The sequence below is a fragment of the Desmodus rotundus genome, chromosome 6 (assembly GCF_022682495.2).
Source record: "Desmodus rotundus isolate HL8 chromosome 6, HLdesRot8A.1, whole genome shotgun sequence".
Lineage (NCBI taxonomy): Eukaryota > Metazoa > Chordata > Mammalia > Chiroptera > Phyllostomidae > Desmodus > Desmodus rotundus.
In genome coordinates this window covers 75,216,899-75,336,851 of record NC_071392.1, presented here as the reverse complement: position 1 = coordinate 75,336,851, position 119,953 = coordinate 75,216,899, and the positions used below count along the sequence as shown (strand labels likewise).

Here is a 119,953-nt window from a genome sequence, read left to right as displayed (position 1 = left end):
GGCAGAGAAAAAATGACACCGGACAATATAAATGTGTTTTAGATTCATTTTTGAATTCAGAAACTGTGGTACAACAACAGACCTGCTTGGAATTAGCCCTGGAAGCTCAGTCAGGGTGGCCTGGGCAATGAGGCAAGGGAAGCTGGGCTTCTCCTGGCAGAAGGAGCTGTGCCAAGTCCTGTGGGGGGCCTCCCTCTCCCACAGGATGACAGTACCTCCCCCCAGGCCCAACGGCTCTTAAGTGCTGGGAAACTGGCATTTTACCTCCAGGCGTTCTTTCAGACAACTCCTCTGAAAACCTGGTACCCCACACCCAGACTGCCCAGCACCCAGGCAATCCGTGTGTTCCCCACTCCAGACCGCTTTCTCACATTCACTCCCTGACAAGGTGGAACAGACAGACGCACTGTGCCTTCAGCAGAGCATACGGATGCTTATCTGTGGCTCTAGCAGAGACCCTGACCCCAGCACTGCACCCAGTGTGGGGTAAGAGAAGATGGGGAGCCCCTGTGTTCTCTTTGCTTGTTGACCCAACCTCATAAGATTTCCCATTTGCTCACAAAGCCTAATTTTTAACCTATGCAGAGTGATATGTAAGAATGCATCTTAAATCCTGGAACACGACAGGCAGTGACCTGGAAAGGCCCACGTGACAGGACAGAAGCACACTGGAAGTCATGCGGCCCATCCCTTTGTCTCTCTTCGTGTTTTTTGTTGGCCTGGGGATTAGGGTGATTCTCTGAGCAGAGAAGTCCTTGCGGGGTAATTGAAAGGTGGCTCATAAACACTTCCATGAGTGAAACCAGAGAAGCGTATTCAGCTCTAGCCGAATCTAGATACTAACTGCTTCCTTTGACCAAACCGTAAGGCCAGCCGTCTAAAATATTCAATTTCTAAGTGATTTAATATTGTGGTAAAATGCATGACTTACATTTACTATCTTAACCATTTTTTAATGGTAGCTTATATTTAGTTTTTTCATGTTTAGTTTTAGGAAACTACAAAACTGGTTTTCCATTTTTCGTTTCCATTACCTCTGTATGAACATTGCAGTGCTCCCATCTTAACCACGTTAAGTGCACAGTTCAGCAGTATTAACTATATCCAGCTGCTCTGCCTCCGTCTCCAGAACTTTTTCCATCCTGCACAGCTGAAGCCCCGTGCAACCATCACTCTACTCTCTGTTTTTATGAGTTTGACTACCCTGAATACCTCCTATAAACAGAGTCCTGGAGTACTGGTCTTTTTGTGACTTGGTTTATTACATTGGTTTAATGTCCTGATGGTTCATCCATGTTGTAGCATGTTTCAGAATTTTATTCTTCTTTAAGGCTCAGTAATCATTGGGTGTATACACCCCGTTTTGCTTACCCATTCATCTATCAGTTGACATTTGGGTTGCTGCTACCTCTTGGCCATTATAAATAATGCTTCTATGAATATTATGTACAGATATCTTTTCAAGTTCCTGCTTTCAATTACTTTGTATATATATCCAGAAATGGAATTGCTGATCATATGGTAAAAGGCCTCAGTTTTAATTTTTATTTTATTATGATTATTTTAATCCTCACCCAGGGGTATGTTTTTATGGCTTTTAGAGAGAGAGGAAGGGGAGAGAGGGAGAGAAACATTGATGTGAGAAAGAAACATCGATCGGTTGTCTCCCGAACATGCCTCAGATGCAGATCAAACCCACAGCCTGACCAGTAATTGAACCCACAACCTTTTGGCACATGGGATGATGCTGCAGCCAACTGAGCTACCTGGCCAGGGCAAGGCCTCTTTTCTTATCTTTTTAAAAAACCCATTATTTTAATACCAAAATGAACATGAGTCTATCTTGGAGTAGTATATAAAATTTGCATGCATTTTGAGATAAAGCATAACACTTCCAAATTATTTCATTATCTCATAGGCTGTATAAAACTACTCAAATACTTCCTCTTCCCTGCCCTTAGGGCATCTTTGGTGGAAAGTTTGAAAACTACTCTTTCAAGACAAGTGGAGTAAAAGGAGGCTTTCATCAGTATCAGGAGTATAAATTCAGTACTTACATTAATAGTGATTTTCCCTAAAAGAACTTTGAATTATATTGTAACGCAAAATTTGAAAGAACAATATATTATTTATATACCCATCCCTAACTATACTATTTTGTTTTTTCCTAAATAGTACGTATATCCAGTGCTGGTCCTTTTCCTTCTTTCATCCAGGTGGGAAGTAGGTTTTCCTAGATCTTTGCCATTCACTTATTTACATTGGCAGAGATGCCAGGAAAAGAAATGAAAGCATCCACAGCATAAACGAAGAGGTAAAACTCTCTCTGTTTGCAGACGACATGATCTTGTACACGGGAAACCCGAAAGAACACACCAAAAAACTATTAGAATTAGTAAATGAGGTAAGCAAGGTTGCAGGACACAAGACCAGTATACAAAATCAACTATTTTTCTATACACTTGCAATGAACCATCCAAAAATAAAATCAAGAAAATAATTCTACTTACAATTAAATCAAAGAAAATAAAATAATTAAGGAATAAACAATAAAAAGTGCAAAACATATATTCTGAAAAGTAAGAAACATTGTTGAAAGAAATTAAAGATCCAGATAATTGGAAGAATATTCCATGTTCATGGATTGGACGACTTAATATTGTTAAGATGACAATACTCCCCAGATTGGTCAACTGATCCCGTGGAATTCCTATCAGAATCCCAGCTGACTTCTTTGTAGAAATTGACAAACTGCTTCTAATATTCATCTTGAATTGTAAGGGACCTAGAGTAGAGAAAACAATTTTAAAAAACAAAGGAAGAGGACCCACTTCCTAATTTCAAAACTTATAACAAAGCCGTGGTGATCAAGACAGGCTGGCGACAGGAGGGACATTATTGATCCATGGAAATAGAATGGAGAGTCCAGAAATAAACCCGTACGTCTGCGGTCAACTGACATTCCACACGAGTGCCCCGGTCATTCAGTGGGGAAAATAGTCTTCTCAATAAATGGTGCTGGGGAAACGGGATATCCACTTGCACAGAATAAAGTTCTCACACCGTATATAAAAATTAAATCCAAATAGATGTAAGATCTAAAATTATAAAACTCTTAGAAGAAAACTTAAAAGTAAATCTTCATGACCTTAGATTTGGAAAAGGATTCTTAGATGTGACCAAAAGCATGAGTAATAACAACAAAATAGATAAATGAGACTTTACCAAAATTTAAAAATTTTGTGCTTCAAAGGACACTGTTTTATGCTTTCAGGCTGCTATAACAAGATACCACAGAGAAGCTTGTAAACAACGGAAGTGTGTTTCTCACAGTTCCAGGGGCTGGAAGTCTGAGATTAGGTTGCCAGCGGGGTCAGTGAGGGCTCTCATCTGGGTCACAAAATTCTCATTCTGTCCTCACGTGGCAGAAGGGACAAGGGAGCTCTCTGGGGTCCGTTTTAGAAAAGCATAACCCCATTCATGAGGGCTGCATCCTCACAACCTGAGTACTTCTCAAAGGCCCCACATCCTCACAGACCTTTAATTTCTTTCCACAATGTTTTGTAGTTTTCAGAGCATAACTTTCGCACTTCTTTTGTTTTTTATTTCTAACTATTTCATTCTTTGGTGCAATTGTACATGGAATTGTTTTCTTAATTTCATTTTTGGATTGTGCATTGTAAGCGTATAGGGGTTTATGCCTTCAGCATATAAATTGTGAGGAGACACAAACATTCAGCCAACAGCAGACACTGAGAAAGTGAAAAGACATCGCGCAGAATGGGAGAAAATATATGCAAATCATGTACCTAAGGGACTTGTATAAGGGACTTGCATCTAGAATACATAAAGAAGTGTTCCACCTCAGTAAGAGATAATAACCTAATTAAAAATGGGTAAAGGATCTGAATAGAATGAAGTACTGGTCCCTGCTACAATGTGGTTAAATCTTGAAAATATTATGCTAAATGAGCCCTGGCTGGTGTGGCTCAGTGGACTGAGTGTCAGCCTGCAAACCTAAGGGTCGCCGGTTCAATTCCCAGTCAGGGCACATGCTTGGGTTGCAGGCCAGGTCCTCAGTGGGGGTTGTGTGAGAGGCAACCACACATTGTTGTTTCTGTCCCACTCTTCTCCCTCCCTCCCTTCCCCTCTCTCTAAAAATAAATAAAATCTTTTAGAAAAAAGAAAATATTATGCTAAATGAAAGAAGCTAGTCACAAATGACTGCATATTGCGTGATTCCATTTATATGAAATGTGCACAACAAGGAAATCTGTAGAAGACAGAAAGTAGATTAGTAGTTGCTTAGGGCTGGGGTGGGACAGAAGCCCGAGGGGTGAAGAGTGGTAGTTAAAGGTATGGTGTTTATGATTAGGTGATGGAAGTATTCTAAAATTGACACAGTTATGGTTGTACATATCTGTGACTCTACTAAAAATCATTGAGTTATATATACATTTGATTTATTTTTTTAAAGATGTTATTTATTTATTTTTTAGAGAGGAGCAGGGAGGGAGAAAGAGGGAGAGAAACATCAATGTGTGGTTGCCTCTTGCATACCCCCAAATGGAGACCTAGCCCACAACCCAGGCATGTGCCCTAACTGGGAATCAAACTGGCGACCCTTTGGTTCGAAGGCCAGCACTCAATCCACTGAGCCACACCAGCGAGGGGTATGAACTGTACATTAAAATTGGGTGAATTGTATGGTTTGTGAACTATATGTCCAAAAACCTATTTAGGAGAAAAAGCAGAATTTATTAACAAGATACAGGTCCAGGTAACCTAAGGGCAGGGCTGGGCCTATTGGGCCCTCTGGGTCCTGGAACCGTGGCCTGGAGCAAGGGGTCCTCACAGCATCCCTAACTTGCAATATCAACACTACCTGCAGACTCCTTAGAAAAGCACATTCTGGAACCACACACAGACCTACTGAAGCAGAAACTCAGGGGGTGCAGTCTAGTGTTAACGAACCTCCGAGGTGACTGATGCAGAGGCCGGCTCCAGTTTGAGAATCGCTGGTGTAGGCACTGTGAGAAAGAAAGCCAGGAAGATGCCATCTCACCTCTGCTTTTTCTGGCCATGTGTTTCCTCAGTCGCTACAGACAGGCTTTCTTTTCTTTTTCTTTCTTTCTTTCTTTCTTTCTTTCTTTCTTTCTTTCTTTCTTTCTTTCTTTCTTTCTTTCTCTCTTTCTCTCTTTCTCTCTTTCTTTCTTTCTCTCTTTCTTTCTTTCTCTCTTTCTCTCTTTCTCTCTCTCTCTCTCTCTCTCTCTCAGAATTTATTTATTTTTAGAGAGAGGGAAGGGAGGGAGAAAGAGAGGGAGAGAAACATCAATGTGTGGTTGCCTCTCACATACCCCCTAATGGGGACCTGGCTTGCAACCCAGGCATGCACTCTGACTGGGAATCAAACCGACTTTGGTTCCCAGGCCAGCATTCAATCCACTGAGCCACACTAGCCAGGATTGGACAAAGTTTCTACACGGCCCATCTCCCCCCACAACCCACAATAGTCTTCATGATAGAAAATGGCCACCAGCAATTTCCAACTTTAAATCTCTTGGAGGTCAGGGTAGGGAGGGCCACTTTCCAAAAAAGATGTGGGTTAAGGCAGAAAAACAGTGGGAGGCAACAGAAGAAATTGAGGGTAACTAACCATCGCAATTTGCCTGGGACTTCCCGTTTTGGCACAGCAGGTCTCACGTACCCGGAAAACACCGCGGGCCTGCACAAACTAGAACCTTAGTCAGCTGAGGACTGAGGGGCGGAGTGGGGAGGGAGGGACTTTCCAGAAGCTTCTGCGGGTGGTGCACAAAAGGAAGAGAAGGGGTTGGCGAGATTTTCAGGCAGGGACACTTGGAGATGTTTGGTGCATTTTTGGTTGTCCCTGTGACTGGGGTGTGCTAGTGACACTCCACAATGCTTGGGTCAGAGGGAATAAGGAAGAGCTGTCCTGCCCCAAGTGCCAGTAGCTCTCCTGCTGAGAAACTCTTGTAACAAAATGAAGGCATGGCTAATAACCTAGTTGCACGTTGGAAACACCTGGAAGCTTTAAAGTACCTAGGGTGAGCTCTAAACCCGGCCCCAGGGCTTCTGATTTAACCCATCTAGAGAGGTACCCAGTATTGGTATATTTTAATGTTCCTCCCCAAGTGATTTTAATGTACAGCGGGGCCGATAGGCGCCATTGAGAATCCAAGTGACAGACGGGGATGAGCTACGAAAAGTTCACAGGGCACTGGGAAGTGAAAGATTTAGGAATTAGGGGAGGAAGGAAGTTGAATGGGAGTGTGCAACCTTTTGGCATCTCTGGGCCACACTGGAAGAATTGTCTTGGGCCACACATCAAATACACAAACACTAACAAAAACTGATAAGAAAAAAAAAAAAAGGTTTTAAGTAAATTCACGATTTTGTGTTGGGCCACATTCATAGCCATCCTGGGCCGCGTGCGGCCTGCAGGCTGTGAGTTGGACACCCCTGGTAGAGGGGTCTGGAAGGCTGGAGGACAATGATGAGAGCTTTGGGCTTATTCATGGAAAGAGGCCCTGGAGTCCAGATGCGGCAGCGTGGAACCAGAGTGGGTATGTGCTCAGTGTCCACTAAGCAGAGGGGCAGGGTAGGTGGGAGTTGTAAGGGGATCTAAGTATCTAAATTATTCAGGAAGCAGGGGCCGGCTGGTTGGCGTTTGGAACTGGGAAGCCTGGCGATAGAAACAGTGCAACAGGTGTGACAGTGGCCACAGGTGTTCGACTGGTCGGGGCTGAGACTTGGGCTTATTTGTTGCCTTGGGACTTCACTAAATACACTATTCCTCCAGTATTTGTAAAGCCTGTTGGTCTGGGGTAAAAAGCTGTGATTTCTAAGTATCTCAATAAGACCAGAAGTGACTGACTCCATATGTTAGTAAAAGTGTATTTAATTACCTGACAGTGTTTACACGGAGCCAATGTCAACGCACTTTCACGTGACCTTGGTCTTTTTGGTGTGTTGGGTGGGTGGTGTCATGACCCCTTTTGGAGGGGACTCCAGCCCAGGAAGGTGGTTACCTGGGTAGAGTCACATGGCTAGAAGGAAGTGGTGCTGGGACTGGCCCCAGCGGGTCTGAGTTTTAGGACAGCCCTCGCTCCATCACGCCGCTGAAGAAGAGTTATTTCCTTGTCCCTACAGACAAGTGGGACCCTGTGCATTGGTGAAGGAAGTGCATTCTCCAGCCTGGTTGGGCAACGGTTTGGCACATCTCGCACCAGCTCCAATGCATTGCTTCATACTCTGAAAGAAAACTGGGCTAAGTGTCGATAAACTGTGGATAGAATGACATAAAAACTAATCTTGCTGGAAAAAAACTAGGTACTTTCCCCCTCCTCTATGTCTGGCTTGTAGACAAGAGCTGAAGGGGGAAGGAAGGTTTTGGGAGAGAGAAGGGAGAAGGAATCAGAGGTAGCTTGGAGGCCCTTTACTGAACTGTGTTTGCTTTTTCTCTTCCATTGTCCCTGAATTCTCTGTCTCATATTTCCTTTTCTGAAGCAAATCTCACTTTGCTAATGTTCAGGAAAATTCAAACCTACTCAGTGCTTTCCCACCCCAGCCTACCAGAAGTGTCTTTCAGAACATCTTTAGATAAGCCTCCTTTTGACTGTGCATGGTTAATTTGTGCTCTCATTAGTCCATAGAAATTCATGATCTGCATTCACCATTCTCCTCCCCCAGTCCCTCCCACCAGTGTGAATTTGTTTTGCAAGCGAAATTGAGTGAAAAGCCAGCCAGCCAGAGGGCAGTTCTGAGCTGGAGAGCCAAACAAAGGCAGGTGCTGTACTCAGCACCGGGTTACCCCACACTGAATGGGGGTTAAATTGAGGGAACAGCGGTTTGTTTGGGACTGGGTTCACGGCTGTCTCCAGCTGTGCAGGTGGAGGAATTCATGCCCTAAGAGTTGAATAGACGGGAGAAGTTGGCCCAGGACAGGTGCGTGCTGTGCACCTTTTTCTTGACAAAGGGTCATCAACATTCAGTCAACATTGGCCCCTTCGACTTTATAGTGCCATTGGTTGGAGAAAAAACTCAGCTGTGTTGTTTTTAATAAGATACATTTGTCAAAAAATGTAAACAATCATTATAAAGAAAATTCAGCCCCGGCTGGGTAGCTCTGTAGGTTACAGCATTGCCCCCAATACGCCAAAGCTGCGGGCTCCATCCTCAGTCAGGGACGTACATGAATCAACCAATGAATGCATCGGTAAGTGGAACAACAAAACGATGTCTCTCTCTCTCTCTCATCAATCAATAAAAAAATTTTAGAAAGAAAATTTAAATGAGAAATATTAATGAATTTAACAAATATTTATTGTGTGCCTGCCACATGCCAGGTGCTGTTAAAAGCACTGGATATGACAGTGACTAAGACAAAGCCCCTGTCTGCATGGAGCCTACATGTTAACAGAAGGAGTAGCCAAAAACTATGTACATGGAACACGTCAAGTGGGGATGAATGCTATGAAGAAGTACCTGAAGGAGAAACCGCTCAAAATCCCCTCACCAGAGATAACCATTGCTAACATTTTGTTCAACATCTTCCAGACACCTTTCTTTGCCTATGTATGAATATAGGTGGAATTTCATATCAGTAGGTATTTTCACATGCTGAGTCATAACCTATTTCCTTTTCTAATGTCTTCTGACATCTGCTCATGTCAATAAATAATATTTGACTTGATTTTTTTTTCCAGTTTTGACTTTTTTTTCAATTTGGGAAACTTGAGACGTAGAAAAATAGAGAGTGAACGCATTTCCTTATCCTCTACATTTAACAATTTATTAGCATTTTGCCATATTTGCTTCATCTATTGGTGGGGGATGAAGTTTATGCCTATTTTGACTAAATTACAGACTTCATGAACATCTCACCTCTTCCCTTTCTACCCCAACTGGTGCTGCAATTCAATTTTTAAAAAGATTTTATTTATTTATTTATTTATTTATTTATTTATTTATAGAGAGAGGAGAAGGGAGGGAGAAAGAGGGGAAAGGAACATCAGTGTGTGGTTACCTCTTGCGTACCCTACTAGGGACCTGGCCTGGCCTGCAACCCAGGCATGTGCCCTGACCAGGAATCGAATCAGTGGCACTTTGGTTCTCAGGCCTGCGCTCAATCCACTGAGCCACACCACCTAGGGGTGCAATCAATTTTGACACTAACTGCTTGCTGACGCTATCAGACACCACAGGCTTATGGGGCCAGTCCCCCAGAAGACTGCCCTCACTTCAGATGCCAGCTTTACTTCAGTAGTCCCCAGGCCACCTGAACTCCTGACCAAACCGCTATAGCTTCAGGGGTTCCCCCAACTCCCACAGATTCTATTAATTTGCCAGAGCAGCTCATAGACTCAGGAAAGTGCTACGAATATAATAAAGTTTTGTTATGAAGGCTATCCCTCGAGCAAGAAGGCAGAGTTCCCATGTCCTCTCGTGGTGGAGTCAGGGCCGTCACCCTGCCGGCACATCACTACGTTCATTGACCAGGAAGCTCCGCCGGGCTTCAGGGTCCAGAGTTTTGATCAGGTTTCATTACTAGACATGATTGATTAAATCAGCGCTCACATGATTACCTGTAAATCCAATCTGCAGCTCCTGGGAGGTCAGTCTGGCTGCCAGTGACAACCTCTAAATGGTTCTGGTGACCACCCCCCTGCAGCTATGTGGGGGCCCACCTTGAGTCACTTTCTTGTGATAACAAAAACATTCCTATCACTCCGGAAGTGCCAAGAATTTTTGAAGCACTGGATCAGGAACTGAGGACACAGGCCAGATACTTTCTTTATTATACCTCACCACTCCTAAAAACTTCAGTGCGCACTTGTAAATAAATACGGACATTTTTCTATATAACCCAAATACTGCTATCCCATGTAACAAAATTAACAATAGTTATGACTTGGTTTTCAGTGGATATCTAACATCTATCTAATATATGCATATACCCCAATGTTCAGTTCTTTACGGGTGGATATTCAGGATATTTCTCGTCTCACTCGGGCTAATTGCACTGGGACCAACACTCTTCCACAAATATCTCTGTACCCTACAAGTGTCCCTTTACCCCCTGAGACATTTGAGACTGCTCGTTTCCAGTGGGGAGCTGTGAGATCCAACCTGAGGGTGCTGCTCTCCAGTAAGCACAGCGTACCTCTGCCCCGGAGCAGTGGGCACAGCGGAGCCTGAGCTTTGACTACCTCGTGTGAGCCAAAGGAGTCGGATGTTCCCTGATTCTTTCCGGTGAAGAGGAGGGCCTTCTAGCTCTCTAAGGTCAGTGGAGGTAATGGCAGATACTATGGAGTGAGTTGTGTCCCCCCACCCCCCAGAAATTTATATGTGGAAGCTCTAACTCCCCTGTGTGACTGTCTGGAGGGAGGGTCTTTAGGGGATAGTTAAGGTGAAATGAGGTCATGAGGTCATGAGGTCGGTGCCTATTCTAATAGGACTGTAGCCTCGAGAGAGGAGTAGAGCGATCTCTTTCCCTCTGCCCTGTAAGCGCACAGCAAGGGTGCTGTCAACCGCATTTCAGGAGGAGAGCATTCACCGGAACCTGACCGGAAGGGCACCGGATCTTGAAGTTCTGGTCTCCAGAACTTTGGGAAAGTAAATTTCTGTCATTTAAGCCACAGGGTCTACGGCGTTTTGTTGTGGCAGCTTCAGCTAAGACAGCACGATGTTCATCAAAAGTCTTTTCATGGCGGGTGACAGAAATACAATTTGAGTTAGTGAGGAAAAGAAGAGTACTGCTCCAAGGACCTCTAGGGAGGTTTCGAACAAGCCCAACAAGAAGAGAATAGGTTCTGGGGGGAAACCACTGGCCTCTGAGATGCCGTCTCTGCAACTTCTCCGCAAAGCGCATCGGCTCGCCTCACCCTGGGGGTTGGTGGATGGAGAGCAGGGGCCAGGGGGTGGGAAAGGATCATTCGGGAGGGCTCTGCGGGGCTACCAGCCACACTCAGTGTAACCTGAAGTTCACCACGCATCACGTACAGCATCCCATGGCAGATTTAAGCTTTTATGGAAGTCACCGTGGAATGGAGAGGACCTTGTTTATTGCAGGATGATATTTGACCTTTGGGTAAGCTCGCCATTAGTGAGTAAAGGAAACACCTTCTCGTTCCTTCTTTCCCTCAGAAAGCCACCTTCTTGCTTAAAGAAAATATATTTCATTTCCTTTTAGGAAGAAGAAGTGAGGGCCCATGCTGTGGGGAATCTGCAGTCGGCACATCAGACGTGGCACGAGAGGCCAGCATTCCTAGGGTGGCCATTGTGCCTAAAGGCAAAAGAGGTTTTGGTATCCAAATACTTCCGTTTTACTTCAGATTTATTATTCTAACCGTATGTGACCTCTCTGAAGCGTCGGATGCTCCTTCAATATAAGTAATGTATTCAAGATAAGTAAGTGTGTTTACTACACCATTCTCTCTACTCTTCTGATCTGTCCAGCATATTTTCCTGGTTCTCCACCTTCCCCTCTGGCTACTTATTCCTAGACTCTGCTTCTGCTGCCAATCCTTTAAATAATGTTTATCTGTATGGACCTGCCTTGGTCCCTCTTCTCCCTGGCTCAGCTCAACCACCTCCTTGTCTTCACTCACCACCTATATACACGCCGAGGACTCTCACATTGTATGTTCAGTCTGGTCCTTGGCTTCAGTCTCACACATGGTACACTCTGTTGGCCCTGGCTGTCTTGTGAGTGCCTCAGCACTCACCATGTTTGAGATTAAACTCCTCACCTTTGCCCCCAAACCTCTACCAGCTACCGTAAAAGCTGTTTCTTCTTCTGGGTTCCATACTCAGAAGCCTGTTTTCTCTTCCCTCTCCACATACCCTGCAACTCAAACAATCACTATATCAAAATTCTTCTGAAATTCATCTTAAGTAACTCTATCTCCATCTGCACGGCCAATGGCTTACTCCAGGCCACCCTACCTCCTCATTGGGATTATTACAAGTGTATCTCTGTTCTTGTCACCTGCCCCCTGCCTAAGCCATTTGCTGTTGCAGTTAGAAGGATTTTTTTAAGACTAAAGAGCTAAGCGGCGAGTAACTCCAAACATTTACTATGCACACACAGTAGATCAGACAACGGCTTGAGGATAAAAAGATGAGTGAGATGCTGTGTATTTTTGTATTGTTGTGGGGTTTTTTTGTTTGTGTTTTGCTTTGTAACTTTTGACCAAATATCTATGTGGTATTTTAAATAATCCTAATCATAGAACTTTTTATTGAAATATAACCTACATACCATAAAATTCATCTTTTTAAAGCGTACATTAAATGTTTTTAGTATTTTCAAAAAGCTGTGCAATCATCACCATGATCTAATTCCATAACATTTCATCTTTTTCCTCTTCCCTGCCTCCTGGCGACCACTCATTGACTTCCTGTCTCTAGGGACTTGCCTGTTCTGGATATTTCATTTTTGTCTGGCTGCTTGCACTTAACACAGCGATTTTCAACTGGTGTGACATAAGAATTTTGAGAACATCCAATACTTGACTATTTAGTCAGGGGCACTGTCTTCCTTTCCCTTAGATTGTCAAACAAACAAACAAAAAATGACAACGGCCAACACAACAATAGCTGCCCGGTCTGAACAAATCAAAATTATACCTAGTTTTTGTCAGATCAGCAGAAAATATATTTTTTGGCGTGCCACAGAATTTTAGTAAATTAATTTGTGTGTGCCATGAGATAAAAAAGGATGAAAATTGCTGACTTAGCATGATGTTTTCAAGGTTTGTCCATGTTGTAGCATGTACCAGACGTCTTTTATTTAGTACTTGACATTCCATCACGTGGATATACCGCATTTTGTTATCCATTCACCAGTTGATGGACTTGGAGGATGTTTTCACTTTCTTGGTATCACAAATAATGCTGCTATACACATTCACGTACAAGTGTTTCTAGGAACTTAGGTTTTCATTTCTCACAGGTACATACCTAGGAGTGGAACTGCTGGGCCATATGGTAACTCTGTTTAAACTCTGAGAAATTGCCAGACTGTTTTCTAAAGCAGCTGCACCAATTTGCAATCCTACGAACAGTGTGTGAGGGTTTCAATTTTTCCACATTCTTGCCAACACCGTCTTCCCTATGTTAGCCATTCTAGTGAGGATGAAATGGCATCTCATTATGGTTTGATTTGCATTTCCCTGATGACTAAAAATGCTGAGCATCTTTTCATGTATATTTGTATATGTTCTTTGGAGAAATATCTATTCGAACCCTTTGCCTATTTAAAAAATTGAATTATCTTTTCACTGTTGAATTGTAAACGTTTTTTACATATTCTGGATGCTAACTCCTTACCAGATATATGATTTGCAAATATTTTCTCTCACTTTGTGTGTTGTCATTTCACTTTCTTTTCTTTTTTAAAAAGATTTTTATTTATTTATTTCTAGAGAGAGAGGAAAGGGGAGAGAAAGAGAGGGAATGAAACATCAATGTGTGGTTGCCCCCATACATCCCCCGCTGGGGACCTGGCCTGCAACCCAGGCATGCTCCCCGACTGGAACCGAGCCGGCAACCCCCCAGTTCGCAGGCCAGCACCCAACCCACTGAGCCACACCAGCCAGGGCTCATTTCACTTTCTTAAGTGGTTTTTGACACAAGAGTTTTTAGTTTTGGTTTTAAAGATTTTATTTCTTTCTTTTTAGAGAGACAGGAGGGGAGAGAGAAAGAGGGAGAGAAACACTGATGTGCCAGATATACGTTGATTGGTTGCCTCTCTCACACCCCTAACTGAGGACCTGGCCCACAACCCAGGCATGTGCTCTGTCAGGGAATGGAACCGGTGACCTTTGGGTTCACAGGTTGGTGCTCAGTCCACTGAGCCACACCAGCCAGGGCAAGTTTTTAGTTTTGATGAAGTCCAATATATCTATTTTTTCTTTTATTATTGTTCTCTTAGTGCCATATCTAAGAAAACCATTGCCTAATCCAAGGTCATGACAGTCATATATTCCTGTTTTCTTCCAAGAGTTTTATTTTTTAAGATTTTTATTTATTTAACATTTAGAAAGAGGGGAGGGAGAAAGAGAGGGAGAAAAATACTGATCAGTTGCCTCTCTTACGTGCCTCAACCGGGACCAAACAGCAACCTAGGCATGTATCCTGAAAGGGAATCAAACTGGTGAACTTTCGCTTGGTGGGATGACGCCCAACCAACTAAGCTACACCAGTCAGGGATCTTCCCAGAGTTTTATAGTTTTAGCACTTACATTTATCTCCTAGAATTCTTTTTTGCATATGGTACAAAGCATGTTCAACATCATTCTTTTGTGGATATTCATAGAACTTCTTAACTGTATTGAATTGCTTGTCTTTCTTTGCAATTAGACTATAAACTCCATGAGAACAAAGACCAAAGTGGTCTTACTGAATCTCTTTTTAATGAATAGGTGAATTGGATAACCAAAATATCAAGTTTCTTTTCTTTTTGGAACTGTATCAACTCTGTGCAGTAACACTGTTTATGTGGTGATGTTGGCAGTGAAAATCCCTTAAGAATAACAATTCAGAAACAAACTAAGTAACAAAATGATAGGGACTGTACTATTTAATAGGCTTTGGAGTGAAACTGATTTGGAGTCAAATGCTGACTTTCATTTAAAAACTGTGTAACCATGGGCAAATTACATTACCCACATCTTATTCCTTAAAACGGGGATTTAATTGGTATAGTAGGGATAATTGAGATCTTGTAACTAAAGTGCTTTGCACATTGTAAACATTCATCAAATAGTAGCATTTATTATTGCCAAGGAGTAACAACAATGTTGGGAAATCCTTTAACATACTGCTATTGAGACTTGTTAGACCATGTATTTTTGATTCCGAAAGGCACACACAAAAATACAATGTACAATGTAGGAATGACCTTAAAGATGTATGCAAATACTCTGGAATTCAGCGTGTCCTGAGCAATAGAAATACCCTTTTGGGTATCAGAACTTAGTGGAAAGCGGGCTGAACAGGGATTCTAGGCATTTTGAATTTATTTCAACGTGGCACATATTTCAGGTTTGTACAACAGTTATTGGATTACGTGTCTGCCTCCTCCACTACAGACAACACAGAAAACCTCTCTTGTAAGTCATTGGATTTCCAGTACAGTTTGGCACGCGTTGGATGGTTGAATTGACGTGTCTTGGCCACTAGGGTCAGGAAGAATTCTCTGGAGAGGGACGGAGAAATATGAATGCAGAGGAAACACCTCGGATCCATTGTCAAGAGGACGAGAGCAGCTCAGGTATGGGATACAAGCTGGTCCTAAGGATCCAGTGGGACGCGAGGAACCGAGAGAACCACTTGGGAGCACTTCTCTCCGGCTCCTGGCCCTGCAGGGCCACTTCCGGAAGAGGGCGGGTAGACACGAAGAGGCGTGCCAGGAAGGAGGCCGTTTGCACTGCACCAGGCGGAAGTGTGCTGAAGGTAGCCGTAGTGCCGTTTCCGGTCCGGGTTAACGCGGTTTAGATACGTTGCTGAGACAAACGTGGTTTGTCTGGTGCTGAGACAGACTTCTGAGGACCAGTCGGCGGGTTGCGGAGGCGAGAACCGGCGTGTGGACTCAGAAATCTCGAGTCTACTGGGAAGATCGGGAAAAGGGCCAGGAACCCGAGTACGATCTAACCTGTGTTTCCGAGGGGGCAACTTCCATCGGGGACCCCTTTGCTCTGGTAACGGCCAAAGAGGAGATGGCGCCAGTTGGGGAGCGGCCGAAGACGACACAGTAAGGAAGCACGAAAACGGAGCAACCGGAGAAGCCTCCGAGAAGAGCCAGAGCCGACACTGCCGCCACCACCGCCCCTACCATGGAAGGGGCAAAGCCAACATTACAGCTCGTGTACCAGGCAGTGCAGGCGCTTTACCACGACCCAGATCCCAGCGGAAAGGAGCGCGCCTCGTTTTGGCTTGGGGAGCTGCAGCGTTCGGTGAGGGGCCGAGAGAGGCCGTTCTGCCCCGCGGGGAAAGGGCGGGGTGGGAACTGAGCTGGAGCTGGAGCCCGAACCCGGTGGTTGGCCTCGTGAGAGGTCCTCCTCCGGGAGGAGCTGCTTCCCGCGGGGTGGGGCTGAGAAGCTACTGCTAGCTACGCGGCTTTTTGGGAAAAAGTCGCAGCTGGCCGGTCGCGAACTGGCCCTTTCCCCACTCCGTAGATTCTGATTTGTAGGTCCTACAGTTTACTATGGCATCGATGTAGTCCTCTGTAAGTTTTACCCCTGCTACTTGCTTCTTAGGCCCTGCTTTCCGTTTTGTCTTCCTTTAACCAAATCTAGCCCCAGTCATTCTCCGTCTTCCACTTAAGGATGTTTTATCCGTCTCCCTTCGCTGTCCAAGTGTTGCGTCTGGCAATTCCTTCCCAGTCGTAGACTTACACCTCACTATTCTTGCTGATGTTTTACTCTGAGTTCTTTATTCTCGAAACTTCTGAGGTTTCTGGATTCTTTTACCAGTAAAATTTACCAGTGTTTTGGAGTGTAATGTAATCTTAAGATAAAGAAATCAGTTCTGATTTCAGAAAATCTTTAGAGTTCTTATTTTGCTGCATATTGGTTCTCTAACCTTGTCTTATCGGTTCTTTGTAAGATGTGGGTATCATAGCTTCCTTGATTATTCCATGTAACTGTGAGCATCCAGTGAGGGGTTTAATCACAACCTTTTATACCTATTGTATTTCTGCATTCTTTGATTCACTGTCTTATGTTTCCTTCTCTAATTTTCATTCCTTTGCTGTGCTTTATTTTTGTGTGAGTGTGTGTACTTGATCTTGCTGGCTTTACCATTCTTATTTTTGCATTTTATAAAAAAAACTTGCCCCCTGCTCTTTCTTTTAAAAAGTAATACCCGGTGCTTAAAGGTGCTCTGCTCTTTTGAATCAGCCTAGGCTGCAAGTGCATACTATTTAAAAACTTGTAACTTTTAATATTACACTTTAAAAAAAAGCAGTTAGGGACTCAAGTCCTGGAAAGCCTCATGGAAGGATAAAAGAATAGGACTCACGGTGGGCCACACAAGAAAAATCATTCACATATGGTCTTATTTAGTGTTAGTTAGTTTTCATGATCTGGGGAGTGAGGTCCCTGATTTATATACTTTTCAAAGTAAATAGAAATGCTACACCATACCAAAAGTCAGCCCTTCCTTACTAAACTTGCTTATTGTTGTGCGTAATTTAAATCAGGGTTTGGGTGCTTAACAAGTATATGCAACTGTGCTAGGCGTTGGCATATGGAAATGAACCAGACAAAAATCTCTTGCGATATAGGGTGCTTGTTGTGATTAAATAAATTAATACCTATGAAGAGCTAAGAAAAGTTCTTGGAGCATGGAGCTCAAAGTGTGTTGGGTTGTTATTTGTTTATTTATTTATTTAGTTTCTTTTATTGATTCTAGGCAGAGCAGAAGAGAGGGAGGGAGAGGGAGAGAAACACCAATGTGAGAGAGAAACATCGAAACATCCATCAGTTGCCTCTTGCATGTGCCCCCACTGGGTACTGAAGCCTGCAACCCAGGCATGTGCCCTGACCTGTTTGACCTTTTGGTTTGCAGGATGATGCTCAAGAAACTAAGCCACACTGGCCAGGGCAGCAGTTGTCATTTAAATGGTAGTCACTTTTCTCATATTACTTCACTCTGCTCTTTGTTACACCCTTATGGCATCATCATCATCCTCATTAACTCATCACACAGGGTCCCAACAGGACAGCTGGCACACTTGAAATAGGATAATTTGAGGAGGGTTTCTTTTATAAAGGTACTATTTATAAAGATGTGGTACCTAAAGAGGTAGTTGTAACCTGTATCCAAATTGTTAACATCCATGGGCTGGAAGGGGTAGGGGAGAGAGTGGTTGCTTGAACTCTCAAGAAGAGTATGGAGTTGGCTGCCTTGAGTAGTAGTTTTCTGTTGAAGGGACATAGCCAGCATGAGGTGACTTTGCAGGAAGGAAACTGGAGGAATAAACGTCTTGGCCTATTCTCCTAACCTCCCCCTGGGATTCCCTATTGGACACACCCAGCCAGAAGCTAAGGGACGTGGGAACCTGTTGATATGAACTTGAGTCCATACAGGTCTAATACTGGGGCAGAAAACACGGTAGGGAGGGCGGAAGAGTGGACCTGGAGAACACCTAGCACAGCCACACGTTATCACTTATAGGCAGCTTCTTCACCTGGACTGACAATTCAGCTGGCACTTTGACCTCAGTTCCTTACTCTTTTTGTCAGCAACCTAACCACACAGTTACACTCTGGATCTTGTTATTGTTGAAAAGTCACCTGCTCCCCAAATCACCAACTCAGACATTCTGCTCTGATCACAACCCGCTCTTCTTCCATTTTGTTAGCTCAAGAATCTTATGTAATTTTAATTTTGATAAAAATTGAAGTTTTATTTTTTTAAAACTGGGGTTCAAAAGTCAACTTTAAAAACTTTTTTTTAAAAGTTGTAAAATGGAAATTTTACAAGGGGGCACCTAAGATGAAAAAGAGCAGTTACATACAGACTTCCTCCTATGAAAGATGAGGACTTAGGCTCCCTGTACTTCCTCTCATGCAATCTCTCCAACATAATTATATCACTTCTTTTTTGGTTAAATTAATACACATGGTTAGCCATGCAGCATATGTACCATGGTAATATTTCCCATTTTGTGCAACTTTTTTTTCCTCATGGTAAACATTACCCCCCCACACACATTTGCTTCCTTTTCTATATATATAGTAATTCATCCCAAACTTTTTCAGTAAGTGTAAATATCATCTTAGTATGTTCAACCTAGTAACTGTTTTTTTCTTTTTTTTGGTGGAAGGAAACTTCTGAGAGCTTCCATCCCTTTGCTCAAATCTGGCCTGGTTGTTCTCCAGGTAGATTGCTTAATTACTGTCCTGGGATCTCTATTTAACACTATCCTAGGGTATCCCCTTCACTTCTTTCTTGTGTTGGATACACTGAATTATTGATCTCATGGTCTTTTCTTGAATTAGTTCCTCATTTAATGGGCAGTTGAGAAGGGAACCTTAACCCATTTTCTCATTGTCTGTTTCTTGGGCCACTTCTACCCTGAGAGAAGTCCTCTGGTCTTCTGCCTGGGGATTGTAAACAAGGCTGCTGGTGGCAGGTGGGATAATGACCCAGGGGATGGATCTCACCATTAAGCATGCATGCTTTAAATTAACCTCCCATCTTCAATACAATAGTTCTGTCCTTTATGTGAGTCTCTTGTACAAGAGTCCGCAGTCCCACTACTTCAGTGTTCCCAAAGGAAACCTTGAGTCTTCTGTAATGGTGGAAGAAGAGTAGCCTGACTTCTCAGAGTCAGGAAGAAAATCTAGGAATCTTAACTGCTTGTACAGATTCTGGATCCACTTACTCCTTTGTTTTCTGGTCTACCTGTACATCTGTTGTACCTAGTCTTAATTTCTGAGCCTAACTGGGATTTTGCAAATGAAGCAATGTGTTGCCCTTGGTGGCATTCTCATTCCCATCACCTAGCACTTAGGCTTACTTCAACTGTCTCAGACCTGCCAAGACAGTTAACACTCATGCATTAGCTCTAGTTTCCACACTTGTGTCAATCAATATCTGTTGTGTTTCCATTCTCTTTGTCCTTGTGGGTTTCCCCCACCTCCCTAACCCACTTTTGTTTCTTTAATAGGAGGTATTTTGGAATTTTTTAAGTTTCAACTTTTTTAATTAATTAATTTATTTATTTTTAGAGAGGGGGAAGGGAAGGAGAAGGAGAGGGAGAGAAATACCAATGTGTGGTTGCCTCTCACATGCCCCCCATTGGGGACCTGGCCCACAACCCAGGCATGTGCCTTGACTGGGAATCGAACCTACGACCCTTTGGTTTGCAGCCTGCGCTCAATCCATTGAGCTACACCAGCCAGAGTTATTTATTTATTTATAAATCTTTTTACTCTGATTTTAGTGGGTTTTTGAAAGGGATCTGAGGGCAAACCAATGTGTTCAATCAGTTCAGTCATGTTAAACAGAAGTCCCTGCATTAGTTATTGAATTTTATCAAAACCTTGTTCCATTGACAAAGCCCCTACTTTTTCTTTATTCAGTCTTGTCTTTATCCAGTTTGGATTCCAGGTTCTATCATTGCTAGTCACTTTCTTAAATATACCATCAACCCTTCACCTCTGATTTGGTAAAACTTCACGGGTATATTCAACTGCTTCTCCCTTTTTTTCCTGTCTGATACAGGTGCTCTGCAACTCATTTTCTGAATTCTCAGGGACCTTGATCTTTTGGTTATCCTGTGTCTCTCTTGTATCTTCAGACTCCCTCTTACATTACGAGGTCCTTCCCTCCAGCATTCACACAGCTGTATTATCTCCCATAATAACCAAATGGTTTTGGGGGCTTGGGGAATGCCACCTTTGTCCGTTATTGTGATTTCTTTGACTCTTTCTTACCTCTGTGCTTTTACTACTATTCTTTCCCAATGCTTTCTTCAAATGAAGAAACCAACCCATCTTTTCAAAACCCAGGCTAAATTCCACTTTCTCCTTGAAGTCCTAACTGATTCTATTCAACTGAAAGTCATTTCTGCTCACACTGAACACTTAGAGGACTTTATTACTTTTTTTTTTTTTTTTACTTTTTTGAAAATTTGCTTGTTTTGCCTCCCCTAGTAGATTGTAGTATCCTTTTGTTTATATAATCTGACAGCCATAATTGAAGGAATAAACCATGGTTACTAAGAAAGAGACAAATGGCCCTGGCTGGTGTGGCTCAGTGGATTGAGTGTCAGCTTGCAAATCAAAGGGTTGTTGGTTCTATTCCCAGTCAGGGCACATGCCTGGGTTGGGGGCCAGGTCCCCAGTATGGGGCATGTGAGAGGCAACCATACATTGATGTTTCTCTCTCTCTCTTTCTCCCTCCCTTCCCCTCTCTCTAAAATTAAATAAATAAAATTTAAAAAGAAAAACAAAGGATCAAGATTGGAGTAGGCAAAAGTAGAATTACAGTTGTTCATCTGGACAAAGACATACAGCTTGTGGTTGTAGTACAAGAATAAACTTTCACATACTACAACTGTAAACCTACTTTTGCCTACTCCATTTACTGAGTGAATAGCAGCTTATAGGCACCTCCAAAGGGACAGTTGGATAACTCAAATTTGTCTTTATGATTTCATTTATTTTGCCACTATTTTCTACTGTATCCCTGGGAAATTGAAAATAATACTATTCAGCCTCCTGTGTTGATGTTTTGAGTCTTTCCATCCTTTTTTTTTTTTAAACAACCTTTATGAAATAAGTTTATATTGCCCTCTTTTTATACTTTGAAAGACTTGGGTACAGAAAAGGAGAGGAATTTTTTGACTCAGTAAGGCTTTCTTGATGTAGTCATTAAATGACATTTTTAACTAGAACTCTGATATAGTGTAGTAAGAAGAATAGTGGGTTTCTTTCTTTTCTTTTCTTTTTTTGTAGTGTTTTAATTTTTAATTTGAAATTGGTAAGGAACAGATTTTGCCTGGCTTGTTTCAAAACCACTTTGAAGGATACACATTTTGAAAAACTGTTATCCTTTCTTCCTTTCACCCTGCACTTTACTAATCTTAGAGTCATTTAATATAGTTTCTTTTTAATTTTAATTTAATTTAATTTATTTTTCAAGAGAGAGGAAGGGAGGAAGAAGGGGAGAGAAACACCAATGTGAGAGAGAAAAATCCATTGGTTGCCTCTCGCACGTGCCCAGACTTGGGGAACCAGGCCCACAACCCAGGCATGTGCCGTGACTGGCAGTTGCAGCAGTGACCTTTAGCTTTGCAGGACAATGCTCCACCAACTGAGCCATGCCAGCCAGGGTGTCATTTAATATAGTTTTAATGACCTGGTGACAGTAGATTTGATACAGAGGTGTAATTTGGATATGGATTAGTGTTTGTGCTGTGAATCAGCATCTTTTCTCTTTCACTAATATTTATACAAAACAGCCATCTTCTAAAGAATCTATTATACATTTATTATCTAAGCTTTTTCCCACCAAAATTCTTGAAAACTACTTATAGCCATGGTTTTATTTTATGTGATAGGCAGATACCACTGATAACTTCAAAGTATTTTCAAAGAAATAAATTATCTTGAGCCCCAGCTGGTGTGGCTCAGTGGATTGAGTGCTGGCCTGCAAACCAAAGGGTCGCTGGTTCGATTCCCAGTCAGGGCACCTGCCTGGGTTGTGGGCCAGGTCTCCAGTGGGGGGCATGTGAGAGGCAACCATAGATTGATGTTTCTCTCCCTCTCTTTCTCCCTCCCTTCCCCTCTCTCTAAAAGTAAATAAATAACATCTTTAAAAAAAAAGAAATAAATTATTTTGAGGTGGATCAAAAAGAAAGCCTATCTAAGAGTGGACTATTCTGAACATCTAGTAATTTCCTTTGCCTACCTCCAGTAACCAAAGTTAGTAGACAATGTAGGAAGCCATGGAAGGAGAAACCATCTTTTTATAGGCTAATGATTATGCTACTCATTTGTTGTAAGTTTGTAATTTAGATTATAAAGAGGAGACTATGAGACTGCCTTTACAGAGATAAGTCCTGGGTTAGAGGTAACCTCAAGTTTTATAGTTTATTCTGGAAACCAAAAAGAAATAATGAAAAGCATAAATCAAAGGAAATCATACATGCTTTGATAGATGCTGTCTTCTGTGGTTAATTATATCCTTGAGAATTTGCCTCTATTCAGTACATATCAGGAAGGTCATGGGTCATGGAATGTCAGATTTAAACTTCTTTCCTAGTAATTTCCCTCTTTGGAAAATCTTGATTGTTTAGTCTAGTTCCATAACATTTAGTCTTTGATTTTTTTCTCTAGCCGTTGCAGTCATTGATTTGATTTATTTGAAAATGTAGGCATTTTCTTAATTCTTTTGCTGTCATCCTCCAGTCAGGTGACCCTTAAAATATAACATGTTTTTGAAAGGAAAGCCTTCTAGAAAATAGAAAATGTTCCTGAACAACTTCCGTGGCTCATTGAACGTAGGAATACAGTTGATCCTAGAATAACGCGGGTGTTGGGGGTATTGAAAATCTGTGTATAAACTTGATTCCCCCAAAACTTAACTACTAATAGCCTACTGTTGATCAGAAGCCTTACCAATAACATAAACAATCAATTAACACATATTTTGTCTGTTACACATCTAATATGCTGTGATCTTACAGTAAAGTAAGCTGGTGGTAGCTCAGTTGGTTGGAGCATTGTTCTAATACACCAAGGTTGCCGGTTTGATCCCCAGTCAGGGCACATACAAGAATCAACTAATGAGTGTGTAAATAAGTGAAACAACAAATCAGTATTTCTCTCTCCTTTCACTCTCTCTAAACTAACTAAATTAATTAATTAAGTAAGCCTGAGAAGAAAATGTGTTAAGAAAATCATAAGGAAGAGAAAATACATTTACCATATTTATTGAAACAAAATCTGCGCATAAGTGAAGCTGTGCAGTTCAAACCCCATTGTTCGAGGGTTAGCTGCTAGCAAGTAGGAGTACATAATAAGTAAATGATAAAAACCAAAAACCTTTTCCCAACGGTTTACCTGTCTGGCCGTATCATCTAACATGGTAACCAGATGGATATTGTGGCTATTTAAATTTAAATTAATTAAAAGTTAAAATCAAGTCTTGGCCAGTGCCAATGGAGAACTTTCATGGTTTTGTTGTATTGGAGCCTGTGAATAAGAATTTGTAGCCCTGGTTGGGTAGCTCAGTTGGTTGGAGCGTCATCCCAATGCACCAAGGTTTCGGTTCTGTCCCAATCAGGGCACGTACAGGAAGCAACCAATGACTGCATAAATATGTGGAACATCAAAATAGTGTCTCTCTCTCTCTCCCTCTCTGTCTAATCAATAAAAGTAAAAATAATTTTTTTGAAAAAGACCCATAAAAGGGAAAACAGTCATTTAAAAAAACAGTGGTGGCATTCCCGTTGGCATGGTGGTGTGTTATCAGGTGGCATTCATCCTTATTTGGATTACTTTATTCTTGTCTTTCCAGGCCTTGGTAAGGAACGGCAGAGTTGATGGTTTGATTCCGCACTCACGATTATCAGAGCACTGCTACATGTTGCAATTATTACAGTTTTCTTCCAAAACTTCCCACATACTTGTTTAGCATTCTGTCCTGTTAACTGCACTGAGGTTTATTAGGGAAATGGAAGATCGATTGTATACATTTTTTTGTTGTGGTGCAATACTCATAACAAACTTTACCATTTCAACCAGTTTTAGTGTGTAGTTCGCTCAGTGGCACTAAGTGCTTTCATACTGTTGTGCAGCCGTCGGCACCGTCCATCTCCAGAACTTGGTCTTCCCTGACTAAAACGCCACCTGTTACACAGTAGCTGCATTCCCTCCTCCCTTCAGCTCCTGGCAGCCACCGCTTTTCTTTTGTTTCTATAAATTTCACTACTCCAGGTACCGTATATAAGTAGAATCAGTAATGCACCATTTATCTGTTTGCATCTGACTTATTTCACTTAGCATAATGTTTTCGAGGTTCATCTGCATTGGAGCATGTGTGAGAACTCATTCTTTTTAAAAATTGCAGTAAAGTACAACATAAACGGCATTATTTTAAACCGTTTTAAGTGTGTAGCTCAGTGTCTTTAGGTACATTCACCATGTTGTGCGACCATCACCGTCCATCTCCAGGACTTCTTTCATCTGGTAAAACCGAAACTCTGCCCTTTAAACACAGCGGACTCCCCGTTTCGCCCACCCGCAACCCCTAGCAACCATCATTCCCTTTTCTGTCTTTAGGAATTTGACTGGGTACCTCATTTAAGTGGAATCATACATTATTTGTTCTTTTGTGACTGGCTTATTTCACTCAGCTTAATATCTTCAGGGTTCAGCCATGGTGTATCATGTGTCAGAACTGTATCCCTTTTTAAGTCTGAATAGTAATGTATGTACCACATTTTGTTTATACTTTATCTGTTCATGAACACTTGAGTTGCTTCTGCCTTTGGGCTGTTTTGAATAATGCTGCTGTGAACATGGATTCATAAATATGTGCTGGACTCCCTGCTTCCAGTTCTGTTGAGGATATATCCAGAAAGGGCACTGCTGGATCGTGTGGTATTTCTTTTTTGCGGGGGTGGAGGGGTTCTGAGAAACTGCCATACTGTTTTCCAGATTTTATAGGATTTTAAGCTCTTTTGAACTTAAAAACAAATTTAACTCACTGGAAGCTGATATTGCTGATTACCTCTCCTGTATTTCCCTAGCTTGTACCTGGTACTGACAGTATTACCACAGACTCTTAGTACCATGTAGGTGAAGCCCCAGAGAGAAGCTTCATTTCTTGATCAGAAGTTCACAGTCCTGCCCTGGCCAGGTAGCTCAGTTGATACCCTGATACACCAGTGGTGTGGGTTCCATTCCTAGTCAGGGCACATCCAAGAATCAACCAGTGAGTGCATAAATAAGTGGAACAACAAATCTATGTTTCTCTCTCCCGCTCTCTTTCTCTAAAATTAACTTTAAAAAGTGTTCACAGTCTTGTTAAAGGGGATAATTTTGTAATGTTTGGTGTGTAGAACCTCTTAAAAGTACTGACTTAATTTTCTTCTTTCTGGTAGAGTTCCCAAAATAAAAATATTATGAAATGTATTTTTTTTTCTTTTGGTAAAAAATTTTCTAGCAAAGTTCACATTGTGGTTTGTACTTATTTTTTTTCAAGCCCATAGCACAATTCTTTTCAGGTTTTGTATTCACTGTTACCTTGTTTTCTGTCTCAGGCTTAACGTAATGCCATTAAGCAGATAGCCCCAAAACATACCCAGAATATTCATACATACCTGAAGCTACACTTGCAAATACACATGTTTATACGTAAGCATTCAGAGATTTCTAACACTGGAATACATTTTTTACAATACATTAAGCTAGACATCTCATATTTCTATAAGATTGAAAAACTTGAGCCCTGACTGGTGTCGCTCAGTGTTTTGGGCATCCTCCCAAAGGTTGCTGGTTCGATTCCCAGTTGAGGCGCATGCCTGGGTTTCGGGCCACGTCCCCTGATTGGGGGCTGTTGAGGGTGTGTGGGAGGCAACTGATTGATGTTTTTTTCTCACGTTGATATTTCTCTCCCTTTCTTTCTCCCTTTCTTCCCCTCTCTGTAAAAATAAAATCTTTAAGAAAGAAATAAAATTTTTTTAAAAAGAAAGAAAGAAAACTTGAATCTTCAGCATGGTGTTAACGTATACTGAATAGGTCTTAATATTCTCATTCCTCTGATTTATATATGAAACTTACTCAGGCAACAATAGAGACCAATGATTAAAGAAAATACATTTTTGTATGTTTTTGGCTTTCAGGAAGCCTTCACATGGGCTACTTATTTGCTTTAAGTGGAATGGTTGCAAGCTCGGCATTTTTTACTTTTTAGGCAGGGCTGCCTAGTATAAGGCTCATAATGAAGCTACCACGAAGGAATGCATGCTTCAGTCGTTCCCCGCCCAAGTTAATTTTATGGATGCAAATTTATTTATCTTTTTTTCAGGGCCATTCATGAGGTTAATATTTTCATACAAAGGTGAGTTTGGATACAAATTCTTTATACTTGTCATGAAAAAATTTTGGCAAGATTTGTCAGTAACATTATGTGTGACTGACAGGTGCAGATTGAGTCAAAATTCATTTGACAGAGGTCATTATGGCATAGGATTGAAAACGCTAGTCCCCGCAACTCTGGGATTCCATCGGACACTGAGGGGGGCACAGTGTGCGGTGCTGTCATTTGATCTGGGTTTCCTTCCTTTGAGCTCAAGACAGAACAATGTTTGTGGGAGCTCTGGTCTTCCAGACTTGAAAAGTGTTTGAGTGTTTCTCCTGGAATTTCAGTAGCTTATGGTAGTTTAAAGAATTATTTAAAACCAGGAATCTCTTCTCTGTATATACATAGGAAATAATATATCCCTTTTAATTTTTTAATTATGGAGATGGCTGTGAAAATGTAAATTGGCTGAACTTGTCTCTATAAATGAGCTTTTTTTTTCTTCTAGAAAAGTTATTTATGTAAACACAAGGGTATTCTGTGGGTCTTGGAGCTTGCTCATGGCTTTATGATTATTTTTGTTTACACGCTGCTTTTGGAGGTGGAAGTTGTTTGCTCATCACTGCTGTGGCGAAGATATTAGCTAAGCTTCATTTCATCATGGTTTCTGTATTTCAGGTCACCTTGCAAAACAAGTTATTTTGAAAGATAAAATTTTTAGGTAGTGATGGTTATCTTTTGAGCACCATAACTTAATATTTTTCTTAATATTTCTTCAAGTCCCTTTCTCTTCTTGCTGTCTAAGAAAACCATGAGAGAATTACTTGTGTGACAGATACAGCAATTTGTAAAATTCTCATAAAGGATTAGATGCAAAAACTTAAAACTGACTTAAAATAATATTTCTCTATTTTAGGTAAATTAGACTGGTTCTTTCTTTACCTGTATCATGAAAATGACATATATATTTTTTGATTTGGGAAATTTTGGTTTTCTAGGTCTATACCACATTGTTACAGGGCATATGTCTAAAACGTGTTGTTTTACTGACAGTTTTAGAGAGACGGGAAGGGAGGGAGAAAGATCGATGCAAGTGAGAAACATCGATTGGCGTCTCTCATACACGCCTGTCTAGGGACCGAACCCGCAACCCAGGCATGTGCCCTGACTGGGAATAGAACTGGAGACTGGAGACCTTTTGCTTTGAGGGATGACATCCAACCAACTGAGCCACACCGGTCTGGGCTGATTTTGAGAGTACAGTTATTAAAGCTGGGCACAGTAAAGGAAGGACTTGGGGTAGAAGAAGTAACAAGAGAGAGCCTAGGTGGTGCTCTTGATAGTTTCTTTTTATTTCCTTAGGAGTTCTTTTCACTCTGTGCTCTAACTTAGTTTCCTCTCCCCACCAATATGCTACAAATCTTTGAAAGTCTTTACCTAATAAACATATTATTTACTCACTGAAATGCTTTAAAAAGAATAGTAACCTGGCACTTTTAGCTTACTTTTCAAATCTTATTGAAATATTTCTATTTTCAAAGCCTCGTTTTCTGTTTGCCAGAGCGCTTCTGTCCTCAGTGAAGTATTTTAAGTAATTCTGCTTAATTTGAGGAGTTTTTGTGTAAGATTAACTAGCAACCCTAATCCACTTCTCATTCTTGGCAGCTAATGAATCGTTAGGGGCTCCTATCTGGGCGTTCGCTTGCATTGTTGAGGGCCTGCTTAATGATCTTGGTTGATTGGGCAGTTTTAGAACTGTTGGTATAAAAGTGAGTCTTGGAGCAACAGCACACCATTAAAGGAAGAAGGGGGCAACAACTTTTAGGATTTGCTGTGAAGTATAATAAAAGACTTAGAATATGTTGGTTGAAAGAATTACTGGGCCATAGCCTGCTTCATATTCATCACATAGTCATGGAAATATCTTTTGAAAAAATCGATATAAAGGCCTGTTCTGCTACTGCTTTGTGAAATGGAAGATTGGAATTAGATACTTAAATGGAAAATGTTCTCTTGTTGCAGCCTCTTTGAAATGTGCTGTTAGTGGGAGCTGCAGCTTCCTCCTGCTGACTCTGAGCCCCAGGCTTCGGTTGAAATGGTCCTTTCAGAAATGTGGAGCTTAGTCCAAGCCTGGATTTCAGTGGGTAGCACCTGGCATCTGTGGCTAGAAAGTCCTATGAAGTGTAAGTGCTTTATTCTCTCCTAAAGAAACCCTTTTCCTACCTTCTCTTCTTTCTTCCTGCAGCTTAGCAGAGGGAAGAACAGTGAGCGCTATACTATAGTGCCTGGGGTATCAGGATTTGGTTGCATTTTCTTTATGATTCAGTGACCAAAACAAGATTACTTGTTTTGGGATGCCAACAATTGTTAAACCCTCCTGGAATTTAAACTAATCAATTATATCCCCTTAATGTATAGTGCTGGCAGTATCATCCCAGGTAACTTTTGACAGTTTACTTGTGATATTCAACTCTGCCAGGTTTCTTTAGATGTCACTCTCTTATCTTTTATTCATATTCCAAAAGACAAATATTTGAAGAGAGACGCATTTGACCAGTGGGTGAGGCAGCATCAAGACCAACAGAGATGCTGGAAATGAGAAGACAGCTCTTCTTTCACTTGGGTTTCACTTGATACATTTGCACAAGGAGCAGTTTAGGATTTTTTTTTTCTAAGACCAGTTCCTCTTAGAAATTGTCCTAGCAAATTCATATAGCTGCCATCTATATTTTAATTTATTAAAAAATTAAAAAACTAGATACTAGTATAATGAACATTAGAAAGTATAAGTTTTATATTTGATTTAATTGCTTAGGGCTAAGTGCTATTTTTTCCTTTTTCAAAAATACTGGTAATATTTTAAAGTAAGCTCATTCCAGAAAAGACTCATTTGGTGGAGGTTTTAAGGTTCTTTTCCCTGACCCTAAATTTTTCTGAAATTTTTAAGTCTTCGGGTTTTAACTAGGAAAATAATGACCTTCTCAGTGCTAAAACAAAATATGTATTTAAAACCAAACCAAACCAAGTCTTCATTTGGTCAAGGCAAGTGAAGTCCCACAAATGAGGATTCTGAATGAAGAATGTCTCATCCTCTCAGGGCCTTTGTTTTCTTTGTCTGTAAAGAACTGGTTTGCTTTTTTTCTGTTGCCCTTTCTCTCTGTAAACATTTTGGATTCTGGTCTTACCGCTGATTCCCAATCCGTGAAGTATCTGAGCTACCTAGTAAAAGGTGGGGCTTCACATTTGTGAAATCAAAAGATGTGTTACAGACTTAGGAGATGATGGTATCTTGTCACCTTGCTTCATATTTAATAATTTAATATACAGTTTATTTTTTATTTTTATTAAAAATATATGTGTTTAAGTGCCCCTTGTGGCCAAAGTTCTGTTGCCCTGGTCTGCCATAGTCTTCAGCAGTTGCAGTGACCTGTTCTCATCAGTGGGACTTTTCTTGTTGACCCTGCCCTCCCCTGTGGCACTCATGCCCTGCCTTGCCCCGTGAGGGTCTCGTGCAAGAGAAAACTTTTTGGCCATTTCCTCAGTGGTAGACCTCTGGTGGCACTGGTATAGATAGCATCATTTGGCTCGAGACTGTTCTATGCCCTTTCCTCTTGGGAAAGGCTTTTTCTTTTACCCTTACTGCAACAGCGGTGGGTCTTAAGCTGTGCCTTGGGGGTGACGTGATTTGTTGCTCCTCCCACACAACTTAAGACTTCTGTTCAATAGGGTGAAAGGGTCTAGTCAGAGCTTTTTATGCCAATTCTGCAGGTGAGGCTGCTCATCTCCTCCAGGACTAACCCGCCAAAGGAGGTTTTCTCTGATCTCCTGCCCCATCCTCAGTCTTTCCCCTGAGTATGTGGTTGACGTCTGTGGAGAAGGGCCCATATGTGGTTGTGAAGGCCTCTTATGTCTGAGTCCCAGGGATTCTATTGGCACAAGTTAGCCCACACTCAGCCTGTATCAGTTTGTTAATAATTTCAGCTGAATTTTTATTTCTTGCTTGACTAGTGCCCTGCATCTTTTCCCCTTTTGTTCAGCTCTAGATCAGCCAGTGCTTGTCTACTGTTCTTGGACAGTTTTTAGATTTCAGTCCACTTGGTTGTCCTGGGACCTCAGCTTTCTGATGATGCATTTAAGAAAAGTTATTTTGTAGTTTGCTTTTGGTGACTCGAAAACAGTGTTCTTTTCAACCTTCTACATCTTAGGTGGATATAGAACGCCCCTCAGGTATATTTAAACCCCACAGTGTCTTTTATTGTATTGTATAGTCAGTGTTCATGGATTATTTACTTATATACTTAGCCTTTCCATTACTCTATCCCTTCCTGGTTTCTGTGTTTCCATGCAGAATTATTTTCCTTCTTCATGAAGAACATCCTTTCATATTTTTTTCTTTGTGGGTCTGTTGTTAATGAACTCTCTCCTCTCTCTCTCTTTTTAGTTGTTTGAGAGAGAGCAACATCGATTTCTTGTTCCACTTACTTATGCATTCATTAGTTGATTCTTATATGTGCCCTGATTGGGGATTGAACCCACAATGGTGGCTTATTGGGACGACACTCCAGCTAACCTGGCCAGGGCTCTCCTTCTCTTTTTTATTTTTCATGTTAAAATGTCTTAATTTTGTTGAATTTCAGAAGGATTTTTTTTTGCTGGGTTTAAAATAACTGATTGGCAGTTACTTTCTTTCAGTACTGTGAAGATGCTTGGTTCCTGTTTTTTTATGCCAAGAAGTCAGCTATCAGTTTAATTGTTGTTTCTTTAAAGATAATACATCTTTTTTCCTCTGGCCTTTAAGATTTTCCTCTTTGTCTTTTTTTTTTTCAGTAGTTTATTATGATATGCCTAGGTCTGGGGTTGTTTTGTTTTGTTTTGTTTTTGTCATTAAGGTTTGTAGATTTTCTTTTATCTGTGGTTTGGTGTCTTTTCTCCATTTGGAAATTTCTCAGTCATTTTCTTTAAATAGTGCTTCTGACCCATTTTTCCTGCTCCTTCTGGGATTTCATTATGTGTGTGTTAGACTCCTTCACTGTTTCACATGTCACTTGGCTCCTTCCCATCTTTATCTCCTGTCATTTTTGACTTTGTGCTTTGGTCTTATTTTCTATTGCTCTATTTTCTAGTCTGGTAATCTTTTCTTCAGTTATTTGATTTGCTGTTTAAACCTTCCATTTGGTTCTTAGTTTAAGCTATTATATTTTCTAGTTCTAGATTTTCATTTGACTTTTTGTATAGATTCCATTTCTTCATGGAAAGTCTCCACTTGCCTTCTTATTCACTGAATATATTAACCAGCTATTTCTTTTTTTTTTCCAAATGTTCATTTTGAAAAATGAATAACTTGAAAGAACAGTATAGTGAACAAAATGTAAAATATACCTTTCTCCTCAATTTGACAGTGCCCCATTTCCTTTTTTTCTGTTTCGTTCTTTCCATTTGCTCTGAGTGTGTATTTTTGACATTTTGACATATATCTTGTAAAAACAAGGACATTTTTCTATGCTAAACTATTGTCCCTCTCAAGAAATTTAACATTGATACAGTGGTAACATCTAACACACAGGCCATGTTCCAATCTCCTAATTGTCTGTTACTGATTTTTAGTTTTACAGATTTTTTATTTTCTCTGATCTGGGATCCAGTCAAGGATAATGATTGCTTATAGTTGTTAAGTCTCTTTAGTTCCTGGGGTGTTTTTTTTCTTTTATGGTAGCCACATTAAAAAACAATTGCAGGCCCAGTTTGGTTTTGTTTTTAATATGCCCTACTGTTTGGATTTGTCTGGTTGTTTTCTTGTGATTGCATGCAGGTTAAACATTTTTTGGAAGAATACTATTTGGGGGATAATTTGTCATTTTTAGTGAGTCACATCAGGAGTCACATAAAATGTGTTTGTCTCATTATTGGTGATGTTACGTTTTATCACTTCTGTTAGGATATCACAGTTATTTTAGTCCTCATCTAGTATTCCCTTATTTAGATACGTTATTTTCTATTGTCTGTTCCACCCACTTTTTTGTTATCATTTAGTCTTGCTTTTGTTTGTCACTGGGTACTGTTTATGAAAAGTTAGGGAGATTATAAATGACTTTTTTTTTCCTGAGATGGTTTCCTTTGCTTCAGGCAGGTTCCTTTAATCTAAGTAGGGATTGAATAGATTCTAAACTGTGTTTCTCTCTCTCTCTCTTTTTTTTTTTTAAGATTTTACTTATTTTTATTTTTAGAGCAAGGGGAAGGGAAGGAGAAAGAGAGGGAGACAAACATCAATATGCTGTTGCCTCTCACGTGCTATGCACTGGGGGCCTGGCTGGCAACCCAGGCATGTGCCCTGACTGGGAATCAAACCGGCGACCCTTTGGTTTGCAGCCTGTGCTCAGTCCACTGAGCTACACCAGCCAGGGCCTTTTTCTTCCTTTGGTATTAAAATGTACATAACATAAAATTCACCATTTTAGAGTGTACAGCTCGGTGGTATTAAGTACATTCACATTGCGGTACCACTGTCACCAGTTCATCTCCAGAACTTTTCATGTTCTCCAACCAATACTGTGTATTTGTTAAACAGTAACTCTTCCCATCATCTCTGCTCAGTCCTCGCAACCAAGATTCTAACTTTGTCTCATGAATTTGGCTTATTTCACTTAGTGTCATGTCTTCAAGGTTTATCGATGTAGCATGTAATGGTATTCCTTACTTTTTTAAGGCTGAATGACTATCCATTTTGTGTATATACCGCATTTTATTTATCTGTTCATCTATCAGTGAACTTTTGAGTTCTTCAGCTTTTATGAACAATGCTGCAATGAACATGGGTGTGTAAATATCTTTTCAAGATCCTGTTTCCATTTATTTTGGATATAGACCCAGAAGTGGAGTTGCTGGATCATATGGTAATTCTATTTTTAACTTTTTGAGGAACCTCTGGACTGTTTTTTACAGTGGCTGTACTGTTTTACATTGCCAGGGGTACAGAAGGGCTCTGATATCTCACCAGTATGTACTTCTTTTCTGTTTTTTTCACGGTGGCCATCATAACAGGTGTGAAGTGATGTCTCATTGTGGCTCGATTTACATTTCTCTGATGCCTAGTGATGTTGAGCATATTTTGTTGGCCATTTTTATAACACCTTTAGAGAAATGCCTTTTCAAGTCCTTTGCCCATTTTATAACTGGGCGATTTGGTTTTTTGGTGCTGCGTTGTAGGAGTTCTTTATATATTCCTCATATTAACTCCTCATCAGATGGATGGTTCTCCCATTCTTTAGGTTGCTTTTTCACTTTGTTGATTTGCTGCGTAGAAGTTTTAAAGTTTGATGTAGTCCCATTTGTCTATTATTACTGTTGCTTCCTGTGTTTTTGGTGTCATTTATGAAATCATTATCAAATCTGATGTCATGAAGTTTCCCTCCTCATGTTTTCTTTTGGGAGTTATAGTTTCAGGTCTCATTATATGTAGGTCACTAATCCATTTTGAGTTAATTTTTGTTTATGGGCCTGACTTCTTTCTTTTTCGTATGGCTATGCAATTTTCCCCACACTCTTTGTTAAAGAGACTCTCCCCATTGTGTAGCTTTGGCACCCTGGTTGAAGATCGTTTGACTGTATCGGTGAGGGGTAGTTCCGTTGGCCTATATGTCTATCAGTATGCCAGTACCCTAATGTTTTCATTACTGTGGTTTGTAATACAGTTTGAAGTTGAGAATGTGAGACCTCCAAATTTGTTCTTTTTCAAGATTGTTTTGGCTGTGTAGGGTTCCTTGATATTCCATATGTATTTTCTGAAGGATTTTTCTACTTCTACAAAAGAAAAAAGAAGGTCATTGGGATTTTGATAGGGATTGTATTGAATCTGTGGATTACTTTGGGTAGTATTGATAACAATAATGTGTCTTCCAGTCCTCAAACACAGGATCTCTCCATTCATTGGTGTCGTTGGTTTCTTTCAGTAATGTTTTGTAGTTTTCAGCATAGTTCAAGTCTTTTTGCTTCCTTGCTTTATTCCTGAGTATTTTCTTCTCTTTGATACTATTATAAATGCAATTGTTTTTTAATTTCCTTTTCAGATTGTTCACTGTTAGTGTATAAAAACATCTGACTTTTGGGTGTTGATTTTGTATTTTGCAACTTTGCTGAATTCATCATTTATTAGTTCTGTCATGTTTTGGGGATATCTTTATGGCATTCTACATATAAGACCATGTTATATGTGAGCAGACATCATTTACCTCTTCCTGTCCAATTTGGATGCCTTATACTTTGTTTTCTTGCCTAATTGGCTTGGGTAGAACTCTAATACTATGTCAAATAGAAGTGGCAAAATTTGGCTTCCTTGTCTTGTTCCTGACCTTATAGTTTTGAAGAGCTGTCATTCTTTGACTGTTGAGTATGATGTTCATTGTAGGTTTTCATATAAAGTCATGTGACACTTAATGATGAAATTCATCATTAGGTGATTCCATAGTTGTGCAAATATCATAGAGTGTATTTATATAAACCAAGATGGTATAGCCTACTATATATACCCAGACTGTGTAAGATAGCCTGTTGTTTCTAGGCTACAGATCTGTACAGCCTGTTAGTGTACTGAATACTGTAGGCATTTGTAGCACATGGAAAGTATTTGTGTATCTAAACATACAAAAGGTTGTACACCTGTAACTAATGTAATAGTATATGCCAACTATACTTTAATAAAATATTATTATAATAAAAAACAAATATGTAAAAGCTGCCATAAAAAATAATGTATAAAAGATTAAAAAGCCCTGGCCAGGTAGCTCAGTTGTTTGGAGCATTGTTTCACGCACCAAAAGGTTGTGGGTTTGATCCCAGTCAGGGCATGTATGGGAGACAACCGATTTATGTTTCTCTTTCAATTTGATGCTTCTCCGCTCCCTGCCCCCAAATCAGTAAACATCCTTGGGTGAGGATAAAAAAAAAAGATTAAAAAAAAAATGGTGCACCTGCCTGGCTGGTGTGGCTCAGTGGATTGAGTGCCAGCCTGCTAACCAAAGGGTTGCGGGTTCAATTCCCTATCAGGGCACATGCCTGGGTTGCAGGCCAGGTCAGGTCCCCAGTAGGGGGCGCACAAGAGGCAACCACACATTAATGTTTCTCTCCCTCTCTTTCTCCCTCCCTTCCCCTCTTTCTAAAATAAATAAATAAAATCTTTAAAAAAAGAAATGGTACACCCATATAGAGCATTTACCATGGACAGAGCTTGCAGAACGAAAGTTGCTATGGGTGAGTCAGTGAGTGAGTGGTGAATGAATATGAAGACTAGGACATTACTGTACCTTACTGTGGGCTTTATAAACACCGTAGAGTTAGGCTACACTAAATATATAAAACAATATGGTATTAAATTAAGCACAAGAGAAAATGATATAATTAGGAGACACAGTAAACACAAGATGTATGAGGCTGTTCTCTGCATAACTGTATAGTGTTTACAGTAGACTTTTTTTATATGTTGAAAGAGTACATTCTAAACAATAAATAGTGTAGTAAATATATAAACCAGTAACACAGTTTTTATTATCACTATCAAGGATTATGTACCATATGTAATTGTAGGTGCTGTACTTTGTGGCACTGTCATGACTACATGCTATACATACGACATTACGGCAGCTACAGTGTCACAGGTGATAGGAGTTTTTTAGCTCCACCATAATCTGCGGGACCCCCATGTATGTGCTGTCCAGTGTTGAAACGTTATGCAGTCAGTGCATGACTGTATGGTCTTTACGATGTTGGGATACTTTCCTTCTCTTTTCAGTTTGTTGAGGGTCTTTATCATGCAAGAGTTTTAAATTTTGTCAGATGCCTTTTTTGCATCCATGGAGATGTTTATGTTTTTGTTCAATCTATTAATGTGGTTTATTACATTGTTTAATTTTCATATGTTAAACTACCCTTGCATTTCATGAATAAATTCCACATGGTGACAATATATAATCCTTTAATGCAATATTAAATTTGAAGATTAGCATGGCCCCTGCGCAAGGCTGACATGCAAATTCATGAGGCATTCCATATTGTTAATGATACAGAGAAGATTAGCATGGCCCCTGCGCAAGGATGAATACTGAGTTTGGTTTGCACGTATTTTGTTGAAGTTTTTAAATTTTTTTATCAGTATTCATAAGAAATATTGGTTGGTAGTTTTCTTATGGTATCTTTTGTCTGGCTTTGGTAACAGAGTGATGCTGGCTTCATGAAATGAATTAGAAAGTGTTCCCTCCTTTTCTTTAACTTTCTTGGAAGAGTTTGAGAAAGATTGGTGTTAAGTCTTTAAATGTTTGGTAGAATTCTCCAATAAATCCATCTGGTCCTGGACTTTTCTTTGTTGGGAGGTTTTAGACTTACTAATTTAATCTCTTTACTAGTTATAGTAATACAGTCTATTCAGATTTTCTATTTTTTCTTGATTCAGTCTTGGTATGTATCTAGGAATTTGTTCATTTCATCTAAATTATGTAATTCGTTGGTGTATAGTTGTTCATAGTATTTCTTATCATCCTTTTTATTTCTGTAAAATTGATAGTAATGTCCCCACTGTCATTTCACTTCTATCTTTTTTCTTAATCTAGACTAAAATTTTGTTAATTTGGTTGATCTTTTTAAAAAATCACATTGGTTTTCCTATTTTCTCTGTTTTATATAACTTTGCTCTAATCTTTATTATTTCCTTCCTTATGCTAGCTTTGGGTTTAGTGGGTTCTTTTTTTAGATCCTTCAGGTGTAAAGTTAGGTTGTTGGTTTGAGATGTGCTGCTGCTGCTTCTTTTTTTTTTTTTAATTCTCACCCAAGGACGTTTTTTTTTTTTTCCCATTGCTTTTAGAGAGAGAGGAAGGGAGAGAGGAAGGGAGGGAGAAAAACATCGATTGGTTGCCTCCCCTACACGCCTGGACCGGGGATCATACGCACCCGGACTGGGGATGGAACCCGCAATCTAGGTATGTGCCCTGACCGGGAATCGAACCCGCAACCTTTCGGCTACGGGACAATGCTCCAACCAACTGAGCTACACCGGCTAGGGCGAGATGTGCTTCTTTTTTTAATGTAAGTGTAAAAAGCTGTAAAATTCTTAGAACTGTTTCAGTGCATTTCATAAGTTTTGGTATATTGTGTTTCCATTTTCATTTGTCTTAAGATATTTTCTGATTTCTTTTTTAACCCATTGGATGCTTTAGAATGTATTTAATTTTTACATACTCATGAATTTTCCAGGTTTTCTTCTATTAATTTCATTGTAATTCAAAAAAGATAATTTCTGTGATTTCACTCTCTTTATGTTTATTAAGACTTGTTTTGTGGTCTGGCATCTGGTCTATCCTGGAGATGTTTCAGTCTTTTTGAGGTATAGTTCCTATTTCCTTCGTTGAGTCCCAACTGAAACTGTGGAGTGTTTACCTGGGCTCCTCTTCCTTGGTGAGCCCTAAACTTGTTTTCATCATCCCAGTCTTATGCCCAAGGATCTTTAGCTTCTTAGCCTTTTGTCTTCCACTTTCAAATAGGTAAATGCCTTGAGAGGAAAAGTGGACTCAAATATTGGGCTGAACTGTCTGCTCTCTATTCCCTATCTCTGGAACCTGTGGCCTCATGTCCTCGCTGTCTTGGTAGTTTTGATGTCTTCAAACAAGTTATTTTTTAAAATTTATTTTAAATTTTATTATTTTTAAAGATTTTATTTATTTATTTTTATACAGAGGAGAAGGGAGGGAGAAAGAGAGGGAGAGAAACACCAATGTGTGGCGCCTCCTGCATGCCCCCACCGGGGACCTAGACCGCAACCCAGGTGTGTGCCCTGACTGGGGATCGAACTGGTAACTCTTTGGTTTGCAGGCCAGTGTTCAATCCACTGAGCCACCAGCCAGGGCTAAACAAGTTCTTCTTTATTCATCTTTGTACTTGTTTTGGGTTGTAAAATTTGGTGTAATGCCAGCTAGTGTGTTATAATCAAAGTTGATACACCCGATAAATGCTATGAGAGTGATAGTTTCAGGTTGTTTGGGGAGCATATAGGGCATAAAACTAACTCCTGTGTGTTAAAAAAAAACTTCACTACACTTTTCTAAAAAATAAGTAATATAATTCAAATATTTACAAAAAGGATCTTTCAAGATCTGTATCTTTGTTTTTTAATTATATACAGGGTCCGGCAGAAATAACGCCCATCTTTTATTACAAAATCATAAGCATGTAATTCTGTAACATAACAATATTGCACTCAAGCACAACCATATGACATTTTAGGAGAAATGTTCAAATTAAAACTATAAATTATTACATCTGTATTACTGCCTACCAACCATATTTAAGCAGGCGTTACTTCTGCTGGACCTTGTATTTTGGAGATCTTTTCATATTAGGACTATAAATACATCTTTATTTTTAAAGTCAATTCCAATATATATGTTAAAAAATATTCAAACATATTAAAGGTGCTTGAAAAAATAAATCTTTGCATTCCTACCTCCAGTTTTCCAGAAGGAAATTGTATTTTGGGTTTTTTTTTGTCTTTTGGTTTTGCCCTTCATTTTTGAGATCTCTCCTTTTAAGGAGATAGAAATATTTAAGTCAGAAATATATATAACCCAGAATGATACAATTAATATTTTTTGCTAGTTTCAGCCACTCAGATTAAAGTTCATACAGCACAGCACAGTCAATGAATTTTTCACAAGGAAGAAAGGCTTCAATACAAGTACAATTTAATAGGCAATATTGGGGTTTTTTGTTTGTTTTGTTCTATTCTGTTTTTAAACAGATACAGAAAACAATACAAAACAAATGTATAACTTGGTGAATTACTGTAGACAGTGTCCTTGGAGCCAGCACCCAAGTCAAGAAGTAAACCTTCCCCGGCCACTCTAGAAGTCTTCCTTGTGCTTGGTTTGACATAACCACTCCCTCTCCCTAAAAGTAACCTCTTTCCTTTCATATTAATCCCTTTTTTGTTTATCTTTATGGTTTTATCACCCAAGTGGCTATCCTTCAACATTGTACTTTGGTCTTGCTGTTTGATTTTAAAATGTCTTTCGGGTGGCTTTTAATCTGGAGTTTCTCTCTCTCTGTAGATTATTAATCTGTTGAGGAACCTGGGCCATTTGACATGTTGAGAGTCCCTACAGTCTGGATTTTGGTGATTGTATAGTTAATGATCCAGTTCTACTCTCTGCTATATTTCCTGCCAATTGCTAGCTGGATCCAGAGGCTTGATGAGACACAGATTGATTTGGACCTGTTACCATGGTGGGATCCGTTCTCAGGGTGCATGCACTATCGATGGTCCTTCTCTGTTCCCATGATCTACCGCTGTAAACAAATTACCTCATAACAGTGACTTAGAACAAAAGCCATTTCACTGTGCCACATCACTTTGTAGCTCGCAAATTCAAGCATGGCTCTGTGGAAGATAATTTACACCACGAGGTATACATTTGGTGGCAGGGCTGGTCTGGAGGTTCGAAGGTGGCTTCATTTGCATGCCACTGGGGGGGGGGGGGAATGACTGAAAGGCTAAACTTAGCTGGGTTCCTCTTGCTTTCCATAACTTTCCAGAGATTTCCTGGTCTCTCTCTCTTTTTTAAGGATTTTATTTATCTATTACTGTTTTTTTTTTTAGAGAGAGGGGAAGGGAGGGAGAAAGAGAGGGAAAGAAACATTGATGTATGAGATTAAAGTTTCACCTGCTAATTCTATTATTTATATGTGAATCTTGCCAGTAGCAATTATTACCTGAAATATTCTAATGGTGATTTTCTGTTTTTCTCATTCCTTCTACATTAACTATCATTCTTCTGTAGAAAAGGTGTCTTATATCCTATAAATAACTTCTCAAAAGTTATTTACTCACTTGTTAATTCACACCAGTATGAACTCACGGATTTTTTTTTTTTTTTTTTTTTTTTTTTAGTTATCATCTAACACTATCAGTTTTGTTACTCCAGGTTTTTTAGCTGTGGCCATAGGGAGCTCTTTCAGGTTGGCTTTTATGTCCTTTGGACTTTTGACTAGATTTTAAAATGTTTTTCTGGCCTACGTTTCTTGTAGGGATGTCATTCTGTTCATTATTTTCTTGTGTTCCCCATATATATAGCATTATTTTTTTTGTGAAATTAGTTTTCCTGAACTTTTAGAAGGCATAGTTAAGGATAGTATTTCCAAATTCAAAGAGTTTCCTTATCTGTTGTTTTCAGGTAATATTTACAAATATGGTGGTTTATTGCTAAGATTTCCTGAGCTTTGTTACCTTCTCCTTTTTCCTCTTTGCCTCTACTGTATTTGTCCTGTATACTTTTGATTCTGTTCATACCACTTTCTCCTCAGTTTGGAGCCCTGTTGCAGCTCTTCAGTTTCAAGAGTCTGTAGAGGCTCGACTTCCTTCTCCTGAGACCTAATATAGTCCTCTTCCATGCACCTTTTCTACTCACTAAAACCTCTTCCATTTTCAAATACGGTCCTCAAATGGGTTCCCTGTGCTTTCTAGTGAATACCTGTCGGCTCTTTTGCTGTTCGTCTGCTCTAAGATCCATTAGCTAGCCTGTTCCTTCCACTTCTACTTTTACTGAAGCTGAAACTATACAAGTCTTACAGATGTTTCTGGTTTGTCCCCAACCACTTAGAATTTGGAGGTAAATAGTTATCTCCAGTCCTTGGAGATAACTGGATAACACCTAGTTTTGTTATAAATGTCCACAGTGCTTTGGTTTTCCTGTTTAATTGCTCTTTTTAAAAAAGGTTATATTTTATTGATTATGCTATTACAGTTGTCCTGATTTTTCCCCAATGCACCCTTTCCACCCAGCACCCCCTACTCCCTTAGGCAATCCCCATACCATTGGTCATGTGTATAAGTTCGTTGGCTACTCCATTTCCTGTAATGTACTTTACACGCCCATGGCTATTCTGTTGCTACCTGTTTGTACTTCTTAGTCCCCTCACCTCTTTACCCATTCCCCCACACCTGCCTCCCATGTGGCAACCATCAAAATGCTCTCTGTCTCCATAATTCTGTCTCTGTTTTTCTTATGTGTGTAGTTTGTTTTTTAGATTCAATTGTTGATAAATACGTATTTTTGCCATTTTATTGTTCATAGTTTTGATCTTCTTTATTTTTCTTTAACCTTTTTCTTAAGTCATTCCTGTTAACATTTCATATAATAATCATTTGGTGATGATGAATTCCTTAGTTTTTTCTTGTCTGGGAAGCCATTTATCTGCCCTTCAATTCTAAATGAAGCTTTGCTGGGTAAAGCAGTCTTGGCTCTGGGTCTCTGCTTTTCATGACTTATGCCTTGCCAGTCCCTTCTAGCCTGCAAAGTTTCTTTTGAGAAATCAGCTAATGGTTTTGTGGGCATTCCTTTATAGGTAATTACCTGCTTTTCTCTTGCTGCTTTTTAAGATTCTCTCCTTATCGTTAACCTTTGGCATTTTAATTATGTTGTGTCTTGGAGTGGGCCTCTTTGCATCCGTCTTTGGGACTTGTGCTTCCTGGACTTTGTATGTGTATTTCCTTTACCAAATTAGGGAAGTTTTCTTTCATTATTTTTTCAAGTAGATTTCCAATTTCTTGCTCTTTCTCTTCTCCTTCTGGTACCCCTGTGATACGAATGTTGGGCCTCTCGAAATTGTCCCAGGGCTGCCTATACTATCCTCATATTTTGGGGTTCTTTTTTCTTCTTGTTGTTCTGATCAGTTTTTTTCTTCCTTATGTTCCAAATCATTGATTTGATTCTCAGCTTCATCCACTCTATTGTTTCCCTGTAAATTGTCCTTATTTCAATTAGTGTTTCTGATTGGATCTTTTTTATGCTGCTAAGGTCCTTGCTAAGTTCCTCGAGCATCCTTAAAACCAGTGTTTTGAACTCTGCATCTGATAGGCTTATCTCCATTTCGTTTAGCTCTTTTTCTGGAGTTTGGATCTGTTCCTTCATTTGGGCCATGTTTCTTTGTCTCCTCATTTTGGAAGCCTGTCTGTGTTTATTTCTATGTATTAGGTAGAGCTGCTTCGACTCCGTGTCTTGGTAGCGTGGCCTAATGTAGTCAGTGTCCTGTAGGATCCAGTGGCACAGCCTCCCCTGTCACCAAGCTGGGTACTTGAGGTGCGTTCTTCATGTGGGCTGAGTACACACTCCTTTTGTAGTTGAGCCTTGGTTGCTGTTGGCAGATCAATGGGAAGGATATACCTAGGCCACTCACCTGCAAGGACTGACTGTGACCACTGATGACCAACTTCCACCATCCATGAAGGATTAAGGGCAGGGGCAGGGTGGTGGTGCTCCAACATGGTCTGTAGCTGTCCACTGGGTGTGCTGGCCCTGGGGTTTCCCAAGTGGTGCAGGCCAAGTTCAGCCACCCACCTGTGTCTTGTCCCAGCTATAAAGCAGTCAGAGGACTGCTACTTGTGCTCCTTGTTTGTGGAGATTCCCAGTGAAGCCAAGCAGTGAATGTAGGCTGGATGCTGCTAGTGCCAGGCCAGGGGCTCACAGATGCCAGCTATTGCTTGTTTGATAGGATTTAGGAAGTTATGAAGCATGAACCAAGACCAGCCATTCATATGGAAAAGCAGCTTGGGTAGGCCCATAAGCTGGGTGGGGCGGGTCAAACAGTGTTAGCCAGATTGATGAAGTCACAGATATGGCACCAGCTTGCCAGGTCTGTAGCTCAGTTGAATGAATGTGGTTTCTTTAATTCAGTAATTATCAGACTTCCATTCTACTTGATTTCTGATGGTTCCAAGCAATGGTTGTTCTGTATTTTAGTTGTAATTTTGATGTGGTTTTACAAAAAGGTGAGCCATGTCTGCCAGTACCTCCATCTAGAGCAGAAATTGGCTCTGTTTTTATGAGGGAATTTATGGAGATTCCAAGGCTTCATAGAATCTTTTGGTATTATTATTTAAAATATCAGTTTGAGCCCTGACCTGTGTGGCTCAGTTGTTGGGCCTCATCCTGCAAAGTAAAAGGTTGCTGATTCAATCCCAGTCAGAGCACATGCCTGGTTTGCAGGCTGACCTAGTTGGGGGCATGTGAGAGGCAACTGATCTATGTTTCTCTCCCTCTCTTTCTCCCTCCTTTCCTCTCTCCTTAAATATAAATAAATAAATAAAATCTTTAAAAATTGTATCAGTTTGAGCAAAATATATTTTGATGGCCTGTTAAGTAACAGATGTGATTGGGTTACTGGTTGAACAATGAATAACTAAAAACTGTGTGGTTGAGCTCTGATGTGCTTGGTGCGGCTCAGCTGGGGGTATCGTCCCACAAATCGGAAGGTCTCCAGATCCATTCTGGGTCAGGGCACATGCCTAGCTTGTGGGTTTGGTCCCTGGCCTGGGTGCATAGAGAAGTAACTCATTGATGTTTCTCTCTCGCATTAATGTTTCTTTCCCTCCTTTTCTCTCTCCCTTCTCTTCTCTCTAAAAATAAATAAATAAAGTCTTGGGGGGAAAAATAAAAATCTATGTGGCTAGAAGATTTTTTCTGTTATACTGGGGTACAAATCCCAAAAAAGGTAATAAGACATTTTATTTAGAAAAAAGTTAATGTTTCATGCTTGCAGTATATTCCACCAACTTACTGATTTAAAGCTAAGTTTTATATCAAGAAATCTGTTGTGAATTTTAAGGTCTGTATTTTTAATTTACTTTGGGAACTTATATAGGACATTTATTTTATCTTTTTCTCTTCCTTGATTTCCTGTTTATCTTTGGAAAGATCTTGAAGATTCACTAATGCATTATTCCTGAAGTGCCCTGTCTTCATAAAAAATGGACGAGGGAAATCTGTGTGATCTCTTCACACTTGGCTCTGTTCTTGAATTGAGATTGAAAATTTTTTTCAGGCCATGGTTGCTAGTCCATTTTAGCCTTCTCCCATACAGAGGTAGTTTGATGTAGAATTGGTGTAGATGCTTTAGAATTTATCAGTTGTTACTTGCCTGTTGTATATGGCTTGATTTATTCTCAAAGTTATTTTTTAAAATAGGACTGACTCCCTTTTCTAACTGTGATTAGCTATTAGAGACCACATTCTATGCTTTTGTTCTATTATTTCTGTAGATAAATTTATTTTCTCTTGTGAAAATGATTTTAATAGCATATATGGCACTTTGCCAAATAGAAATACATAAAAAATAATTATGTGAGATATTCACTTGGGGTGAGATAGTTTTTCTGAGGTTTTATTCAGGAACTAAAGATTGAAATATAGGCCTATTGAGACTAGTATGAAATACAGTCTCCTGTTTATTGATATATTAAAATAGTTTCCAGACTCAATTCTCAGAGTGAACAAAGCTTATTTATTTTTAAGTGGGAAAGAGAAGAAACATCCAACCTATAGATTAGGGTTGGAAAGTTATACAGTGACATTTTAGTTTTAGTGGAAACTTTTGTGACATTTTTCTTCATACTCTTTCTCCTACACAATGAATAATTCTAATAAGCAGGTTTAGATTTATTGATTCAGTGCATAACTCTCATAACTTCCTAGAATAAGAAGAATTCAGGTAATATTTTTGTTGAGCAAGGCCTATAAATGTAGAATTTGAAGTATTGGCTAAATTTTTGGGTAATTTAGCTTGTCAGATTTTTCTTTCATTATGCTTTAGTCTGAATATGTTTATATGTATTGAGTTATATGATACTAAAATTTAGAAAAGTAGTTTTTAAGTCATTTTGTTTGATCTGCTTTCAGGTTCATGCATGGGAAATTTCAGATCAATTGTTACAGATCCGACAGGATGTAGAATCATGCTATTTTGCTGCACAGACCATGAAAATGAAGATTCAGACCTCATTTTATGAGCTCCCCACAGACTCTCATGCCTCTTTACGGGACTCATTACTAACCCATATCCAGAACTTGAAAGACTTGTCACCTGTCATAGTAACACAGGTAAATCCTATGCTTCTCATTAGGGAAATTTGTTAAAAGACCACTTGGATATCAAGTTAATTTTGCTCGACATTGCCAGGCCATGTGAAGTAATGTTAACAACTTTATTACGTATTCATTGCTGTATTCATATAAGTGGATAGAAAGTGAAAATTTAAATCTTTTGTATTAATCTTAGAGTTCATTTGATTTCAAACTAAAATAGTGGAAGTGGGGGAGGTGATATAGGTTTTCATAGGCAGCCGGGTGCACGACACACGTACCCCACAAACACATACACCCCCCTCCATTAAAATTGCAGATGATAAAAACACTGCACTCTTCTGGGCCAGAGGTCTGCCTAGTTACCTTTAAAAAACATCTTTTCTGGACTGATGGGCTAATGAAAGTGTCATGGATGAAACAGTGAACTAGAGCATTTGGCCTTTCCTCCCTAGACACAGAAATAATGTTAGCAAGGGAAACTGGAAGCTTCAGTGAATACACACCCACATGTGTTCTCTGCCTGGCGCAGAAGTGCCCTTGAAGAGGAAGGAGGCTTTTGCATAAGGCTTCAGTATTAGAAATGGAAAGAGGACGGAAATGGCCGTCCATTGCTTGAGTGAGTCAGTGGGATGGTTTGGTCAGTAGCTTTGGCTTTTTGGCAAAGCGTTATTTATCCGTCTGTGAAGTTTTGCGGTATTGCCAAACACAAGTAAGTATTGATATATTCTGAGGAAAATCTGTAGCCTGTTTTTTCTTCTTTTTGTTGTTTTTTGTTTTTCATTTTCAAAGGTTACCTTTTAAATCCCAGCGATTTATAGCTAGCCTGTAAGAGTTCATATGATTCAGATAGTTGTGGGTGTCAGAGGAGATAGGGGCGTGCAGTCTGTCATATTGTTTGGAAGAAATTTAGTTTCTTTGCTTTTCAATTCATATTGATGGTAACCCTGTTTCTGTTCCCCTGTTCTATTCATTTATTTAATTTTTCTCCTTATTCAGCTGGCTTTAGCAATAGCAGACCTTGCCCTACAGATGCCTTCCTGGAAGGGATGTGTACAAACGTTGGTGGAAAAGTAAGTGATTTGCATTGACTGTGTGCTAGCATTTGAGATTAACTGTTAACCTACACAGAGAAATTTGTTAGCAGTAGCTAGACATTTGAACTGTTTCCCCAGACTCTTAACATGGAATTATTTATTATTAACCTTTGTTAGGTAAAAGAAAATCATTTAAAATTTAAATAAGACAGAAATATGTCATCTGGAACATAAAATATCCTCATAGCCCTGGCTGCTGTGACTCTGTGGATTGAGCGCTGGCCTGTGAACCGAAAGGTTGCCTATTTCATTCCGGCCAGGGCACATGCCTGGGTTGTGAGCTGGGTCTGTGTTTGGTGGTGTGCAAGAGGCAACCGATTGATGTATCTCTCGCACATTGGTGTTTCTCTCCCTCTGTTTGTCCTTTCCTTGACTTCTCTCTAAAAGTAAATAAATAAAATCTTAAAAAAAAAAAAAGAAAAAGACACCCTTATAATTTATATGCACACACATATCACTTAAATTAACTGCAGCAAAGTCTTTCATTGCCTCATCAATTGCTCCCTCTGGTATATCAGCGATTCTATAAAAATATTAGAGAATGTTTGACATGATATTTAATTGTAAATTGTTATGAGTATATGTTCTTTCTAATTGGGGTGTGTTTCATGTCTATCAAAGGGACAATATTATATTATTTTTAGATACTTGGAGCCTGCTACTTTAAATAAAGCATTTCCTTATGGTCTTGGCAAGATAATCTTAATACTTGTTGGCATTTTGGCATTTAGTTAGGAAATTATTTTTTTAACAAAGTGGTTGTCATTTACCTCTAACCATAGTATGTCATTGAAGACCTTATATGGGTAGTTTATTTTTTATTTCAAAGTAAAAAGTAAACAAACACCTTCCTTTCTCCTTATTCCTATATTTCATAGTAACTACTAATGATTGGCTATAGATCCTTCTAGACTTTCCTTTAAGCATTTTAAAATGAATAAGTGCATACATATTTTATTTTATTTTTATTTTAATCCTCCCCTGAGAATATGTTCATTGACTTTAGAGAGAGAGGAAGGGAGAGAGAGATAGTGAGAGGGAAACATTGATTGGTTGCTTCCCACACACACCCTGACCAGGGATCGAACCTATAACCCTTTGGTGTATGAGATGATGCTCCAACCAACTGAGCAACATCGTGAGAGTGTACATACATGGTTTAATATACATATGCTTATAAATGTGTTTATTCACTTGTATGTAATACGTTTCATATACTTTGTCTACTTAATACATTGTGGTTCTTTTCCTGTTAGACATAGATGGGTATCTCATTATAATGGCAATACGTGTTCCATTGTATAATTATCTGTACTCATTTTAATCCTGTTTCATTATGAAGGACCTTTATGGTTTCCCAGTATTTTTGCTATTATAAAAAATTACTGCAGTGGACATCTCTCTATGTTCCTATGAGATTTTTCTAAGAAGTAAATTTCTGGAAGTGGAATTGCTGGGTCAAAGATTATGCAAGTTAAAATGTTGATTTTTAGCTACCCTTTAAAAATTTATCGATTTTTTTCTTTTAAATAGTGAGAATGCTGCTTTTGTTGTCATAGGTTATTCTGATGGCTATTGTTAGCTTATGTAATTGTATTTTTTCTGATTCTTAAGACATAACTTATGTTTCTCCTTTTCTTTTCTAGATATAGCAATGATGTAACTTCTCTGCCTTTTCTGCTGGAGATCCTTACAGTGTTGCCTGAAGAAGTACACAGTCGTTCCTTACGAATTGGAGCTAACCGGCGCACAGAAATTATAGAAGATTTGGCCTTCTACTCTAGTACTGTGGTATCTCTGTTGGTGAGTAGGTTTCAAATACTAACTGCCTAGGGGCAGAAGCCATGGTGGTTATTTGTAATTCAGTTTCATAATTGTGAAATGGCTTTCTTTGCAAAATTTCTTTGCCTTGCTAATTTCATTGTAGCTTGCAAATAATATTTTTTAGTTGTATAATTCATTCTACTACATATTAGTTGGCAGTCTTCTGAGTTTCTGTGAGAAAGTCAAGATGTCTTAATTCTTTTTTAATTTTATATTTTCAAAATAAGGGTTTGTTTTAAAGCCATCTCAGAGGTTACTGTTTTGTTGTTTTTCCTGGTTTTCTCTTTATGAAGTATTATGGACTCAAGGATTTTTTCTTTTCTTTGTTTTTCTAATATATTTTATTGATTATGCTATTACAGTTGTCCCAATTTTTTCCCTTTGACCCCCTCTGCCTGGTATCCCACCTTCCCTCCAGCAGTCCCCCCTCTTAGTTCATGTCCAATGGTTGTGCATATAAGTTCTTTGGCTTCTTCATTTCCTATTCTATTCTTCACATTCCCCTGTCTATTTTATATCTACTAATTATGCTTCCTAATCCCTGCACCTTTCTCCCCTTTTTCGTCCTCCCCCCTCCCACCAAATAACTCTCCAAATGATCTCCATTTCTGTGATTCTGTTCCTGTCCTACTTGTTTGTTTAGTTTGGTCTTTTAGATTCAGTTGTCGATAGTTGTGAATTTGTTGCCATTTTAGTGTTCATAGTTTTGATCTTCTTTTTCTTAAGTAAGTCCCTTTAACATTTCATGTAATAATGGCTTGGTGATTATGAACTCCTTTAGCTTTACCTTGCTGGGAAGCACTTTATCTGCCCTTCCATTGTAAATGATAGTTTTGCTGGATATAGTAATCTAGGTTGTAGGTCCTTGCTTTTCATTACTTTGAATACTTCTTGCCAGTCCCTTCTGGCCTACAAAGTTTCTTTTGAGAAATCAGCTGACAGTCTTGTGGGAACTCCTTTGTAGGTACTTATCTGCTTTCCTTTTGCTGCTTTTAAGATTCTTTATCTTTAACCTTTGGCATTTTAATTATGGTGTGTCTTGGTGTGGTCCTCTTTGGGTCCAACTAGATTGGTACTCTCTGCTTCCTGGACTTTTATGTATATTTCCTTTGCCAAATTAGGGAAGTTTTCTTTCATTATTTTTTCAAATAAGTTTTCAATATCTTGCTCTTCCTCTTCTCCTTCTATCATCTCTTATGATTCAGGTATTCATATATTTGGAGATGTCCCAGAGGCACCTTATACTATTCTTGTTTTTTTAATTCTTTTTTCTTCTTGCTGTTCTGATTGAATGCTTATTTCTTCCTTATGTTCCAAATAGTTGATCTGAATCCCAGCTTCATCCCCTCCTCTGTTGGTTCCCTGCAAATTTTTCTTTATTTCAATTAGCGTAACTTTTATATTCAATTGGATCATTTTAATGCTGTTGAAATACCCACTGAGCTCCTTGCACATTAGTGTTTTGAACTCTGCATTTGATAGGTTGTTTATCTCTGTTTCGTTCAGTTCTTTTTCTGGGGTTCTGTTCTATTCTTTCATTTGGGCCATATTTCTATGTCTCCTTATTTTGGCAGCTTCCCTGTGTTTGTTTCTGTGTATTAGGAAGAGCTGCTTTGACTCCCTGTCTTAGTAGTGTGGCCTATTATAGAAAAGGCACCTGTAAATTGCGTGGGGTAGAATCTTAGGTACTTGGCAGGGCAGGACAACCCACTTTACCACTTTGTGGCTCTGTGTGGGGGGAGGGCTCGAAGAGGGGACAGTGCCGCTGCTTGGCTTCTGGAGGTTTGCCCGGCACTCACCCTGTGTGACCAGCACCCTTCCAGCTGTTGTCCTGCTACTGAATCCAAGGGGGGGGTGGGTCTGCATATGTTTTAAGACCATGCGGGCCCTTTAAGCTGAGCTCCTGAAAATAGTGCAGTTTCTTCTGCCACCCAAACCCTCACTAGTTTTAATAGCCAGAAGTTATGGGGATTTATCTTCCTGGTGCTGGAACCCTGGGCTGTGTGGTCTGGCCTGGGGTTGGGATTGCTCACTCCCAAGGTATCCTTCCAGTTTTTATCCACCACATGCAAAAGTGGGACCGCCCCTTCTGCTCCCGCCGCCTCCCTGTGGCACAGCGGATCTCTGGGCCACACCATGTCTCCGCCTCTCCTACCCGTCTGGATGAATTCGACTTGCTTAAATGCTTGGTTGTCGGGACTCTCATACAGCTCGATTTTCTGACAGTTGTAGGTGTTATTTGTTTTGAGGTCTAGTTGTAATTCTTTTTGTGGTTACGGGAGGAAGCAAAGCACGTTTTCCTATGCCTCCATCTTGACCGGAGGCCTGGGCTCATGGATTTTCATTGATTTCAGGGTCTCCACTGAAATCATTCTTTTGATGCATAAAATGTCATAACTTTGGCCACTGAAGAACTCTTTTTTCTTCCTAATACAAAAAGATGACATACTGCACTGATTGGTATGGCTCATTGGATTGGATGTCATCCCACAGACTGAAAGGTTGCTGTTCGATTCCGTCAAGGCACATACCTGGGATTCCAGCCAGGTCCCCTGCTGGGGGTGTGTGAGCAACAACCAGTCGATGTTTCTCTTTCTCCTCCCTTCCCCTCTCTCTAAAAATAAATAAAATATTTTTTTTTAAAAAAATGACACACTTATCTTGCTACCTCCTTGTGTCAAGCTAGAGTCTTTGGTTCCATTTAAAATCAGTCTGAGTCCAGTTGGTAGAAAGAAACTACACAGTGATAGGTGGGAATGTTTATTGTAAAGATTGATTAATTTTAACAGCAGGTTACAGTAATGAGGGATTGTCTAGTAAGAGATAAAGAGAGCTCTAAAGACTATAAACAGAAACAATAAAATGAATAGAGAAAAGTCATTAACCCCAAGGCTGAGATAGACTTTCTAAGGAACGGAGAGGTCATCCCCCTTTCAGGGCTGAGACCCAGCCCGTGCTGGAGAGGGCATAGCCCTGGGAGAGAAGCCATTGTGCTGCATGCTGCTGAAAATCTGTCCCCTTAAACTTGCTGGAGAGGTGCTTTCCAGGAAGCCCAGAAAAGCTGTTCAGGGGAAATGTCTCAGCAGAGGCACTCTGCCCCAAAAGCACCTGCGTGTGGGAATACCAGGGGAGGCTGCTGGCTGCTGTGTACTGTGGACGCTGGAGGAGCTGTGCGCACTGAATCTAGTGGTGGAGACGTGTAGCAGGTCCTTAAGCAATGTTGTTTCGTTCAACAACATTTTCCTGTAAAACTGATGAGATGCTCTAGGAAGTTAACTCTTATTTATATCAATTAGCCAAAGGTAAAAATTTTTTTTGTCATACATTGTTCTGTAGTTCTAAGAACCCATCAACAGCATTAAATGAGGAATTACTGTACATTCCTTAGGAGCCAGAAGCACTTCGTTAGAAAACCGTTGGTAGAGGATGGGGAGAGGGAGCCTGGGGAAAACTGCTGGCCAGTGCACTGCAAGAGCCCCGCACCAGAGATGCTAGGAGTCTACGGAGGAGATGCTCATCCTGCAGAAGGCTACCGAGTGAGCACACTGGAACCAGGAAGCGGGACCCCTTTCCTTTGGCAGTTTTTCTCCAATGTCCTTTTGAAAAAAAGTTACTGCTACGTGGCACAGGAAAAAAGATATTGAAAGATCCTAGATCCATTGTTACAGAGTAGTCTAAGAGATTAAATTTGGTGCTGAGTAGCACTAAATCTGTAACCAACCATGGCCTTCTCATTTGACAAGCAGCTTCCATATGCGCTCTTCTACATACATTTAAACTCCTATGCGGTGGTATAACAAACAAGTAGAAAATCTGCAAGTTCTGCCCAGTAGGGGGGTTTGTCTCAACAGCACTCCTTCACTAAGGCACTTGAGTGGGCCTGTAATGCTGTAGCTGTCCACCTGCAGGTGGTCCAGGCATACTGTGCAGACCCATCTGTAATCCAGGCTCGAGTTTTCTGCTTCAGTTATCTGGCTGTAAGGAACACCCCAGGAAGCCATAGACATGGATTGAGGCAGGTAAATCAATGTAAGAAGAGCTGGTGTCGAGAGAATCTGAGCCACCTGCTCATATAGCTTGTATCTTCCAGACCTTCCTTCCTTCCTTTCTTTTTTTTATCCTCACCTTAGGATACGGTCACTGATTTTAGTAAGAGGGGAAGGAAGGGTGAGAGAGACGGAGAGAAACATGGATGGGAGAGAAACACTGATTGGTTGCCTTCTCAACCTAGGCATGTGCCCTGACTGGGAAATCGAATCCATTACCTTTTGGTTTATAGGACAGTGTTCCAACTAACTGAGCCACACAGGCCAGGGCTACCTTCCAGACGTTTCTTAACTTAGTGTCTTATAAACCATGTCCATTTGATGACAGATTGCTGCTACTCAGGCTCAGTCTTATGGCTAAGTAGTTCAGACAGACTCCGTTCGTGATGGGAAGCTCAGACCACGCAATCACCTGATGTCCCTTTGTTAGATGTTCAGTCTCCACCTGGGCTGAGTAGCAAAGCCAGAAACTGCTTCTAAAAGGAAAATGGTTACCTGCAGAAGACATAAATTTTCTCCAGAATCCTAGATATTTACACTATGATTTTCCTATTGGTGTTTCCCAGAGGCTCCATGTACTCACGAAACCTGGAATCTGTAGGAAGTTTACTCATATGAATGACTTCTGTTTAGTCTGGTACCAGCCTCCCTTGGTTTAACACTCTTAGAAAATCTCCCACATATGTTCCCCAGGTTTCTTCAGTTATGTATTAGCAAAGTTTTACAATTCTCTTGGTATGTGAGTTATTTCCTCCTGTGTGTACCTGTCCCCTTGGAACATGCTGAGGTATGACTCTAGTTATGGGTGGCACAGGGGCTGGTTGTGGTAGGTCCTAAAGAGAATGGGCCTCCCCTTTCAGTGTATCTGTTGTTACAGGGCTTTCACGCTGAGGAAGGCTAGTCTCCTCAGACCCTGGAAGGCAGGCTTCTTCCCCTGGTAAGGGAGAGTCAGAGTGGCCTGGGGCTTTAAGATGGTCAGTTTCATTAGGGTCCAACCAGATGTCTGCTTTCCACACTTCACAATCCCATTCTTTAACAGTCCCTAACTTTCATATGAGAAACTTTGTGGGATTATAAATTTAACTGTTGTTTGTAACCAGCAAGTCACACAATTAAATTTTGTGTATGAGTTTCAGTCCTATAACTACCAAAAAATAAGAGCTTCATTTACATCTGTTATAGAAGCTCTCTGGTTCTCAGACTGTGACTTGAGCTGAGAGGGTCAGTGAACCTAAGCTCGTCATTTTCTTTTTGTAAGCGCTCAAGTGAAGTCAGAAGAATCCAGTCAACACTGCTGTCCTTAATGCTCATTACTGCCACAGTGGTCAAGTGCAGCAGCCACTTGGGCTCTAAGCACGTGCCTGACTTAGCACTTCCTCATAATTGGCACAGGTGATTGCTTGATTTGTTGTGATGGAATCTGAAAAGTATATCCGTGTGGTATCTAATAAGAAGGTCTGTAATTCTGTCATGTAGCTTGTCATGTTACCGAACCAGAGGATAAAATTAGTACAAAATTGCTAAAAAAAAAAAATAGTTGTTTGGCTATAGTATCAGGTACCAGAGTCCTCTTAAAACCTTTTAATTCAGTTGCCCCCACATTCTCTTTAATGGTCCTGTTCCATCCAACTTTTTTACTAAAATTTTACTTTTCCAATCTATTCAAATGGATCCATTCTTCTTTTCTAGTATATATTTTTTTTCAATTGCAGTTGATATACAAAATTATATTAGTTTCAGGTCTACAACCCAGTGATTAGAAATGTATATAACTTACAAAGTGATCACCCTGATAAATCTAATACCCATCTAACATACAATATTATTGACTATATTCCCTATGTTGTATTTTACATCCCCATGACTGTTCTGTAACTACCAATCTGTACTTCTTAATCCCTTTCCTTTTTTACTTGTCTCCCAACCCCTCTCCCATCTGGCAACCTTCAAAATATTCTCTGTATCTGTGAGTCTCTTTCTGGTCTGCGTGTTTACTTTGTTTTTTAGATTCCACATATATGTGAAATCAAAAGGCATTTATCTTTCTCTGTCTGACTTATATCACTCAGCGCAATACACTCTAGGTCTACCCATGTTTTGCAGATGGCAAGGTTTCATTCTTTTTTTTTTTTTAATTTTAAGCCATTTTATTTATTTTTATTTACCCTTTATTGTATTATTTTTCCATTACCATTTAGTCCCCTTGTACCCCCCTTTTTTTCCCCCATGGCTGAGTCATGTCGTATTTTATATATGCACCATTTCTTATTTATTCATTTATCTATTGATGGACACTTAGGTCATTTCCATATCTTAGCTATTGAAAATAATGCTATAGTGAACATATGGATGCATATATCTTTTTTTTTTCAAGATTAAAAAAAATTATTTGTTGTTAGAGAGAGAGGAAGGGATGAGAAAGAGGGAGAGAAACACCAATGTGTGGTTGCCTCTCATGCGCTCCCTACTAGGGACCTAGCCTACAACCCAGGCATGTGGCCTGACTGGGAATCAAACCTGTGACCCTTGAGTTTGCAGGCCAGCACTCAGTCCACTGAGCCACACCAGCCAGGGCTGCATATGTTTTTTTGATTTAATATTCTGGGTTTCTTCAGATAAATACCCAGAAGTGGAATTACTAGGTCCTTCATTGTCTCTTGTTACAGCCTTTGTTTTAAAGTCTATTTTCTCTGGTATAAGTATTGCTACCCAGTTTTTTTCCTGTTTCCATTTTCATGAAATATCTTTCTCTATCCCTCTCTTTATCTGTCCTTTTATTTATTTATTTTAATTGATTTTAGAGAGAAACATTGATTTGTTCCACTTATTTATGTGTTTATGGTTGACTCTTTTTTTAAGTATATTTTATTGATTATGTATTACAGTTGTCCCAGTTTTTTTCTCCCCTTTATTCCCCCTCTGCCCTGCACCCTCCATCATCCCCCCGCCCTTAGTTCATGTCCATTGGTCATACATATAAGTTCTTTGGCTTCTCCATTTTCTATACTATTGTTAACCTCCCCCTGTCTGTTTTATGCCTACCAATTATGCTTCTTACTCCCAGTACCTCCCCCCCCTTCTCCCATCCTCTCTCTCCCCCTTCCCACTGATAACCCTCATGATCTCCATTTCTGTGATTCTGTTCCTGTTCTAGTTGTTTGCTTAGGTTTTTATTTTTTAATTTTATTTATTTCTTTTTAGAGAGAGGGGAAGGAGAAAGAGGGAGAGAAACATCAGTGTGTGGTTGCTTCTCATGCTCCCCCTACTGGGGACCCGGCCCACAACCCAGGCATGTGCCCTGACTGGGAACTGAACCAGCAACCCCTTTCTTCTCAGTCTGGCACTCAATCCACTGAACCATGCCAGCCAGGGCTGTTTGCTTAGTTTTAGTTTTTGTTTTTTAGGTTTGGTTGTTGATAGTTATAAGTTTGTTGTCATTTTACTGTTCATAATTTTTGATCTTCATCTATTTTGTAGATAAGTCCCTTTAACATTTCGTATAATAAGGGCTTGGTGATGATGAACTCCTTATCTGGGAAGCATTTTATCTGCCCTTCCATTCTAAATAATAGCTTTGCTGGATAGAATAATCTTGGGTGTACGTCCTTGCCTTTCACGACTTCAAATTTTTCTGTCAGCTCCTTCTTGCCTGTAAGGTTTCTTTTGAGAAATCAGCTGATAGTCTTATGGGAACTCCTTTGTAGGTAACTCTCCTTTCCTCTTGTTGCCTTTAAGATTCTTTCCATATCTTTAATCTTGGGCAACTTAATTATGATGTGCCTTGGTGTGTTCCTCCTTGGGTCCAATTTCTTTGGGACTCTCTGGGCTTCCTAGACTTTCTGGAAGTCTATTTCCTTTGCCAGATTAAGGAAGTTTTCCTTCATTATTTGTTGAAATAAGTTTTCAATTTCTTGCTCTTCCTCTTCTCCTTCTGGCACCCTTATGATTCGGATGTTAGGGTGCTTGAAGTTGTCCTAGAGGTTCCTAAGCCTCTCCTCAGTTGGATGTTTATTTCTTCCTTTTGTTCCAAATCATTGATTTGAGTCCCAGTTTCCTTTCCTTCCCTTCACTGTTGGTCCTCTGTATATTTTCCTTTATTTCATTTCATATAGCCTTCATTTCTTCCTTCATTTTGTGACAGAACTCAATAATTTCTATGAGCATTCTGATTACCAGTGTTTTGAACTGTGTCTATCTTCTTGTCACTTAGTGCTTTTTCTGGAGTTTTGATCTATTCTTTCATTTGGGCCATATATCTTTGTCTTAGTGCACCTATTATGTTGTAAGGGGCAGAGCCTTAGTTATTCACCAGGGTGGGGCAACCCTCTGCTGTGTTGTAACACTGTCTATGGGGTAGGGGTCAGAGAGAAAACAATGCCGCTCTCTCCCTCCACTCTAGCCCCACTTTCCATCACTTGCTTTGCTTCCGACAAGCGGATTGTGCCCTTTCAGGTGCTGATTCCCGGGTGGGTGAGTTTGTGTATGTTCTAGAATCCCATAGGTCTCTCCAAGGAATTCTCCTGTGAGTCTGGGAGTTTCTCCCTGTCTTTGCAACCTCCACAGGATTTTATAGCTAGAGGTTTTGAGTCTTTAGTTTCCCGGTCAGTGAGCCCACGCCTCTCCTGAGTGTTCCACTGCCTAGCCGCCAATCCTCTCAGGCCGGCTGCCTGTCTCTACCCCTCCTACAGGTCTGGATGAATGTTTCTTTTACTCCTTGGTTGCCAGAGTTCCATGCATTTCTGGTTGTTTATTGTGTTGGTGTTTTTTGTGTTTTTTAAAAAGATTTTATTTATTTATTTTTAGAGAGAGGGGAAGGCAGGGAGAAAGAGAGGGAGAGAAACATCAAAGTGTGGTTACCTCTCGCACGCCCCCTACTGGGGACCTGGTCCACAACCCAGGCATGTGCCCTGACTGGGAATTGAACCGGTGACCCTTTGGTTCACAGGCTGGTACTCAATCCACTGAGCTACACCAGCCAGGGCAGATTGCTTATTGTTTTTAAATTGGTTGTTATCCTTCTTTTGGTTGTACAGGGAAGCATAGTGTTTCTACCTAAGCCTTCATCTTGTCCAGAATTTATTCTATGGTTATTTTTTAAATGTGCCCCGGCCTGGGATCAAATCTGCAACCTTGATATAATGGGATGATGCGCTAACCAACTGAGGTACCTGGCAACCGGGGCTGTCCTTTGATTCGAAATGAGAGCTTTGGTAGGTAGAGTAATCTTGGTTGTTTATCCTTGCTTTTCATCCCTTTGAATATTTTGTTCCAGTCCCTTCTGGCCTGCAACATTTCTATTGAGAAATCAGGAGACAGTCTTATGGGAGCTCCACTGTAGGTAACTAACTGCTTTTCTTTTGCTGCTTTTAAGATTCTCACTTTATCTTTCACCTTTGGCATTTTAATTATGATGTGTCTTGGTGTGAGCCTCTTTGGGGTTCATCTTGTTGCGACTCTGTGCTTCCTGGACTTGTATGTCTTTTTCCTTCACCAGGTTAGGGAAGTTTTCCATCGTCATTTTTTATTCCAGTTCAGTTTAGTACAGTTCAAATAGGTTTTTAATTCTTGGCTCTCTTCTCCTTCCAGCACTCGCATGATGCAAATGTTGGTACCCTGTAAGCTGTCACAGTGGTTCCTTACACTGTCTTTATATTTTTGAATTCTTTTTTTCTTTTTGCTGTTCTAATTGGGTATTTTCTGCTTCTTTACTTCTGAAACACTGATTTGATCCTCTGTTTCGCCTACTCTACTGTTGATATCCTGTTATGTATTCTTTGTTTCTGACTTTTTTTAATATTTTCTATCTCCATTTTCATGTTTCTTACCCACTGGCTATAAAAGTTGTTTTTAAACACTTTTAGGTTATTATTTATTGTATTGCATTTATGAAGAAAGCAGACAACGTATCCAGTAGATAGACTAAAAATGTATTCAGGGTTTTATTTTTAACTATCAGGAAAAAGAAATTCCTTAGTGAGATCATGGCAGTTTGACAGTATTGTGATTAAGTTTAATAAAGCACCTGGGGTACTTGGATGATCAGATTCTACAGCTGCCTCTTTCTATGGCTTCTAAACCATCAGGCTCCTTAAATGATGGGGAAAGCTCTTATTTCACGAGAAACAGTTCCAAAATGAAGTTGTTTCTCCTATTAAAAAGTCCTTTTCATGTCAGTTGTTAAAATGGGGCCTTCTATTTGTTCTGGTTATTTCACCTTAATATCATCATCAGAATTCCTGTAATTTCACAGTTGTGATTTAAACACTTTTTATCCAGGAAAAGTTACATTACACTTTTCTTTGGAAAAATATGCCTCACAAAACCAGTTTGTAAGGAGAAACAATGGTGAATTTTAGTCTAACTTTTTAAAAAATCTTTTATAAACCATCACATTCATAGTACTGTCACTTTCTGTGGGGTGGCATATTTGCTTGAGTGTTCAAGTGCTAAAGCTAACACACCAGCTTTTCACGTGGGAATATACAGGAGTACGACGAGCTTATTTTTATTCTGTAAAATCAACCATAGATGAGTATTACTTTAAAGACAGTTCTACTGATAAGATCAAATTAATGCAGAAGTGGGATCTAAGAAACATAGTTATTTACAAAACATATCTGTCTTTGGCAAGTGTATAACCTCTTTGTATCTCAGCTTCCCAATTAAGAAAATAAAGATAATAATAGTACCTACATACAGAGTTTTAGTGGGGATCAAAGGAATTAAAGAGTTTTAAGAACAAAGTCTTATACTTAGAACTTCCGTTAGCTGTTACTATTTTCTTTTTAATTTTTTTTATTATTGTTGTTCAAGTACAGTTGTCTCCATTTTCACCCCACCACAGCCTCCTGCCCCACCCATCCCCAGTTGTTAACTGTTTTCATCATTACGCCTGTAATAATGAAAATTATAATAATGGTTTAAATATAAAGATTGACATTATTATTTTTCCTTCTTTTCAGATGACCTGTGTAGAAAAAGTAGGAACAGATGAGAAAATGCTTATGAAGGTCTTCCGTTGTTTGGGAAGTTGGTTTAACTTAGGTGTTCTGGATAGTAACTTCATGGCTAACAATAAGTTATTAGCACTCCTTTTTGAGGTTTTGGTAAGTAATGGCTTCATCACAAAGTATTTCTGCTGCGTAGTCCCAGTAACTAACATTCAGTGACATAGCAGTGTTTTTGTATTTCTGTGTGTATGCTAGGGAAGCAGCAGTGTCCCTTTGTTGCCAAGTACCTAAGTAAGGTGTTAATTTTAATATTCAGAGTGGAATGTAGTTGGGTTTAATAGGAAAGCAATTTTATGTGTAGGTCAGTTACTTACATATTAAAATTCAAGTAACAAAATACCATTGGTCTCTTTTTCCTTGTTTTAGAAATACAAAGTTGTTTCTAATAATGTTCACTTTTATCTAATACATAAAAATAATGTTCTTTATTTTTGTTTATTTATGTTTTTAACAAAGATTTCATTTATTTACTTTTACTGTGCTTCGGGATTGGATTAACTGGTTTTTGAGCCTCCTGAAATACCTTCCTCAGAAGGATATGTGGGAAGTAAACTGTTTTTTGCATGCCTGAGAAATATTTTTATTTTGCTTTCATTCTTTCTTTGGTTTAGCTGGGCAGAGAGTTCAACATTCTTTCCCTTCAGAATTTTCAAGGCCTCTTGTGTACTGGCAGACATTATTGCTAATGAGAAGCTGGATAACTGTCTGATTTTTGTGACTTTCTGAGTTATCTTCTCTCCTCTCCAGAAGCTTCGAGAACCTCTTTAACTGTGATATTCTGAAATGTCACATTGATGTGTTATGTATGGGTCTTTGATACTCGCTGGACCCTTTCATTTTAGATAGCACTATAATGTCAGGAAAAGGTTGGAAAAATACCCAGATACTAAAATAGGACAGGGAGCCCTGTCCAGGTAGCTCAGTTGGTGGGGCATCGTCCCAATATTCCAAGGTTGTGGGTTCAATCCCTAGACAGGGCACATACAGGAAACAACCAATGAATGCGTAAGTAAGTGGGACAAGATATTGAAATTTCTCTGTTTCTTCCTTCCTCTGTCTAAAAATAAAAATTTTTTTTTTAAAAAAGGGCAGGGAACACACATGACATTCCATTTGGAGAGACTGATAAGAAAAGACATGGATTTTAGAAGTCATAAGGTTGTGATTGGGGTACAGAAAGGCTGATTTGCTTGGCAGATAGGGAAATAGAAATAGCACTGGGAAGATTGATGGATATTGTCTCGTCAAAGGTCATGGCTATCAGGCTTTAGGCATTTAAATTACATGTTCAGAAACAGGCTATAGTTGTTTATGTTTTACTTGGATTTCAGCTCAATGATCATACTTCTTCCCTATTCCTACTATTTCTTAGCAACAAGATAAGACCTCATCCAACCTACATGAAGCTGCTTCAGACTGTGTGTGCTCAGCCCTCTATGCCATTGAGAATGTGGAGACGAACTTGTCATTAGCCATGCAGCTGTTTCAAGGAGTCCTGACGTTGGAGACTGCCTATCATATGGCTGTGGCACGTGAAGATTTAGACAAGTGAGTATTTAAGGCAGTAGAACTGGGTTCACGTATAGTCTGGCATTTTTTAGTCACTTTTCATTATTTATCTATTCTTTTTGATTCGTTGTGACTGTGTAATAACTACACTGCATTCTGCATCTGTGCTTTCTCATCTGAACCTAGAATGGCAAATTGGATACAGAGAAAAAAGTTGTGATCGTGGAACGTAGTCATTTTTTACACTTAAAAGGGGGGAAGGCTCTTAAGAATTAGGGATGAATTTGAAGCATCAGGTGTGATTGATGAGAATTTTATTCAAATGTTTAGTAATTGAGAATTTGAAGTCATTCAAATGGCTTGTGAGTATAAAAGTATGTGATGTAAGGAATGGTGGATGTCATGGAGATAGGAGTACAACACAGTAAATAATCACTGCGTGTCCCTTGGCAGAGAATTTTTTTCTTTGTTTGATTAACTGTTGGTGAGTATATACATAAAATACCAAGATTTCTGATTTGGTGCTTTCATTCCTCTTTCATCTACAGAGTTCTGAATTACTGCCGTATTTTCACTGAACTATGTGAAACTTTTCTTGAAAAAATTGTTTGTACTCCAGGCCAAGGTCTTGGGGACCTACGAACTCTGGAACTGCTCCTTATCTGTGCAGGACACCCTCAGTATGAGGTAGTATTTATACTATGCTAAAGCCATTATTCAAGTTTTATGTTGCCTACTATCTATAGTCCATTGTCTCCCGTCCAGCTTTACATTTGTGGGAAATTATAGTCTTATGTTTAATTGACATGGGGGTTGCCTCTGTATTGGATTTTAAAAAAAATCATTATATTTGGGTTTCCTCTTTGAACCCTTTTCTAGTTTTTATCTGGTTAGCTGGGCTGACTGGTGTATGCATCTCAGGGAGCCAGTTAGGAAGCCTCCTGTCTTTCTACTGAGCCCCTCTCTATCTCCAGTTATTCTTAGAGCTTTACAGCTAAAAAACAAAAACACAAAAAACAAAAAAAATCCCCACACCAAATCTTAACAGCATCTCTACAAATCTTAACATCTGAAACTTGTCCCCAAATTATAGATGGGAATGAGAAAGGGATTAAAAGGACCTAAAGAGTCTCCTTTATTCCAAAATTGGTGTAAGACACCCTTCCTCTCTCTAAAGTTTGCTAGATTTTTTAAAATCTCTTCATTTATTGAAGTAGTTTTACATTCTCTTAAAAGTATAAGAAATGAGAGAACCTCCAAGGTGGATATTGTTTTATATTTTTTTAATCCTCACCCAAAGATATGTTTACTAATTTGAGAGAGAGAGAAACAGATGTTAGAGAAAAACATCGATCGGTTGCCTGGCTGGGGATTGAACCTGCAACCTACGTTTGTGCTCTGACCAGGGATTGAACTCGCAGCCTTTTTGATGTCCGAGATGACACTCCAACCAACTAAGCCAATCAGGCCGGGGCTGGGTATTGTTTTAGATAGCTCTATTTTGGATCCATGATGGGAAAATGATGATGTAGGGCCCTTTTTAGGGAGGGCACCATAGTCCTTTTTTTAAATTATCATGTAAAAGATAATATTTCCCTGGCCAGTGTGGCTCAGTTGGTTGGAGCATCATCTGGTAACTGAAAGGTTGCAGGTTTGATCCCTGGTCTGGGCACACATCTAGGCTATTGGATCAGTTCCCAGTCGGGGCGTGTACAGGAGGCAACCAATGAATGTTTCTCCCTCACATCGATGTTTCTCTCTCTAAAAGCATGAAAAAAATGTTCTCAGGTGAGGATTAAAAAAAAGAAGAAGATGATAATGTTTATTTCTTTTATATGATTTCGTGACTATAACTAGATTTGGATGAAACTCAAGATATTTTGGGAAGGAAGTATAGCACTACATAATGATCATCACTCATTTAAACAGTGCCATAAGATAAGCTGTGGATAAAGTCTTTTTTCCCTTTTTCTCCCGTTTAAGAAATTGAGTGGATAAAAGTGACATGAGGTTGGTATGTTCAGGGATTTGCAGATGGTTTGTCTGGTTAAAGGTGCTCTAATCTTAGGCATAAAATGAAGTTATTTCATAATTTGGGAAAAATAATTTGAAGAGACTTCCACCTTTCTGTCTCCTTCTCTAAATTCAGAATGTAACACACTGTTGGAGATGTTATCCCAGGGTTAACAGAGAATGTGAAGCCAATCATCCTAAATGGAATTTTGGTTCTAACATAAGAAAGTAATTTGGGAGGAGGATATTAAATCTACTAGAAAAAAGGTGGCTTCTTAATTGGTTCCACTCATATCACTTGAAGGTTCACCTTGTTTCCTTTATGGCCCTAGTAAAAATAAAATTCATTCCATTCATTTTTCTCTTTCTCTAATTTAACAGGTAGTAGAAATTTCCTTTAACTTTTGGTATCGACTAGGGGAGCATTTGTACAAGACCAACGACGAAGTCATTCATGGCATCTTTAAAGCTTATATTCAGAGGCTGCTTCATGCCTTGGCTCGACACTGCCAGCTGGAACCAGACCATGTACGTTCTCTTCTCTGCTTCCTTAAATCTTAATTTCTTCCTCTTTTCTATTTTGAAGAGGAACTTTTGAAAATAAAGCTAATGGAATCTGCACTATATAGCTTAGAGTTTTTTGTCACTCTGTAGCTTAAACTGAAGAAGACAATGCTAGTACAATGAAGACTATTAGGCCTACGTACAAAGAAATTAAATCTGCCGAGTAAGTAATTCTGGGAATTTACTTTAAATAGCTCTGCAGAAGAAAAAAAAACCCTATTTTATATAAAAAGCATTATCTATAAAAGTAAAAAATGGTACACCCTGACCAGTGTGGCTCAGTTGGTTAGGCGATGTCCTGCAAAGTGAAAGGTCGCTAGTTTGACTCCTGGTCAGCTAGACCTTGTCTAAATTAGCTTACAGACTCTTAAATTACCACCTCTTCCAGGTCACTTCCCACCTCTACCACTTCAAATTTTTCTAAAAATAGAGCAAGGTGTAGCTTGGAAATGAAAAAGAAAAGTAGTAGAAGAAGAGTTTTTCATAGTACAGGTGGTAGAGGATAGGTTTTGTTGACTTGAAATACCTTAAAAGTTTGGGACACTCTAAAGTAAAATATCCTTGTTTTTTTGGTGATTTATCTTTTGTGCATTGGGACTGGACTACTTGATGGCCTTTTCTTTTTTCTCGATTTTGTAGTGGTCAGTGGAAAGCCTTACTGAGTTTAAAACAAATGTTATCTGATTTGATATTTCAGGAGGGGGTTCCTGAGGAGACTGATGACTTTGGGGAGTTCCGAATGAGGGTATCAGACCTGGTGAAAGACTTGATTTTCCTGATCGGGTCTATGGAGTGTTTTGCTCAGGTAAGCCCTTTTGGCAATTCTTCCCAGTTTTAATGATCACTCTAATTGTGTTCACTTCCGAGTCTTCTGTAAATGTTTCATTTCTTCCTTCAGTCTCAATGCCTAAATAGAACAATAGATATGCAGGTGCCTAGCACACTGCCTGGCATATAGTAGCTATGTTTATTTACTCTCTTACAAGCCAATTGCAGTCTGTAGATGGTTCAGTTACAGTTTGCTCTGACGCTTGCTAATGAGAGCCATTCCACTTGTTCAGCGGGAGTGGAGGATCGTAGATAAACTTAAAGCCCCAGATACGTACAGGGAATTTGCACCCAGCCAGGAAAAATAGCAAGGTTGTCTGCTTTAATAATTCTGTACCGACTCCTGGCAACTTGTAGTTGTTTGGCATTTCCTTTGTCCACACTTACGGTTGGATTCCTGTGCAGTTTCATCCCAGAGGTGACTCTACTAGAGTAGAAGATTCATAGTCCTGTGGTTTTCCTGACAGTCAGTGAGTAACACTTTACCTCATAAGGTTACAGTCATCACCCTTTCACATTACTTAACATTAGCATAATTTCAGGTGGTTTTCATATTGCTTGATCGTACTTTAAGCTCGGAAATACTGGTTTTGATGCTTTGTTGGCAGTACTGAACTAACCTAATATTTTTGTAACCTGGCCATTCTGTGTATTTTGGGGCTTAATCTGATCTAGAAAGTGTTAATAAAACTATAACTACTTTTCTTTACATTAAGCAGAGTATGTTTATTGACCTAACTACAAAGGGTTGAGGATCCTTAGAAAAGAGTGAGATCCCCAGATCACAGGCAGATGACCTGTGTTCAGATTTCAGTTCTTCTCCCACTGGCTCTGTGACTTTAAGCAGGTTACTTGTTCTTCTCCAGACCTTTGTTTACAAATCATCAGTGTTTACTTAAATCGTCAGTGTTGTCCAAGATACCAAGTCTCATGAGGTATTCTTTGGCAAAAAAAGTTCCAGCATCAATTGAAATGGGGAAATGACCTAAATAATGTATTAAAGGCTCTGTAAAATCTATAACAACAGAATTATTTAACTTTGTCTTACCTAGCAGCGTCTGTTATTTGACAATAGAAATCTTCCTTAGACTAACACATAGTCACATTCCACAGATGGATATACCCTGGGCTATTTCTGGACATCTCTGAACATTCTGCTTGGTCTCCTTCCTCTCCCTTCTCATCCCCCACCCCCTCTTGCTTGGCCATGGTATTATGATAGGTGCTTTTAGACAGCTACTTTTTAGGAATTTAGTCTATACTATTAGTTCAATGCAGACAATGGAAATATAAAGCCAATGCATATATAATTTGCATTTATCTCAATTTTAAGTGTGTTTATGTATTTATCAGTTATTATCAGGCCCAGGAAAAAATACTTATGTAATATGTTTTGTTTTTTCCATAGTAGTCATTTTGTGGGGTCAGACAATAATCTTGGTATATCCTTAGTGACCTTAGGGACTTTAGTAGTTACTTACAGATTTATAATTAGTGAAGCTATGAAAATGAAAATAATAATCTCCCCTGGCTCTGAGAGACAGTTAATTAGATTTAGAACCAAGGGGCTGGATTTTTTTTTTAACTAACAGGATTTTTGTTTTGTTTGTTTTGGAATTCTATTCTGTTTGCCTTTTAATGGATCCGTAATCAACCTCTTCTTCTCTAGTTATATTCTACTCTGAAAGAAGGCAACCCACCCTGGGAGGTGACAGAAGCGGTTCTCTTTATCATGGCTGCTATAGCAAAGAGTGTTGATCCGTGAGTGTCTAATAAGTCTTTTGCTGGGAACTCTAAATATCAAAGGAAGGAAAATTACACCACTTTTCTTATGTGATATATGTTTGGAAACTCTTAGAACATCTTCTGTAATTGCTGTGTAGTCTTCTGACTTCCAGAGTCTAGTCCAGAGTAGCATGTATTGCTGATATCCACGTTGTAAGCACATTTCCTAGAGTTAAAATTATTTTGTTCTTGACGCTGATTTATTTATCTAACTGAGGAGCCTTTGTGAAAGTCAGCAGTATAATCAAAAATATTGTTCTCCTTTTTTTCTGTCTTAGAGAGTCATCTGTGAGTTTCAGAAAGGCAAGGCATAGGCACTAATTTACCTAAAAGAGTAGCAAAATCTAAAGTGCAATCACCATTGGAAATTTTTAAATTATTAGAATTTGATTTCTAACTGCTTAGCATAGAAATTCTATTTCTGATTTTAATGGGAATTCCTAAAAACAGAGTTCACTTTGTGCTGTAAGTTTATAAACTGATGCTAATATCTGTGAGGTTTACTTGCATTAAGATCAGATATTTATAGTCAAGTTCTCTATCCAGGGCCTTGATTGGAGAGATGGTTAAGGCATGTATTTGTAAAAAGTACAGTGCTTCTTTCTTATCTACTCAATGAAATCTTACATTGTTTCTAATTCAGTAAATATTCAAGGACACAGGATAGGTTTGTTTTTCTCTATTAAGTTCTGGTCCTGAATTACATACTGTCCTATTTGCTCTTAAACCTGTTTTGGTGTTCTTTGGAACCTTCAGTGACAGCCTGAAGATTATTAAAATTACTGTTATTCTAACTGATATGTGTTGATGTGAAAAAGGATAGGTAAAATGTATCAATAATTAGCTTACCGTCCCCAGGAAACATAGGCATAAATGAGACAATTATATTTCTTTTTATATTTATCCACATCTCAAGCCATCTGCACGATTGTAATTTTGTAGTGTATATGAAGGACTTAATAGACTTAGTTTGTCAGCAGGGAGTGCTCTTGCTGTAATTTAGGATATTATTTACATTTTGAACATCTTTCATTTCTGGATTATGTTCTACCACCTTGGGGGTATCCTTCGCTTAAATAACTAGCATTGTTGGGCAGTGAAAAAGAGAGAGAAGGAAAAGGAAAATATAAATTCATGGACTGTGGAAGGTATTGCGTTAACTTTAATTTTCCCTCATGTTCCAAGTCAAGGTACCTTTACCTATACCTGCAGCTTGTGTTCGTGTTCTTTAGTTAGTAAACCGGCCCACCCATGACTAACTGTTCTTAAAGTTTCTAGTGTCCAGCTACAAGAAATATTCTGGAGAATAACAACTAATAAAACGTGGTCTATGAGAAGTATTCATTCATTCATTTAGCCATTCATCAATATTTATTAAGTGCCCACTATGTGCCAGGCACTGTTCTAGGTGCTGCAGATACAGGAATAAATAAAACGGATTCTTTAAAAGAAATTCATCCGTAGTAAATCCCTGCCTCTCCAATTTGAAGAGACTTATTCAATAGCGATATGTGTCTTTAGACACTTCACTGGCATTCAGAAGGTTAAGGGAGCAATATGCTTCGCCTGAAACAGTGATATCTTCCATTTCTTTCTTTCCCCCTTTTTTTAGGATTTAAAAAACTTTCATATCAAGTGTTAAGTACTTTTATCTGAATGGTTATTTATGTAGAAAGAAATCCCTTAGCAATGCTTTGTGTCATTGCAGCCTGTTACTTGGCCAAAACCTAATCTCTGAAATCTTTAAGTAACTGAGTGCTTGCCCTCTGTACCCAGGGAGAACAATCCAACACTTGTGGAGGTCCTAGAAGGAGTTGTCCGTCTCCCAGAGACTGTACATATGGCTGTGCGGTACACCAGCATTGAACTGGTTGGAGAGATGAGTGAAGTGGTTGATCGAAATCCTCAGTTCCTTGGTATGTGTGAACTCTTCCCCTCAGCCACTGCTGCTTCTGATTTTTCTGATTTTTTTCCTTCCTTTCTCTTACCTCTTCTCTTGTTTTCCTGATATCTCTTTCATTGCTAGATAGAACGTTTCTAGACACTGAAAGTAAATATATTATGAGTTATTGCTAAGTTGGTTTGATTTATAGAACTTCACCTTTATAATAAGCTCTCTTGGAACACTTACAGTTGGTAAAAAAATAAAACGTCATTCTTCTAGAAGTGCCGGAGATCATCTGCATGTCGTTAAGGCCCTTGGTAGCTGTGAAGAAGCAAGGGTGGAAGTGTCAGCTTTAGATAACCGCCATTGTTCTGATTAATGTAGGCTATTTTACACAGCGATTCATCTGGGAGTAGAATGGTAACTCTGAGCCTTACATTCTTTCTTATGTTGCCCTTTTATTAATACTCGAATGGTCCTGTCCACCAGTGGTTTTCAAACTGTGCTTTGTGTGGCCCGAGCCACAGGCAGCAGTTGAATGCCCATGCGGAAAGAGATGGAAAATGAATAGGACCCAGGGCTCCCCGACACTGTCAGTGGGATCAGCTCCATTTCTGTGTTTTATATACTGGGGTTGGAACACAGTTTATTTTTAGAAAATAGTTTTTTTACTTAAAAAAAAAAAAAAAAAGCCGGGGTGGGGGAACCCTGGCTGGGTCGCTCAGTTGATTAGAGAAGTCATATGCCAAGGTTGCGGGTTCGATCCTTGGTTAGGGCGCAGACAAGAATCAGCCAATGAATGCATAAATAAGCAGAACAATGAATCAGTCTCTTTCTGCCCCCACCCCCTTCCTCTTTCTCTCACCCTTTCCTCCTCTCCCCCTTCTTCTCTCTCTCTCAAATTAATTTAAAAAAAAATTTTTAAAGGGAATGTAAACATTTGTTCTAACAAACTAGGCTTTTCCCTTGAGTTTCAAATATGTAATCTCTGTTGTATGGCTTTTTTCCTTAGACCCTGTATTGGGCTATTTGATGAAAGGCCTGTGTGAAAAGCCTTTGGCTTCTGCTGCAGCCAAAGCCATTCATAACATTTGCTCTGTCTGCCGAGACCACATGGCTCAGCACTTTAATGGACTCCTGGAGATTGCACGTTCCCTTGATTCCTTCATGTTGTCTCCAGAAGCTGCTGTGGGCTTGCTAAAAGGTATCTACTTAAGATATTAACCAGGAACTGTCTCTCTAAGCCACTTTTGGGAGTTATCATACATCAGTCATGTCCCAGTTTTTCAGTTGCAATTTACTTAGCGATGGGTAAGGTGGCTTTTCCTCTCAGGGGAGAGGTTGGTTATGTGTACGTACATTCCCAGAATGTTTTCAAACTGCTTACAGTATGTATAGTACAGATCGAGATTTTGGGTGGAGAGACAACACCCATTTGAACTAAACAGTTCCTCTTTGAGTTGGGGGAAGAATAAAAAGGGAGACCAGATAAGCATTGCCATACCAAAGAAGTGAGGTGAGTGGAAATTTAAAGGTGATGTGCCTTCATCAGTCCTACAAGTGGAAGCCAAGGGTCCTGGTCTCTTAGTGGTCTCTAACCATTGCTGATGAGCTTACACTGAGTAATTGTCTGTTCGGGGCAAACAGCTAGAGTGGTGATGAAGCTCATTGTAATAGAACTAGAGAGGTTAAGGCTAAGGAAGAAAGACTTAGAGGAGACTTTAAGCATGATGGTTATTTTTAAATATTTGGAAGATTGGTACAAAAGAGGAAACAGATTTTCCATGAGTGATCAACTATTGACAATTTACTGGATCTTAGAAAGAAAATGTATTCTAACTAAACTTTCTGAAGACAGATTGAGGTGTCCTGTGAGTTAGTGAAACCCTTACATCTGGTAGTTGACGGGGGTGGGAATGTATCAAATAAAGTATTGGGTAACATGACCCGTGCGGCATCTGTTGAGGCCGTGTGGATGGCGAACAGTTAGCCTTGGCAAGACTGGGTGACCTTTTATGTGAACGAGCGCTGTCCTTGCTCACTTCTACGACAAGGTTTCTACCAGCCAGTGTAACTGCGTTTTCCCAGACAGATTTTCTTTTTGTGCATGGGTTTTTGTTGTTTCCCTTTGTAGGCATAGATAATTAAGCATTAAATCAGAGTCATATATTCTTTGTAACTACTACTACTGTGGTTATTGTTGCCATCTTGTCATTTTTCCAGTGAAATTTAACCTTGATGCTAAAGTGATGTCTAACCTGTAATATAATGTGGCATCCCAGTTTTCAGTGGTATCTTCTAGACATAGAAAACTGTCTTCAGTTACAGTCTTTTCTGTAGGAATGAATTAAAAGGAACAATTATATTTAAGTTAGATTTTAACTTAAAATCTAGTTTTCAACACAAGTCTATATGTCCATGGCTAATAGGCTGTCAGGAAAAATCATTCTGTTTTTTTAGTCACATTTGAAGATTTATGGATTGATTACTGTTTTGTTCAATGATATTTCAGGAGATAAGGATTTGGGGCCTGGAAGGGACCTAGTTTAATACGTCATCCTTTGGCTTTGGGGGAGTCGCTTCAGCAGTTGGTGGGGACTGAAGAGAGAGGCTGAGTGGGAACTGTCTTGGCCTCTAGCCCCACTTTAACCTCTCTTTTTTTTTTTTTATCCTGTCTTTAATTAGAGTTCTAAGTTAAGATTTTCTTTGGGGAAAAAGTAAGGCGGGAGGCTTTGCAGCTATTTAAAAAAAATTTTAAAGGCAAGTTTATTACTTTTCTGTTCAAAGCACTCATTTTATAGATAAAGAAACTGATGCCCAGAGAGAATGCTGTAAACCCAGTTTTTAGATTCTGTTATGGTAGAACTAGAAGTAAATTTCTAATTTCAGCTCATTCTTTCAAAAACAAATTAACATTCGTATTTCTCTGACTTCCGATGGTAAGAATTGCCTATGGTACTTATAAAAAATAAAGTCTCTCCCTGGCCCACTAAATCAGAATCTCTGGGAAGTTTGAGAACCATTGTATTGTGCTGTATAAAAATAGCTTTGGCCTTGGCTTTGTGGAGGTTTCAAGTCTTCAAAGAATTGGAAGGGCAGATATATTTAAACATCTTTAAACCACTAGGCTGCTGTAAAGAAAAGCCAACCATCAATAACGAAGTGTTGCAATTTAAAAAATAGTGCTGATCTGTTTGAAAGAATGGGACCACGGCCTTTTTGGCCAACACACAATCCATTGAGCCACACCAGCCAGGGCAACGGCCTTTTTGGTTAATCACATATTGTAGACCAATGAATTGCCTCACTTCAGATTTTCTTTTCTTCACATGTATCTTCCTTCGTCTTATAGGAACAGCACTTGTCCTGGCCAGACTACCATTGGATAAGATTACTGAATGTCTTAGTGAGCTATGTTCTGTGCAGGTCCTGGCATTAAAAAAGGTGAGTTGGGTGAAGCAAGGGGGTGGGACAAATTAAGACGTTTACATGTTAGAAAGGGAAAGACAAAATTATTTACTTACATTTGATCTTTTATCTACCTATAAAAGCTAGGAGAATGAACTGAAAAGTTATTAAAGTTAGTATGTCTGTCAAAGTAGCTGTACACACAGAATAAGTATATAAAAATCAATAGATTTCACTATATCAGTGGTATCATTTAGAAGACATAATAACAGGGAAAATAACATTCAGGTTAAGAAGTTTCCTTGAAGTAAGGATGGCAGTTCTCAAATTACATCTACAGTGTAGTAACAGCGAACATGCCAATAGTGTTTTAGAACATGACAGAATAATTCTAAAGTTTCTCTCTAATGACATGCTGATGGAAATATGTAAGAAATTTTAGGAAAGAAGAATAAGGGGCAACCTGCCTTATGTTTAAAATATAAAGCTGTAATGGAATATGAATATGATTAGATTATATAATGCATAATGTATGTAATCTTTATTTTGAGATGTAATTTATATTAAATTATAATGTCTCAATCATAATGTATGTAATCTTTATTTTAATATACAATTTATATTAAGTTATATAATGTCTCAATCATAATAAAGGTACATGGAGAAAAACTAAATGATGTTTTCCACTCCACAGTGATTATATATTAAAATGTTAGTACTATGTAGTCTTGGCCAGAATGCAGTGAGAAGGATTAAAGTAGTTTGACATTATGAATTAAAAGGTTGCACCATTTGAATAACTGTCAGGAAGTAAACAATTGAGACAGGTTGGTGTGTAAGGTTCTATGTTGCAGTGTTTGCTGTAGGTTCGCATCTGTAACGACTGGATGTTGGTATCTGTCTCTTCAGCTCTTGTCTCAGGAGCCCAGCAACGGCATATCCTCAGATCCCACTGTGTTCTTAGATCGTCTTGCAGTAATATTTAGGTAAGAAGAGGGGCTCCAGATGCCTCTCTTGGATTAAAAGCACAAGTGAGACCCTTATGTATTAAAGTAAGCAAGTGTTCTGTTCCCTCAAACTTCCAACTATTTCCTGTAATCTCCTTTGTCAGGAGACTTAATTAACGCCATTGCCTGACGTCTTGGGGCAAAGGCAAGTTCTAAGAACTTGTTCTTGGTAGACCTTTGTCAAAAGACCCTTTAAAATGTAATTAATTTTTCTAGTCTTTAGATCAATGATTCTCAAACTTTAGCATGCACCAGAGTCACCTGTATGGCTTATCAAAACACATAGCTGGGACCCCTCCCCAGATGATCTCATTAATTGGATCTTGGGTAGAACCCAAGAATTTACATTTTTAATAAGTTCCCTGGTGATGCTGCTGCTGCTGCTATTCAAGGACAACAAACACTTTCAGACACATTGTGTATTGTATGGGTACAAAGTAATAATGAATTCTCTTCAGTTACCACGTGAAATTAACCCTTTGAAATCAAAAGGAGCCTAATGATTAAAAAAGCAGTTTAACCATGATCCAGTGTGGCTTGGTTGGGCATCATACTGCAAAGTGCAAGGTCATGGGTTCAATTTCTAGTCAGGGCACATGCCTGGGTTGCAGGTTCAGTCCCTGGTCAGAGTGTGTACGGAAGGCAACCCAAATTAGTGTTTCTCTCCATCTCCTTCTCCCTCCCTTCTCTCTAAAAATAAATAAAATCTCCCTGGCTGGTGTGGCTCAGTGGATTGAGTGCTGGCCTGTGAACTGAAGGGTTGCCAGTTTGATTCCCAGTTAGGGCACATGCCTGGGTTGCAGGCTAGTACCCCAGTTGAGGGTGCATGGGAGACAACTGATTGATCTCCTGATGTGTGTATCTCTCACACATCAATGTTTCTCTCCCTCTCTTTCTCCCTCCCTTCCCTTCTCTAAAAATAAGTAAATAAAGAACTTTTTAAATAAATAAATAAAATCTTTTAAAAAAAAGGAAAAGCACAGGACTTCTGGTCAAGATGGAGGCATAGGTAAACACGGCTGAATGCCTCACACAACAACAGCAAAAATGATAACTAAACTACAAAACAACTATCACTCAAAACTGTCAAAAATTGGGTTGTATGGAAGTACCACAACCAAGGGATTAAAGAGGTCACATTGATTCAAATGGCTAGGAGGGTTGGATACACAGGACAGACTAGTCCCACACCCACATGTGATGGATAAAAATCAGGAGGGATATCTCGGGAGGAAGGAATCCCAGCCACACACCAGACCACTCAGTCCCAGGTTCCAGTGCCAGGAATAAAAGTCCCCATAACTTCTAGCTGTAAAGCCAGTGGGGGTTGGGGCAGCACAGAAACTGTAGGATTCTCAGGCATGTCCTCACAAAGGGCCTACAATGGGATTACACAGACTCACTCCCTCTGGGCTGTAGCACTGGGGTACCAGCTTGAAGGGCACCAGTGGCATACGGAGAGGAACTGAAGTGTTTTGCATCAGGGCAAGATCTGGGGGACAGCTTCCTCCTGGACAAAACTTTAGAGGCCAGGCAGGGGCCATTGTTCCTTTTCTGAGCCCTCCCCGACACAAAGCCACAGTATAGTGGTGCCATATCTGAAACTCCATTAACCTGCTTCAAAAGGTAAGCCCCACCCTGACAATTACCTAAGGGTCCACCCAAGTAGTTAACAGTGGCTTTCCTACAGTAGGCCATCCTACTAAGACAGGGAGTCAAAGCACTCTACCTAATACATAGAAGCAAATACAGGGAGGCTGCCAAAATGAGGGGACAAAAAAACATGGCCCAAATGAAAGAACAAAACAAAACTCCAGAAAGAGAACTAAACAAAATGGAGAAAAGCAATCTATCAGATGCAAAGTTCAAAACACTGGTTATTTGGATGCTCAAGGAACTCAGTAGATACTTCAACAGCATAAAAATGGCCCAATCAGAAATGGAAGTTACACTAATTGAAATAAAGAAAAATTTATAAGGAATTAACAGGGAGTGGATGAAGCCAAGGATTAAATCAGTGATTTGGAATGTCAGGAAGAAAAGAACATTCAATCAGAAAGAGCAAGAAGAAAAAAGAATCCAAGGCCTTGGCAGCTGGCCTATGAACCAAAGGGTTGCTGGGTTTAATACCCAGTCAGGGCACATGCCTGGGTTTGTAGGCCAGGTCTCCAGTTGGGGGTACATGAAAGACAACCACACATGGATGTTTCATTCTCCCTCCCTTCCCCTCTGTCTAAAAATAAATAAAATCTTTTTTTTTTTTTTAAATAAAACCAGAATAGGATAAGGTGCCTCTGGGACAACTTCAAACACCCCAACATGCACATCATAGGGGAGCCAGAAGGAGAAGAGAAAGAGCATTAAATTGAAAACATTTGAAAAAATATTTTTAAAAAGCTTACTAGTTTCACGAAGGAAATAGACATACAGGTCCAGGAAGCATAGAGAGTCCCAAACAAGATGGACAGACGCAGAGAGGACCACACCAAAACATACCATGATTGCAATGCCACAGGTTAAGGAGAGAATCTTAAAAGCAGCAAGAGAAAAGCAGATAGGTACCTACAGTGGAGTTCCCATTAGACTTCCAGCTGATTTCTCAAAAGAAACTTTGCAGTCTGCAAGAGGCTAACGGGAAGTATTCAAAGTGATGAAAAGCAAGGACCTACAAACTAGACTACTCTGTCCGGCAAAACTATCATTTAGAATGGAAGGGCTGATAAAGTGCTTCCCAGACAAGGTAAAGCTAAAGGATTTCATCATCACCACTCCATTATATGAAAGGTTACAGACACTTACTTAAGAAAAAGAATATTAAAACTATGTATGAATGTTAAAATGGGAATAAATTCACAACTATCAACAATTGAATCTAAAAAAACAAACTAAGGAAACAAACACAACAGCAACAGAATTATAGATACAGAAAACATTGGGATGGTGGCCAGTTGGGGAGGGGCATCTGGGAAAATGGGGGAAAAGGTGCAGGGATTAAGAAGTACACATCAGTAGGTAACAAATAGACAGGGGGAGGTTAAGAACAGTATAGGAAATGGAGAAATCACAGAACTTATATACATGACCCATGGACATGAACTAAGGGGGAGGATGCTTTATGGAGGGGGAAAAGGGAGAAATGGAGATAACTGTAATAGCACAATCAATAAAATATTTTTAAAAAGATTAACAGAAACAACAGAAGAAAATACAAGCATTTGAGTGACATTGTTCAAAGAGGATCCTTACTGAGTTGCATAATTTATAACTTGTGAGACCCATAGGTAAAACTGGAATATCAGAGTAATAGTTGCATAAAAGCTTCTGTGGAATAAGTTAAAAGAGGCATTGTTTTTAGCTAATTAGTGGGTTTTTTTATCGTCACCAAAGGACATTGTTTTTCCATTTTTTTTAGAGAAGAAGGGAGAGATAAAAACATCGATGCAAAATGGTAGCATCTATCAGTTGCCTCCCATACGTGCCCAGACCAGGGATCATGTGTGTCCAGGCAGGGGTCGCATGTGCCCATGCCTGGACCGGGAACAAAGCTGCAACCTAGCATGTGTTCTGACCAGGAATTAAACCTGCAACCTTTTGGTTATGGGATGACTCTCCAACCAACTGAGCCATACTGGCCAGGGCAGCTTATTAGTTTTTGTCAGCAGCTCTCTTTATATGAGTTGGTGCAGTGCTTGCTTTCCTTGTATAATAAGGAGAGAGCCCTGTTCCATGCCATTCTGAAAGCCTATTACCAATAACCCTTATTTCACAATAAATGAAAAAAACTGCCATAGATGGAATTGCCCAGATTTAAAGAAAAGTAGATTTTAATTAAATTGCTGTTGAACATTTTCTAATTAAATAATTTTTTTTCTTTAAAGTGGTTGGTAGTTAATTATACAGGGTTTTGTTTGGTTTTTTTTTTCCTGCTTCAAATTAGTAGATTCTAGAACTAGACGGATAGTTGGATTTGACACATTGTATGTGGGCCCGTGTGTTGTGTGTATCACTGGGTTCAGACTAGAATCATGGGAAACATCTTCGGTAGACTGGATTTCCTGAAGCTTTTGACGTTTAATGCTGAGAATAGAGCAGTACTTCGTTTCTCATGGTAGATTCGGTCTGTATATGTTGTTTATCAATTCGGAAGAGACTACATATTCAGGTTTATAAAGGGAAAAAATGAAAATGATAGTTGTGATGTCCCACATCCGCAGCCCATGTATCCAGAGTTAGACTGAGTTTGTGTGTTCTAGTGGCAGTGGCTTGAAGGTGGCAATAAATGATGGGATGGTTTAAAAACCATTTGCGTTTGTTTAAATGGAATAGGAGGGAAAGGTTTTGAGTCTTAAAAATAACCTTACTATCTGTTTTTTTAAATTCGGTGAGACTGATACTAAGTAAAGTAACAGGGACAGGACTCTGGGCCCTTAGTGAAATTGCTTTTCCACTAATTTGGGCCATTGTCTTTCCGCAGACACACCAATCCCATTGTGGAAAATGGACAGACTCATCCGTGCCAAAAAGTCATACAAGAAGTAAGTGTTAACAGATACCTATGGAACAAGACTTTCTTCCTCTCTCCTTACAGTGCTGTAGCTAGAGTGAGCAGGTGCTTTCTTGAGGTTCAGAGGAAGATTTAATTTGTCGATATGGTTTAAATACCAATGAAAAGAGGAATGGATCCATCCAAATAAATAATTTTGATTTTAGATTTTTTTAAAAGATTTTATTTATTTATTTTTAGAGAGAGGTGAAGGAAGGGAGAAAGAGGGAGAGAAACATCAATGTGTGAGATACATCACTCGATTGCCTCTCTCATGCCCCCTAGTGGGGACCCAGCCCACAACTCAGGCTTGTGTTCCGATTGGGAGTTGAACAGACGACCTTTCGGTTCGCAGGCTAGCACTCAGTCCACTGAGCCCCAGCAGCCAGGGCTTAGTTGTTCTTTCTTTCTTTTTCTTTTTTAAAGAAAACCGGCTGCATGGAAATTTCGAAAGGCCAAAGATGTAGGAAGAGATGAACTGTGTGAATGCTAGAGGTCCTAGGAGGCCTGATTGATACTAGCATTTTTTTTTTCCACAAAGCTAGTTAACCTTCCTGCCTTTAGTTTCCCATTGATAACATACTTCCCTTATGATTTTTTCACTAAGAGTAATGTGAGGATCAAAATGCATGTTTGAGGTGTCCTGGTCAGTCTACAGCCACACCACCCTGAGCACACCCAGTCTCATCTGATCTCGGAAGCTAAGCAGGGTCAGGCCTCGTTAGTCACTTGGAGGGGAGAAGTGATTTTCAGACTACAGGGCAAGGGGCAAATATTCTTAAGTGTTCAGTGGTATCAAATAATGCTATTTCCTTTACTCTAGTCCTTTTGTTCAAGGTCTTCCATCTTCTTGAAACTGCCTTTAAACATTTTTTCTCTATAATTCATACTAATTCTTTCCATCCTAAATCAGGAAGTTCAAAGTTTAGGAAAATGTCTTTGTTTTTAGTGAAGGTAGACATGCTCCCCTTGCAGTTCTAAAGAGTCATTGTGTTTCTCTTAAGAAGTGGTTGTGGTTTAGTGACGGATAGTGTTTTAATTCTCTGCACTTATACACACACCCACTGGTAGAATCAGGCCATGTGTGTTCCTATAAAGAAAGCTTTACCAAGTAACTTGAAAGCCAAATCAGATGTTACCAACTTGCGAACATTTTATTTTTCAGCTTTTAGTTCATTATTTTCTTTCTTGTGCTCTTTCACTTTTAACTCAGATATGGCCAGTTTTATCTGAGACTCTAAATAAGCACCGAGCTGATAATCGGATTGTAGAGCGTTGTTGCAGATGCCTCCGCTTCGCCGTTCGCTGTGTAGGCAAAGGATCTGCAGCCCTGCTGCAGCCACTAGTCACACAGGTAAGTTCCCCGTGAGAGGGAGAATGCAAAGTGTGCAGAGTCTGAAATAGGAGCCTTATAATAATAATAAAATAATAATAATTATAATATAATAAAATACATTTAAAAAATAAAATTCTGAAAAAATTAAAGTAAGTCCATGTGACAAAAATTAAGTCCCATGAATAAATAGAACCAATGGATCTATAGTTCGTAAGGTTTTACTGAATGATTGCCATGCTTATTTATTTAAGTATTATCTTTTGGCCATTTTTGTGCTACACTGGTAAAGTTGACTAGTCAGAAGATTGTATGACCGGCAAAGCCCAAAATATTTACTATCTGGTCCTTTAAGAAAAAGTTTGTCAATGCCTGACTTAAGTCGTTATTCACTAAGTAGAGCATATATATATATTTTTTTAAGGATACAACACTGAGATTCATAGTTCTCATCTCATGCTCATGCCATTATGCTGATAGAGTCAGTTACTCTGTCCTTCAGCCCCCACTAAGTTTATAGAGTCGACTTTATATAAGATCAATGCATGTGTGTGTTGTGATGGCGTATCTTTTTTTTTTCTTTTATTAGCATTTATTTTATGCTGAATTTACTCCCAGGCCATAAGCTTTTATTTCTTCAGTTTCTTCTTGGGTAGCTTTCTCTTCTGTGCAACTTCTTCTGGTTTAGGAACAACCTGCTCTTTCGCAGTTAGAATCATACGCATCTCAGTGTGGCAGGGAGAGCCCGTGTGCAGGCTAACCCGCCCATGAGCTGTGTAAGTTCTGTGCTGTGGCTTGGGAGCTTGTTCACCTGGGTGAGCTCAGTGACCAGAGAATCTAGATCTAACCCCTTAAGTTCAGAGTTATTCTCTGCATTTTTAAGCACGTACAGCAAAAATTGAGCACTCTTTTTGGGCACTGAACCTGTGTCCTGACTCACTGTTTGGCCTGGTCACACCTACCAAGTCCACCATTGTAATGACGGAATGGCACGCATGGCTTCTTCAAAGGGACATCCTTCAGGTACTTGGTGGCTTTTTGGACATATATACCCTTGATGGCCTGGGCAGTTTCACAAGTGTTCTTGAAGTCTTAACGAAGATTTGAGCCTCTTGATTTGCATGATTTTGTGGGGTTTTCTGGGTCAAATGAAGAGCGAAGCATTTTCAGAGGTTTCCTCTGGTGACTATTGGTAAGAGCATGATGGCATTTTAAATAGATGAGTGTCTAGATGCCTCTTAATTTTTGGAGGATAGTAGGTAAAAGTCCAAACAAGTCATTTAATTTAAATGTGTACATTATGTTAAAAATCTATTTTCTTTTGAGACTGATACCTTGATTGGAAACACTTTCTTTCTTTCTTTCTTTCTTTCTTTTTTTTTTTTTACTTAAAAGATCAAATGCAGGGTTTTAGGAGCAACTCAGAATTAAAACAATACTTTTACAGTCTCCAAGATGAGGTCAATTGGTATTGCGGTGCCTGCCGTGGCTGTAGTAATTTAAAAATGAGAGCAACCATTAGATTGTAGAAAATCTGAGTATACTATACTATGGTTTTATAAATATTACACAAGCCTTGGGTAAAATAGTTCTTTAATGGCTGCCAGCTTGAAATATTATACAACTCTCTTACAACATTATTTTGGGAAGATAATTATTTTGGGTCAGAGGCTTGAAATAAGTCTAAATAGAGTATTTGAAAATTATTGAGGAATTGAGCCCTGTTTTTAAAAGTGTCGACAACACACTTTTCTCTTGTCTGAAAGAGAAGAGACCAGTCTGTCTCTAAGTTTCTTCCTCTAGACAGCTTTCTAAGTTGATGCTTATTGAGGGGTAAAGAGTTGAACTAACTGCTGCTTCCCTTGGCAGATGGTGAATGTGTACCACATACATCAGCATTCCTGTTTCCTGTACCTTGGCAGTATCCTCGTGGATGAGTATGGCATGGAAGAGGGCTGTCGGCAGGGATTACTAGACATGCTCCAGGTAGTCTTCTTTTGGGGAGTGTAGATGTGTTGGACTTGGAGGGCCTAAAGGCCTAGCAGTGTGCTCCTTACCGTGTGTCTATTTCTGTTGCTGCTTTATCTTTCTACCCCAGGCATGTTGATTTCCTAATAGGGAAGTAGAAACTTCCTCTGGACAAGCCTGCTTGGGAGAAAGAGATTGACCACATAAATGTTATGATCATTACTCCTTAATTGATGCTCTCTAGAAAGAGGGATTTTCAGGGTGGGGAAGTGGGCAGATAGAGTTAAAATAAAGGATCTCTAAGCTCAGTCATGGTTGTATTTTTAAATTCTTGCCTGGAACAGCCAGTGAACTAGTTTACTTAGCAGGGATGGTCTTAGGGTAAATAGCAGGCATCGGAAAAGCCTCCTGATACACTGCCTTTCCCCTCCTAGTCACGGCGGGGTGAGGGGGAATATATTAGGTAGTTAAATTATGATGTTCCTTTTCCCCAGATGTCTTTTCCCTTTTAGAACTTCTTTTATTACTTCATATATTATTATTATTATTATTAAAACTTCATCTTTCCCCTAGTAGGCTGACCACATCTAGGACATAAGCACAGCCTTTACTCTCAGAAACTTCTAAAGCTTTGAAATGACATCTATCCACTTTCATCAACTAAAATCGATACCTTCAACCCTTTCTGACGTGTGGATCTCATATGTGAAAACTGTTAATGTCAATTGAGAAAGATTTCTGTCTTCCTTTTCTTGATCTTATTCTTGTCAAATCTTTTCTTGTTTCTGCTTCCCCTCTTTGTTCCTGTGTATATGTTGTGATACTTAGCAAGTCTGAATGCTGTGGCATTTATATACAAGCATTTGTTTAATATCACCTCTGTTTTTAGGCTCTGTGCTTCCCCACCTTTCAGCTCCTGGAGCAGCAGAATGGGCTCCAGAATCACCCTGACACCGTGGATGACCTGTTCAGACTAGCCACCAGGTCAGTTCTTCCAAAGAGCAACCCTTCCTTTTATTGTTCGTCCAATCACTTCTTAGTCTTGTCACCTTACACTTGACTGTTTTCTTCTGTGTGGCATGAGGTGGGTGGAGGACATAGATCAATGATTCATAACCCAGAGTTAAATTTTGAGCCAGAATATGCTCAGGAGTGAGGAGGAGGAGAAATTGGATGGGAACAGGGAAAAGCAGCTCAGTTCCTGTCATGAAGAAGGAAACACGCACGTGACAATAAAAATGAACTTGGTAAAAACATTTGAGTAGGTAATCGCTAAAATGCCCTGTAGTTTTAACTTTGTACGCTGCTCTGATGTCATGTTCCACCTTTTTCCTTGAGTAGCCTAGCATCCTTTAGGTATAATTACATCTCAGGGGAAAAAAATTTAGGATTAAAAGGTGCCTTAGAAGTTATCTGGTGCTATACTTCCCAGCTCTGCCCCTAGCCTGCTACCTTACCTAGTACTTAAATTCCTTTTATCAGTACGCTGACATTATTGCCAAACCTTTGATTCCTTCTTAGTTCCTAGCTAAGGAATTTGAATCAAACCAGGTAGTGAACATAAAAACGTTAAAAAAACCCATTATTAAATATATATATTTTTAAAAACATTATTAAATATATATAATTATACATGTAATATATTTTATCATTTACAAATGTAAAGTAGTATTGACTTGACTATTTCATCTCAAAATTGAACACTTTTTGTTAGTTTTTGGAGAAGTTAGAAAATCTTTTTTTTCCCCATATGGCATGGGTGAGTTGTCAACCTCTGTTTTCCCAAGATGTGTTCCTTGAAAACTAATCCCTATAAATGTTCTTAGTACAGATGGTTACCTGGTGAAATGTTCGGAAAAATGTTGTGTCTTTTTCTTAGAGATTCTCCATGTACATTAATGATCTGAGAAACCTTGTGAAAAACTGAGTGGAAAGTAATAGAGTTTCTGTATACCTCCTGCTTCCCCCACACCCACCACCTTCCTCTCTGTCAGCACCCCTCACCAGAGCGGTTTATTTGTTAAGAACTGATGGGCCTACATGGACACATTATCACCCCAAGTCTGTAGTGTACATTAGGTTTTATTCCTGGTGGTGTCCCTTCTGTGGGTTTGGACAAACGTATGATAACATGTAGCTGTCATTACAGAATGTGCAGAATAGTTTCACCACCCTGAAAATCCCCTGTGCTCCACCCGTTGATCTCTTCCTCCCCCCAAACCCTAGCAACCGCTGATCTTTTCTACTTTCTCCCTAGTTGTGCCTTTTACCGTGGCTGCTTTTTATAGCCTTTTCCTTCATTTACACCTAGCTTGTCTTTCCATCCAGGTTTATTCAGCGTAGCCCGGTTACCTTGCTTAGGAGCCAGGTAGTTATCCCTATCTTACAGTGGGCCATTGCCTCCACTACCCTGGACCACCGGGACGCCAACTGTAGTGTCATGAGGTTCCTGCGGGACCTTATCCATACAGGAGTAGCCAACGATGTAAGTATAAACTGCACCTTTTCTGCTTTGCAGCTCATTCTCTCTTCAGATCACTTCCTCATGTCCTTGGCTGTTTCTGCCTCCTTATTTGATCTGTATTGGTTAGGCCTATACCATAGTAGACCAGTCACTAACCTAAAGTGGTTCACACACAGTAGATTTGGCTAGATGTAGAGTAGAATTGAAGGGAAGGGACAGCAGGGAAGAAGAAAGCGAGTATGTGCATACGCTGATCATTACTGAGAAGTCTGGTAGTAAAAGGGGAGAGAAAAAGAAGCAAACTGTAAGTTAAAGGCAGAAGTGAAAGGCAGTTTTTTTTTTTAAGTTATTTTTTCAAGATATTAGCAATATATTTGTATTCAAACACTATAAGAAGAAAGAAAATATTTTTTGATACAAAAATTATCTGATAGAAGTCTTCAATTCTTATTTCAGTTGGTTTTAAAAAGGAAATAAGCATACTTTGTTATTTTTCACAGAAAAAAGATTTTAAAAATTGCTACTTAATCTTTTTTTTTATTTAAAAAAATACTTTTTTCTTATATTCTAGAGAGAGGGGAAGGGAGGACGAGAGAGAGGGAGAGAAACATCGATCGGTTGCCTCTTGTGCTTGTCCCTACTGGGAACCGAACCTACAGCCCTGGCATGTGCCCTGATGGGGAATTAAACCTGCACCTGACCTTTCAATATGCAGGACAACACCCAGCCAACTGAGCCACACCAGCCAGGCTGCTACCCTTAGTCTTTAACCATTGTGTCTCTTCTGCCTTCTATTCATGAAAAATCTAAGAGAGAATCTCAGCTGAAACCCATGCTCATTTCGTTGATACTAAACTCAATCATTTTCTTCCTGATGACAAAATATTTAGTATACTTTGTGAATCTACCTGCTGTATAATATATGTACTTTCTTCCCCTGGAGAGAGAAATTGCTAGATCAGAGATTTTCAACCTTTTTCATTTCATAGCACATATAAACTAATTACTAAAATTTTGTGGCACACACACAAAATATATATATATTTTGCCAGTATGACAAAAAAAAGTAAGTATAATTTTGATTTGTTCACACTGGATGGCTATTATTATATTGGCTGTTGTCAATTTTTTTTTTATTGATTATGCTATCACAGTTGTCCCCATTTTTCTCCTTTTAACCTCTTCTACCCAGTACTCCCCACTCCCTCCAGCAATCCCCCCCCATGCTTTATTTATGTCCATGGGTTATGCATATTAGTCCTTTGGCAACTCATTTCCTATACTGTTCTTAAAATCCCCCTGCCTATTCTGTACCTACCAAATTGTAGTTCTTAATCCCTTCACCTTTTTCCCCATTCCCCCAGATGCCCCTCCCAGCTGGCCATCGTCCCAATGTTGTCCATATCTATGATTCTGTTTCCGTTCTGCTTATTTGCTTAGTTTGTTTTTTAGCTTCGATTGTTGATAGTTACGTATTTATTGCCATTTTTAATGTCCATACTTTTGATCTTCTTTTTCCTAAGTCCCTGTAACATTTCATATAATAATGGTGTGGTGATGATGAAATCCTTTGGCTTTACCTTACCTGGGAAGCACTGTATCTGCCCTTTGATTCTAAAGGAAGCTTTGCTGGTTATAGCAGTCTAGGTTGTAGGTCCTTGCTTTTCACTTTGAATACTTCTTGCCAGTCCCTTCTGGCCCGCAGAGTTTCTTTTGAGAAATCAGCCTGCAGTCTTATGGGAACACCTTTGTAGGTGACTGCCTGCTTTTCTCTTGCCTCTTTTAAGATTCTCTCTTTATCTATAACCTTTGGCATTTTAATTATGATGTGTTTTGGTGTGGTCCTCTCTGCATCCATCTTGTTTGGGACTTTGTGCTTCCTGGACTTGTATGTCTATTTCCTTCATCAAATTAAGGAGGTTTTCTTTTATTATTTTTTTCAAATAGGTTTTCAATTTCTTGCTTTTTCTCTTTGTCTGTCACCCCTATGTTGTGAATATGGAATGTTTGAAGTTGTCCCAGAGGCTCCTTACACTATCCTCAATTTTTTGAATTCCCTTTTCTTCTTGCTGTACTGATTGGATGTCTTCCTAATGTTCTTTTTTTCCCTTATGTGCCAAATTATTGATTCGATTCTTGGCTTCATCTACTCTGCTGTTGATTCCCAGTCAATTGCTCTTTATTTCAATTAGTATATCCTTCATTTCTGCCTGGGTCTTTTTTATGCTGTTCAAGTACCCACTGAGTTCCTCAAGCATCCTTATAACCAGTTTTTTGAACTCTGCATCTGATAGATTGCTTATCTCCATTTCGTTTAGTTCTTTTTTTCTGGAGTTTTGTTCTGTTCTTTCTTTTGGGCCATGTTTCCCCTCATTTTGGCAGCCTTCCTATGTTTGTTTCTGTGTGTCAGGAGGAGCTGCTTTAACTCCATGTCTTGGTAGCATGGCCTAAAGTATAAAGTAGTAGGACCCTTTAGGGTCCAGTGGCACAGCCTCCTCTATCACCCAGGCTGGGTACTCGAGGTGTGCCCTCCATGTGACCTGAGGACACCCTCCTCTTGTAGATGAATCTTGATTGCTGTCAGCAGGTCGATGGGAGAGATTTACCCAGTCCAGACAGCTGGTAGGACTGGCTGTGACCCTTGGCCAGCAACTACCTGCCTCCGTTGCTTGTGGAGGTGGTTGGGTGGTGCTCTGAGGTGGTCTGTAACTGACTACTGGGTGTGCAGGCTCTGGGGTTTCCCAGGTGGTGCAGGCCAAGATCAGCCTTCACCTGTGTTCTGTCTGGGGTCCCTTGGCATGAGCTGTGAAGTCATCTGTGGGTGGCTGCTGCTAGTGTGGGGCCTGGGACCACTCAGTGAGAGGTACAGGGATGGACTCATGTGTTGCTTGTGTGAGTGGATTTAGGAAAGTCTGAAGCCTGCACCTAGCCCAGCCCTTCCTATGGAAAAGCCACTGTTACCAGAGTGGGAGGGTTGCTTGGGTGGACCTGCAAGTTGGATGGGGTGGACCCTTAGGTAATCGGCAGGGTGAGGATTTCCATGTGAGCCAGGTTGGTGGAGATTCAGATACGTGCCTCCACACTGTGGCTCTCTGTGTGGGAGGGCTCAGAAAAGGTACAAGGGCCACTGTCTATAGTTCTGTCTGGGAGGAGGCTGTCCCTCAGCTCTTACCTGGATGCCAGACCTTCAGTTCCTCCCTGTATGCCACTGATTCCCTTCAAGGTGCTGCCTGGGTGCTGGAGCCCAGAGGAAGTGAGTCCATGTAAGTCCGTGTGCTATATGAGGCCCTTTAAGAGGAGAGTACTGAGAATTCATAGTTTCTTCCTCTGATTGAACCCCCATTGGTTTTTACAGCCACAATTTATGGGGACTTATCTTTCTGGCACTGCGCTGGGCTGGGTGGTCTGGTATGAGGCTGCCAAGATATCCCTTCATTTTACATCCGCCACGTGGGTGTGGGACCAGCTGGTTCCCCAGTTCTGCATCTCTGTTATCTCCAGCCCTCCGTCCCACCTACCCATCTGGATGAATGTGGCTTCTTTAATTTCTTAGTTGTTGGACTTCCATACAGCTCGATTTCCTGACAGTTCTGAGTGATATTTGTTCTGTAGTTTAGCTGTAACTTTCTGTGGTTGTGCGAGGAGGCGAGCTGCGTTTACCTACACCTCCATCTTGCCTGGAAGTCCGCATTTTTTATTTGACAATCCAAGGGAAAAGAGGTCATTGCCCCTGACTAAATAGTCAGGTATTGAGTGTTTTAAAAATTCTTGCAGCACACCAGTTAAAAAGCACTGTACTAAATTAAAGGACAAAAGAGCACTTGTTATCTGGAATGCTGAAATTAGAACTTATCCATTGCTTCTGTCTTCTTACAGCACGAAGACGACTTTGAATTACGGAAAGAACTGATTGGACAGGTGATGAACCAGCTTGGACAGCAGCTTGTAAGCCAGCTGCTCCACACGTGCTGCTTTTGTCTCCCCCCATACACCCTGCCGGATGTGGCCGAAGTGCTCTGGGAGATCATGCAGGTTGATAGACCGGTAAGATTGTTTTCAATAGGAACCCATTTCTCCCGGTCCCAAACTCCGGTTTCCTGCAGCCAACTATGACTTTGAAACCAGCCCTGTTGTATGTTCATGAAACCTAATTTAGGCATATTGCTAAATTTAGTTGTTACATGGAAGGGCCTATATGAGGCCATTAATTCATCACTGGGTTCTCGAAAGCCTGTATTGGTCACTGTCGTAGGGCTTGCATATTACCAGAAGTGAATACTAAGCATTGACTTCAGCTCTGTGGCCATCCAATGAGAAATTGGTTCGCTTGTGGGAAATGCCCAAAAACCACTCATATATAGTATTACAGGTTATTCAGGAAGTGTTAATTCACGTCGTGCTCCTCAGATAATAGTGTATGGTTCCCTGGTAATAAATCTAGTCAGAGCATTTGGAGGCATATAGATATAAAACTAGCCCACAATATATACTTGGATTTCTTTCCCCGTTAGATTTATTTGCTTCCTGTCAAATCAGTCTGTCTCTATTCTTCAGCCAAGTTCTTTATCACCTGAGCATGGAAATCTTTTTTACACTATCCAGTAATGTCCAAAAGATTTTAGTACTGGGCCCACGTGATCATAAATCACATTGTGTATGCTGCATGAAAGTTTTGAGCAAAGTCATAAAGTATAACAGCTTATTAGTTATTTTTAAAATAGGATTTATAATTTTTAATGTTAATATAAAAACAGTTGCAAAAAGTGCCCAGTTGGATCTAGTTAAAGTGAGCTGTCTTCCAGAAGAGGAAAATCCAGATATACGAGTATCTCACAGTTTTGAAGTCCATGTATATTTTAACATTATGTCCTGCTATGTATCATTGATGGCAGTTCTTAGCCTCAATTTCAGCAGGTCCACGAAAGATAGTGCACTTTTACTATTGGACTCTAATATGACTGAGCCAGGATCTCTGCCTGGTCTGGTGTGTTCATCTCCAGAATTCAGGGATCAGTGTCTTCTGTGGTGTGTTCATCGCCAAAATTCAGTGATTGTCTTAGTGGCATATGCTTTTACTTGACCTTTGGCTCAAACAAAAACCAATCAAATGTAGGGTGGATGCCTAATAGAGTTCTTACATTTTTGTTAGGTTTATACTTTAGAAACAGCCACATGTACTTTAATTCTTACATATCAAACTCTGTGAGGCTCCTTTGTGACTGGTTTTATCAAATAGCTCTGCGGTTCTTCCATATAGCTCTGCGGCTCAGGTGCTTATAAATAAGTAAGTTGTACAACAGTTCCTATTGCTGGTTGTTCAGTACGTGTGCTCTCTTTCGCCTAATACAGGAGGGCTTCCATGTTTTCTGAAAGAAAGTACTCCATGAGCCTGGGCACCAACAACTTTAATCCAAAAGTCCTTGACATGAGAAATAAAATTTCCATACTTTTTCACTTTTTTACAAATGTACTTGGTTCCCAGGTAACAAAAGACATTATATAAATTTGATTTTGCAAAAAACATTCTTGATTTGTAAACAGTTCAATGCTAACAGAAGAAGAAAATGAGAACAGCAGGTTTGGACAGGAACAGATACCAGGTAGCCATGTGCTCTTAACAGTTTACTGCAGACCCGTGCATTGTCAAGCAATTTAAAGGGATGGTTTTTACCCTGACCAGTGTGGCTCGATGGATTGAGCACCCACCGGCCTGTGAACCAAAAGGTCTCCTGTTTGATTCCCAGTCAGGGCATGTACCTGGGTATGCAGACCAGTTCCTGGTTGTGGGCGTGGGAGAGGCAACCAATCGATGTTTCTCTCCTTCTTTTTCTCCCTCTCTGATCCTCTCTAAAATAAATAAATTTTTAAAAAGAATAAATTGATGGTTTTCTATAAACATCAACTACAACTGAATTTTTTTAAAGGAACTCATACATAAATTTGGGTGGTCTATACCCTATAAATAAACTGATTGAAACCAACTAGATTCAAGTCCAAGGAAAATTTACGTTCTTGTACTTTCTTAATCATGCAGTTTTCAAAGTTCACAAAATTTTCAATAGACGATGACGCACCAGATTTGTCTCTTGACTTGAGTGAACTGTTAAAGCTCTTTCCTTTTCTCCCCCTTTCTTTGTTGGATAGCCACCTGTGACAAATTAGTTCAGTATTTTCAACCTAATTCCTCAGATTTCCTTTACTAAAAGGCTGCCAGGGCTCATTATATGCTAGCTAATTAATTTTTGCTTTTTAGGTTTTTTAAAAATTTTTTATTTATTTAGAGAGAGGGGAAGGGGAAGAGAAAGAGGGAGAAATATCAATGTGTGGTTGCCTCTCACGTGCCCCCTAGTAGGAGCACAACTTGGCTTGCAATCCAGGCATGTGCCCTGACTGGGAATTGAACAGGCAACCCTTTGATTCACAGGCTGGTGCTCAGTCCACTGAGCCACACCAGCCAGGGCCAAATTTAGTTTCTTAATATTTTTGTTGGCGGGGGGGGATAGTATAGTTAACTTTTGAGCGGTTTTTAGATACCGAAACTTTGTCAGTTAAGGATTCTTCCTGAATCTTTTGCCCCTGCTTGTCTTTTTTTCGTTTGAGTACAGTGTTTTCTTCCTTGAGGGATACATTTGGAAAATTTTGCAGTATTTTTTTTTTTCTTGAGTAAGGAAAGGTTTGTTGATGGAGAAGCTGTCAACCAAGAAGATGGGAGACTTAGAGGTGTCTCAAATCCATCTTAAGAAAGTACAGAGTTCAGCCTTCTTGGATGTCAAGTGAAGGAGAAGTGGAAGGGCCAAGAGGGGATTGTGGGCCACAGACATCTGGTCACCAGCGGGGGTCCAAGGAAGATTGTAAAACTTATTTGTTCTTGGTTTGTCAACTCCAGTTGATAGGAGTCCTATCACGAACTTCCTGCAAATAGTTTGAGTTTCCTGTATAATCCAGTCCAATGGCACAGATTCTAATGGTCTCATCACATCCTTACTGATGATAACACTGTTGGCAGAGAAAACAGCACCAAGTGTTAGACTGGAAGAGTCAGACCAGACCTCAGTTTAGCAACCTCTGTGCTTGAGTTCTGACTGACAAGGGATTCAGAGCCAAGACTCAAACTTTAAGAGAAAGTTTATTTAGAAAGTCACAGAAGTAAAAGAAATGACCTGTAGAAGAATTGGGCTCCAGGAAACAAGTTACAGAGGCAACAGAAGGGCCTTTGGAGCTTAGAGACAAAAGGTAAAGGGAACACGCCTAGGGGAGGAGATAGGGTGAGGGTAAAGGCACACGCGTCTTCCCAGGAGGGAGAGTGCGCTGCATGCAGTATTTTTTAAGTATTCCTAGTAGAATATTTACTTTTGTTCTGGTCTGTTATCATAAATTAACATAATGGGAAAACATATATTGTAAAAAAGTTAGCTGAAAACTGTAACCAAAGTATGCATCCTACTTAAGAAAGACATGAAAGGAAACCCACTGGCATGGCTCAGTGGGTTGAGTATACTGGCCTGCCAACCAACAGGTCCCCGGTTTGGTCTCCAGTTCGATTCCTGGTCAGGGCACATACCTGGTTTGCCAGCCAGGTCCTCAGTTGGAGGCCTGCAAGAGGCAACCCATCTATCTTTCTCTCGCACATCAATGTTTCTCTCCCCTTCTTGCTCCCTCCCTTTTCCTCTCTCTAAAAAGAAATAAAAATAAAATCTTCTTTAAAAAAAGGACATGAAGGAAAATTATAGCGGACTCAAAGAACAATTTAGCTGAAAACAAGAAACCAGAGGAAGTCTCTAGAATTTTGATTTTTAGTTTGATGAAGAAGGAAAGGGTGTGAGGGCCAGAAGTTTTTGTGCATATGAAAGGTAGAAAGAGATCTTTTTTGGATGTAAGTAAATTCTTTTAAATAGCGACAAGAGTGAACAACAGAAGAACTTTCTAATCCAAAAACTGAGCAGGTAACACAAAGGAACTTACTGATATGACCTCTGCTGAGAGAGATGACCTTAAAATCCTTTAATTTCTGGATTCATGTTACATACATACTTTTTTGATACATTTACTTACTGTACTTTTTGTCCCTGCTCTTTCTGGTACCTGAACCTTTGCTTTGGGTTGCCTTTGACCTTTACGCTCAAGAGACTTCTGGCAGCTATCTAATTTTTTTAAATATTACATAAGTTTAATGACAGGAACAGAACAATAGTCTCATCTAGAAGAGACTTCCCTTCCGAGGTACAAGGCTCTTTCTGAAAGGATGCCTGCTGCCTCTTTGCAGGGAAGTCTGGGCACGCCTATGTAGCTGATTCCAACGCCCAGAGGGTTGGAAGGCCTAAAGATAGTACTTTTTAAATTTTTTTTACTCGCTTCTAAGTCTGGAGGAAGTAATGCTATTAAGGGAAACCCGTGGGTTTGTGTTATTTACCTATAGAGTCCCAGTTGAGTAAGCCCTGCCTCCTTTAAAACCTCGTATTCCTCTTCTCGGTACAGACCTTCTGCCGATGGTTAGAGAACTCCTTGAAAGGTTTGCCAAAAGAAACAACTGTGGGAGCTGTCACAGTGACACACAAACAACTCACAGATTTCCACAAACAAGTCACCAGGTGAGTGACGGCTTTTTGTTTTCTTTGTTTTTTTAAGGAATATAAACAGCAGCTGGGGTGGATAGAAAAAAGTGTCTCTGTTTCTTATTGCCATCTTAGTTACAGATCTACCCAGGAGTATGTTTCTTGTGTGCTTTTGTGCACTCACGATTTAGTGTCCGTGTAGCCTTGAATTGCACAGACCGTCCTTGGAAACCGGCCTCGGGGAAAAGATCACCATGTGGTAGATGCGTGTGTCGGTTTTATTATACTTATTCATTAACTGTTAAAAGATCTTAACGAGTAAGTGGAAGCATTATTTCTTCCAAAGGAAAAACGCACTGAGCAGCACACTGCCCTGCAGGAGATCTGTGTTCTTTTTGAAGGCCTTCTCAATTCTCATTTGTGTTCAGGGGTCAAGAATGCAGGTGCCCGAGTAGGTGGACATGGGTTGTAAAACAGGGAGTGATGCAGACTGCGGTAAACTGGAAGGTTTTTGCCAGGCCTCGAGATACTCAAATCCTACTTCCGTGCAGGCCAAATGTAACATTTCTCTGGGACTCATTAGGCCTATGAGCTGCTTGCTTACAGCTCAGTTAAAATGTTAAGTGTACATAATAGTTTTATTTTACTGTTAATATAATAAACATTTTATATAGCTTTCTAATTGCTGTGCTCCACGGGTATTGCCTGATTCCGTTACAGTACCGCTATTAGTAGAGGTTTGGTTTGGTTTGGTTTGGTTTGTTTCATTTTTTTCAGTATCGACTAGATAATAGGGAAAGTCTAGTCTTTCCTTCTTTTGACCACTTTTATTAAAATCACTGCATCAATTATGAGACTTTTATGATCCTTGATAATATTAATGACAGCAAATTAAATGGGATTTTGTGTGTTGCCCTGCCCTGATATTTCTTTTTGTGTCTAGAGTCTTTAGAATTTTGACTAAATTATAGACTGTGGCTTATATTCATACAGTTGTGGAATGATCTGTAAGTCCAAGAATGGGTGTTGCAGCAAGGTTGATAAGAGTGGGAAAAAATGGAAATAATCCAATTGCCCATCAGGAGAGAACAGTTATGTAATTACTAGTAAGTAGGCACTTTTAAAAAAAGAAAGAAAAATGCATATGACACAGAAAAATAAGATATAAGGGGGGGAAATAACAGTATCATACAACCCAATTTGCACTTAAATTTTTTTTATTTTTAATTGTGATAAAATACATGCAGAATTTATCATCTTAACCACCGTAAGTGTACTGCTCAGTAGCGTGAAGTACATTCACGTTGTTGTGAGTCTCTAGCATTTTTCCATCTCGCAAAACTGAAACTGCCCATTCTCTGCTCCCTCTGCCCCGGCAACCATCATTCTACTTTGGTTTTTTTTAAATTTGACTACTCAAGACACTTCATGTAAGTGCAGTCATACAGTATTGATGTCTTCTTTTGTGATTCTCTTAGCATAATGTCCTCAAGGTTCATCCATGTTGAAGTGTGTGTCAAAATATTTTAAGACTGAGTAACATTCCATTGTATGTGCATACCCCAATTCATTTATTCATTCATCTGCTGATGGATATTTGGATTGCTTCCACCTCTTACTATTGTGAAACATGCTGCTGTGAACATGAGTATACAAATATCTCAAGACCCTGCTTTCAATTCTTTTGGATATATATCTGGACATGGAATTGCTGCATTATGTGGCAGTTTTATTTAATGTTTGGAGGAACCTCCATACTGTTTTCCGGAGCAGCCATTTTATATTCCCACCAGTAGTGCACAGGTTCTCGTTTCTGTGCATCTATTTGTCTTTCTGTTGCCTGTGCTTTGGTGTCATGTGCAAGAAATCACCATGAAATCTAATGTCATGAAGCTTTTCCCCTGTTTTCTTCTAAGAGTTTTATAGTTTTATAATTAAAACCAGACCCAGTTTTTAAAAGTGGGAAAAATAGATAAATTTTAGGTAATGGTACAAGAGCTAATCTTCTTTTCTGAGAATTGATTTGTTAATGTCATTTTTTCTTCTCATTTACTTTTTAATTTTCTAAAATCATTTTTTATTTTTCAATTACAATTGACATAGAATATTATATTAGTTTCAGGTATATACTCCAGTGATCAGATGTTACTAACTTATTAAGTGATCATTCCAATAAATGTGTACCCATCTGACACCATACATAGTCATAGTTATTAGAATATTATTGATTGTATTTCCTGTTCTGTACTTTACATCCCCATGACCATTCTTTAACACGCAATTTGTACTTCTTAATCCCTTCAAGTTTTTCATCCATTCTCCCCAATTCCCCTCCCATCTGGGAACCGTCAGAATGTTCTCTGTATCTGTGAGCCTTTTTCTGTTCTGCTTGTTCACTTACTTTGTTTTTTAGGTTCTATTGTTGATAGATATGTATTTATTGCCATGTTATTGTTACTATCTTTTTATCTTTTTTTTTTCCTTCTTAAAGAAGATCCTTTAATATGTCATGTAATACTCGTTTGTTGATAATGAACTCCTTTAACTTTTTCTTGTCTGGGAAGCTCTTTATATGTCCTTTGATTCTGAATGATAACTTCGATGGGTATAGTAATCTTGGTTGTAGGTCCTTGCTTTTCATCACTTTGAATATTTCTTGCCACTTCCTTCTGGCCTGCAAAGTTTCCATTGAGAAATCAGCTGACAGTCTTGTGGAAACTCCCTTGTAGGTAACTAACTGCTTTTCTCTTGCTACTTTTAAGATTCTCTCTTTGTCTAACCTTTTGCATTTTAATTATGATGTGTCTTTGTGTGAGTTTCTTTGGGTTCATCTTGTTTGGAACTCTCTGTGCTTCCTGGACTTGTGTGTCTGTTTCCTTCACCAAGTTAGGGAAGTTTTCTGTCATTATTTTTTCAAATAGGTTTCCAATTTCTCACTCTTTCTATTCTCCTTCTGGCATCCCCATGATGCAAGTTTTTCCAGAGGCTCCTTACACTATCCTCATTTTGGAGGGGGGGCGGATTCTTTTTTCTTTTTCCTGTTCTGATTAGGTGTTTGATGTTTCCTTAAATTCAAAATCACTGATTTGATTCTTAGCTTCATCTACTCTACTGTTGATTTTCTGTAAATTTTCTTCATTTCAGTTAGTGTACCCTTCATTTCTGACTGGTTCTTTTTTATGGTTTCTATGTGGTTTTTTTCTTTTCATGCTGTTGAAGTTCTCCCTAAGTTCCTTGAAGTTTTCCCTTAAGTCCTTGAGCATCTTATAACCATTGTTTTGGTAGTTTGCTTGCCTCCATTTCTTTGAGTTCTTTCCCTGGAGATTTTTTCTCTTCCTTCGAGACCTGTTTGTCTCCACATTTTAACTGCTTCCCTAGGTTTGTTTCTATATGTTAGGCAGAACTGCTGCATCTCCCAGACTTGGTAGAATGGGCACCTCTGCAGCCTCCCCAGTCACCCGAGCTGGCTGTTCCAGGTGTGCTCCTATGTGAGCCATATGCATTGTCTTGTTGTAGTTGAGCCTCGATTCCTGTTGGCATCACTGGGATGGATTGTCTCCCAAGCCAATCAGCTGTGAGGCCTGGCTGCAACTATGGCAGAGGAGCTGCTGTGCAGGAGTTGACTCTACAGAGCAGGACTTGCTTCAGTGGGGCTTTGGTGCTCACCGAATCCACCTCTTGAGTGTGTCACTTGTGGAGGTGGTAGGGTTTTAATCCAGTGTGATCTGAAGCTGTCCACCAGGTGCACTGGCTCTGAGCCCTCATGGGAGGTACAAGGTCACCCACTACCAGTGCCCTGCCTGGGGCCACCCAGCATGAGCTCCAGAGTGATCTGCAGATGGCTGCTCCTTGTGGTGGGCTTGGAGGTGCCAGGAGAGGCCAAGCTGTGAACCAAGGCTAGCTGCCACTAGTGCTGGGCCTGGGGCCACTTAGCAAGAGGTATGGGGTACACAGAGGTGAGATACTGCTTATTTGAGAGGTTTTAGGAAAGTTGGAAGCATAAGGCAAAAGAGGCCATTTTGTGGAAAAGCCACCGGAAATAGCTTGGGTGAACCTGCAAGTTGGGAGGAGCGGGGTCTCAGGGAATCATCAGGGCATGAAATGTGTGAGCCAGGTTGATGGAGACTCACGTATGGTGCCCACCTGTTGGCTCTAGGGGGAAAGGCCTCAGAAAAGGAACAATGGCCTCTGCCAGCACTTTCATCCGGCAGAAAGCTGGCCCCCCATCTCTTACCCTGATGCCAGATAATTCAGTTCCTCTGTATATGTCCCCCGTTCCTTTCAAGCTGCTGCCTCAGTGCTGGAGCTCAGAGGGAGTGAGTCAGATTAAGTCCATATACAGGCCCTTTAAGAGGAACTGCCTGGGACTCCAGAAACCCTCTCTATCTCTCAGCCTCAATCCCTGCTGGATTTTACAGTCAGAAGATTTTGGGAGTTCTCCTGGCCCTGGAAACCCTGGGTAGGGAGAACTGGTGTAGGCCTGGTTCTCCCTACCAAGTGACCCCTTGGTTCTTGGGGGTGGGGGAGCAGTTTCTGAAGGTGACATACCACTTCCAATTTTTATCTGCCACACGTGGGTGTGGGACCAGTGCAGTCTATGTCTGCACCCTTCCTAGCAGCCTCGGTGTGGCTTCTTTAAATCTCTGTTGTAGGACATCAGTTCAGCTGGATTTCAGGCAATTCTGAATGTTTCTGTAGTTTACTTGTAATTCAGATGTGCTTATGGGAGGCTTTGAGAACTGCATTTACCTATGCGGCCATCTTGACTTGAAGTATTTTTTAATGTCATTTTTCAAGATGGTTTACTTTCTCATCTCCCAGAGTATATCCAGTAATTTTGTTGAGGTTAAAATCCCAAACCCTTGAATACTATTTTGTAGTTTACTAAGTGGCTTGATTTCATGCCTCAGAAGTAACTGACTTTTGGCCACAGATCAGGTGACATGCATGACTGGAAAATAGCATGTGACTGCCTGCCTTCGTGACACATTTTGCCAGAAAATGGGGTTTCCCCTCTACTAAGGAGGCATATATTGACCAGGATAATCTTAGAAAATTATTTTATTTATTTTTACTGTGCATCTTCCCAGCAGTAGTAGTATTCCGCCTACAAGCTGTCTCAGGGGAAGGAGGTATAACAGTTGCTTCTCTCTGCTTTGTTTTGCTCAGTTCCTCTAGTGTTGGTCAGTCAAAGGGCAAGATCCTGTTGACTCTGATCTCGGCAGAGCAACTGGGAGCCTGGGGAAACCCCACAGAGGACTGGGCTTAGAGCCACGGGTGTTGGTTTGAATCTTGCCACTTACTGGCTGTTACTTTGAACTTATTTATCTGTAAAATAGGGTTAGTAATGCCTGTCTTATAGGGTTACTATGAGACACCTAGTGAAAATCTAGAGACCTGGCATATAGTAGGTGATCAGTGAATGTTAACTTTCTCCTTGGAAAAGAACCTGCCAGGATGTCATTATGTACTTACAGAACTAGCTGGAGCACGTTTCCTGCCAGCTTGAGGCCAGCCACCCACTCATTGTGGAATAAGTCTCCACCAAGCCCGCAGTCCTTCACTCGGGCTGTTACATGGCAGGTAGAACAACAGAGTCTGAAATAAAAGCTATAGACATTCCCTAATTTAATTAAAATCTTGGGGCAAGGAGAGGAAGCCTAATAATGGAGTGCTGTGAACAAAAATATCTGTAATCTTTGCCCTGTGATATGGGGAAATACAGAGCACTACCAGTCTGGCCTACTTGATCCCTCACTGCTGAACAAGTTCTGCAGCTCCTCTCACGGTAGGCCGTGACGTATGGTCGGAGATGAACAGAAGTAAGAGGTGGTGTTGAGGTGCTAGAGAAAGGATTTGAGATTGCTCACCTCCTCTTAATAAATCTCTTTCTTTAGTATGTGTGTTGCCCTTGAACCTTCTGGTCCATGCATGACTCAGTCTCCCTTTTGGTTTTAAGGTCCTGTAACTCCTGCCTCCACATGCTGCTTTGTTTGCCGTGCTAGCAGGGAGGGTGAGCTGGTTCAGTTTCATTTCAGCAAGTCCAAGCCTGTTTTTCAAATGGCACTGGCGATTAATTAATTCCTTAGCATTTTTAGTTGGTCAACTTGAAGAAAGCTGGATTTTTCATTCTAAAACGCCATTTTTACTTTTCAAGCACTACTGAGTATAAGTAGAAGAAATCCTGCCATCATTTCCCATTTCTCTGTTTGGGGATATATTCTGACTCTCATCACAGTATGGTGGACAGGCCCTGGCTGGTGTGGCTCAGTGGATTGAGTGCAGGCCTGCAAACCAAAGGGTTGCTGGTTCGATTCCCAATCAGGGCACATGCCTGGGTTGTGGGCCAGGTCCCCATAGAGGTTGCGCAAGAGGCAACCACACATTTATGTTCCTCTCCCTCTCTATCTCCTTCCCTTCCCCTCCCCTCTCTCTAAAAATAAATAAATAAAATCTTTTTTAAAAAAAGGTATTGTGGATAGGTTGGGATTGTGTGACTAGAAGCCAGAAAATAGAACCTAGAAAAATAGTGGCAACTTTAGATAGATAAATGGATGGATGGATAAAGAACACTAATGCAGAAAGCAGAAAATAGTTTGAGCTTTTAGAAGGTTTTTTAAAATCCATTTCTTTGGGCTTAATCACCAAGGACACTTAAGTTAAACATTTGGCTGAAGCTCCTAACACCAATGCAGGTGCTGACAGGGTTGGGAGCAGGAAGTGAGGTGAGCCGCGACACTGTGACCGAGCCCTCGTTTCAGCCCATCTCACACGGCACTCCTGCCCTTGCATTTCGGTGCATTTTCTCATGTGTCAAAAGAGAGGCTAAGAACGGAGTTCTCATTTCTCTTCCAGATTAAACCAAGGTCTCTGGTTAAAGAAGGGTAGAATTTAAAACATGTAAGAATCAGGATAGTAAAAGAATCTTGAATCTCCAGCTAGTTTAACTGTTTCCTGTGGTCTTAGTTTCTAACAGCACACCCCACAGCAGCTTCTCTTGGGTTAAGTGTCTTCCTCCATGACACTGGGAATGTAAGTGGTATGGGCATCCACTCATTACAGCTGCCTCCTTTACAGTCTGTTGATTTGGAAGTAGACTGAGAAATGTAATGCCCTTATTGAAAGATATTCAATTCACAAGAGCAAAGGGCAGAATTCTGATAAAACCAGAACACCTTCCTCATTCTCATTATATTTTTAGGGTGGAGATAAACTAAAAGAAAGTTTGGGGGATATTCCATTGAATCAAGTCCTGGAGTCTAAATCAAGGTACTTAATGATGTTTCAGACCTTATGACAGTCAAGGAAATCCAGATGTGGGCACCTAAGGGGGTAGCTCTCCTGTCCCCTTTTCTTTTGGATCACTGTTAGCATTTAATCATTACGAAGAGGAGAGGGAGCTTTCTTCTCACACTGAACCCTAGGCTGTAGGCTGTGGTCCCTGAGTTTTTCCAGACCAAACAGAGGGCCACAGAAAGGTGAGCATATAAAAGCTCCTCCTTTTCCGCTGTTTGGACAAAGGAGGCCTTTTGAAAAGCCAGGGTCAGGTGATACTGGGCTATTCATACCACATCAGCATCGTAGTGCTTTTGCCTAGGGACCTGCTTCCTGCTCCTGTGGGAAGCCCTGAGCAGCCTGTTCAACTAGAAAATCGATGGCTGATAGAATCTCAGTTGCTGGACTGGGCTTTGTAAACAAAATCTGCCTTTGGAAGAGAATGAGGAAACCAAGGGTACCTAAGTTAGCTCAGCTCATAGTATTAAAATAATTGGCTTTAGGTGAATACGCTTGCTTTTTTTTACTTTGGAGTTTCTGGCTTTCTTGTATTTATGTCAAGGTCTTGGTTAAAGTGTTGTAGACAGAATTTTTGAATACTAATTTTCTTCACTGCTCTGTTATCCTAAGCACTTTACATTTGTGAACTGATTTGTTTTAATTCTCAGAACATCATGAGGTAGGTAACAGATGAAGAAAGTGAGGCAGATTGGTGACTTGCTCAAGGACACAGGAGAGCCGGATTCAGACCTAGGCACTTTTTCTCCAAAGCCCATTCTCTAAGAACCAGGCAGCTTATAATTATTCTCATATCCAGTAGCTAATATTCCCCCTGGAGTTACAGAAAGATGGGAAGCGGAGTCAAGATTGCGGGTGTTTTTCAGAGTATTATGTCTTTGTCATCGGTTAGGGACCAACCTCCCTTTTCTCTTGCAGTGCTGAGGAATGCAAACAAGTTTGCTGGGCCTTGCGAGACTTCACCAGGTTGTTCCGATAGCTCCTGCTCCTGCGTCCTGCGCTGTGCCTGTCGCCCAGGTGAGGTACACGCTTCCCAGGTTTCCTCTGGCTGTCAGGGGTGCTGGGGGTGGACATAGGTTTTGATGCCCATCATGGGACTAGCACAATAGCTAGAGTCAGGGAAAGACCTAACAATTTCACACTGCGAGACAGCCGGGAAATGCAGGGCCCTGATTTCCTTGAGCCAATGCAGCCAGATAACCGCCAGCTTCTGTTGGGATGCCGCTTCTCCCCCATAAGGAAGTTACTGTTGCAGAATATCTCCAAAAAAATTCCTCCCCCTCTTCCTCTTACAGACACTTCTAGGATTGTAAGTGTGTATGGTTAACAAATAAGTATTTTTTAACCTGGCTACTTTGGTGAAAAAAGTGCTGACCTAAAGTTTCCCATGATAGTACCCCTTTCCTAAACTGACCTTTCGGATTAATGAGCAGACATGCGTATCCTTACCACTTTCACAATTGGAACACTGAAATGCCAGGTTTTGACCGAGGCAGAGGGCCGGGAAAGGAGCTGGCATCTCTGTCAAGCTCCTGATCATTAGTTTTCTCCATGTGCTTCCTGTCTCCTGATTCTGGCACGAAGCAAGAAGCTCAGCTGAGGAAAGGACTGGGTAGCAGGATTTGGACGCCGCTAGGCCCACCCTTTGACGTCTCAGGCGGAGTTTATTGTACCAGGGGTCACCCTCTGTGCATGTACAGCACTCTCCCTGGTGGCTTCAGAGGTGAAATGCAGTGGTAGGTGAAGGTGCTGCTCCACAGCGCCTCACCATACCGGGAGTTACTTCTGTGCTTCGGTGCTTAATGAGTGGTGATATCACCTGGACTCTTAGGTTTTGCAATGTCTGTACAGGCTGACAATGATACACTTTGGGTGGACAGCTGTGCATGTTAATAGCTAACGTTTCATGGAACCCTACTGTGTATCAGGTACTGTTCTAAGTGCTTTACGTGTATGAACTAAGATAACCTCATACAGTTTCCCTGGGTTGGTTACTATTATTATTCCCATTTTACAAAGGAGGAAATTGGGGTTGCAAGATATTAAACAATTGCTTGATGTCACAGTCAGTATTGATAGGGCCGCAACTCAAATACAGACATTCTGATGCCAGAGTCCTCTACTTAACACCTTTAACCACTCTACCCAGTACTTTCACAGTACTGGCCTTTTACAGAGAGACCAAAGCATTGGTTTTTAAACTTTTTTTTTTTTTAGCAACAGGCAAAGCCTTCTTTTAAAATAAAATCTTACATGAAACCCCAATATTTAAGTAGAATGGGGTGGAGATTTTCTGGTCAGTGTGGACATCCTAGACCTACCGGCAGAGCCCCTGCCCCCCCACAGTAACCAGCCCCGTTCCCTCAGCAGCAGCCCGAGGGCAGCAGAGCCGGAGGCGGTGCTCCAGTACAGCATCCCAAGTAAAAAGTCCAGCTTCTCGTGTTACTGAGTTCTCAAGACAGAGGTCAGAATGAGGTCCCTGAACCAGTAGGGAAACTCCTGCCCCGATTTTATAAAACGCTCACTATCTTCTGGACCACAAGTGTTGACTGTCTTCTCTCTTTTGCCAGGAATGTCTTTTTTAATTAGAAGACGGGAAGAAAACAAAAACCAGACTGTGTCCCACAATCAGAAACCTCCATTGTGGCAGAGGGGCCTTCACCGCCACCGGGGCGTCCCACCAGACAGGGAGAGACTCCAGCCTTTGAGGCCATCCTGAGGAGTTCCTGTTTGGGGTGCGAGGGGAAATCAGCACAGTTTTTAAAAAGATGGCTGCAGCCTGTCCGGCGTGGTGGGAGGGGAGCTGGTTTCCTGGTGAACTTGTTTCTAAAAGGAAAAAGAATTTTAAGGAAATAAAAAAGGAAAACTAAACTGAAACCAGAAGTGAAACATCCGCCTGGTAGCAGACAACGCGCACAAGCGCGAACATGCGTGCGCGTACACAGTGACAAAAACCAAGGAAAATGGGAATTCAAATGAATTCAATAGCGGCAGTTGGAAGAAGAGGGTCAGGATCACCTCTTAAGATTTTTTATCGTGTTTCATCCTCTTTCTCTCTCTCTCTCTCATCTTCCCTCCTTTCTCGTTTCCCCTTCTCTTTTAACAGTGAGTAGAAATTTCTCCCATCCTCCCCAGCTGTTTCTTGCCACCTTTAGAGTTGTTCGGACAGGGAGGGGTGAACAAGGAGCCTTTTCTGTTTTGTATCATGGTCACATCAGTGATACTGGGACCTGCCAGGGCCACAATTGATGTGCATCCCAGCCCCGACTACCCTGTGCAGTCTCCCAGTCCACTCCCGGTCCGCAGGGGGCCGCCGCCAGCCTTGAAGAGGAGGGCCGAGATTGCGGTGAGTGGGATGTGAACATATGGTCTAAGTTTTAGTTTGAGTTTTTTAATGTGTCACCCACAGACGTGAGAGAACAAAAGAGGGTGGGAATGTGGGAAGTGTTTACAGGGCTAAACTGTATTTTACTTTAAAATGTGGAAATTATTTGACCTCATGGGGATGAGGTGAGAGCGCGAAACCCAAGCAGATCGTACTGTTGAGAGGAGTCGCAGCCCTGCACAGGCATGATGTGTGAGCGCGCCGTTCTGGCTGGTGGTGTAGCCATCTCGAGCGAATCAGCAATGGGAAAAAAAAAAAAAAAAAGAAAAGAAAAAAAATAAATTTTTAAAATTTAATCAGTGTTTGTTTTTACTTCCTTTCACAGCCTCCTAGTTCTGAAATGGTACAGCTGGACCAATTAGTCGTCATATGATAGTCTAGGGCTGGGTTTGAAAGGCAGCACCCCGTCCTCAAGTGCCGCAGACCCTTCATGGTTTAGGGGAGTGGCTCTTCCTGCATCTCTTATTCTTCTAGTTGGCCTTAGAACTCCTCATGCTGCATTTCTCTTTGCATGCAGCCTCAGTGGAAGAGGGAACGGGTCACTCGGCACATTGACCCGAGATGTGGTGTGCTCTTCCCCCGGTGGCCGCCAAGTAGATTGACTGTTTTCTAACCCCCGAGTGTTTGGTGTTTAAAGCAAAACAAAGCCTGTTTTGAAGTACAGCTGTCATGCAGAAAGCTGCATATATTTAAGGTGTACAGTTAATAAGCTTTGACATAGGATACACCTATGAAATCATTAACAACCAAGAGAGTGAACCTATTATTTACTCCCCAAAGTTTCCTCGTGCGTCTCCCCATCCTCCTATGTACCCGAGTAGCCTCTGATCTCTCTCTCATCGTAGATTAGTTTGCATTTTCTTGAGTTTTATATAAATGTGATCAGGCAGTGTGATACAGTAATTGGGCTTTGAGCTAATAATGTTGACTGCAGAGCTACATCTGATATTTGAAATCGTGAAACAAAAGTTTTTTGCATAACATCAGTGGGACTTAGAGTTTTATTCTATAAAGAGGAATTATTGGAAGGGAGGGAAAAACTTAACTGCGAAACGGTGTTTGGAATGAGATGATCACTGGGGATCAGCACAATACCCCAGACATTCCTCTCATTTTCTGGGTAAACAGTAAAACTCTGAAGCCTGGTCCTTACAGCAGCCAGTTGATTTTTTTTTTGTTTAAGGAATTTGGCTTTTATGACAGAGTTGTATCAGGGACAGAAAGAACATGGGGAAGGCATGGGACAACTCTGCCCGGCCACTGAAAACCAGTATGTGGAGTGCGTGTCCTAGTGAGCGTACATGGCGTCTCCACAGCCCTGGCTTTGAAACCAGAATTCTCATCTCGTAAACGGGGTCAGGGCCTCCCTGCGCACACTCTTACAGACTATTTCAGACTAGTTCTTAAAAGTAGTTATACTTTCTGGCGTCACAAGGATACCCACCTCTATTTTAATTAAAAAAGGAACTGTTGGGCCCTGGCTGGTGTGGCTCAGTTGGTTGGAGCGTCATCCCATAAACTGGGAGGTTACCGGTTCATTCCTCAGTCAACCTAGGGCACGTGCCTAGGTTGTGGGTCTGATCCCTGGATGAGGCCCATCCAGGAAGCAACCAATCAATGTTTTGCTCTCACATCGATGTTTCTTTCTCTCTCTTTCTCTCCCTCTCTACCCCTCTCCTTCTCCACCCCACTCTCTAAAAGCAATGAAAAAATTGTCCTCAGGTGCGGTTTCATTAATTTTTTTAAATGACCTGTTTGCGATCGTGTACCCTAATGTACATACTGTGTCCCTGTGTACCGTTGTCTACGGAATAAGAGCCTTGCACCTGAACTACTTAAGTCACAAAATCCCCGCAGATTTTCCCCCTCATTTTCATGATTGCCTTAGCCAAGAAATTTTAGTCATGGTTATGTGAAATGCAGATTACCCATTGGGGCTAGTCTCAGCAAGATTATACTGAAGGAAAGTAACTTGTAATGTTTTTGTACCTGTTCTATAAAGTTCAGTGACTGAGAATGTAGGGTAAATAAGACATAAAGGAGCTTGAGCTTTCTAATGGCATCAACACCTTAGGAAAGCAACACGTGTCCACCTTGTGTGGCCATGGTTTAACTGAACCGTTTTACAAAAATGAAAGTCGATCTAGAGAAGTTAAAAATCCAAGATTATGCAACAAGGTGTGCCTGGGTTTTTTTTTTTGTTGGGTTTTTTTTTTTTTTTTTTTTTGAGATATATTATCAGCTAACGAGAAAGTTGCTTCCAAGAAAATCCTGTGACAGAAATGGGAAAAGCCATCACTATCGTCTCCTACTCTGAATACTGCACAGTTCTTTATGTCAGTGAAAAGCTGTGTTATAGGAAGTAGTGTTGAATTAAAAGGGAATGTTTAGTTAGATACAAGGATGAACTTTGTGAAGGAGGGATGGGAGGAAGTGAGGGAAATACTGAGTGTTCACCCCCAGGGCCATGAGCCTCAGTGTTCTGTGGATTCCAACTTCAACACGAGCAGAGGCCGCCAGCACAGTCAATGGCCACTACCAGGCAGGATTCTAGCATAGCTCGGGGGTGGTGAATTCTAACATGCATTGTCCCACCTTTTACCTCTGGAATGGGTTATGTTCCCTCTTTTGGGAAGTGTTCATCCACAACTAGCTACTACAACACAGATCTGTATAAAATGACAGCTTTGGCTGGTGTGGCTCAGTGGATTGAACCAAAAGGTCACCGGTTCAATTCCTAGTCAGGGCATGTGCTTGGGTCGCAGGCCAGGTCTCCAGTTGGGGGCGTGCCAGAGGCAACTGATCAATGTCTCTCTCGTACATGGATGTTTCCCCCTCTCCTTCCCTTCCCCTCCAAAAATAAATAAATTCAAAAAAAAAATGATAGCCAGGTGTGTGCTCTCTGTTTTTGTTTTTATTTTTTAAGAAGTCAAAAAGCAGAAGCCCAATGAAGATTTCCAGCTACCAAGAGCTGCAGCATGGGAGAAATCTGTCTACGGAAGGTCACCTAGTGCAGATTTTCCTTCCAAGCTCCCATAATTTACCTGCTTGCAGTCTCCCTGCCCAGCTGTTTATCAAGGGTGGCCAACTCAAAGGCCTTCAAGGACGAGGTGGTGAAAGGAGAGAAACAGGCTTGGCTGTTGACGGGGGCCATTCCCATCTGAAGTTCCAGCTGATTCTGGGCATCGTGGAATATGAGACGATGTTTCTGAATTTGCCAACTTTCTGAAAGAAGCTGGAAATCAGATAAGTGACATCTCCTAATTTTAAAGTGTTGACAACTAATTTCAATCTGAAGAGTAAATAGAGCTGCACAGGCCAGTGGGGAGGAAGGTGCTAACCTTGGTAAACGGCTGAAAACTCAGACTGAAGATGGAAGGAACTGTGTGGAAGCACCGTACTCGATCTAGTCGGTTAAGTTTCTTAAAGGGGTTTGGGTTAATTCTGAAACTTCTGTACATGTGTGCAGTATGGAAAAGGGGTAAGAAAAATGACTTTATAGTGGAGAAACCTGACAAAGGCAGCCTTAGCCAGGTGACCAAGGTCAACATCAACAGTGATTAAGTCATGGTGGTAGTATGTACCCTCAGTATGATACAGTGAGGGCCGTACTTCACCCGTGTGGTCTTTCTTACAAAGACCGTGATAAACATACCAGATAGACCCAAGTGAGAGACATTCTGAAGTATACCCGCAAGCCCTGGCCAGTGTGGCCCAGTTGGTTGGAGCATCATCCTATAAATGAAAGGTTGTAGGTTCAATTCCCAGTCAGGGCACATGCCTAGGTTGCAGGTTTGATGCCTGGTCTGGGTGCCTATGGGAGGCAATCAATCAATGTTTCTCTTCCTTCCTCTCTAAAAGTAATGAAAATCCCTGGTTGGTGTGGCTGTGTTCAGCATCAGCCTGCGAACCGAAAGGTTCCCAGTTCGATTCCCAGTCAGGACACATAGCTGGGTTGCAGACCAGGTCCCACTACCAATCAATGCTTCTTTCTCTCTCTCCATCCCCTCCCCTCTCTAGAGATGAGTAAGTAAAATCTTTACTTAAAAATAGCAATGAAAAAAATGTCCTCATGTGAGGATAAAAAGTAAGTAAAATATACCCTGAAAAACAAGGGAAGTCTGAGAAACTGTCAGATCAGTGGAGGCTAACAAAGATGAATAAATGTTAAATGTAATTTGATAACTTGGATGGGATCGTGGGGCAGAACTAGATAAAAACTAAATCTGAATGGAGAATGTAGTTAATAATAGTGTATTCGTATTGTCTCATTAGTTGTGATAAATATACCATAGTAATGTTGGGTATTAACAGTTGGGGAAACTGGTTCTTAGGGTAGAAGAGCTCTGTTAGCAGCTTTTCTATAAGTGTAAGTCTAAAACTTAAAATTGCAATAAACAAAAATCTGCACAGGCCCCTTAACTGTCTGAAGACGTTCAGCCTCGCCCCTAACGAGGAGTGGCCCTGAGATACCCTCTCTCACTTGTCAGGTCGGCAAAAACCAAAAGTTAGTACATCTGCTGGCAAGACTGGGAAAACGGGACACCGATGGGTTTGTCAGGGTTCTGCCAATATCCGGCACAATGACTCACGTATTTATGCTTTGGCCCAGAAATTCCATTTCCGGGGCTCCATCCCAAAGATACACTGACAAAAATACGAAAAGACCTAAATATGTACAAGCCTATTTTCCCTGTAGCATGATGTATAATAACTAAAGGTGGGAACAGCTCAAAGGCCCTCTAATACGCAGTCAGAACAAAAACCTGCATACAGCTGAGCCTCTAGAATCCGAAGTCTAGGTCAGAGTACCAGTTTACAGGAAATACTGGCGACAAAACATGTTTACACCACAGGGGTGCCGTGAGCGGTGTCTAGGCAAGAGCAAACGCACAACAGACATTGCGGTTTCTTTCACAAGTACATTGCAAGGGAATAAAATTTCTCTAACGTCTTATGTTTTAAACCATAGATATTTGATAAAAACTGTCACATTAGGTCAGGTTATATTTTGTTCTTTTAGAATGTCCTTGTCCTTTAGAGATATACTCTATTTACACATGAAAGTCTACAGGTAGAATTTGCTTCAAAATAATCGCCGGGTGGGGGGTATGGATGGGAGTTTGGGTGAGAAAGACTATATGAATTGATCGTTGTTGAAGCTACTACTTGAGGATATCATACCAGTCTCCCTTCTTTGATAAATGTCTTCCATAACAAAAAGGTAACATTGTTTAGGCTGGAAAAGTACATCTGTGAGCCATATTCAAATAGGGAGCTACCAATTTGCATGCATTGTCCTACTATATTTAATAGCATATGGTTTATACATGAGGGTGACATTGTCATGGCCCTACATGTAGTTGAAATTCCAGCCCTTTTCCACCATTTCTTATGGGAAAATTGATTTGGACAAGATTTTAGATTCTGTGCCCATTTAAAAATCCACCCCCTTTATAGCCAGCTTCCTCCTGGAAAGCAGCCAGCCTGGGGTGTGCTTAGGAAGGCCCGCTGACTCACCAACCTGGAAGGCAGGTCCTCCCTGCGCCAGCCGCCCCAGTGGTGGAGGGCAGGTGCTGGGGCCAGAGGGCCAGCTGGCATCAGAAATAGGGTCTTTTAGAACAGCGTGGAAACAAGTAAAAGTAAAGAAGCAGCTGAGTGTGTTTTTAACATTTATTAATCCAAAAATACATAAAATTCCACTTTCTACCCCAGGTTCTTGGATTCACAAGAAAGGAGGTAGCTGCCGGCCTTAAGTACCTGGTGCAATACCTAAGTGCTCAAATCTGGCTCGGAAAGGAGAAAGATGAGGAAGGGAGGCTCGAACTAGGGAACCCCCAAATCAGACCCATGCCCTGTGGGGGCCCCGCCAGGGGGACCTGACACAGAACTCTAGGCTTTCTGCCAGAGGAAATGGGGGCACTCTAGGGCCACTTCCTCTGTACAATTAGGCCCCGGCGTCATGGAAGTCCCTCCCTGCTCACTGGTGTTGATGGCTGCATTCCTTCACAGCCAGCACACCAGAGCTAGCAGAGAGGCATGTCCAGAAGAACTGGCTCCCAGCCTCCCTCAGCTTCTACAGGGAGAGTCTGGAACTTGGGTCCCTCTCCTGTCTCCAAATCTCCTTCCAGGAGACCCAGAGATAGGACCCTGCCGCCAGGCAGGTGCCCAGTGCGGCCATCACACCTCCACAACAGTCCACATAGCCTCCCAGGAAGCCTGCTTCAGTCACTGTATGCAGCCTCACTGCATGCCAACTGGGTGCATTGGCCAGGACCCCTGGCCAGCAGGAGGGGCCTGGGCCACAGGCTGCAGTTGCTGCTGGGACTGCCAGATGTGATGGAGCTCCTTGAACTGCTCCACCATGCGATCTTTGAGGTCTGGGTTTGAGATCTGTAGCCGGATACTATCAGCCGACCAGGAAAGCTCCCCCGAGAACATTTCCAGCAACAATCGAGCAGCTACAGGCACCACCTGGGGAGCAAAGAGACCGAACAGCGAGAGCCTTGATGGGGCTGTCAAGTCCAGCTGTGCCCGAGGACATCCACCAGGGGGCAGGTGGTGGACTGCATCCGTCAGGGGCAGGGGCACCAATTTCTGCTACATAAGAAGGCTACTTATGTGTGGGGAGCCCTGGGCCTTGATTACCACTGGCTGCCAAGTTCAAACTGCCCGGAGAGCCCTGCACCTCCACTGTGCGGCAAGGGCTTGCCTCAGGATTCCCCAATGTTTAAGTGAAAGCAGAGTTGAGGGGGTTGGGACATACCTGTACAGTGATGAGCTTCTTCTCTCGGGGTTTGCGGTCAGGCCACTCCTCCCCAAAACAGAAGAAGATTTCGAATGGTGGTGGGGTGTTGGTCTGACCCTTCTGGAACAGGATGAGCTCTGCAGAGAGAACAAGACCGTTAGTCGGAGGCTAGAACTGCGAGCCTGGACAAGAGGAGGCCAGGAGGAACACGATGTGGGGCCCTCACCGTTGAGAAAATGCTCCAGGCTGAAGAGCTTGGTCTTGACTTCCCGCTGGATGGGGTTGGGGTGTGAGCCATTAGCCAAGGCACAGGGCCCGCTCCAGAACACCTTGCACTGACACAGGCGGATGGCATACAGATCCTGGCCTTGTAGCTGGAGGATGAGCCCGCGGTCCAGGACATCCAGCAGCTGGTTTGTGTAGAAGCGCTGCTTGTCGCTGGGGATGTCCTCGGGGCTGGGGAAACGCACTTGCTCCAGGCTCACGGGGCCGAAGAGCTCCACCTGCTCCTGGGTGGCCTCCAGCTGACTGTAGAAGAGCCGGCAGCCGTGAGGGTTGCTGATAGTGAGGGCACGGGGTGGCCGCCCCCGGTACTGGAACTTGATCTCCAGGTCGGTAACTGTGGGGCAGAGGGATGGGACCACCAGGTCTGAGAGCCCCACCCCTCCCCATTCTGCAGCCCACGACTTTCTCTGCCCAGTGGCTGGGTCATCTTGTCTCTCCCACTTACTTCCACCCCCCCCCAAGGAGGGACTGGCATGGGCATCTTTGTTCGTTGGCACCCTCAAACCTCCTGGCAAACCAACCCCCAACCCCACTTGACCTGGCCCAGCCCTCCTGCCCGAGGTTCCTTACTTACGGGGCAGCATGTGGGGGCTGATCAGCAGGTCAGGCAGGAGTTGCTCGCCTTCGGGGGGCAGGCTGCCAGCCAGGGGCCCAGGCTGCAGGCTCGGCAGGACCTCAGGGAGAAGCTCCCCAAAGGCAGCAGGGTCCCCAGGGGCAGAGCCCAGGAGGCGGGGGTCTGGAGCTGGGGGGCCCAGCCCCACAGGTGGCTGGAGAGTGGGTGGCCACTTGACCTCCTCTTTGGGTAAAGAATAGGGTGCCATGGGGGGCCCAGGCTGCACCGCTTCTGCAGAGGGCGGGAGTAGACAGAGCTCTAATGCCACTTCCAGGAACTGCCTCCCAGGCCCACCTAGTCCCAGCCCTGAGCCTGCCCCCAGACCCCCATCACCCCCTGCCCAGGTACCTAGGGTACCTGCAGCTTCTCTTTATATTAGGCCCCCAACCACACCATCTCCTGGCCCCACCTGTGAGACTCAGGCTTGGTAACATCCTCTGGAGCTGAAATGGAGACACAGGGAAGGGAGGAGGGAAAGGCCAGAGAGAAGGGAGGACAGGTTATTAAATTGATCTGATGCTAAAGCAATAACACGAGAACCACAAGGCAACTGCCTGGGCTTCGGCTTAGCTGAGGCCAGACCCTGCCTCCAGCCCCAGCTCTGCTGCCCCGGGCAGGTCAGTGAGCCCTCGGCACCTCAGTTTCCACATCTGCCTTCTGAACAGGTATAGCACCTACCAAGCAACTGCTGTGAGAATCAGTCAGGCAACGTGGGAGCACGTTTTGTACCCACGAAGCCCCAGAGGGTTCAAGTGGTGACCTTGTTTCTATGCTCAGAATCCCAGAGAAGAACCTCAGAGTGGAGCTGCAGGAAGAGCAGCAGGCTCCAGAGGAGTGGGGCTGTGGGTGGTAGAGCAGGAGGACAGCAGAGCGCCCCCACCAGGCCCACCGCAGCAGGGCGAGCGGACCCTGGGAGACTGGCCCCTGCTCACCTCCTCCTCCTCCTCCTCCTCCTCCTCCTCTACTGCCCCACAAATGTAATCCTCAGCGGGTTGTGACTCTGCAGGTGGAGAAACAGAAAAGAGAAACAGGAAGGGAGTCAGTGGGAGAGGAGGAGGGAGGCCCCGGGGTCCCACAAAGCAGCTCTTGCTGTGGCTCCTCCCCTGCCCAGAGCTGCCCAAACAGTGAGGTGAAGGGCGCACAGCCATCAGGAATCAACAGGGACCTCCCTGACCCCATGACACTCAGCTCCCTGGGCCACCAAGAGCCAGAACAAGGGCTGTCTGAGAAAGACACACTGGGGCTCTGGTCCATGCCAAAGCCAACCCTGGCCCCACAAAGGCCCATCCCAGGCAACCCCTGGAAGCCCCAGGTGTTACACCCCAGCAGCGTGCGCCCGATCACTGCACCGAGAAGGGCCCTGGGCCTTCCTGTACAGCCCCTTAGGTGGCCTGCACAGGGTCAGCGCGATACCTGCAGGAGTGGGGCCGTTGGAGCAGACCTCGTAGATCTTGTAGGGCTGAGGCGGCATGTCCCGGGGCCCGTCATAGATGAGGCGGAAGTCACGGCTCTTGTTCAGGGCACAGCGCAGGTTGGCCTTCCACTTGGCTGGATCGGCCTCGTCCACCCCCTCCGTGTACTTCCCTGTCTCCTTGGCCCAGGCCTGGGGCGGGAAGAGAAGATAGGCAATCAGAGAACCTCAGCCCTCACCAAAGCCTGGCCCCTCCCGGCCAATGGGAGCTGTGGCTGTGCGGGGAGACCTTCAGTGACACGCTGAGTGCCCCTCTGCAAGGTGGGAGATAGGACGCCAGGCCTCCCCAGCCCTCAGGGCTCCAACAAGCTGAAGGAAATCGAGGTGTTTTGAAAAGCATTGACTCACTGCCTCGGGAGGGTCCACAGATACAATCTCTAAGGAGGACAGTGATGTGGTGAGAGCATGGGGTCTGGAGTGGGACTGGGTTTGGACCAGAAACTGCCACCCACCGGTGGTGAGCCAGTGGCACGTCACTCCGTCTTTCTTTGCTTTGTCTCCCCGGCACAGTACCCACCTCTTACGGTGGCCGTGAAGACTTGAGGGCCCATGAAGCTCTCCGCACTAACTGTGCCTGCGCTTCGGATGGGCTCTGTGCACGTGAATTATTGGTATCATTATTTTGGAGAGCACTTTGGCTGATTATAAACGTTCCTACCTTTTAACCCAGTCATTCAACTTCAAGGAATTTATCCTACAGATACAGCAGCATCCACACAAAAATTCTGCCCATACAAAATTATTTACTGCAGCATAGTTTGTTAAAACTGAAAGACCCAAAATAATCTAAATGCCCATCAGTGGGGTCCGGTTACGTTTTGGCCAACCCTAACTATGGAATACTGGGCAGCAAGGGGGGAAAGGAGGCAGGTTTTGCTATACTGACATGTGGGGATCGCCCGGAACAGGAGGTGCAGGAGAGTATGCATGTTTGGGGCACGCATACGTCTGTCATCTTGTGAAAAGTCGGGGAAAGATAAATACGTATTTGCTTGGATGAGGACTGTCCAGAAAAAGTCCAGCCACTCTTAATATAAAAGGCAGTTTGCACGAGATCAATGTAACCTGGCAGCCAAGGAGAGTGGACTGGAATGCGCATGTGTGAACAATGATGACTTCACTGTACTGGTCCGTGGGGGCGGTAGATACTGTTCAGTGAGCATGTGTGCTATGTGACTGCCACATTTAAAATGATGACTGAGTGAGTAGAGCAACAAATCTGCATCAAATTTTGCTAAGCCTGAACATTCCTCCATGGAAACTGTTCGGATGATTCAGAAGGCCACAGCTATGGGCAACTGGTGATTGGCAGCTTTATCACAACAACGCTCCTGCTCATGCATCGCACATCTCACGCAGTTTTTTGGTGAAACATCCAATCACCCAGGTGACTCAGCCCCTATGGCCCATATTTGGCACCCTGCAACTTCTGTCTTTTCCCAAAACTAAAATCACATTTGTAAGGGAAGAAATTTCAGACCATTGATGAAATTCAGGGAAATACTATGGGGCAGCTGATTGGTGACTGGGAGAACTGTGTGAGGTCCCCAGGTGCCTACTTTGAAGGGGACTAAGGCATCATTGTCCTATGTACAACGTTTCTTGTATCTTGTATTTTCTTCCATAAATGTCTCTATTTTTCATATTACATGGCTGGATACCTTCTGGACAGATCTCATATATACACAAAAATTTTTCAGGAAGGACAAACAAGAAACTGGTACTACTAATTGCCTTTAGGGAGGGGGTGGGTGGCTGCGGACAGGCCTGGGAGGGAGACTTTTTGCTGTAAACCATTTTACACTTTTTTATACTATTCAAAAATATGAAACGGGTTTAAAAAGAACCTTGAAAAGGTAAATATCAAGTGCAAAGACTAAGAAATACATATCCAAAGCTTTAAGAATAAGCATTCTCAGCCCTGGCTGGTGTAGCTCAGTGGATTGAGCGCAGACTGCAAACCAAAGGGTCGCCAGTTCGATTCCCAGTCAGGGCACATGCCTGGGTTGCGGGCCAGGTCCCCAGTGGGGGCCATGTGAATGGCAACCACACATTGATGTTTCTCTTCCTCTCTTTCTCCTTCCCTTCCCCTCTCTCTAAAACAAGTAAGTAAAATCTTTAAAATAAATAAAGAAAAATAAAAATAAGCATTCTCTGTGACTCAGCAACGTTTAACTCTAGAAGCTAACCCCGAAGAACATCACGGAAGATGCGCCACGGGTACGAGCATAGAGGATGCACCTGGCAGTGTGGTACTCAACCCCGAAACACTAAAGCGACCTGAAGTGTCCAAACACTGGGACTAGGGGACTTCACTGTGCTAAAAACCCCTCCAATGGAACCTTCAGCAGTCAGAGTGACGAGGCACATGTGGGAGAGAAAAACCAGTCCTGATTTTTGGGTGAAAAATGCAGGCTACAAAACAATATATAGTTTGATTCAACGTTTGCATTTCATATATGCACTTGTGCAGAACCTGAAAATATACGCAAAAAATACTGTTACCTCCTGATGTTACCATTGCACTGTTGTCTGCTGTCTTAGCGTGTGCATACACCAACATGCACACTGACGTGTGTGCTCACGTGTAATGAGAATGAGACAAGGATAAGGACAAGGGGAGGAGGAGGAGATACAGGATGGTCTCCTGGAGGGCTGCCAGTCCCCACCTTGCTGTGGGAATCAGGTTGGAAAAGACATCCCCTATGGTTACACCTGTGTCCCCGTGGTCCAGGCCCGGGGTCACCTGCAGCAAGGCAGCTGGGTGAGCAACCAGCTTGAGGTATAGTGGGGGGCCCTCTTCTGGGGGGTGGTGCCTCAGAAGCCCACACTGTCCCCCGTCCGGGGCTTACCTTGAAGATGGTGTTATCCCCCTCCTGGCTGGGGCCGTGCCTTGTGGCATGGCGCCAAGGGATGTAGAACAGTTTCCTTTCGCCATTGACCCAGTGAAGCCCTGGGTACTGGCAGCTGTTCACCTGGGCCACCAGCCAGGGCTTCAGCCGCACACGGCGGGGAGGAGGCAGGGCCCCAGGGGCAGGCTGGTTCATGGCAAAGGGGTCTGCAGGAGAAAGCCAGAGGGGGAGCATGAGCACACTTGCTGCTGACCGCTCCTTTGGCAGAGGGGCATGGGGGCACTCAGGGGACCCAGCCATGGCCCTTAGGACTTCCCCTTCCTCCCCACCCTGGGGGCAGGAGTCTCTTCAGTCCATCCGGGTGCTCACAGCAATTCCCTTTGCAGCCATCAGCTTTCTTGTCAAAGGGTCCTTGCATCTGTGCTGGGTTTGGGGCAAAGGAGGGAGGGCTTACCCTGTAGTGGGCGCTCCACCCAGACGCCCTTTACCAGGCAGGGCATTACTCCCCAGCTACCATGAGGCTGGCACAGTACGGAGGCACAGGGCTGCCCATCTCGGAACCTGGCCTTCCTTGTTGCCACACTCCAGGCTAGGCCCACCCTCCTCTCAGGAGACAGCCCACAGCCAGTGAGCGACTGACACAGGGGACAAAAAGGCTGGTTCCTTTGCTCCAGGGCTCCTGAGGGTCAGGCTAAGGCCAGCCTCCAGCTGACTCCACGTCCTTGCTCAGCGTCCGACTTGCCTCACCGTGCTCCCCTCCCTCTCCTCTCCCTCACTACACTGCCTTCTAGGAAACCTGGACGGAGATGGAGCCAACCTGAGAGTGGAGGAAGGGTTTCCACACCCAGTCCTCAGAGCTTCCTTTCTTCCTCCGTTTCCCTCGGGGATCAGGTATCCCCCCGACCTGGACATCTTGAGAGAAGTCCCATCAGCCTACTCCGTCTACCTCCTGCATCATCAGGACAGCTGCCACCAGACTTAGATCCTGTCCTTGGAAAGCCACCAACTTCCTAGACTGCCTTCTCCCCTCCAGACCATGCATTCATTCAGCAATTAGTAAGCACCCAATGTTTGCCAGGCCCCGTGCTGCCCAGAGCTTCGGGAACTACAGAGTTGCGGTCTAGTGGCTGCCTTAGGGGAGCCAGGGCTACCTCCCTGGGCCAGTCTCTGCTTCCCTAGTCAGAGGACAGCCACCCCGTGGAACCCATGCCTGCCTGCCCTCTACCTGCCAGCCCCTCTCCAGACTCAGGATCTGAAACTTCTCTTCACTGTCCTGAGCCCCCTCCTGCCCTCTTCACCCTGGGTGGTGTCTCTCCTGCCCTTGTCCTTAACCTGCGAGCCCAGAATCAGAGGCAGAAAGGCCTGAGCCACTTCTGAGACTCAGAGGGGAGGCTGTCACTCAGTAAATAAGGAACAAAGGACCAAGCAGGATGAGAAACCAGGCTGCCTCCGACGGGGCTCTAGTTTCTGAGCACAAACGAGCAGGTGGGTGTGTAAGAGGGCACACGCTGGCCCCAGGCAGTGCTTCTCTCCCACGTCCTTGGTACCCCTGTCCCCTCAGAAGACCCTCCCTAAATGAAGGAGTGGGGTGGTGTCAATGAGGATGGCATAGGGTCTGGAGGGACATTCCCAGAGGCCACTCTGCCTAGAACAAGGGTGACAGGCAGACAGGTGCCAACACTTGCCCTCGTGGGGCAGGCACACGGGCTCTCGCACTCCACTCTCCACGGCACCATGGGTGGCCCTGAACTCTGCTTGCTGGGATGAGTGGTTTGGGGATCTTACTCAGCCTTGCACCAACCCCTACCCCTGCCCCCATCTTGTTTACCTTCCGGCTGGGTGGGCTACCTCCTCAAGGGCAAGACTGTCTCCCACTTTGCCCTTCTTCCACATGCTGCCCCCCAGCCCAGAACCCCGCCATTCACTGGACCAAAGTAGGACTTAAGAACACCAGCCAACTGACGCACCGTAGATGCTGGAAGCATTCTGTTCCCCCACCGCCTGCCCCCACCAGCCCTGCTCTCTCCAGGATTCTCCTCTGATGCGGGAGTGAGACCAGACCCAAGCGGAAGTCTGCGGTAGCTGTGCTGCAGGCCCGGCGGAGAAGGAATGGCTGAGGATCCGGGGTATCTGGGGTGGTGAGGGGGGCACTCCGTGGGGTGGAGATGAAGGCTATCCTTAATATCCGAGCGAACGCTGCGCACAGAGGGACTAGGGTTTCAGTCCACACCAGGACGACACAAGGCCCAACCGGGCGGGGCTGCTGCCTGGCGCACTCAAGCCCCAGTGGGCTCCCCGGCCTGCCCTGCCTGAGTGGGAGGCTGACTCCCCTCTGTTGTTCCAGGTGCGCTTTGGCCTTGGAGCCCTGAGCCTCAGTTTCCCCTGAAATTCCCTGCCCAGTACCTTTTGTGGGTTGTAGCTGCTAAGTGCCACCTCCTGCTAAGGTGTCCCCATGTGCAGGCCTCTCCTCTGAGCAGCGCCCAGCTTCAGGCTGGGCCAGGGAGGGTGGGAGAGCCCCCACTGCTGCTCCCAGGCCTCAGAAGACCGGTGGCTCAGTTCCCCTTTCTGTACCAGCCTCCACCCAGCACCAGGGGAAATGAAAGTGGCCAGACCAGACAACTCGGAAACCTGACTCACTGGGAGCTGGGGGAGGGGTGGACATGGAGAGAAATTGTCATTTGGGTCCCCCAGACCAAACCCTCAGTCTCTCACCCCATAGCCTATCCCCCACCCCCTAAGCCCGCTGGCGGTCCTGGTACATTTAGTGTGGTTCACAGCCTTGGGCTGCCTCCCCCAGAGGCCTTGGTCCTGGAATACGGGGTGAGAGCCACCAGTGACAGGCAGTTGCAGCTAAGTGAAGGTGGACAGAGGAAAGCTGGCCTGCCGCTGTGCAATGGGTGGTGCAGCTGGGAGAGCAGAAAGGGCAAGGCAGAAGTCGGGGTGACTCTCTGCCCGGCCTTGCCCAGCACTGCCCAGCACTGCTGTTCAATACAAAAGTTTGGAAGTTTCTCATGTCAGAAAGGGACAGCCCCTTCCGGCAGCCTCAGCAGGGGCTATTGAGAGGGGCTCCCACAATAAGTTTAGCAGAACCGAGGAAGGGCCTGCCCAGCACAGGGAGGATGGGCCTGCCCAGCTCAGGGCAGAAGGGTCTCCAGCCTCAGGGAATCTTGCCTGCAGCCAGGTGCACCAGGACCAGGCTCAGGGTCAGCTTCCCAGGGAGGCTTCCTCCTGCGGGCAGGCAGGCTTAGATCTCATTCACACCATCCTAATGCCAGGAGTCCTGGATTTCAGTGTCTTTGTGTTCCATCCGTACTCTCCCTCCAGATGGAAGCAGTTGCTCAGATTTCCCCGGGAGCCCAGGAGCTGTGGGGCAGCCCTGAGAAAGCCCTCCTGGCCGCTGGGAGGAAGCCCTGATTTTCCCTCGGAGGGCAGCGCCTGCCTTCTCAGGAGGGAAATTTCTGCGGCCTCACCCAGGCCTCCCCGTGGGGATCCGAGCCGTGCCCAGTGGGGAAAGACAGCAGCGCCTGCAACAGCTCCGAGGAAACGCCACTAGAGGTGTAGGCTGCTTGGGACCTGAAGGAGCCCCATAAGTGAAGCATCTAGCCAGGCAGCCAGGAGTCCTCCGGGGTGAGGGAGGCCCCGCAACACACACCAGGGCCCTGATGGCCCAGCAGGCAGCGACCAGAGGCGCCTGGAACACTGTGAGCACCAGGGACCCGCAAGGGAGGAAGCACCTTGGTCCCTCCATAGCAGGCTGAGCAGCAAGCCCCTCGCCACCTCCACCTTGTCTCTGCAAACCCTGCACCAAGCTCAGGGAGAAGTGAGGGGGAGAAGGGGGGTGGGGAGGCGGTCCCTACACCAGGCAGACCCTAAGTCCTGCCCCCTTACAAGTGAGTCGACCACACTGCGAGACAAGCGGCAACTGGGGGCAGCAAATGCAGCAGGAAGAAGCCTCTCTCGGCCTCCTCCCAGGGGAAGGAGGTGGGGAAAGGCCGAAGTGCAGGGGGAAACCCCAAAGTTGGGACTTTATATAAGGAAGGGTGTTTTCCCAGTGCCTCCTTAGACTTGCTGGGAGCCTCAGCGCCCCGGGCCAGTAGTTCAGGGGAAGTCGGGCGCTCAGCTTCTGGCCCGACTGCCCCCTCCGAAGGACCTCCAGCTTCCTCCATCGGCCCCGCACGCGTCCTTCCCTGCTGCTCCCGGTCATTTATCCCCGCTCTGAGCGCGCCGGAGTCCAGGCCAGACCCCGCGCTCGGCACCGCCCTCGCAGGTTCCGCCCCAGGAGGGCTGCTCGCGGGGCCGCCCCCGGGGAGCTGGCTCGGGGTCTGTCTCTCAGACCGCTCGCCGGCGGGGGCTATCCCGTCCTCTTTCTCGCCCGGCGAGTCCAGGGTGCCAGCGAGGCCAGGAAAGTCCCTCCGCCCCCGCCCGGGCCCCGGGGTCCCGGAAACCGCGGCGCGGGGAGCCGGCGCAGGTATATGCCGCCTCCTAAACGGGTTCACTGCCGCGCCAGTCTCTTTCCTCCGCTTTGGAAGCCTTAACTGTTTCGTGTTTGAGTTCGAGGGAAGGAAGTAAAGCAACTAGTCCAAGAAGTGCTGCGCCCCGTGGTTTTCTCTGTTAGGAGGGTCAGCGCCGCCTTTTCTCCGCCAGGAGTCAAAAGACAGCGCTGCTGCCTGACACCATCTCCCCACGCTCTCTGCTCTAGTTCCGGCCATTAGCCTCGCGATCCTGGGAGGGTGAACCCTTTAAACCTCACCCTCTAACCCGAAAGGGTGAGGGGTCCCCGGGGGGGCGCACACAAAGGGGGAATCGGGCCTCGCCCCTCCAAGGTCAAGGCCAGACTCGTGCGGGACTCCTGGGGGCTCCCCATCCATCCTCTGCGAAGCGAGACGGAGGGAGAGAGGCAGCAGAGCTGGCGCCTCTGGCAGCGGCGTCGACTCCGCCGCCGGGCCGCGGGGCTCCCCGGACGCCTGCAGGGCGAAGACTGCGGGGCACCCTATGCTGGCCGGGACGTGGGAGAGACCGTGGAGGCCGCCAGCCCCGCGGGGCGCGCCCTGCACTAGGCTCCCACCTGAGCTCGGGCGCCACGAGAGCCGGACGCGAACCCCTCCCCCGCGACCCGCGACCCGCTCCAGTCCCCGTCCCGCCCCGGCAGGTGCCCTGCGGGCGCGGAGAGGAGCGCCGGGCGGCCCCGACCTACCTGTCAGTGGCTGCGCCCGAGAGCACGGGCCGGGCGGCGGGGCCGAGTGCGCTCTCCCGGAGCTGCGCCGCCCGCCGGCCCTCCCGCCGGCCGGGCACTTCCGCATCGCCCGCCCCCGCCCTCGGGCCCGGGCGCGGAGCCTCCGAGCGCCCGCAGCGCCCCGCCCTGCCCCACCGAGCCACCCCGGGGCCCCCCGCACTGACCCGGCGACCTCAGCCCGGGACTGAGCTTCAGGCCAGGCCGGCTCCTCCTCCAGTCCAGAGCCTCCAGGGAGACGCCAGGCAGCGCGGGGGCCTGGACCAACGACGGGGCTCCTTCGGCAATGTGGCACCGCCGAACAGTCCTTGCACGAGCGCGGGCCCCTGCCCACCCCGGTGCAGCGCTCAGTGCGCCTGGAAGCTGCCCCAGGTCGCTTCCTCCGGGGGCTCAAGATCCCTGCAGACACAGGCCATCAACCGAGCCACGGAGGAGGGTGCGGTGGGGCGACAGAGAGAGAGTCCCTGGCCCTCGCGCCACCCGCGTGCACCTTTTTCGAGGGTCGCCCCCGCCCCCAGCAGGTGGCACTGGGACACCCGCACTCCTGCACGTGCCGTCCGACAGCGATCCTCAGGCCATTCTGCCCCTTCCTAATCTCAGCCCCACACCTGCCTGCCCCAGCTCCCCCTTCCTGGTCCCCTCGGGGCCTCTCGGGGTCAGAGTCATAGTCGCCTGACCCCCTCTTCACTCACCTCTACTTTGACCATCCATCTGCCATTCTGAATACTTTTCGGTTCCACAAATGGGCTTGACTCACTGACCTCGACCTTCACATGGCCTGT

General features: G+C 42.2%; 2 protein-coding genes and 1 pseudogene across 6 annotated transcripts; 2 read left to right on the top strand and 1 right to left on the bottom strand.

The window, feature by feature from the left end:
- Positions 1-15,475: 15,475 nt before the first annotated feature.
- TNPO3 (transportin 3) lies at positions 15,476-101,464 on the top strand. 5 transcript variants are annotated; one of them, XM_045191081.3, is made up of 24 exons: positions 15,476-15,980; positions 28,591-28,751; positions 45,276-45,476; positions 46,458-46,531; positions 48,202-48,358; positions 59,388-59,531; positions 60,808-60,983; positions 61,493-61,631; positions 63,339-63,485; positions 64,219-64,326; positions 66,019-66,110; positions 67,911-68,050; positions 69,032-69,223; positions 71,372-71,463; positions 72,337-72,413; positions 76,909-76,969; positions 78,191-78,331; positions 80,180-80,296; positions 81,168-81,262; positions 82,607-82,763; positions 86,619-86,786; positions 91,218-91,330; positions 99,506-99,604; positions 101,158-101,464. In XM_045191081.3, exons 3-23 carry the CDS (start codon positions 45,354-45,356, stop codon positions 99,564-99,566), a joined length of 2,574 nt encoding a protein of 857 aa, XP_045047016.1. In that variant the 5' UTR covers positions 15,476-15,980; positions 28,591-28,751; positions 45,276-45,353; the 3' UTR covers positions 99,567-99,604; positions 101,158-101,464. The 5 variants fall into 5 exon arrangements, with proteins under 5 accessions (XP_045047016.1, XP_024410721.2, XP_045047017.1 ...); XM_045191082.2 differs by lacking the exon at positions 28,591-28,751 and adding an exon at positions 37,415-37,529 and having other exon boundaries at positions 15,850-15,980; XM_045191083.3 differs by lacking the exon at positions 28,591-28,751 and adding an exon at positions 26,575-26,607 and having other exon boundaries at positions 15,896-15,980.
- LOC112299957 (U6 spliceosomal RNA) lies at positions 36,524-36,613 on the top strand (annotated as a pseudogene).
- A 6,167-nt stretch (positions 101,465-107,631) lies between the features above and the next one.
- On the bottom strand, positions 107,632-119,285 carry IRF5 (interferon regulatory factor 5). The gene is made up of 9 exons (XM_053927076.1): positions 119,136-119,285; positions 113,942-114,147; positions 111,032-111,221; positions 110,551-110,618; positions 110,028-110,061; positions 109,580-109,849; positions 108,947-109,339; positions 108,739-108,857; positions 107,632-108,446 (listed from the first exon to the last, which is right to left on the bottom strand). Exons 1-9 carry the CDS (start codon positions 119,239-119,241, stop codon positions 108,216-108,218), a joined length of 1,617 nt encoding a protein of 538 aa, XP_053783051.1. The 5' UTR covers positions 119,242-119,285; the 3' UTR covers positions 107,632-108,215.
- Positions 119,286-119,953: the final 668 nt, after the last annotated feature.

Coding starts and splice junctions, on each gene's coding strand:
- IRF5 (XM_053927076.1), bottom strand. CDS start 119,241: ATGCGGAAGTGCCCGGCCGGCGGGAGGGCCGGCGGGCGGCGCAGCTCC. Junction 111,222..113,941: donor GGGATAACACCATCTTCAAG/GTAAGCCCCGGA, acceptor TTCCCGCCCCAG/GCCTGGGCCAAGGAGACAGG. Junction 109,850..110,027: donor ACCAAGCCTGAGTCTCACAG/GTGGGGCCAGGA, acceptor CGCCCTCTGCAG/AAGCGGTGCAGCCTGGGCCC.
- TNPO3 (XM_024554953.4), top strand. CDS start 15,861: ATGGAAGGGGCAAAGCCAACATTACAGCTCGTGTACCAGGCAGTGCAG. Junction 61,632..63,338: donor CAGGACACCCTCAGTATGAG/GTAGTATTTATA, acceptor CTAATTTAACAG/GTAGTAGAAATTTCCTTTAA. Junction 86,787..91,217: donor TCATGCAGGTTGATAGACCG/GTAAGATTGTTT, acceptor TTCTCGGTACAG/ACCTTCTGCCGATGGTTAGA.